This window comes from Gorilla gorilla, chromosome 6 (genome assembly GCF_029281585.2).
Source record: "Gorilla gorilla gorilla isolate KB3781 chromosome 6, NHGRI_mGorGor1-v2.1_pri, whole genome shotgun sequence".
Taxonomy (NCBI): domain Eukaryota; kingdom Metazoa; phylum Chordata; class Mammalia; order Primates; family Hominidae; genus Gorilla; species Gorilla gorilla.
Genome location: NC_073230.2, coordinates 87,739,205 through 87,882,407, shown reverse-complemented (window position 1 = coordinate 87,882,407; position 143,203 = coordinate 87,739,205). Strand labels below are relative to the sequence as shown.

Genomic DNA, 143,203 nt, shown 5'->3' with positions numbered 1-143,203 from the left:
TAATACATTATATGTATTATACATATATAATATACATATGATACATATATCATATTTTAATATAAATATAAACAGATAAATTTAGTATACAATATATTTTCCATAGTTTGATTCAACTGGAAATTCAAAATTCATATAACAAAAATATAAAAAAGGACACTGGGTTTTGTGCCTCTACAATGTAGGTTCTAACTTTAACCTTTCAAAAAATGCACTAGGCCAGGCGTGGTCGCTCACGCCTGTAATCCCAGCACTGTGGGAGGTCAAGGTGGGAGGATTGCTTTAGGCCAGGAGTTTGAGACCAGCCTGAGCAACATAATGAGACCCCTGCCTCTACAAAAAAAAAAAAAAAAAAGTTAGCCAGGCATGGTGGCGAATGGCTGTTGTCCCAGCTACTCAGGAGACTGAGGCAGGAGGATTGCTTGACCCCTGGAGGTTGAGGCTACAGTGAACCATGATAGTGCCACTGTACTTCAGCCTGGGTGACAGAGGGAGACCCTGCCTCCAAAAAAAAAAAAAAAAAGAAGAAGAAGAAAGGAGCCCCATCCTACATGCCAGATGCCAGACAACATCACCCCAAAATCTCACTGCTGGAGATGCCATCATCTCAGACGACATCACCCCAACCCAGGGCCTTGACACTAGAGATGACTTCACCCCTTACACTAAACCTTCACTCCTTGGGTGGTAAACCTAGGTCACGCCCATGGATTCACCTCTCCTAAGACACAAATGGACACAGGACATTTTTACTTTTCTTTCTGAACTCCCTGCCTGCATAGGCTATGATCTTAGTACGCTGCTTGCTCTCTGCTCACATCCATCCCTAAAAGAAACTCTGGCCATGTGCAAGCCAATCTGGAAGCCATGCCTGTGTGTGACAGCATCATTCCACTCTGCTCTAGGTCCAGAGTTGATCTGTTCCCTTGGTGCCACCCTAGGCAGTGGAGTGGGTGGCTGTGCGTGGGATTTCAGGTCACACTGGGTGCCTTCATATGCTTCAACTGTTTACGCTCATCCAAGGCCTTACTCAGCATGGCACGTAGCCCAGACTTCTCTGATAGCCTTTAATATCTACACCATTCGAACGGTACCCGTTGGAATATGCACAAGGCCTCACGCCTAGGTCAGTGGTATTAGGAACAACAGACCAAAGGTTGCTGGCTAGACTTTAGAAGTAGATCACCACATCCACATGGGCCAAGCTGGTAGCCAGAGTATGAACTTAAAGGCGCCTCTCTCACCCAGCAGGTTGGGCTCCCTGCATTCCCGCCAGTTCCTTTATTTTTATTTATTTACTTATTTATTTATTTATTTTGAGATCGAGTCTCGATCTGTTGCCCAGGCTGGGGTGCAATGGTGCGATCTCATCTCACTACAACCTCTGCCTCCCAGGTTCAAGCGATTCTCCTGCCTCAGTCTCCTGAGTAGCTGGGACTATGGGTGCAAGTGACCAGGCACGGCTAATTTTTATATTTGTAGTAGAGATGGAGTTTCACCATGCTGGCCAGGTCTCAAACTCTCTACCTCCAGGAGGTTCTTTCTTTCTTTCTTTCTTTGAGAGAGTCTTGCCCTGTTGCCCAGGCCTCGAACTCCTGACCTCAAGTCTCAAACTCCTCTCTTCAAGTGATCCACCCGTCTCGGCCTCTTAGCCTCCCAAATTGCTGGGATTATGGGCATGAACCACCGCGCCCAGCCCCCATGACTTTCTTTAAGTGGAGCATTTAGACATCTGCCCTTGAACTTCAAGTGACTGGCACTGTATTCCCCTCTCTATATATGTACTGCTAGTTGCCACACGCTCTCTCCACTTGACTCTACTCCTATTCTCTCTCTCTCTACTTGACCTGGGGATGGAGGACTGTTCTCCTAACTCATGGTGCCCTCCTGACTCATGGTGTTTTCCCAACTCATGGTGCCCTCCTGACTAATGGAGCCCTTCCTGCCTAGGAGGCCCTTATTTATTGTCTGTAAAAAATCTCTGGGGCCAGGCACAGTGGCTCATTTCTTTAATCCCAGCACTTTGGGAGGCTGAGGCAGGAGGATCACTTGAGCCCTGGAGTTCAAGACCAGCCTGGGCAACATGGTGAGACTCCATCTCTTTTTTTTTTTTTTTTGAGATGGAGTCTCACTCTGTCGCCCAGGCTGGCGTGCAGTGGCACGATCTCAGCTCACAGCAAGCTCCGCCTCCTGGGTTCACACCATTCTCCTGCCTCAGCCTCCCGAGTAGCTGGGACCACAGGCGCCCGCCACCACACCTGGTTAATTTTTTTGTATTTTCAGTAGAGACGGGGTTTCACTGTGTTGGCCAGAATGGTCTCCATCTCCTGACCTCATGATCCACCCACCTCGGCCTCCCAAAGTGCTGGGATTACAGGCGTGAGCCACTGCACCCGGCCGGTGAGACTCCATCTCTATAAAATAATAATAATAAAAAGAAATCTTTGAACTTGTTTCCTATTGTGATGGTGTCAGAAGCATTTGAACCAGAGCGACCCCATCTTGAGTAGGGACTGGGTAGAATGGGCTGAGACCTGCTGGGCTGCATCCCAAGAGGTTAGGCGTTCTTAGACACAGGATGAGATAGGATGTAGGTTACAAAGACCCTGATAAAACAGGATGCAATAAAAAAAATGCCAGCCATGGCCACGTGCGGTGGCTCACGTCTGTAATCCCAGCACTTTGGGAGGCCGAGGCGGCCGAATCACAAGATCAGGAGTTCGAGACCAGCCTGGCCAACATAGTGAAACCCTATCTCTACTAAAAGTACAAAAAATTAGCCGGGCGTGGTGGCGGGCCCCTGTAATCCCAGCTACTCAGGAGGCTGAGGCAGGAGAATCACTTGAACCCGGGAGGTGGAGGCCGCAGTGAACCGAGATTTCACCATTGCACTCCAGCCTGGGCGAAAGAGCAACTCCGTCTCAACAAAAGCCGGCCAAAACTCGCCAAAACCAAGATGGCAACAACAGTGACCTCTGGCTGTCCTCACTGCTCATAATATGCTAATTATAATACATTAGCTTGCTAAATGGCACTCCCACCAGTGCTGTGACTGTTTGCAAATGCCATAGCAACGCCCAGAAGTCACCCTATATGGTCTAAAAGGGGGAGGAATTCTCAGTTCTGGGAAATTCCTACCCCTTTTCTGGAAAACTCATGAATAATCCACCCCTTCTTTAGCATACGATCAATAAATAACCATTAGAAAATAGCCAACCAACAAAACAAACAAACAAACAAATAAAAAAAGAAGAACAAAAAATAAAAAACAAAACGAAACAAAAATGGCCAACCAGCAGCCATCGGGGCTGCTCTGTCTATGAAGCAGCCATTCTCCTGTTTTTTCACTTCTGTAATAAACTTGCTTTCACTTCACTCTGTGGACTCACTCCAATTTTTTTATTTTTTATTTTTTTTATTTTTTGACGGAGTCTCGCTCTGTCACCCAGGCTGGAGTGCAGTGGCATGATCTCAGCTCACTGCAAGCTCTGCCTCCTGGGTTCATGCCATTCTCCTGCCTCAGCCTCCCGAGTAGCTGGGTCTACAGGCATGCCTGTCACCATGCCCGGCTAATTTTTTGTATTTAGTAGAGACGGGGTTTCACTGTGTTAGCCAGGATGGTCTCGATCCCCTGACCTCGTGATCTGTCCGCCTTAGCCTCCCAACATGCTGAGGTTACAGGCGTGAGCCACTGCGCCTGGCCCTTCCAAATTCTTTCTTGCACAAGATCCAAGAACCCTCTCTTGCGGACTGAATCAGGACCTGTTTCCAGTAAAAGTGCTTTCCTGAATTTTCGACTTCCATCTGAAGAACTAGGGGAAATCTGAGGCTGGGTTTTCCCTGGGGCGCCTGGGGGAACACAAGATTGGGCTCCCAGAGCCGGAGAGACTATCCAGCAGGCATAAACTGGACGTGGTGGGTCACACAAAAGCCACGAGGGTGTCTGCCAGTATAAGCAAGTTTCCCGAGTGAGGGACCTTTAGGGATCCCTAAGCATTAGGCCATCCATTAGGTAAATAAGTATCCTGTGAAAAGCCCGCTGTGAACACTACACCCAGCTTCCCTTCATTTCTCCTTAAAGCAGGTTTGCTAGCCGCTCTGCTACTGAGACCCCCACGTAGCTCTCAAAGCAGGGTGTCTTTCCATGTTCTTGCTTGCCCCACTCCCCAGTAGCTTGGGCCTGCCGTGGCTGGTTATGTTAGAGTAGGTATCTAGGCAGACATGAGCAGGGTAGGAGAGGATGCCCCATTCCCTTACCCGGTAATGTCAAGTGACAAATAGGTGGTGGTCAAGTGGTTGTTAAACTGTCTTTCTGAAATAATAATTGGTTGTAGCTGGCGCCAGGGAAAGGCGGTTTCCCAATAGACAGAAGACACCTGAGGCTGGTGATAAGCAGCTTCCTGATAAGATCTCAGGAGTTAGGTGAGTGGGCTCAAGCATGTGCACCAAGAGGCAACATGGCAGAGTTTAAGTGGTATTTCTTTTTTGTTTTGTTTTTGATGGAGTCTTGCTCTGTCGCCCAGGCTGGAGTGCAGTGGAGTGATCTCAGCTCACTGCAATCTCCAACTCCCAGGTTCAAGTGATCCTCCTGCCTCAGCCTCCCAAGTAGCTGGGATTACAGGTACACACCACCATGCCCAGCTAACTTTTTTTTTTTTTGTACTTTTAGTAGAGACGGAGTTTCACCATGTTGGCCAGGATGGTCTTCATCTCTTGACCTCGTGATCTGCCCGCCTCAGCCTCCCAAGTGTTGGGATTACAGGTGCGAGCCACAGCGCCCGGCCCCAGCTGGTTTTTATATTTTTAGTAGAGGGGGGGTTTCACCGTGTTAGCCAGGCTGGTCTTGAACTCCTGACCTCAAGCGATCCTCCTGCCTTGGCCTCCCAAAGTGTTGGGATTACAGGCGTGAGCCACCGCACTTGGCCAACAGATCTATGTCTTCCCAGGAACCCTCAGCTGATAGGGGAAGAACGCCTCAAACGAGCATGTGCACAACTTCGGTAAATACACTGTTCCCACCCCAAGGGAAAATCAAGGGAGAAGAGACGCAACCCCCCGGAACCATGCCAATGTATAAAACCCCAAGTCAGGGGCTCAACAGTGCACTTGAATCTCTCAAGTTGCCTGCTTGGCCCTCTTCCAAGTGTACTTTACTTCCTTTCTTTCCTCTAAAACTTTTTTAAAAAATGTATATTAATTAATTTATTTATTTTTGAGACAGAGTCTTGCTGTGTCGTCCAGGCTGGAGTGCAGTGGTGTGATCTCAGCTCACTGCAACCTCTGCCTCCTGGGTTCAAGTGATTCTCCTGCCTCAGACTCCCCAGTAGGTAAGATTATAGGCGCCCGCCACCACGCCTGGCAAATTTTCGTATTTTTAGTAGACACGGGGTTTCGCCATGTTGGCCAGGCTGGTCTTGAACTCCTGGCCTCAAGCAATCTGCCCATCTCAGCCTCCCAAAGTGCTGGGATTATAGGCATGAGCTGTCCCATGCCCGGCCTCGTTCCTGTTCTAAAACTTTTTAATAAACTCTGACTCCTGCTCAAAAACTTGCCTCAGTCTCTCACTCTGCCTTATGCCCCTCAGAGGAATTATTTCCTTCCAGGAGGCAAGAATTGAATTGCTGCAGACCCGTGTGGATTCGCTGCTGCTAACAAAAGAAGCAACCCATGAAAGGGACACTGCAAACACCACGTCCTTCATTTCCCATTAAAGCAGGGTTACCAGCTGCTCTGCTACTGAAACCCCCATTTAGTTGGGGGCTTTCAAAGCAAGATCTCTTCCCATGTTCTTGCTTTCCTCACCCTGCCAAGAGCTTGGGACTGTTCTTGTGGGTTACTTGGTGTGAGGCTCATGGTAGAGGTGTTACAGGAAAGGAGTCCCAATCCAGACCCTTCAAGAGAGGGTTCTTGGATTTTGCATAAGAATTCAGGGTGAGTCTGTAAAGTGAAAGCAAGTTTATTAGGAAAATAAATAAATAAAATAATGGCTACTCCATAGACAAAGCGGCCCTGAGGGTGGCTGGTTGACCATTTTTATGGTTGTTTCTTGATGACATGCTAAACAAGGGGTGGATTATTCATGCCTCCTCTTTTTAGACCATATAGCGTAATTTCCTGACATTGCCATGGCATTTGTAAACTGTCATGGCGCCGGTGGGAGTGTAGCAGTGAGAACGACCAGAGGTCACTCTCTTCACCATCTTGGATTTGGTGGGTTTTGGCCGGCTTCTTTACTGAAACTAAGGGAGGAGACCACCCCTCATATTGTCTTATGCCCAATTTCTGCCTCCAAAGAAAGAAGAAGTAAAAACTAAAAGGCAGAAATGAAATCCACATTTCATTTCTAAAAGACAGCCCGGTGCCACTCCCTGGGCCTGGTTGTTAAAGATTGACCCCTGACCTAATCGGTTATGTTATCTATAGATTACAGATATTATATAGAAAAGCACTGTGAAAATCCCTGTCCTGTTCTGTTCCATTCTAATTACCGGTGCATGCAGCCCCCAGTCACGTACCCTCTGCTTGCTCAATCAATCACGACCCTCTCACGCAGACCCGCTTAGAATTGTGAGCCCTTAAAAGGGACAGGAATTGCTGACTCAGAGAGCTCGGTTGTTGGAGACGTGAGTCTTGCCGAAGCTCTTGGCTGAATAAAGCCCTTTCTTCTTTAACTCAGTGTCTGAGGGGTTTTGTCTGCGGCTTGTCCTGCTACAAAACCTGTTTCATCAGCAAGGTCTTTATGACCTGTATCTTGTGCCGACCTTCTATTTCATCCGGTGACTTAGAATACCTTAACCATCTGAGAATGTGCCCAGTAGGTCTCGGCCTCATTTTACCCAGTTCCTATTCAAGATGGAGTTGCTCTGGTTCACCTGCCTCTGACAGAGGCATGGTATTCCATTTCTTCAGGGCTAGTTTCTGTCTCAGGCAAGCTTTTTGCTCCTGGGTCTTGGGGATGGAATTTCTCAGCATATCTGTCCTTCCTCGTGGCAGCCAAACTTTTCCTTATGTCTTTGGGTTGGGGGGGTTTTGGCAGGACAGAATTTCTCATCCCTACTCCCATGGTGGCTGGCCTCTCTGTATCTGTGCAGGCTTCTGAGTGCAAGCAGCTGTCCTCCCCTCCACCAGGGCACTCAGCTTTGCCTCTAGTTCTTCTTCAGCAGCAGCTAGCTTGGAAAGGAGAGCAGGAGGATGTGTAACCACCTGAGAGGTTCTTCTTGCCTGCTGCATAAAGAAACACCATGGCACTGTAGTAGAGAAAGAGTTTAATAGACAAGGCTGGCCATGCCACATGGGAGACGGAGTTAGCATTCAAATCATCTTGTCCAAAGCTTGTATGTTAGGGGTGTCATGGGAAAACGACAGCTGGTGGTGTGGGGTAAAAGAATTTGTGAAGACACTTGTAAGTAAAGGAAGCCAAATTTATTAGACAAAGTAGGAAAATACATTGCCAGAGAGATAACGGGCTACCAGCAGAAGAGAAACTGACTGCAAAAAACAAAGACTCGCTGGAGATTTTATAGGGCAGTGTTTATGCTCTCTGTTGAAGAGGGCTTTATGTAGTACTGATAATGTCAAATTTGCAGTGAGCTAACTTGCCGGTGTCTGGTGATAGCTGGGTGCAGGAAAGGTTGTAAGTTACTTGTGCAGGAGGGCTGTGTGTCCTGGATCATGAAGAAAGACAGACTTGTTGCTTACCTGCTTTCTCTTTTTGCTTTCTCTTGGTTCCACCAGCCTGGTTCCCTTTCCCTAATTAGGACTCCACAAAGGGATGAGGGTGGCCAGGTAATAGGTGCTTGCTGCTGATTGGTTGGGGTGGAGATGAAATTCTGCCTCCTGCAGGCAGAATTGCTTCTGGGCAGGGCCACAGGGGTGGGTTTGGTGGGGGATTCAGGTGGGTTCAGGTGGAGCCACGGATGTCTGACATGCAAAAATCCTGAAAAGACATCTCAAAAGGCCAATCTTAGGACTCAAGCTCCTCTCCTCCAAGCCTGATGGTCTCCCATTGGCTTTACAAAAGGCTTTGGGGAGGAGAGGAGTTTCAGGGCAAGCCTGTTATTATTTAAATGATAACCTAAAATGTCTTCCAAAGTTAGCTTGGCCCAATAGCCCCCAAATAATCAAGGGAAAGGCAAGGTGGTGCAGGTGGAGGGTGTTAACTCTGCTTACTATTATAATTTTTCTCAGTGATATAATTTTCACAAAGGCAGTTTCAGGTAGACTACTGATCACTGTCAACTGATGTGTTGACAAAAAGAGTTAAACTCTAAAATATTTAAAGAGATTTATGCTGAGCCAAATATGAGTGACCAAGGCCCATGACATAGCCCCTAAAAGTCCTAAGAACAGGTGCCCAAGGTGGTTGGTTTACAGCTTTTATACATTTTATTTTATTTTATTTTAGGCAGAGTCTCACTCTGTTGCCTAGGCTGGGGTGCAGTGGCACTCACTGCAACCTCTGCCTCTCAGGCTCAAGCAATTTTTGTGCCTCAGCCACCCAAGTAGCTGGGATTACAGGTGTGCATCACCATGTCTGGCTAATTTTTGTATTTTTATTGGAGATGAAATTTCACTATGTTGGCTAGGCTGGTCTCGAACTCCTGGCTTCAAGTGATCCTCCTGCCTTGGCCTCCCAAAGCGCTGGGATTACAGGCATGAGCCAGCACCCCTGGCCAATTTTCTTTTTCGAGAGGGAGTCTTTCTCTGTTGCCCAGGCTGGAGTGCAGTGGCACAATCTCAGCTCACTGTAACCTCTGCCTCCTGGGCTCAAGTGATCTCCTGCCTCAGCCTCCTGAGTAGCTGGGATTACAGGTGCCCACCACTATACCCGTTAATTTTTGTATTCTTAGTAGAGATGAGGTTGCACCAAGTTGGCCAGGCTGGTTTCAAACTCCTGACTGTCAGGCCTCTGAGCCCAAGCTAAGCCATCATATCCCCTGTGACCTGCACGTATACATCCACATGGCCTGAAGTAACTGAAGAATGATAAAAGAAGTGAAAATGGCCTGTTCCTGCCTTAACTGATGACATTACCTTCTGAAATTCCTTTTCCTGGCTCATCCTGGCTCAAAAGCTCCCCCACTGAGCACGTTGTGATCCCCACCCCTGCCCGCCAGAGAACCCCCCTTTGACTGTAATTTTCCTTTACCTACCCAAATCTTAAAAAATGGCCCCACCCCTATCTCCCTTCGTTGACTCTCTTTTCGGACTCAGCCTGCCTGTACCCAGGTGATTAAAAAGCTTTATTGCTCACACAAAGCCTGTTTGGTGGTCTCTTCACACGGACGTGAGTGAAATTTGGTACCGTGACTCAGATCGGGGGACCACCCTTGGGAGATCAATCCCCTGTCCTCCTGCTCTTTGCTCTGTGAGAAAGATCCACCTACGACCTTGGGTCCTCAGACCGACCACCCAAGGAGCATCTCACCAATTTTAAATCGGGTAAGTGGCCTTTTTTCACTCTCTTCTCCAACCTCTCTTAGTATCCCTCAACCTCTTTCTCCTTTCAATCTTGGTGCCACACTTCAGTCTCTCCCTTCTCTTAATTTCAGTTTCTTTCCTTTTCCAGTAGACACAAAGGAGATGCATTTTATCCATGAACCCAAAGCTCCGGCACTGGTCACAGGCTCAGGAAGAGAGTCTCCCTTGGTGTTTAATCACACGGGGATGCCTGCCTGATTATTCACCCACGTTTCAGAGGTGTCTGACCATGTGGGGATGCCTGCCTTGGTCCTTTACCCTTAGTGGCAAGTACCGCTTTTCTGGGGGGCAAGAACCCCCTGACCTCTTCTCTCTGTGTCTCTACCCCTTTTCTGCTTTTCTAGGGTGCAAGAATCCCCCAACCCCTTCTCTCCATGTCTCCACCTCTTCTCCACTTTTCTAGGGGGCAAGAACCCCCTGACCCCTTCTCTCCATGTCTCTACCCCTTCTCCACTTTCCTAGGGGGCAAGCACCCCTGACCCCTTCTCTCTATGTCTCTACTCTCTCTTTTCTCTGGGCTTGCCTCCTTCACTATGGGCAGCCTTCCACCCTCCATTCCTCCTTCTTCTCCCTTAGCCTGTGTTCTCAAGAACTTAAAACCTCTTCAACTCACACCTGACCTAAACCTAAATGCCTTATCTTCTTCTACAATGCCGCTTGACCCCAATACAAACTCGACAGTGGTTCCAAATAGCCAGAAAACAGCACTTTTGATTTTTCCATCCTACAAGATCTAGATAATTCTTGTCATAAAATAGGCAAATGGTCTGTGGTGCCTGACATCCAGGCATTCTTTTACACATTGTTCCCTTCCTACTCTCTGTTCCCAATGTGACTTGTCCCAAATCCTCCTTCTTTCCCTCCTGCCTGTCCTCTCAGTCCCAACCCCAAGCGTTGCTGAGTCTTTCTAATCTTCCTTTTCTATGGACCCATCTGACCTCTCCCCTCCTCCCCAGGCTGCTCCTCGCCAGGCTAAGCCAGGTCCTAATTCTTCCTCAGCCTCTGCTCCCCCACCCTATAATCCTTTTGTCACCTCCCCTCCTCACACCCAGTCTGGCTTACAGTTTTATTCCACGACTAGCCCTCCCCAACCTGCCCAGCAATTTCCTCTTAAAAAGGTGGCTGGAGCTAAAGGCATAGTCAAGGTTAATGCTCCTTTTTCTTTATCCGACCTCTCCCAAATCAGTTAGCATTTAGGCTCTTTCATCAAATATGAAAAACCCAGCCCAGTTCATGGCTCGTTTGGCAGCAACCCTGAGACACTTTACAGCCCGAGACCCTAAAAGGTCAAAAGGTCGTCTTATTCTCAATATACATTTTATTATCCAATCCACTCCTGACATTAAATAAAACTCCAAAAATTAAATTCCAGCCCTCAAATCCCACAACAGGACTTAATTAACCTCACCTTCAAGGTGTACAATAATAGAGTAGAGGCAGCCAAGTAGCAATGTATTTCTGAGTTGCAATTCCTTGCCTCCATTGTGAGACAAACCCCAGCCACATCTCCAGCACACGAGAACTCCAAATGCCTGAACCGCAGCTGCCAGGGATTCCTCCAGAACCTCCTCCTCCAGGAGCTTTCTACAAGTGCCAGAAATCTGGCCACTGGGCCAAGGAATGCCCACAGTCCAGGATTCCTCCTAAGCCGTGTCCCATCTGTGCGGAACCCCACTGAAATTTGGACTGTTCAACTCACCTGGCAGCCACTTCCAGAGCCCCTGGAACTCTGACCCTAGGCTCTCTGACTCCTTCCCAGATCTTCTCAGCTTAGTGGCTGAAGACTGACACTGCCCGATCACCTTGGAAACCTACAGGATCATCACAGATGCTTTAGGTAAGTCTCACAGTGGAGGGTAAGTCCGTCCCCTTAATCAATACGGAGGCTACCCAGTACACATCACCTTCTTTTCAAGGGCCTGTTTCCCTTGCCTCCATAACTGTTGTGAGTATTGACAGCCAGGCTTCTAAACCTCTTAAAACTCCCCAACTCTGGTGCCAACTTACACAACATTCTTTTATGCACTCTTTTTTAGTTATCCCCACCTGCCCAGTTCCCTTATTAGGCTGAGATATTTTAACTAAATTATCTGCTTCCCTGACTGTTCCTGGACTACAGCCACACCTCATTGCTGCCCTTTTCCCCAGTTCAAAGCCTCCTTCGCATCCTCCTCTCATATCCCCCCACCTTAACCCACAAGTGTAAGATACCTCTACTCCCTCCTTGGTGACCGATCATGCACCCCTTGCCATCCCATTAAAACCTAATCACCCTTACCTTGCTCAATGCCTATATCCCATCCCACAGCACGCTTTAAAAGGATTAAAGTCTGTTATCACTCGCCTGCTACAGCATGGCCTTTTAAAGCCTATAAACTTCCCTTACAATTCCCCCATTTTACCTGTCCTAAAACCAGACAAAGCTTACAGGTTAGTTCGGGATCTGCGCCTTGTCAACTAAATTGTTTTGCCTATCCACCCCACGGTGCCAAACCCATATACTCTCCTATCCTCAATACCTCCCTCCACAACCCATTATTCTGTTCTGGATCTCAAACATGCTTTCTTTACTATTCCTTTGCACCCTTCATCCCAGCTTCTGTTCGCTTTCACTTGGACTGACTCTGACACCCATCAGGCTCAGCAAATTACCTGGGCTGTACTGCCTCAAGGCTTCACAGACAGCCCCCATTCCTTCAGTTGAACCCAAATTTCTTCTTCATCTGTTACCTATCTCAGCATAATTCTCATAAAAACACACATGCTCTCCCTGCTGATCGTTTCCAACTGATCTCTCAAACCCCAGCACCTTCTACAAAACAACAACCCCTTTCCTTCCTAGTCATGGTTAGATACTTTTGACTTTAGATACCTGATTTTGCCATCCTAACAAAACCATTATATAAACTCACAAAAGAAACCTAGCTGACCCCATAGATCCTAAATCCTTTCCCCACTCCTCTTTCCATTCCTTGAAGACAGCTTTAGAGACTGCCCCCACCCTAGCTCTCCCTGACTCATCCCAACCCTTTTCATTACCCACAGCCGAAGTGCAGGGCTGTGCAGTTGGAATTCTTACACGAGAACCCACACCGCGCCCTGTAGCCTTTTTATCCAAACAACTTGACCTTACTGTTTTGCCTAGCCCTCAAGTCTGCATGCGGCGGCCGCCACCACCCTAACACTTTTAGAGGCCCTTAAAATCACAAACTATGCTCAACTCACTCTCTACAGTTCTCATAACTTCCAAAATCTATTTTCTTCCTCATACCCGACACATATACTTTTTGCTCCCTGGCTCCTTCAGCTGTACTCTTTGTTGAGTCTCCCACAATTACCATTGTTCCTGGCCCGGACTTCAATCTGGCCTCCCACCTTATTCCTGATACCACACCTCACCCCCATGACTGTATCTCTCTGATCCACCTGACATTCAACCCATTTCCCCATATTTCCTTCTTTCCTGTTCCTCACCCTGATCACCCTTGGTTTATTGATGGCAGTTCCACCAGGCCTAATCACCACACACCAGCAAAGGCAGGCTATGCTATAGAACAAGCCACTATCCCACCTCTTAGAACCTCTCATTTCCTTTCCATCGTGGAAATCTATCCTCAAGGAAATAACTTCTCGGTGTTCCATCTGCTATTCTACCACTTCTCAGGGATTATTCAGGCCCCCTCCCTTCCCTACACATCAAGCTCAGGGATTTGCCCCCACCCAGGAATGGCAAGTTGGCTTTATTCAACATGCCCCGAGTCAGGAAACTAAAATACCTCTTGGTCTAGGTAGACATTTTCACTGGATAGGTAAAGGCCTTTCCCACAGGGTCTAAGAAGGCTACCACGGTCATTTCTTCCCTTCTCTCAGACAAAATTCCTCGGTTTGGCCTTTCCACCTCTATATAGTCCTTTAACGGACTGGCCTTTATTAGTCAAATCACCCAAGCAGTTTCTCAGGCTCTTAGTATTCAGCGAACTAATGGTCTTTTAAAAACACGCCTCACCAAGCTCAGCCACCAACTTAAAAAGGACTGGACAATACTTTTACCACTTGCCCTTCTCAGAATTCAGGCCTGTCCTCAGAATGCTACAAAGTACAGCCCAGTTAAGCTCCTGTATAGACACTCCTTTTTATTAGGCCCCAGTCTTATTCCAGACACCAGACCAACTTAGACTGTGCCCCCAAAAACTTGTCATTCCTACTATCTTCTGTCTAGTGATACTCCTATTCACTGTTCTCAACTACTCATAAATGCCCTGCTCTTGTTTACACTGCCAGTTTACACTGTTTCTCCAAGCCATCACAGCTGGTATCTCCTGGTGCTATCCCCAAACCGCCTCTCTTAACTCTTTAAGTAAATAAATAATCTTTGCTGGCAAGGCTATGCTGAACCTCCTTAGGTGCTCTAATTAGATGTCCTAGGTCTTCCCAATTCTTAGTCCTTTGATACCTGTTTTTCTCCTTCTCTTATTCCATTTAGTTTTTCAATTCACACAAAACCATATCCAGGTCATCACCAGTAATTCTACACGACAAATATTTCTTCTAGCAACCCCATGATATCACTCCTTACCACAAAATCTTCCTTCAGCTTAATCTCTCCCACTCTAGGTTCCCACGCCACCCCTAATCCCGCTCGAAGCAGCCCTGAGAAACATCACCCATTATCTCTCCATACCACCCCCCAAAATTTTTGCCGCCCCAACACTTTACCCCATTTCGTTTTATTTTTCTTATTAATATAAGAAGACAGGAAAGTCAGGCCTCTGAGCCCAAGCTAAGCCATCATATCCCCTGTGACCTGCAGGTATAAATCCAGATGGCCTGAGGTAACTGAAGAATGACAAAAGAAGTGAAAATGGCCTGTTCCTGCCTTAACTAATAACATTACCTTCTGAAATTCCTTTTCCTGGCTCATCCTGGCTCAAAAGCTCCCCCACTGAGCACCTTGCGACCCCCACCCCTGCCCACCAGAGAACAACCCCCCTTTGACTGTAATTTTCCTTTACCTACCCAAATCTTGTAAAACCCCTCTCTCCCTTCACTGACTCTCCCTTCACTGACCACCCCCCTCTCCCTTCACTGACTCTCTTTTCGGACTCAGCCCGCCTGCACCCAGGTGATTAAAAGCGTTATTGCTCACACAAAACCTGGTGGTCTCTTCACACGGACTCAAGTGAAACTGACCTCAAGTGATCCGCCCACCTCAGCCTCCCAAATTGCTGGAATTACAGGTGTGTGCCCCTGCGGCCAATTTTATACGTTTTAGAGGGATGGAAGTTACAGGCATACGTCAATCAATACGTGTAAAGTGTACATTTGTTCACTCAGGAATCATGGAACAATTTGGGGTGTGGGGCAGGGGGACTTCCAGATCGTAGGTAAATTCCAAGATTTTCTGATTGGAAATTGGTTGAAAGAGTAAAGTTATGATCTAAAGACCTGGAATCAACAGAAAGGCATGTCTGGTTTAAAAATAAGAGGTTGTGGCCTTTTACCTCGTTGCACTTCTGAGAGCAAGATGGGTCACCAGTAGCTGTACTAGAGCCACCAGTGAATATTCGGCCAGGGTTTTCATTCTTGTCACATTGGCCCAAACCGGCATGGTCTGATCTGGAAATATGCCCTCAATATGTGCTGCCAGTGTTTCTGTCAGTACAGGAAAGATATCGGTTTCATTAAGTTGCACTAACTGATCTTCCTTGAAAGGTTTATCCAACGCATCTACCCAGTGAAAAACCATGATAGTGGCCAGGCACGGTGGCTCACGCCTGAAATCCCAGCACTCTGGGAGGCCAAGGCGGGCAGATCACAAGGTCAGCAGATCGAGACCATCCTGGCCAACATGGTGAAACCTTGTCTCTGCTAAAAATACAAAAATTAGCTGGGCGTGGTGGCATATGCGTGTAATCCCAGCTACTCAGGAGGCTGAGGCAGGAGAATCGCTTGAACCCGGGAGGTGGAGTTTGCAGTGAGCTGAGATTGCGCCACTGCACTCCAACCTGGCAACAGAGCGAGACTCCGTCAAAAACAAACAAACAAAAAAACCCCAAAAAAACCATGATAGCTCTTTGCACATAAAATAAACATTTTTTAAAAAGATAAGGGGTTGTGGAGACCACCTGTTTTTTTTTGACAGAGTCTCGCTCTGTTGCCCAGGCTGGAGTACAGTGGCGCAATCTTGGTTCACTGCAACCTCCACCTCCCGGGTTCAAGCGATTCTCCTGCTTCAGCCTCCTGAGTAGCTGGGACTACAGGTGCACACCACCACACCTGGCTAATTTTTTGTATTTTTAGTAGAGACAGGGATTTTCCCATGTTAGCCAGGATGGTCTGGATCTCCTGACCTCGTGATCTGCCCACCTCGGCCTCCCAAAGTGCTGGGATTACAGGCGTGAGCCAAGACCAAGGTTCTTGTTATGCAGATGAAGCCTCCAGGTAGCAGGCTTCAGAGAGAATAGATGGTAAGTGTTTCTCATCAGACTTAAAAAGGTGCCAGACTCTTAGTTATATCTCTCCTGAATCAGGAGAAGACCTGGAAAGGGAAGGGGCCTGTCTACAGAGTGTAGATTTTCCCTACAAGAGACAGATTTGCAGGGCTGTTTCAAAATATGTCAAAAAAAAATTTATTTTGGGGTAAAATACTTCTGTTTCTTTCAGGACCTGCTATCTGTCATGTGATGCTATACTTCAGTCAGGTTGGAATTTGGTATCTTATTGCTACAAAGAGTCTGTTTTGTCAGCCTTAAGATCTCTGTGTTGATGTTAATGCTGGTCAGTTGTGCCTGAATTCCAAAGAGATGAGGGCAGAATGAGGCATGTCCAACACTCCTTCCCATCATGGCCTGAACTAGTTTCGCAGGTTTACTTTGGAATGCCCTTGGCGAGAAGGAGTCCGCTCAGTAGGTTGGGGGGCTTAGAATTTTCTTTTTGGTTTACAGGTGCAAAGCTTGTGATTTAGCCAGGAGATTTCCTGCCCCTCCCAAGGGGGCAGATTTTGCTTCAACCCTCCCTCACCATGTAATGAGGGGCTGGTCCTATCCCTCCCCCAGAAATAGATGGCCTTACTTGTACCCTTACTTCCACCAGGAGTGAACCTTTGCCTGTCCCCTGGGGATGGGAAGGATTCCTGCCCCTTCCCCTGAGGCTTAAGTCCTTCTGCTTCTTGTGAGACAAGGTTCTAGGAGGTAGGAGGGGGTTCATGCCTGAGAACCACTGAGGGAGCCTCTTTCCTGTCTCATTGTACCTCCAATCTTTCTCATGAGTACCAAGAGGTGGAAAAGAGATTGCGAGTGAACTTGGGGTCTGCTAGATCCTGATGCACCCAGGGGGATTCTAAGTTGTCATGCTGGCCCACTCCTGGCCTCTGAGAATTCATTAAAATGTTGTTTTCCTATCACCTGCTTTTTTGGTGGCCACTTCTTCCTCCTGTGCTCTGACAAAGGTGGAACTTTTCATGTGTCCTGTCTCTCCTGAGAGGGTGTGGTCACTCTTTGGACCTCAGTTCACCTGGTTGCCTTGAAGCCTAAATTTCTGATGGGCTCAAGAAATGCCAAAACCTATAGATTACCCAGCTTTTTCTTCTTTTTATGGTAGGAGTGATAGTCTCTTGTGGATTTATTTTATGTATTAATTTTATTGCACTTTTTGTAGAGATGGGGGCCTTGCTAGGCTGCCCAGGCTGGTCTTGAGCTCCTGGCCTCAAACGATCCTCCTGCCTTGGCTTCTCAAAATGCTGGGATTACAGGTGTGAGTCACCATGCCCAGCCTCTTGCGGCTTTTTTACTCTAAGTGAAAGCATTAATCCAATAATTTTATTTTTATTGTTATTGTTTGGAGATGAGTCTCGCTCTGCCACCCAGGCTGGAGTGCAGTGGTACAATCCCGGCTCACTGCAGCCTCTGCCTTCCAGGTTCAAGTGATTCTTCTGCCTCAGCCTCCTGACTAGCTGGGATTACAGGCACATGCCACCACGCCTGGCTAATTTTGTATTTTTAGTAGAGATGGAGTTTCACCATGTTAGCCAGGCTAGTCTCAAACTCCCGACCTCAGGATCTGCCCACCTCGGCCTCCCAAAGTGCTGGGATTACAGGCGTGAGCCACTGTGCCCAGCCAAAATCCAGTAATTTTTAATAACTCAAAATATGATTTTGACGACCTAAGTTTTTTTTTTTTTTTTTCCCTTTGTCCCTCTTTGTAATTTGATGCTTTGGTATCTCAGTTCTAGTTTTTGATTTGGCTCCAGGTAGTACAAGGTCTCATGGATTACATGTATGGTTTAGAATCCTGAAGTCAATGAGATGATAGCAGACCTAACATCAAACACTTGAAGTAAAGAAATTTATGTGGAAGGAATATATAAAATGAGTTTACATTGGGTAGTTTGGATAAAGCATAACATTAGAGAAGGGTACATGTAGCTAGACGTGTCTTTACCTTTAAAAAAACTTGAATAGTGAGGCTGGGTGCAGTGGCTCATGCCTGCAATCTTAGCACTTTTGGAGGCCAAGACGGGCGGATCACTTGAGGTCAGGAGTTTGAGACCAGCCTGGCCAACATGGTGAAACTATTTTTAGTCTCTACTAAAAATACAAAAATTGGCCAGGCATGGTGGTGCATGCCTGTAATCCCAGCTACTCAGGAAGCTGAGGCAGGACAATCGCTTAAACCTGGGAGGTGGAGGTTGCAGTTAGCTGAGATGGCACCACTGCACTCCAGCCTGGGCAAAAGAATGAGACTCAGTCTCAAAAAACAAACAAAAGAACACAACAAACTTGAATAGCGAAAGGAGGATATTTTGATATGTTATTTCCATTTTCAGTAATAAATATGTGTGTATCCAATAACTTATTAAAATGTAGATTTGTTTATTGAAAAACTTATTAGCATGAGGTCAGGAGATTGAGACCATCCTGGCTGACACAGTGAAACCCCATCTCTGCTAAGAAAGTACAAAGGAAAATTAGCTGGGTGTGGTGGCAGTGGTAGGTGCCTGTAGTCCGAGCTACTCAGGAGGCTGAGGCAGGAGAATGGTGTGAACCTGGGAGGCGGAGGTTGCAGTGAGCCGAGATTGTGCCACTGCACTCCAGCCTGGGTGACAGAGAGAGACTCCATCTCAAAAAAAAAAAAAACAAACAAACTTATTAGGAGGTTTTAGTGGCAGATTAGACAGAGCTGAAGAGAGAATCTGTAAACTCACCACATGCTTCATGAGCAGCTATGAGACAGAAAATACGGAACAGCAGTTAAAAACACATGAAGAATAGAAAGGGAAGGGTTAACCTCTATTTAATTGCAGTTCCTGGAGAAAAGAGTTAATGGGGGAAGAGAAAATATGTGAAGAGAGAATGGCTGGCAAGTTTCCCAAACTGAGAAGAGACCTTATCAGCTTTGAGAAGCCAAGGAATCCCAAGCATGATAAATACAAAGAAATCCATGCCCAGAAACATCCTGGTGAAGCTTCAGAATATTAACGAAACAGAAAGTCTTAAAGCAGCAAGAGAAAAAAAATTAAAGGCCTGACAGATTAAGCTCAGTCTTCTGTATAGCAACCTTGAAGCCGGAAGACAATGGAATCTTACTCATGTGCTGAAAAAAAAACAAACTGTCAACTTAGAATCTATACCTAGTAAAAACACTTTCAAGAGGCCGGGCGCGGTGATTCACACCTGTAATCCTAGCACTTTGGGAGGCCGAGGTGGGCAGATCATGAGGTCAGGAGTTTGAGACCAGCCTGGCCAACGTGGTGAAACCCTGTCTCTACTAAAATACAAAAAAATTAGCCGGGGTTGGTGGTGCATGCCTGTAGTCCCAGCTACTTGGGAGGCTGAGGCAGGAGAATCACTTGAATCTGGGAGGTAGAGGCTCACCATCTACCCGGCTAATTTTTTTGTATTTTTAGTAGAGACGGGGTTTCACCACGTTGGCCAGGCTGGTCTCGAACTCCTGACCTCATGATCCACACCCCACCCCCACCTGGCCTCCCAAAGTGCTGGGATTACAGGCGTGAGCCACCGCACCCAGCTCAATGGCTGAACTTTTAGCTTCATTTTAGCAGAGTTCAGACACCCCCATAATCCTAATCTTGTGAGTTGTCATTAGTTTTACAAAGGCAGTTTGGTCCCAGAACAAACAGGGGGTAGTTTTGGGAAGGGCTATTATCATCCTTGCTTTAAGGTTAAACCATAAATTAAATTCCTCCCCAAGTTAACCTAGCCTATGCCCAGGAATGAACAAGGACAGTTTAGAGGCTAGAAGCAAGATGAAGTCAGCTAGATTACATTATTTTACTGCCATCATTTTCCTATGTCAGGTCTTACTCACTGTCATAATTTCTTTTTTTTTTTTTTTTTAAAGACAGCCTGTCACCCAGGCTGGAGTACAGTGGGGTGATCTCGGCTCACTGCAACCTCTACCTCCCAGATTCGAGTGATTCTCCTGTCTCAGCCTCCTGAGTAGCTGGGATTACAGGCGCCTGCCACCGTGTCTGGCTAAGTTTTAGTAGAGACGGGTTTTGCCATGTTGGCCAGGCTGGTCTCGAATTCCTGACCTCAAGCACTCCACCTACCTTGGCCTCCCAAAGTGCTGGGATTACAGGTGTGAGCCACTGCGTCCGGCCTCTGTCATAATTTTTGCAAAGGCGGTTTCAGTGGGGTCTCCAAACGACTCTCCTTGGCCAGGTTACCAGTTTCCCACCTGGGCACAGTGGGTTAGGGTCCTAGGGGTTGGTCCTCCCAACTCCAACGTCTTCTGGTACCATCCTCCCTCCTTGCAGCAAATATAGTGTCTGTGGTCCAACTCTGGAGTTACTGTGGCCAGAGGCTCTTAGTTACCAGATTAACTGTCCCTTCCCCACTCCTTTCCCCGCCAACCATCTGCTTCTGTACCAGCTACCTGGCTAGGAGGATTTCTACCTCCCCCTACCTAGGGGTCCGGCCCTGTGGTAAGACTGCACCCACCCGTGAAGCCACGCCCCATCCAGGAAACCACACCCACTCAAGAAGCCCTGCCCACCCAAGAAGCCCCACCTGCCAGCAAGCCACAGCCATCCAAGAAACCCCACCCATCCAGGGAGCCCTGCCCAGCCCATCAGATGGTCCCACTCACCCATGAAAGCCACTGCCAAGGTATTCACAGCCCTGCTGCTATTCGGCCTGCCCATCAGGAGCCAGACCACAGAACTCCATTAACCTTGCTGTCAAAACAGGGTTTCCTGGCTGGGGGGCTTACTCCTGTAATCCCAGCACTTTGGGAGGCTGAGGCGGGTGGATCATTTGAGGTCAGGAGAATGAGACTAACCTGGCCAACATGGGGAAACCTCGGGAGTTCTAGACCAGCCTGACCAACATGGTGAAACCCCACCTCTACCAAAAATACAAAAATTAGCTCGGCATGGTGGCATGGGCCTCTAATCCCAGCTACTCAGGAGGCTGAGGCAGGAGAATGGCTTGAACCTGGGAGACTGAGGTTGCAGTGAGCCAAGATGAAGCTACTGCACTCCAGCCTGGGTGACAGAGTGAGACTCTGTCTCACAAAAACAAAACAAAAAAAAAACCAAAGAAACAGGTTTCTTTTTATAGACAATCTCCAAAGGCAATTTCATGATGATTAGATTCAAACGGGATGGCACCTAGGAATTGTCCAATCTTCAACATTATCTAGAAAGTTTCTCCCAAATGATGCTTTAGTTTAGAATACTGTACCCCTCTCTCTCTCTGCATTTTTACAATCTGAGGTTTTTTTTGTTTGATCGTTTATATTATTTTATTTTACTATTCTATTTTTTGCACGAGAACTGCCCATGGAAACACATGCAGTCCCGTGACCTCACGCTGGATTTTTCAGTTTCTAGAAATTAAATCAGCAAATTTGGAGTCCAAAGAAATGGGTTGCCAGGTGTGGTGGCTCACCCCTGTAATCCCAGCACTTTGGAAGGCTGAGGCAGGTGGATCACTTGAGGTCAGCAGTTTGAGACCAGCCTGGCCAACATGGCAAAACCCTGTCTCTACTAAAAACATAAAAATTAGATGGGCATGGTGGTGCATGCCTGTATTCCCAGCTACTCGGGAGGCTGAGGCAGGGAAATTGCTTGAACCTAGGAGGTGGATGTTGCAGTGAGCCAAGGTCACGCCACTGCATGCCGGCTTGGGAGACATAGCGAAACTCCATCTCAGAAAAAAAAAAAAAAAAAAAAAGAAATAGGTTGTTTAAAACTTGACAATAATAGAATTTTACATGAGAAATATGGGGGTGTCTAGCATGTTTCCCTTGAGTCTAGGCTGTCAGCATTGGTGAAGTGATCGCTTTGGGTTGCTGATTGAGAAGCTACTTGTTCTCTCAGAATGGAGGAATATTCAGGAGACCGGGTCTGTGGTCTGTTAGAAACTAGGTTTCAGAGCAGGAGGTGAACAATGGGTGAGCGAGCGAAGCTTCATCTATATTTACAGTGGCTCCTCAACACTATTATTACTGCCTGAGCTCCGCCTCCTGTCAGATCAGCTGTGGCATTAGATTCTCATAGGAGTGCCAACTCTATTGTGAACTGTGCATGAGTGACCTAGGTTGTGTGCTCCTTATGAAAAATCTAATGCCTGATGATCTGTCACTGTCTCTCATCACTCCCCTGTTGTGACCATCTAATTACAGGAAAGCAAACTCAAGGCTCCCACTGATTCTACATTATGGTAAGTTGCATAATTATTTCATTATATATTATGACATAATAATAGAAATAGGCTGGGTGTGGTGGCTCACGACTGTAATCCCAGCACTTTGGGCGGTGGAGGTGGGTGGATCACCTGAGGTCAGGAGTTTGAGACTGCCCTGGCCAACATGGTGAAACACTGTCTCTACAAAAAATACAAAAATTAGCTGGGGGTGGTGGTGGGCACCTACAATTCCAGCTACTTAGGAGGTTGAGGCAGGAGAATCTCTTGAACCCGGGAGATGGAGGTTGCAGTGAGCCGAGATCGTGCCACTGCACTCTAGCCTGGGTGACAGAGTGACACTCCATCTCAAATAACAATAATAATAATAATAGAAATAAAGTGCACAATGAATGTAATGTGCTTGAACCATCCCAAAACCATCCCCCTCGACCCTCCTGGTCCATGGAACAATTGTCTTCCACGAAACCGGTCCCTGGTGCCAAAAAGTTTGGGGACTGCTGGTCTGGACAACCTGGGCTTCACAATTTTTAATTTGTTTGTAGGCTGTTACTGTAACAGGCCGAGAGGTGCTTGTAAACTTCAGAGGTTGTTTACCAGAGAGCCAAAGAAGGTGTTTAGAAATGTGTGTGACATGCTATAACCCAGCTCCGGCCATAGACCCTTTTCCGATGAAGACAGTGTTCTATCTCTAATGATCCAATATGGCAGACAGCAGCCATATGTGGCATTGTACTCTTAAAATATGGATAATGCAACCGAAGAACTAATTTTCTTTTTCTTTCTCTTTCTTTCTTTCGTTTCTTTCTTTCTTTTTCTGTTCTTTCTCTCTTTCTCTCTTTCTTTCTCTTTCTTTCTCTCTCTCTTTCTTTCTCTCTTTCTTTCTTTCTTTCTTTCAAGACAGGGTCTCACTCTGTCGCCCAGGCTAAAGTGCAGTGGCACGATCCGGGCTTACTGCAACCTCCACCTCCCGGGTTCAAGTGATTCTCCTGCCTCAGCCTCCCACGCAGCTGGGATTACAGGCACCTGCCACCACACCAGGCTAATTTTTGTATTTTTAGTAGAGACAGGGTTTCACCACAGTGGCCAGGCTGGTCTCGAACTCCTGACCTCAGCCCGCCTCGGCCTCCCAAAGTGCTGGGATTACAGGCGTGAGCCACCACGCCTGGCCAGCCAACTTCTATTAATATTTTAGAAAAAGGGGATGCAAGTGCAGGTTTGTTACAAAGGTATACGATGTGATGCTGAGTTTTGGGGTATGAATGAATATGTCACCAAGGTAGTGAGCATAGTATCCAGTAGATCGTTTTTTCAGCCCTTGCCCTGCTCCTTCTCTTCTACCTCTAATAGTCCCTGTGTCTATTGTTTTCATCTTTATGTCCATGTGCACCCAATATGTAGCTCCCACTTATAAGTGAGAATATGCGTTATTTGGTTTTTTGTTTCTGCGTTAGTTAGCTCAGACTAGTGGTTTCCAGCTGTATCTCTGTTACTGCAATGGACATGATTTTGTTCTTTTTTATGGCTGTGTAGTAATCCATGGTGTATGTATACTGTATTTTTCACCATAGATGGGCATCTAGGTTGATTCCATGTCTTTTCTATTGTGAATACTGTTGTGCCATGGGTGCAGGTGTCCTTTTGGTAGAACAATTTATTTTTTGGGGGGATAGTTACCCAGTAGTGGGGTTGCTGGGTTGGTTGGTACTTCGACTCATAGTTCTTTGAGAAATATCCGAACTGCTCTTTGTAGTGGCTGAACAATTTACATTCTGACCAACAGTGAATGAGTGTTCCCTTTTCTCCACAGCCTTGCTGCCATCTGTTTTTTTTTTTTTTTTTTTTTAATATATGAGGAAAGTCTTGCTCTGCCACCCAGGCTGGAGTGGAGTGGCATGATCATGGCTCACTGCAGCCTCAGACTCCTGGTCTCAAGCAATCCTCCTGCCTCAGCTTCCTTAGTAGCTGTGACTATAGGCACACACTACACCAACACACACAGATAATTTAATTTTTTTTTTTTTTTGGTAGAGATGAGGTCTCACTATGTTGTCCAGGCTGGTCTCCAACTTCTGACCTCAAGGGATCCTCTAGCCTCTGCCTCCCAAAGTGCTGAGATTTCAGGCATGAGCCACTATACCTGGCCTTTTTTTTTGACTTTTTTTTTTTTTTTTTTTTTGAGGTGGAGTCGCACTCTGTCGCCCAGGCTGGAGTGCAAGTGGGGCCATCTCAGCTCACTGCAACCTCTGCTTCCCGGGTTCAAGTGATTCTCCTGACTCAGCCTTCCAGGTAGCCAGGATTACAGGTGTGTGCCACCATGCCCGACTAATTTTTTTGTGTTTTTAGTAGAGACGGGGGCCAGGCTGGTCTCAAACTCCTGACCTTGAGTGATCTGCCAGCGTCAGCCTCCCAAAGTGCTGGGATTACGGGTGTCAGCCACCGTGCCCGACCTTTCTTGACTTTTTAACAAAAGCCCTGATAAATGTAGTTATACCCTGACTTTGCCTCATTATAGGCCCCTGTGCCCACAAACTTCCTATGGTCACTTTCCTAATATCTAAGTGTAAAATTGAGATTAATATCCTCACCACCCTGCAGAATTCCCACACTGACTTCCTAACCTATAGAATAAGAAATGTTAGGATGAGACCAGTGGATGGCTTTTGTCAAAATAGTAAACCAAAAGCAATTCTGCACTGCTGCGTTTAATCACAGTGATTTTTTTTTTTTTTAAACAGTGTCTCACTATGTTGCCCAGGCTGGTCTTGAACTCCTGGGCTCAAGTGATCCTCCCGTGTCCCAAAGTGTTAGGATTACAGGTGTGAGCCACCGTGCCCAGCTGAAAGATTCGTCTTGACATAACAAAGAATCGCCCTCCAAAACCTATTAATGACTGGCCGGGTGTGGTGGCTCACACCTGTAATCCCAGCACTTTCGGAGGCCGAGGTGGGCAGATCACCAGGTCAGGAGATCAAGACCGTCCTGGACAACATGGTGAAACCCCATCTCTACTAAAAATACCAAAATTAGCTGGGTGTGGTGGCACGTACCTGTAATCCCAGCTATTTGGGAGGCTGAGGAAGGAGAATCACTTGAATCTGGGAGGCAGAGGTTGCAGTGAGCTGAGATTGTGCCACTGCACTGCAGGCTGGTGACAGAGCGAGTCTCCGTTTCAAAATAAACAAACATATATAAAAAAAAACCTATTAATGACCTTAGCTTTATAGATGTACTTAGTGCGATGGTCTGAATGTTTGTGGCTCCCCGAAATCCATATATGTTGCCATCTTAACCCCCAAGGTGATGATATCAGGAGGTGGGGCCTTTGGGAGGTGTTTTAGTCTGTTCTCACATTGTTATAAAGAAATAACTGACACTTCGGGAGGCCGAGGTGGGTGAATCACTTGAGGCCAGAAGTTCGAGACCAGCCTGGCAAACATGGTGAAACCCCTCTCTACTAAAAAATGCAAAAATTAGCTGGCAGTGGTGGCACACACCTGTAATCCCAGCTACTTGGGAGGCTGAGGCAGGAGAATCACTTGAACCCTGGAGGCGGAGGTTGCAGTGAGCCAAGATTGCACCACTGCACTCCAGCCTGGATGACAGAGCAAGACTCTGTCTCAAAAAAAAAAAAAAAAAAAAAAAAAAGAGAAAAAAAGAAGGAACTGAGACTGGGTCATATATATGTTTAATTGGCTTAGGGTTCTGCAGGCCATGCAGGAAGCATGGCTGGGGAGGCCTCAGGGAGCTTTTACTCATGGCAGAAGGCAAAGCCTGAGCAGGTGTCTTCACACAGCCAGAGCAGGAGGAAGAGAGAGAGTGGGGAGGTGCCACACACTTTTAAACAACCAGAGCTCATGAAAACTCTACCACAAGAATAGCACCAAGGGGATGGTGTTAAACCATTTATGAAGGATTCACCTCCATGATCCAATCACCTCTCACCAGGCCCCACCTCCAGCACTGGGGATTACATTTTAACATGAGATTTGGGTGGGGACATAGACCCAAACCATATCAGGAGGTGATTAGGCCATGGTGGTGGAGCCCTCATGAATGGGATTAGTGCCCTTATGAAAGAGACCCAGAGGCCAGGTAAGGTCATACCCATAATCCCAGCACTTCGGGAGGCTGAGGCAGGTGGATCACTTGAGGTCAGGAGTTCGAGACCAGCCTGGCCAACATGGTGAAATACATCTCTACTAAAAGTACAAAAACTAGCAGGGCATGGTGGCACATGACTGTAGTCCCAGCTACTTGGGAGGCTGAGGCAGGAGAATCATTGATCCTGGGAGGAAGAGGTCGCAGTGAGCCCTAAGCCTGCCTGGGTGACACAGTCAGACTCTGTCTCAGGAAAAAAAAAAAAAAAAAAAGGAGACCTAGAAAGACCCTTGCCCTTCTACCATGTGAAGAGACAGAAAGAAGGAACTGTCTATAAGCCAGAAAGCAGGATCTCACTAGACACAAAATCTGCCTTGATCTTGGACTTCCCAGCCTCTAGAACTATGAGAATAAATGTCTGTTGTTTATAAACTACCCAGTTTACAGTATTTTGTTGCAGCAGCCTGAACAGACTAAGATACTTTGCTGATTTTTTTTTTTTCTTTTTTGTAGCTGTCCTTTAATAGGTTGAGGAAGTTCCTTCTATTTACTAGTTTTCGGAGAGCTTTTATCAGTAATGGACGTCAGATTTTGTCAAATGCTTTTCCTGCATCTATGGAAATGATCATGTGGTTTCTCATCTTTAGACTGTTGACATAAGAAATTACACTGATTCATTTTCAAATGTTTAACCAGCTTTGTAACCCTGGGATTAACCCCACTTGGTCATGATGCATTATTTTTATGTATTGCTACGTTTTATTTCATAATATTTCCTTGAGGATTTTTGTGTCTATATTCATTAGGGATATTGGTCTAGTTTTCTTGTAATGTATTTGTCTTGGTTTGGTATCAGAATAATGCTGGGCTCATAAACAAAGTTGGGGAGTGTTCCATTTTCTGAAAGAGTTTGTGTACAGTTGGTATGATTTCTTCCTTAAGTGTTTGCTGGAATTCAGTAGTAAAGCAATTCAGTCATATTAGCAAGCTTAGATCTTTCTATAGGAAAGACCGTGGTATGATTTTTTTTTATTATACTTTAAGTTCTAGGATACATGTGCACAACATGAAGGTTACATAGGTATACATGTGCCATGCTGGTTTGCTGCACCCATCAACTCGTCATTTACATTAGGTATTTCTCCTAATGCCATCCCTCCCCCAGCCCGCCACCCCCCAACAAAGCCCGGTGTGCGATGTTCCTGCCCTGTGACCAAGTGTTCTCATTGTTCAATTCCCACCTATGAGTGGGAACATGCAGTGTTTGGTTTTCTGTCCTTGCGATAGTTTGCTAAGAATGATGGTTTCCAGCTTCATCCATGTCCCTGCAAAGGACATGAACTCATCCTTTTTTATGGCTGCATAGTATTCCATGGTATATAGGTGCCACATCTTCTTGTCTTTTTATTTATTTTCTTTTTTTGAGATGGAGTCTTGCTCTGTCACCCAGGCTAGAGTGCAGTGGTGCAATCTCGGCTCACTGCCAGCTCTGCCTCCCGGGCTTATGCCATTCTCCTGCCTCAGCCCCCTGAGTAGCTGGGACTACAGGCGCCTGCCATCACGTCTGGCTAATTTTTTGTATTTTTAGTAGAGATGGGGTTTCACCATGTTAGCCAGGATGGTCTCGATCTCCTGACCTTGTGATCCACCCTCTTCGGCTTCCCAAAGTGCTGGGATGACAGGCGTGAGCCACCACATACTTTTAAATAAAACGTACACCTCCATAAATTCACTAAGACCAATCATGCTATAGATATCTGGGCTTGCAATTCAAGAATAATATCATTAAAATAAAAGTTTTAAGCACACACTTTAAGATCACCAATGGTGGAAAACCAGTTTTAACAATAATATATTTATTTTTTATTTTATTTATTTATTTTTTGAGATAGAGTCTTCCTCCGTTGCCCAGGCTGAAGTGCAATGGCACAATCTCAGCTCACTGCAACCTCTGCCTCCTGGGTTCAAGCAATTCTTCTGCCTCAGCCTCCCAAGTAGCTGGGATTACAGGTGTGAGCCACTACACCTAGCTAATTTTTTTTTTTGTATTTTTAGTAGAGACCGCGTTTCACCATGTTGGCCAGGCTGGTCTTGAACTCCTGACTTCAAGTGATCCACTCACCTCGGCCTCCTAAAGTGCTGGGATTATAGGCATGAGTCACTGCACCTGGCCTATAAATAATGTATTTATTATTATTTTATTTTTTAAAACACAGAGATGGCTGGGCGCAGTGGCTCACTCCTGTAATCCCAGCACTTTGGGAGGCTGAGGCAGGTGGGTCACCTGAGGTTAGGAGTTCAAGACCAGCCAGGCCAACATGGTTTAAAATACAAAAATTAGCTGGTCATGGTGGCATGGGCCTGTAATCTCAGCTACTCGGGAGGCTGAGGCAGGAGAATTGATGGAACCTGGGAAGCAGAGGCTGCAGTGAGCTGAGATTACACCACTGCACTCCAGCCTGGGCGGCAGAGTGAGACTCCATCTCAAAAAAAAAAAAAAAATTAAAAATAAATAAATAAACTGAGAGTAGCAGTTTACGGTCTCCGCTACTCAGCAAATCCATCTTTTGGTTTCATTGTTTTGTCCCAAAGCTTCAATCAGGCTCTTGGTGACTGTTTACTGTCTGGTGTAAGGAGCAGGCCAATGGCACCCTTGGTATTTATAGGAGGGCGATAGTTGCCTCCAGATGCACTGAATGTGGCAGGCTAGTGTTCACAGAACTTTCAGATGCACCAGACTCTAGGAAGAAGACAAGAGGAGACAGAAGAAATTAAATTAATCAGAGAAAGGCAAGATCCCATTTCCCTGATTTGATATGACTTCGCTGAACCTCCAGAAAAATCCTCAAGCTGACCTGGGCTTCCGTTTACGCAATCCTCGGAAAACAATGACCATATGAGAAATGTTTGCACAAGCTTTGAGTTTTTTTTTAAAAACCCCATAAATCCATAAATGTTGACATTTATTACTCTTAATGTGAGCATTCTTTCTAAGAGGATATGTTCCATATTTAAATTTATGAGGTTATTTTTCCTCCTTAGAATCAGAAACGATAGCATATTGCAAACAGAAACTGGCAGGCTCTTGCTCTCTCCCTCTCTTCCTTCTCTTCTCAAGCTTGGGTGTTTGCATTCAATCATAAAGGGTGTGATGAATTCTTCGAAACTGCATTAAAGCAGCGGCCATAAATGAAACTGCCAAAAAGAACGTGAAAAATAGAACTGCCTGCTTTCTGAAATGTCCCTGTGTGACCTTAGGTTTCTGGAGATTTTGTGCAAGTGTGAATTAAGCATTTGATTTTATCTTAGGAATGATGATGCTCGCATGAAACAAGCAAGGAAGGACAGAAAGAGAAGGAAAGAGAGAAACTGATTGAAGAAAAATAAACTTCACATGGAACAAACTTCACACGAAAACATGAGATTTTTTCTTTTTTTGGGATGGAGTCTCACTCTGTTGCCCAGGCTGGAGTGCAGTGGCACGATCTGGGCTCACTGCAGCTTCTGCCTCCAGGGTTCAAGGGATTGTCCTGCCTTAGCCTACCAAGTAGCTGGGATTACAGGCGTGCACCCCCATACCTGGCTAATTCTTGTATTTTTAGTAGAGACGGGGGTTTCACCATATTGACCAGGCTGGTCTTGAACTCCTGACTTCAAGTGATCCACCCATCTCGGCCTCCCAAAGTGCTGGGATTACAGACGTGAGCCACCATGCTTGGCCAAAAACAGAAGTTTGAAAAAATTTATTGAAAAACATTTTGCCTATGATTCCAGTATCATAAACATACTATAGGACTCCAAAACCCAACAAAATTATACTGTGATCCTGAAAGTATCTTAAGAGGCATTTAATATACAATGTCCATGAATATCAGGTTGAACAGTGTGTTTTTAAAATATACATTTGTAAATGCTGTTTGTATATTACATATATTAACCCTTTGTCTGTCATTCAGATTGCAAACAATTCTGCCACTACTTTGTATTGTTTTGATAACTTTCCCCCACAAAATGTTACTTTTTAATGTAGTAGGATATGTGTAATTTTATTTTTACAGCTTTTGGCTTTCTTGTTTTGATTAAAATAGTCTCCTCAGCTCCCAAATTATACATATAGTCTCCTAAATTTTCCTTTGGAATTTTTAGGTGGTTTTTAAATTTTATTTATTTTTATTTTTTGAGACACAGTCTCACTCTGTCGCCCACCTGGGCTGGAGTGCAGTGGCGAGATCTCTTTGTGTGGCACACAAGGCCCCACCAGGGGTCTGATCCTGCTTGATGGGATCTTGATTTGCATAAACCATACCCCTGCTGGGATCCCAGCTGTGGTAGATTGTGTTATTGTTGAAAATATTTGCTTTCTCTCCCTTGGGTAGATCATACCTCCCTGTCTTGCTGATATCGCGCTTGATGTCTGACTGGCAGTGCCTCTCTCTGATAGTATTTTATATCCAGGGCGACCTTGTGACTTGCTTTGGCCAACAAAATTTGGGTGGAAGGGACGCACATCATCTCTGGAAAGAAGCTTCAAGAGCCAGCTGGTGGTTTTGCCATCTGTCACCTTCTACCACCATGAGACTGGCAATGTCCCAGACGGGGGTGGTTTGGCCAGCCCAGGTCCCAGAGTGAACATGGCATGGATGAGAGCACAGACATTGAAATGGGCAAGTGGCATGAGCAAGAAATACACCTTTGCTGTTGTAAGCCATATAGCCTTTAGGACTGTTTGTTACTGCAGCATAACCTGACACTTTCTGACTGCTACACCAAACTCGCTGGCTTTGAGAGACTTTACCCTTTTTTGTTTTTTTTTTTTTTTGAGATGGAGTTTCGCTCCGTCTTGTACAGGTTGGAGCACAGTGGCATGATCTTGGCTCACTGCAACCTCTACCTCCTGGGTTCAAGTGATTCTCCTGCCTCAGCCTCCTGAGTAGCTGAGATTACAGGTGCCCGCCACCACGCCTGGCTAATTTTTGTATTTTAGTAGAGACAGGGTTCACCATGTTGGTCAGGCTGGTCTCAAACTCCTGACCTCAGGTGATCTACCCACCTCGGCCTCCCAAAGTGCTGGGATTATAGGCGTAAGCCACTTCTCCCAGCCGAGGAACTTTACTCTTAAAGCCAAGTATCAGCTTGTCATCTACCCATCAAGCAAGCTGATTCCCCCTACCCTAGCCACCATGACTTCAGAGACAACTCTTGTGGGTCCCTGGACTCCCATCAGCTGATATTATCGGGACAACTGTAGCTGCAATTCACATAATCACACAGTGGCCAACCTTCCCAACCTCCTCCTGCCTCACTCACTCCTCCTGGGAGAAAGACTGACCTATTCCCCAGCCCTAGTTTCCTTTTTTTTTTTTTTTTTTGAGACAGTCTCATTCTGTTGCCCAGGCTGGAGTGCAGTGGCATGATCTTGGCTCACTGCAGCCTCCACCTCCTGGGTTCAAGCGATTCTTGTGCCAGAGCCTCCCTAGTAACTGGGACTACACAGGTGCATCACCCTGTTCAGCTAATTTTTGTATTTTTAGTAGAGACGGGGTTTCTCTATGTTGGCCAGGCTGGTCTCACACTCCTGACCTCAGGTGATCTGTCCAGCTAGACCTCCCAAAGTACTGGAATTACAGGCGTGAGCTACTCTGTCCAGCCCATAGCCCTAGTTTCAACATGTCCCTCCCTAATCCTTGATATTTGGGGGCTGGTCCCGGCCTGTACGTTTCTGGATTCATGTCTTCCCCCAGATACCTGTGACAAAAGTGACCTTGGAGGGAGACCAGTGCCCCCCACTGACTTCCCGTGCATTCCATTTCAGTGTCACTAGGAAGGGGCCCGATGGCGAGTGTCACTGACCATTGGGCCGACACTGCCATCGTCAGCATAGTCTTCCCACAGCTCTGCTCCTTCCTTCTCCCCAGCAATCCTCTTGCCTGTCTTGAGCTCTGGCTGGAACCTTATTAATTTCTGGAGCCAGCTCCCAGTCTCAGTTGTGTGTGGGCAGCCTACAGTCAGCAGCATCTGACATTACAGCCATGTCTCCCAACCCCAATAGAACACTCTTTTCTCTTCCATCTTCTCCAGCTTCCCCACGAAAGCTGGACCCCAGTGTGGGCATGGGGCATTCTCAAACTGCAGACAGAGGATTCCTGCAGTCTTAGCTCATCCATCGCCTCCCTGAGTGGGGTGGGGCTCCTACCCAGGCTCTGCAGGGAAAGTGGCCACTTGTCCCCATTCAGAATGCAAAGATGTCACCTTTCCCTCTCCCTTCTGCGCAGGTGTTCAAACGACTGTGCTCCCAGCTAGGAGATAGTAAGTTTGCATCATGGGAGAGATTTCAGTAATGAGCACCATTAATTTCAGGAGTGGGCCAGATGTGGTGGCTCACACCTGTAATCAGAGCACTTTGGGAGGCCAAGGTGGGAGGATTACTGGAGGGCAGGAGTTTGAGACCAGCCTGGCCAACATGGTGAAACCCCATCTTTACTAAAAATACACAAAAAAATTAGCCAGGTATGGTGGCACATATGCCTGTAACCCCTGCTACTTGGGAGGTTGAGGCAGGAGACTCTCCTGAACCCATAGGCAGAGGTTGCAGTGAGCCGGGATCGCTCCATTGCACTTCAGCCTGGACGACAGAGCGAGACTCCACCTCAAAAAAAACAAAAAACAAAAAAAATTCCAGGACTGGAAAAGGTCACTTCCTGATTGCACATGACTTCCTGGAGGAGATGAGGAAGGTGTAGAACTGTAAAGGAAAGGTGAGATTTTCACAGGTGAGAGAAAGCGGAAGAGCAGGAGGGCACTGCAGGTGTAGGAATGGCTCAGGCAAGGGCCTGGAGTGGAGCAGAGGCTGAGGTTGGGGGTCTGGTGGCTGGAGCAGAAGGGGGTATGGGTATTAGAGAGGTGGTGGACAGAAGGGGTGGTGGATGGGGGTAGATCTGGGATCCATCTCCCCAGGAACCTGGTGATCTTTACTTACAACAGGAATCCATTTTCCATTTACTTCTGTGTCTCCAGAACAGTGATGGGAATTTTATGGTGTTTGATACTTAAAAAAAAAAAAAAAAGACTGGAAACCCCCGAAACCTCCAGCTTGGTTTGCAGCGTCTTGGCTGGCTGTGGTGCTTGACCATGTGGCTCAGCAGTTTCCACAGAGACTGCTCTGAAAAACAACAACGAAACTTTTTGCAAACGAGTATCTTCATGCTGGGCAACTTGATCAAATGTATTAAGAAATTGAAGTGGAAGACCCCAAGAGTAGCCCTGCTCCCTGTTGGCCCCTCCCCTGAGTTACCCCCAGTGGTGTCATTGTCGGGCTCTGAGCTCCACCTCATTTGGACTCTTTAGCTTTTCATTTCTTTGCTCACTTCCTCAACTTGACCACACACACTGAGGCCAGGGCTATACAATGTGTCCCCTGGATTTTGGTGCAGCCATTTGCACAACCGATGTGCAGGCAGTGTCACTTGGTGGGTATGCACAGTGCCTCTTATTTAGGGTCCCTTCAGTGACTCTCGATAAGGACGAGGTCCCCCAGGAGACATGAGAGGCACAGCCCCTCATGAAGATCTCCCAGCGGGCCTGGCTTCAGAGAGTTCGCTGGCTGCCTTTGCAATCCTGTCCCTTGGGCCTACTGGGAAGAGGAAGAGCTGCAGTTTCTCTCCGCAAAGCTTCTTCCCTTAGGGATGGTCAGACCTATTTAGATCTATTTTTCTTTTTATCTTTTTTTTTTTTTTTTGTAGAGATGGGTCTCGCTATATTGCCCAGGGTGGTCTTGAGCTCCTAGCCTCAAGTGATTATCCCGCCTTGATCTCCCAAAGTGTTGGGATTACAGGTGTGAGCTACTGTGCTTGGTCTGACCTAATTTTATTTTATATATATTTTTTGAGACGGAGTCTCACTCTGTCACCTAGGCCAGAGTGCAGTGGCGGGATCTTGGCTTACTACAACCCTCACCCCCTGGGTTCAAGCAATTCTCCTGCCTCAGCCTCCTGAGTAGCTGGGATTACAGGAGTGCACTATCATGCCTGGCTAATCTTTGTATTTTTTAGTAGAGACAGGGTTTCACCATGTTGGTCAGGCTTGTCTCAAACTCCTGACCTCAAGTGATCTGCCCACCTCGGCCTCCCAAAGTGCTGGGATGACAGATGTGAGCCACTGTGCCTGGCCCTGACCTAATTTTATATTCATAATTTTTTTTTTTTTTTGAGACAGGTTTTCGCTTTATCACCTAGGCTGGAGTGCAGTGGCTCGATCATGACTCTTTGGAGCCTTGACCTCCTGGGCTCAGGTGATCCTCCCATCTTGGCCTACCAAGTAGCTGAGACCACAGGTGCACACCACTATGCCTGGCTAATTTTTTGTGTATTTTTTTTTTTTTTGGTAGAGATGGGGTCTTGGCATGTTGCCCAGGCTGGCCTGGAACATTTGGGCTCGAGAGATCCTCCTGCCCCGGCCTCCCAAAGTGCTGGAATTACAGGCGTAAGCCACTGAATCTGGCCTGAGCACAGTGTTCTGTAGGGTGACTATTCCATCTTCTTTCTGGGTTGAAACAATCGTTTGGGCTGTTTCCAATTTCCATCAAAATTGCCATAATCGAGAGTCAATAAACATCCTCATGAATGCTTCCTTGAAGGGTTTCTTGGACACAGAGTTGGAGGGTGAAATTGCTGGGTCCTAAGGCACTCATTTAAAATTTTAATAGATGCCACCAAATTACCCGTTTAAAGCAACCCAACCCACCTACACACCCACCAGCTGGATAAGAACATTTGTTTTACTTTATCTTGTTTTTGAAATGAAGTGTCGCTCTGTTGCCCAGGCTGGAGTGCAGAGGCACGATCTCAGCTCATTGCAACCTCTGCCTCCGGGGTTCAAGCAATTCTCCTGCCTCAGCCTCCCAAGTAGGTGGGATTACAGGTGCCCACCCCACGCCAGGCTAATTTTTGTATTTTTAGTAGAGACGGGGTTTCACTATGTTGGCAAGTCTAGTCTCGAACCCCTGACCTCAAGTGATCCTCAAATTACTCTTTTAAAACAACCCAACCCACCTACACACCCACCAGCTGGGTAAGAACGTTTATTCTTCACACCTTTGCCCAAACTGGATAGGTCAAACAATGTGCTGGGTCCAAACCAGTTTTTTTTTTTTGAGATGGAGTCTCGCTCTGTTGCTCAGGCTAGAATGTAGTGGTGTGCTCTTGGCTCACTGCAACCTCCACCTTCTGGGTTCAAGCGATTTTTCTGCCTCAGCCTATTAGTAGAGATGGGGTTTTGCCATTTTGCCCAGGCTGGTCTCGAACTCGTGACCTCAAGTGATCCACACCCCTCAGCCTCGCAAAGTGCTGGGAATACAGGCGTGAGCCACTGCGCCGGGCCCAGACTAGTATTTTTGAGTGTTTCCTTTGGTCATCCATGTTTCCTTTTCTGGGACCTAGCCCCAACTCTTCAGATAATAAAATGACTTCAGATGGAATTCTGTGTTAATTACTCCCACGGTTTTTTCTGGCCTATGGGGTCCTGCGGGGGACAGGATGGAGCAGGGGCAGACTGAGGGACAGAAGGGGCTTGAAGGAGAGCGAGGTGCCACTGTCTCCCCAGCAGGAGGAATTGAAACTCAGGAGAGGCTGCAGGAGTAGGACCAGACTCCAGAGTCCAAGCCCTCGGTCAAGGGTACCCTCCACGGGTGTCGGGGAGGAAGGGCAGCTTCCAGGCAGTTCCATGTGGGCCAGGCAGGCTGTGGGGCTGAGCCAATAGCAGCTCTTCCTGCCTGACACTTCCTGGACTTGTCCTATCTTTTTCCCCGTGTCCCGCTTCCCACAGCGCTGACGTCTGTCTGTCCGGGTGCAGGGAGAAGGGAGGAAGAGGGGAGAGGTGGGGCGGTGCAAAGGTGAGGCTGTGCTCAGCCCTGACGCTCAGCAAAACCGATAACCAGCACTTTCATTACGTGCACGCCCCAGGGCCACATCCCTGCCGCTGTCCTGGTCCTGAAGCCTGTTCTGCCCCAGCCCCCTGCCCGCTAGGCCCATGCAGCTGTTGGGGCTCCTCGGCCTCCTCTGGATGCTCAAGGCCTCCCCGTGGGCCACAGGTAAGGGGGAGAGGCGGGAGGGGGTTGGAGAAAAGCTCCTGATGTGATGTTCCAGGAAAGGGGAGGGAAAAGTGGCTGTAAGGCCTGGGGAGGGGGAATAAGAAGGCACCGCTTGGGGCTCTGGGTGCAGGGAGAACCGAGGCACGGCCTGATTGGGGGAGGGGGCGATGAGGAGAGGTTTCTTCCAGAGCTCCAGGTGCAGGGAAAACCGAGGTTGGGAAAGAGTGAGGGAGCTGGGTCTCTGCCACTCTCCACCAAGCACTGAGCAGGTTGCAGGGGCTGAGCCCCAACCTGTATCTGCAGCTGGAGGGTAGAGGGTGGGATTTACGTCTTCCCAGAGCAGTGCCCTTCCTGTCTTGACTCCTTCTGTCACCTACCTCACGCCCCGAGCTTGAGTGTCCCCTTCACACTGGCTTCTCCCTCCCTGACAGCCCTCTAACTTCTACCCCTGGTCTCGGTCCTCTGGTTTCAGCCTCTCTGCCTTTTGTCCCCCAGCGGCTCCTCCCCAGCTCTGCCGTCACTCTCTTACCCCGGCCAGGGCCCATGTGTCTGGGTACAGCTGTTGGTACCAGGGCCGGGGCAGGGAGCTCCTGATGTCCACTTCGCTTCCAAGGGTGCGTCTGAGACTACCCGGCATGGGGTCCCAGGCTTCTCTCTTCTGCCCTGCAGGAACACCCCGCAATTCCTCTATACTTCTCTTTTCTGTGTACTTCAGTGTCTGCTTCTGATCCCCGATCCCAGGCCACCCAGTCTACAGGCCCATGAGTCCCCTTCTCAGTCACCTCCAGGGCCACATCCTGGAGCCAAGGGCTGTAGCCTGGGGATTCTCATAATCCCTGACCTCACTTCCCTGGCACCCACCAGCTAGGTTGAGAGGTGACACCCCAGCTCTCAGCCACAAGATGGGCTGTGCCCGAGGTGAGGGGTAGCAGGTCGGGTACTTCCCACTTCCCATCTGCTGTGGCTGCCTGTCTTCCTCGTCCCCGACACCCCCGACAGCCGGATCTCTGATCCTAACTCTGACCAATTGTGAAATGGGTTGAAATCCACATGCTGGGGTTCATGCTTGTAAACTAATGAATCCTGTGGCCAAAAGGGAATAGTATAGAAAAATATGTCTATTTTTGTGATGAACACTCACTGCTAAGCCTTAAGGTCTCCAGAACTCATCACGCCTGACTGCTGAGGTAGCTCCTTCTGGAAGTTTCCTTTTCTATGCTGTCTCTCTGCCTCTTTGCCTAGTCCTCACTCCATGCCCTTTGAAGTCATTAGTGTGTGAGCTTAGCCTGTTTCTCTTTGGTGTTCTCTGGGCAGTTTTTTGTTTTTGTTTTTGTTTTTGATGGAGTCTTGCTCTGTCACCCAGGCTGGAGTGCAGTGGCACCATCTCAGCTCACTGCAGCCTCTGCTTCCTGGGTTCAAGCGATTCTCCTGCTTCAGCTACAGGTACACGCCACTACGCCTGGCTAATCTTTGTATTTTGTTTTAGTAGAGAAAGGGTTTCACCATGTTGGTCAGACTGGTCTCAAACTCCTGACCTCAAGTGATCTCCTGCCTTGGCCTTTCAAAGTGCTGGGATTACAGGCATGAGCCACCGTGCCTGGCCCTCTTTGTTCAGCTTTCCCTGTCTCCTGGTTTTTGTGATGCGCCCCCTGCCAGGACATGGCTGGGTTCTCTCTTTTTCTCTTTGAAAGCGGAGTCAGCCCAGACAGCAGCAGGGTGCCAGGAGAAGCAGTGGTGGGAGCAGAAGGTTAATGGGGGGGATGGGAGCACTCCAGGCAGTAGCAGGGGGAGGAGAGGAAGGGGCAGAGGGAGGAGGAGCCTGGGTGTGACCAGAGGAGGGAAGGGAGGGGAGGGAGGCTCTGCCCAGCTCGACTATATCAGGACAGGAGGACCTGCCATGACAAGGCCAAGGCCCAGTAAGGAATGAGGGCTCCCATGCCCCACTGCTCCCCTAGGAGCAGACAGGCAGTGGTCTCCAGCACCACAAAGCACCCAGCTCCCAGCTGCCTCTGATGCAGGAGTCAGCTGCAGTATGCCCTGCCCTCTGTGATGCTGCCTGGAAAATGGGTGAGTTAGTAGCTTACATGAGTGATGTAACAAAATGACCCACGGATTTACCAGTGGATTCCTCTGCTCTGCCGCCAATGCAGGAACTTTATCCACGGCCACATCCATCTCTCAAGTGCCTTTCCCCAGGGCAGAAGCAGCCAGCGCTGTGCTCAGCAATTCTCCACACTCCAGAGACCTGGCTGGGTGGCCACTTGGTGTCCCCCAGCTCACCTCTCCTGCTCCTGGCCACAGGGAAAATGCATCTATGACACTCACTACCTCCCCCCATGACACACTCATCTCTGAAACATTGCTCAGCTCTCCAGTCAGTTCCAACACCTCAACCACCCCGACGTCCAAGTTTGCCTTCAAGGTTGAAACCACTCCACCCACCGTGTTGGTCTATTCGGCCACCACTGAGTGCGTGTATCCAACGAGCTTTATAATCACCATCTCCCACCCCACCTCCATCTGTGTGACCACAACGCAGGTGACCTTCACCAGCTCTTACACCCCCACTCCCGTGACACAGAAACCAGTGACCACCGTCACCAGGACTTACCCTATGACCACTACTGAGAAAGGAACGTCAGCCATGACATCTTCTCCCTCTACCACCACTGCAAGGGAAACTCCCATAGTGACAGTGACACCCTCCTCCTCTGTGTCAGCCACAGACACAACCTTCCACACTACAATCTCCTCTACAACTAGAACCACAGAAAGGACTCCCCTGCCCACTGGAAGCATCCATACGACCATGTCCCCAACCCCAGTATTTACTACTCTCAAAACAGCAGTGACTTCCACTTCCCCCATCACTTCTTCAATCACTTCCACAAATACAGTGACTTCTATGACAACGACCGCCTCCCAGCCCACAGCCACTAATACATTGTCATCACCCACCAGGACCATTTTATCTTCCATACCTGTCCTGAGCACAGAAACAATCACCAGTGGTATCACAAACACCACCCCCCTATCCACCTTGGTGACCACACTCCCCACTACCATCAGCAGGTCTACACCTACATCTGAGACCACCTACCCTACTTCTCCCACCAGCACTGTCACAGACTCCACTACCAAAATCGCCTACTCCACAAGTATGACAGGTACATTGTCCACAGAGACTTCTCTCCCACCCACCTCTTCCTCTCTCCCAACCACAGAAACAGCCACGACTCTTATGACAAACTTGGTAACCACCACCACTGAGATCTCCTCCCACAGTACTCCCAGCTTCTCTTCTTCAACCATCTACTCCACAGTCAGCACATCCACAACTGCCATCTCCTCACTTCCCCCTACCTCAGGTACCATAGTGACTTCCACAACCATGACCCCATCTTCTCTGAGTACAGACATTCCTTTCACAACACCAACAACTATCACCCACCATTCTGTGGGCTCTACCGGTTTCCTGACTACAGCAACAGACCTCACATCAACATTCACTGTTTCCAGTTCCTCAGCAATGTCCACGGGTGTCATTCCATCTTCCCCCAGCATTCCGAATACAGAAACCTCATCCCTTGTCAGCATGACCTCTGCCACTACTCCCAGTGTGAGACCAACTTTTGTAAGTACACTCAGCACTCCTACAAGTTCCTTCCTGACGACCTTCCCAGCAACATATTCATTTTCATCTTCCATGTCTGCCAGCAGTGCTGGGACCACTCACACAGAGAGCATCTCCTCACCTCCAGCCGGCACCAGTACACTCCACACAACAGCTGAATCCACCCTGTCACCCACTACCACCACCTCATTCACAACTTCCACAACTATGGAACCACCTTCAACCACTGCAGCAACTACAGGAACAGGTCAGACCACCTTCACCAGCTCTACAGCCACATTTCCTGAGACCACCACACTGACTCCTACAACTGACATGTCCACAGAATCTCTCACAACAGCCATGACTTCTCCTCCCATCACTTCATCAGTCACTTCCACAAATACAGTGACTTCTATGACAACTACGACCTCTCCTCCCACAACCACCAATTCTTTTACATCACTGACCAGTATGACTCTGTCTTCTACACCTGTCCCAAGCACAGAAGCAGTCACCAGTGGCACCATAAACACAATCCCTCCATCTATCTTGGTGACCACACTCCCCACTCCAAATGCTTCATCTATGACTACATCTGAGACCACCTATCCTAATTCTCCGACTGGTCCTGGTACAAACTCCACGACGGAAATCACCTATCCCACCGCTGTGACAGAGACATCATCCACTGCCACCTCTCTTCCACCCACCTCTCCCTTGGTCTCAACTGCAAAAACAGCCAAAACTCCTACCACAAACTTGGTAACCACCACCACCAAGACCACCTCACATAGTACCACCAGCTTCACTTCTTCAACTGTCTACTCCACAGCCAGCACATACACAACTGCCATCACCTCAGTTCCCACTACGTTGGGTACCATGGTAACTTCTACATCCATGATCCCATCTACTGTGAGTACAGGTATCCCTACCTCACAACCAACAACCATCACTCCCTCATCCGTTGGCATCAGTGGTTCATTACCTATGATGACAGACCTCACCTCAGTGTACACAGTCTCCAGCATGTCTGCAAGGCCAACAAGTGTCATTCCCTCATCTCCCACTGTCCAGAATACAGAAACCTCAATCTCTGTTAGCATGACATCTGCTACCACTCCCAGTGGAGGACCAACTTTCACAAGTACTGAGAACACTCCAACAAGGTCCCTCCTGACAAGCTTTCCAATGACACATTCATTCTCTTCTTCTATGTCTGAAAGTAGTGCTGGGACCACTCACACAGAGAGTATCTCCTCACCTCGAGGCACCACCAGTACACTCCACACAACAGTTGAATCCACCCCATCACCCACTACCACCACCTCATTCACCACATCCACAATGATGGAACCACCTTCATCCACTGTATCAACTACAGGCAGAGGTCAGACCACCTTCCCCAGCTCTACAGCCACATTCCCTGAGACCACTACACTGACTCCTACAACTGACATTTCTACAGTATCTCTCACAACAGCCATGACTTCTACTCCCCCCATCAGTTCTTCAATCACTCCCACCAATACAATGACTTCTATGAGAACTACGACCTATTGGCCCACAGCCACTAATACATTATCACCACTCACCAGTAGCATTTTATCTTCTACACCTGTCCCAAGCACAGAAATGATCACCAGTCATACCACAAACACCACCCCTCTATCCACCTTGGTGACTACACTCCTCACTACCATCATCAGGTCTACACCTACATCTGAGACCACCTACCCTACTTCTCCCACCAGCACTGTCTCAGACTCCACGACCGAAATCACCTATTCCACAAGTATAACAGGTACATTGTCCACCGCCACTACTCTCCCACCCACCTCTTCCTCTCTCCCAACCACAGAAACAGCCACGATGACTCCTACCACAACCTTGATAACCACCACCCCTAATACCACCTCCCATAGTACACCCAGCTTCACTTCTTCAACCATCTACTCCACAGTCAGCACATCCACAACTGCCATCTCCTCAGCTTCCCCTACCTCAGGTAGCATGGTAACTTCCACAACCATGACCCCATCTCCTCTGAGTACAGACATCCCTTCCACAACACCAACAACTATCACCTACCCTTCTGTGGGCTCTACCGGTTTCCTGACTACAGCAACAGACCTCACATCAACATTCACTGTTTCCAGTTCCTCAGCAATGTCCACAAGTGTCATTCCATCTTCCCCCAGCATCCAGAATACAGAAACCTCATCCCTTGTCAGTATGACCTCTGCCACCACTCCCAGTGTGAGACCAACTATCACAAGTACTGACAGCACTCCAACAAGTTCCCTCCTGACGACCTTCCCAAGTACATATTCATTTTCATTTTCCATGTCTGCCAGCAGTGCAGGGACCACTCACACAGAGACTATTTCCTCACTTCCAGCCAGCACCAATACAATCCACACAACAGCTGAATCCACCCTGGCACCCACTACTACCACCTCATTCACCACATCCGCAACGATGGAACCACCTTCAACCACTGTAGCAACTACAGGCACAGGTCAGACCACCTTCCCCAGCTCTACAGCCACATTCCTTGAGACCACCACACTGACTCCTACAACTGACTTTTCTACAGAATCTCTCACAACAGCCATGACTTCTACTCCCCCCATCAGTTCTTCAATCACTCCCACCAATACAACGACTTCTATGAGAACTACGACCTATTGGCCCACAGCCACTAATACGTTATCACCACTCACCAGTAGCATTTTATCTTCTACACCTGTCCCAAGCACAGAGATGACCACCAGTCATACCACAAACACCAATCCTGTATCCACGTTGGTGACTACACTCCCCATTACCATCACCAGGTCTACACTTACATCTGAGACCGCCTACCCTAGTTCTCCCACGAGCACTGTCACAGAGTCCACGACTGAAATCACCTATCCCACCACTATGACAGAGACATCATCTACTGCCACCTCTCTTCCACCCACCTCTTCCTTGGCCTCAACCGCAGAAACAGCCAAAACTCCTACCACAAACTTGGTAACCACCACCACCACCAAGACCACCTCACATAGTACCACCAGCTTCACTTCTTCAACCATCTACTCCACAGCCAGCACACCCACCACTGCCATCACCTCAGTTCCCACTACCTTGGGTACCATGGTGACTTCTACATCCATGATCCCATCTACTGTGAGTACAGGTATCCCTACCTCACAACCAACAACTATTACTCCCTCATCCGTGGGCATGAGTGGTTCATTACCTATGATGACAGACCTCACTTCAGTGTACACAGTCTCCAGCATGTCTGCAAGGCCAACAAGTGTCATTCCTTCATCTCCCACTGTCCAGAATACAGAAACCTCAATCTTTGTTAGCATGATGTCTGCTACCACTCCCAGTGGAGGACCAACTTTCACAAGTACTGAGAACACTCCAACAAGGTCCCTCCTGACAAGCTTTCCAGTGACACATTCATTTTTCTCTTCCATGTCTGCCAGCAGTGTAGGGACCACTCACACCCAGAGTATCTCCTCACCTCCAGCCATCACCAGTACACTCCACACAACAGCTGAATCCACCCCGTCACCTACAACCACCATGTCATTCACAACATTTACAACGATGGAAACACCTTCATCCACTGTAGCAACTACAGGCACAGGTCAGACTATATTCACCAGTTCAACAGCCACATCCCCTAAGACCACCACACTGACTCCTACCCCTGACATTTCCACAGGATCTTTCAAAACAGCAGTGAGTTCTACTGCCCCCATCACTTCTTCAATCACCTCCACATATACGGTGACTTCGATGACAACTACCACCCCTCTAGGACCCACAGCCACTAATACGTTACCATCATTTACCAGTAGCGTTTCATCTTCTATGCCTGTCCCAAGTACAGAAGCGATCACCAGTGGTACCACAAACACCACCCCTCTATCTACCTTGGTGACGACATTCTCCAATTCCGACACCAGTTCTACACCTACATCTGAGACCACCTACCCTACTTCTCTTACTAGTGCTCTCACAGATTCCATGACCAGAACCACCTATTCCACCAATATGACAGGTACATTGTCCACTGTGACCTCTCTTCGACCCACCTCTTCCTCTCTCCCCACCACAGTAACAGCCACAGTTCCAACAACAAACTTGGTAACCACGACCACCAAGATCACCTCACACAGTACTCCTAGCTTCACTTCTTCAATCGCAACCACCGAGACCCCCTCACACAGTACTCCCAGATTCACTTCTTCAATCACCAATGCCAAGACCACCTCACACAGTACTCCCAGCTTCACTTCTTCAATCACGACCACTGAGACCCCCTCACACAGTACTCCCAGCTTCACTTCTTTGATAACCACCACTGAGACCCCCTCAAGCAGTACTCCCAGCTTCACTTCTTCGATCACCACCACTGACTCGATCGTCACCACCGAGACCACATCCCGCAGTACTCCCAGCTTCACTTCTTCAATCAGCACCACTGAGACCACATCCCACAGTACTCTCAGCTTCACTTCTTCGATCACCATCACTGAGACCACCTCACACAGTACTCCAAGCTACACTACCTCAATCACCACCACCGAGACCCCCTCACGCAGTACTCCCAGCTACACTACCTCAATCACCACCACTGAGATCCCATCACACAGTACTCCCAGCTTCACTTCTTCAATCACCACCACCGAGACCACATCCCACAGTACTCCCAGCTTCACTTCTTTGATCACCACCACTGAGACCACCTCACACAGCACTCACAGCTTCACTTCTTTGATCACCGCCACCGAGAGCACCTCACAGAGTACTCGCAGCTTCACTTCTTCAATCACCACCACCGAGACCACATCCCACAGTACTCCCAGCTTCACTTCTTCAATCAGGACCACTGAGACCACCTCTCATAGTACTCCCAGCTTCACTTCTTCAATCATCGCCACCGAAACCACCTCACACAGTACTCCCAGCTACACTTCTTTGATCCCCACAACTGAAACCACTTCACACAGTACTCCCAGCTTCACTTCTTCGATCACCACCACCGAGACCACCTCACACAATACTCCCAGCTTCACTTCTTTGATCACTACCACTGAGACCACCTCACACAGCACTCCCAGCTTCACTTCTTTGATCACCACCACGGAGACCCCGTCACACAGTACTCCCAGCTTCACTTCTTCGATTACCACCACCGAGACCCCCTCAAGCAGTACTCCCAGCTTCACTTCTTCAATCACCACCACTGAGACCCCCTCAAGCAGTACTCCCAGCTTCACTTCTTCGATCACCACCACCGAGACCACATCCCACAGCACCCACAGCTTCACTTCTTTGATCACTGCCACCAAGAGCACCTCACAGAGTACTCGCAGCTTCACTTCTTCGATCACCACCACCGAGACCACATCCCACAGTACTCCCAGCTTCACTTCTTCAATCACCACCACCGAGACCACCTCACACAATACTCCTAGCTTCACTTCTTCGATCACCACCACTGAGACCACCTCACACAGCACTCACAGCTTCACTTCTTTGATCACCGCCACCGAGAGCACCTCACAGAGTACTCGCAGCTTCACTTCTTCAATCACCACCACCGAGACCACATCCCACAGTACTCCCAGCTTCACTTCTTCAATCACCACCACGGAGACCACCTCACACAGCACTCCCAGCTTCACTTCTTTGATAACCACCACTGAGACCCCGTCACACAGTACTCCCAGCTTCACTTCTTCAATTACCACCACCGAGACCCCCTCAAGCAGTACTCCTAGCTTCACTTCTTCGATCACCACCACTGAGACCACATCCCGCAGTACTCCCAGCTTCACTTCTTCAATCAGCACCACTGAGACCACATCCCACAGTACTCCCAGCTTCACTTCTTTGATCACCATCACCGAGACCACCTCACACAGTACTCCCAGCTACACTACCTCAATCACCACCACCGAGACCCCCTCACACAGTACTCCCAGCTTCACTTCTTCAATCACCACCACCGAGACCACATCCCACAGTACTCCCAGCTTCACTTCTTCAATCAGGACCACCGAGACCACATCCTACAGTACTCCCAGCTTCACTTCTTCAAATACCATCACTGAGACCACCTCACACAGTACTCCCAGCTATATTACCTCGATCACCACCACCGAGACCCCTTCAAGCAGTAGTCCCAGCTTCACTTCTTCGATCACCACCATCGAGACCACATCCCACAGTACTCCCGGCTTCACTTCTTCAATCAGCACCACTGAGACCACATCCCACAGTACTCACAGCTTCACTTCCTCGATTGCCACCACCGAGACCACATCTCACAGTACTCCCAGCTTCACTTCTTTGATCACCACCACGGAGACCACCTCACACAGCACTCCCAGCTTCACTTCTTTGATAACCACCACTGAGACCCCGTCACACAGTACTCCCAGCTTCACTTCTTTGATTACCACCACCGAGACCCCCTCAAGCAGTACTCCCAGCTTCACTTCTTCGATCACCACCACCGAGACCAACTCTCACAGTACTACCAGCTTCACTTCTTCGATCACCACCACCGAGACCACCTCACACAGTACTCCCAGCTTCAGTTCTTCGATCACCACCACTGAGACCCCCTTACACAGTACTCCTGGCCTCACTTCGTGGGTCACCACCACTGAGACCACCTCACACATTACTCCTGGCCTCACTTCTTCAATCACCACCACTGAGACTACCTCACACAGTACTCCCGGCTTCACTTCTTCAATCACCACCACTGAGACCACCTCACAGAGTACTCCCAGCCTCAGTTCTTCAACCATCTACTCCACAGTCAGCACATCCACAACTGCCATCACCTCACATTTTACTAACTCAGAGACTGCGCTGACTCCCACACCCGTAACCCCATCTTCTCTGAGTACAGACATCCCGACCACAACCCTACGAACTCTCACCCCTTCATCTGTGGGCACCAGCACTTCATTGACTACAACCACAGACTTTCCCTCTATACCCACTGATATCAGTACCTTACCAACTCGAACACACATCATTTCATCTTCTCCCTCCTTCCAAAGTACAGATACCTCATCCCTTGTGGGCACCACCTCTCCTACCATGTCCACTGTGAGAATGACCCTCAGAATTACTGAGAACACCCCAATCAGTTCCTTTAGCACAAGTATTGTTGTTACACCTGAAACCCCAACTCAGACCCCTCCTGTACTGACGTCAGCCACTGGGACCCAAACATCTCCTGCACCTACTACTGTCACCTTTGGAAGTACGGATTTCTCCACGTCCGCTCTTCATACTCTTACTCCATCAACAGCCTTGAGCACGATCGTGTCAACATCACAGGTTCCTATTCCTAGCACACATTCCTCCACCCTTCAAACAACTCCTTCAATCCCCTCTTTGCAAACTTCGCTCACATCTACAAGTGAGTTCACTACAGAATCTTTCACTAGGGGAAGTACATCTACAAATGCAATCTTGACTTCTTTTAGTACCATCATCTTGTCCTCAACACCCACTATTATCATGTCCTCTTCTCCGTCTTCTGCCAGCATAACTCCAGTGTTCGCTACTACCATTCATTCTGTTCCTTCTTCACCATACATTTTCAGTACAGAAAATGTGGGCTCCGCTTCTATCACAGCCTTTCCTAGTCTCTCTTCCTCTGCAACTACCAGCACTTCTCCAACCAGCTCCTCTCTGACCACAGGTCTCACTGAAATAACCCCCTTTTCTTATATTTCCCTTCCCTCCCCCACACCCTGTCCAGGAACTATAACAATTACCATAGTCCCTGCCTCTCCCACTGATCCATGTGTTGAAATGGATCCCAGCACTGAAGCTACTTCTCCTCCCACCACCCCATTAACAGTCTTTCCCTTTACTACCGAAATGGTCACCTGTCCTACCTCCATCAGTATCCAAACTACTTTTACTACATATATGGACACTTCTTCCATGACGCCAGAAAGTGAGTCCAGCATCACACCCAGTGCTTCCAGTTCCACTGGCACTGGGACTGTACCCACAAACACAGTTTTCACGAGTACACGACTGCCCACCAGTGAGACCTGGCTGAGCAACAGCTCTGTGATCCCCCCACCTCTTCCTGGCGTCTCTACCATCCCGCTCACCATGAAACCAAGCAGTAGCCTCCCGACCATCCTGAGGACTTCAAGCAAGTCAACACACGCCTCCCCACCCACCACTAGGACTTCAGAGACACCAGTGGCCACTACCCAGACTCCTACCACCCTTACATCACGCAGGACAACTCGTATCACTTCTCAGATGACCACACAGTCCACGTTGACCACCACTGCAGGTTGGACCTTCTGCCTCTCTGTTCCCCTCCTTCCTCCCCTGCAAAATTCCTGTGTCACTGAGGTCAGGCTTTATCCTGAGCTTCCCTTTCTTCCTGTGTTTTCCAGGCACCTGTGACAATGGTGGCACCTGGGAACAGGGCCAGTGTGCTTGCCTTCCGGGGTTTTCTGGGGACCGCTGTCAGCTCCAGACCAGATGCCAGAATGGGGGTCAGTGGGATGGCCTCAAGTGCCAGTGCCCCAGCACCTTCTATGGTTCCAGTTGTGAGTTTGCTGTGGAACAGGTGGATCTAGGTGAGTTGCCAGAGCTATGCCTTCTGCACTTCCTCCCAGAGGGTGTCACTAACTCTCCCCAGACTTATCCCTCTGTGGGGCCTGGAGGCACCCATGCCTTTTTGCCCGGTCCTTCCCTCCCTGCCATCTCTCCCATGCCCTCCGCTGCCCTGTGTCATGCTCCTCTCCGTCCTCACCCTTAGGAGGTGGCTGGGACCACCCTCCCTCCTGGGCCCATCTCCTGACTTGGGCTGCTTGGAGCTGTATCAGTTTCCAACTGCTGCCGGGCCAACAAACACAAACCTGGCTGCTGGAGCAACACGACATTATCATGTTAGAATTCTGTAGATTAGAAGTCTGATGTGGGTGTCACTGGGCTGAAATCAAGGCGTCACCAGGGCTGTGTTGTCTTTCTGTGGCTCCAGGGAAGAATCCATTTTTTTGCCCTTTGCAGCTTCTGGAGCCTCCCACATTGCGTGTGCCAGGGCCCCTGGCTCCATCTTCCAAGCCAGCAAGGCTGCATCTCTCTGTGTCTTTCTCCCATAGCCTCATCTCCCTCTAATGAACTCTGGCCTCCTCAATTGCTTCTTCCACTGTTAAAGACCCTTGTGATGACTTTGCCTCCTCCCCAAATAGTCTATGTTAATTTTCTCAAGATCAGCTGATTACGCCGGGCAGGGTGGCTCACACCTGTAATCCCAGCAGTTCGGGAGGCTGAGGGGGTAGGATCACCTGAGGTCAGGAGTTGGAGACTAGCCTGGCCAACATGGTGAAACTGTCTCTACTATTAGTTGGGCATGGTGGCAGATGCCTATAATCCTCACTATTCAGGAAGCTGAGGCAGGAAAATCGCTTGAATCCAGGAGGTGGATATTGCAGTAAGCCGAGATTTAGCCACTGCACACTAGTGTAGATGACAGAGGGAGAGCGAGACTCTGTCTCAAAAGAAAAAAAAAAATCAGCTGATTGTCTTATAATCCCTGCACTTTGGAAGGCCGAGGAGGGAGTATCGCTTGAGGCGAGGAGTTCAGGACCAGCCTGGGCAACACAGCGAGACCCTCATCTCCACAAAAAATTTTAAAAACTTACCTGGGCATGGTAGCTCATGCCTGTGGTCCCAGTTATTTGGAAGGCTGAGGTGGGAGGATCACTTGAGCCTGGGAGGTCAAGGCTGCAGTGAGCTATGATCCCCCTATTGCACTTCAGCCTGGATGACAGAATGAGACCCTATCTCAACAATAAAAAAAAGTTAAGCTGATTAGCAGTCTAATTCAATCTGCACCCTTGATCCTCCCTTGCCATGTAGTATAGCATAGTCACAGTTCTGGGGATTAGGACATGGACATCTTCCCACTATGGGGGCAGCCAGGAGGGACCACAGGCTGACTGCTGTCTTCCTGCCTGCTTTCACTCATCTCCACACAATTCCTTCCTTCCTCTCTCTCTCTTCTTTCTTTTCTTTTCTTCTTTTCTTTTGTCTCTTTCTCTTTTTTCTTTCTCTCTTTTTCTTTCTTTCTTTCTCTTTCTTTTCTTTCCTTTCTTTTCTTCTTTCCCTCATCTTCACACAATGCTTTCTCCCTTTCTTTCTTTCTTTCTCTCTCTCTCTCTCTTTCTTTTTCATTTTCTTGAGAGAGAGTCTCGCTCTGTGGCCCAGGCTGGAGTGCAGTGATGCAATCTCGGCTCACTACAACCTCCACCTCCTGAGTTCAAGTGATTCTCATGCCTCAGCCTCCTGAGGCATAATGCATCCTGGAATTCCTACATCTGTTCCTGCCTCTGGGCATCAGTCCTCAGGGATCTTGGAGGGGAGCAGCAGGGGGAGCCTGTGGGTTGGGGTGGTGGTGTTGGTGGCTTCAGACAAAAGCAGACAGAGAAGTGACTGGGGACATGCATGCTCTGTGCAGATGTAGTGGAGACCGAGGTGGGCATGGAAGTGTCTGTGGATCAGCAGTTCTCGCCGGACCTCAATGACAACACTTCCCAGGCCTACAGGGATTTCAACAAGACCTTCTGGAATCAGGTAAAGGGCAAAGAGAGGGGATTTTTTTTTTTTTTTTTGAGGTGGAGTCTCGCACTCTCATCCTGGCTGGAGTGCAATGGTGCGATCTTGGGTCACTGCAACCTCTGCCTCCCGGGTTCACATGATTCTCTTGCCTCAGCCTCCCAAGTAGCTGGGATTACAGGTGCACACCATGACACCCGGCTAATGTTTTGTATTTTTAGTAGAGACGGGTTTTCACTATGTTGGCCAGACTGGTCTCGAACTACTGACTTTGTGATCCGCCTGCCTCATCCTCCCAAAGTGTTGGGATTACAGGCGTGAGCCATGGCACCCAGCCGGGGAGGGGAATTGAAGGGTCTTCCCTGGAGCTGGGGTTGGGCGTCTGGGTCCCCTCAGGTCTGCAGGTTCGGACGTGAGCCCAGGGATCCTTGGTGTTTCAGATGCAGAAGATTTTTGCAGACATGCAGGGCTTCACCTTCAAGGGTGTGGAGATCCTGTCCCTGAGGTAGGAGACCCATCTGGGGATGCGGAGGCAGTGTTGGGTAGGGGAAATGTGTGCACACAAAAAACCCATTCCTTTCTTCTGTAATCATCAGATTTTATAAAGAGAGGGGTGGAGGGGGTACATAAGGAATCACTCCCTGGGTATTTTTTTGGATCGTTTTCTGGGGCCATTTATCTGGAGGAGGGGTGGCACCTCTCTTCTTCAGCACACTGGAAGGAGAGAAGTTGCAGGGACATGTGGGAAGGTGGTGCCTGGATTGGTGACTTCGTCCCCCTCTGGCTGGCCCCTGCTCTACTGAGTGGGTCAGCATCAGAGAGAGAAAGAGAGAGAGGGAGAGAACGCACGTCCAGGGGTGCCCGGTGGATGATGGCTTGATGCAACAAGAAGAGAACGTCAGGCCAGATGTGGTGGCTTACACTTGCAATCCTAGCACTTTGGGAAGGTTAGGCGGGTGGATCACCTGAAACCAGTTCAAGACCAGCCTGGGCAACATAGTGAGAATCCATCCCTACAACAGTAAAAATAGTAATAATAATAATAATAATAAAATGATTAGCCAGGCTTGGTAGTGCACACCTGTAGTCCCGGATACTTGGGAGGCTGAGGAGAAAGGATCACTTCAGCCCAGGAGTTGGAGGCTGCAGTGAGCTCTAATGATACCACTGCACTCCAGCCTGGGTGACAGAGCAAGACTTTGTCTCTATAAAACACACAGAGAGAGGAAGTCAATCATGTCAGTCATTCATTGTCCTGCCTTCCCAGGCAGACCAAGTCAGGAATGCTGGCAGCCCCTTCTGAAAAGGATGCACGTGGCATCCCAACTCATGACCTCTGCTCCCTTCCCCCTTCTGGTGCACTTTGGGTTGCTTCTGGAGGTGCCCCTCCAAGGACCCATATGTTCTTGGCTGGGGCACTCTCTAAGGCCGTGGACCCCTCAGGAATGGCAGCATCGTGGTGGACTACCTGGTCCTGCTGGAGATGCCCTTCAGCCCCCAGCTGGAGAGCCAGTACGAGCAGGTGAAGACCACGCTGAAGGAGGGGCTGCAGAACGCCAGCCAGGATGCGAACAGCTGCCAGGACTCCCAGAGTGAGCCCGGGCTGGAGGGAGGGGCCAGGGCCTGAGGTGTCACCCCAGCCCACTCCAGGTCAGCCAGGGGGCCACTGGGCTCAGGTGCCAGCCTTGTGGTACCTCTGGCAGGTTGGGAGAAGGGACAACGGTGTCAAGGGTGGGGCTAGGGAGGGTCTCCCCATGACCTCAGTACTGGGAAAGAGACCCCCTGATTGTCATGCTCAGCATCTCCCGGATGGCTGAAGACCTCGGATTATTCAGGGGAGATGAGGCAGGCAACAGGAGTCTTCCCCTGTGGCTCTCTCCTCCTGAGAGAGGGCTCTCCCAGACGGAGAGAGCCCTCACTGCCCTCCCTGTGCCTATCCTGCCTCCTGGCGCTAACGCCTTGACCTTAACCCCTTGATCTGCCCCGCCCATTCCATCTGTGCCTGTGTTTCCGCAGCCCTGTGTTTTAAGCCTGACTCCATCAAGGTGAACAACAACAGCAAGACAGAGCTGACCCCGGAAGGTGAGGGTGGGGTAAAGGGCTGAGTGGTCTCCCGCGGCTATGATCGGGGCTACCAGGGACATTTGCCCATTGAAGCCTGTGGGCAGGGAGAGACCTTTGGGGGAGGCAAGTCATGTGGCCCAGGGCGGCCCTTCCTGGCGCTGGTTAGTGGCTTCCACCCGAGGACAGCAGGGGCCACGAGGAGAGGGTGAGGGTGCTGGGGGTGGCCTCCCCTCATCGAATCCCAGGGTCTACCCCACAGCACCCCCCCTCGGAAATGGAATCCTCCTCGCGCATATTCAGAGGCACCATTATCAGGCCCCTGAATAGAATGGATGAGGTCCTTGTCTCTGTGCATCCCCCTCCCCAACCCCCAGCCATCTGCCGCCGCGCCGCTCCCACGGGCTATGAAGAGTTCTACTTCCCCTTGGTGGAGGCCACCCGGCTCCGCTGTGTCACCAAATGCACGTCGGGGGTGGACAACGCCATCGACTGTCACCAGGGCCAGTGCGTTCTGGAGAGGAGCGGTCCCGCGTGTCGGTAAGGCCCCGCTCACCATCAGCATCAGCCGAGCCCCGCCCACTCATTCTAGGATGAAGCCTCGCCCCATGCTCCGCCCCGGTTCCGCGCCCTGGGCCTACAGTGGAGCCTCGTCCCCAGAGTCCCGCTCCAAGTCCATCCCCCTTGCCCTACAGTGAAGCCCTGCCCTGGAGCTCTGCTCCCTTGATGGGGTTGAGTCCTGTCCCCTAGTTCTGGGAGAGAACCCCGCCCACTCATTCTAGGGTGGGGCCCCGCCTCCTCGTTCTAGGGTTGAACCCCGCCCCCTCCTTCTAGGGTGGAGCCCTGCCCACTTGATCTAAGGTGGAATCCCGCCCCGTTACCTAGGGAAGAGCCCCGGCCCCTCGTTCTAGGGTGGATTCCCAGCCCCTTGTCTAGGGTGGAACCTCCCCGCCTGCCCTAGGGTGGAACCCCCCGCTGCCCTAGGCTGGAGCCCCGCCCCCTCCTTCTAGGGTGAAGCCCTGCCCACTTGATCTAAGGTGGAATCCCGCCCCCTCACCTAGAGTAGAGCCCCGCCCCCTCGGTCTAGGGTGGAGACCCGTCAGCTTGTTCTACGGTGGATTCCGGCCGCCTGTCTAGGGTGGAACCCCCCAGCTTGCCCTAGGGTGGAACCCCCCGCTGCCCTAGGCTGGAGCCCCGCCCCCTCACCCGCCCCCGCGGGGCCCAGGTGCACGCGTGGACCCCGAGCCCGGAGGTGAAGAGGGTCTGACCCTGCGATCTCCCGCAGCTGCTACTCCACCGACACGCACTGGTTCTCTGGCCCGCGCTGCGAGGTGGCCGTCCACTGGAGGGCGCTGGTCGGGGGCCTGACGGCCGGCGCCGCGCTGCTGGTGCTGCTGCTGCTGGCGCTGGGCGTCCGGGCGGTGCGCTCCGGATGGTGGGGCGGCCAGCGCCGAGGCCGGTGAGCGTGCGGGGGGCGGGGCCGGGGGGCGAGGGCGGCCAAGGGGTCCCAGGACGGCTCTGTCTGACCGCGCGGCGGCCCCACCTAGGTCCTGGGACCAGGACAGGAAATGGTTCGAGACCTGCGATGAGGAAGTCGTGGGCACTTTTTCAAGCTGGGGTTTCGAGGACGACGGAACAGGTGAGTCCTGCCTCCTGGGGAAGCAGGCAGAGGCTTTCTTGGGCACCACTGCGAGGACAGACGCCCTCCCTGCCTTCCTCGCATTTACTCTGTCCCCCTCTCCCTTCCGTCCCCTCCCTCTCCCCTTCTCTTTCTCCGCTCCTCTCTCTCTCTAGACAAGTATACAAATTTCCATGTGGCCTTGGAGAACGTGGACACCACTATGAAGGTGAGGGGCTAAAGAGGGGGACCCCAAGGAACTCTCCCAGCCTCCATTCCAGAATCCGTCCCCGACCCCCACCAGGGCGGGGAGGGGGCTGGGCTCGGATCAGCAGTGACCTCCCTGTCAGCCCAAACCAGTGGCTCCGCGTTCCCGTCCCTCACTGTGACTCTGACAGGTGCACATCAAGAGACCCGAGAAGACCTCGTCCTCAGTGTGAGCCCTGCGGGGCCCCTTCACCACCCCCTCCGCCTTGCCCCGGACACAAGGGTCTGCACTGCGTCCATTTCAAGAGGTGGCCCCAGGACGCGGGCAGCCCAGGCTCCTGCTGTTCTTGGGCAAGATGAAACTGTTCCCCCAAATCCCATCCTTCTCTTTCCAACTTGGCTGAAACCCACCTGGAGACGCAGTTCACGTCCAGGCTCTTCCACTGTGGAATCTTGGGCAAGTCAGTAACGAGCCTCAGTTTCCTCACCTGCGAAACGGGTACAATATTCTTGTATGATATCTCACGCCGTTGTTGTGAAAACCACATAGACTTGGTCAATTCTCGGTCCTACTCTGCCCTCCCGTCTCAGCCCTCGTGTTGCCATTTCCTCTCTGGGATCCTCCAATCCTCACGTCCTTCACCTGGTCTCTGGCCCTGGTGCTTATTTTCTCTCAATTCCCTACTGCCTGTTTCTTACTTTGAACCTGGAGGCAGCCTGCAGCCCCATCCCATCTCCTGCCCTCTCCTGATCTAACTCCCTGCTGCATCTCTTGCTCTCATTCCTTAGACCTCCTCCCCTTTTGACCCCGTTCCTTCATCCATCCTGCCCCCCAGTCCCCCAGCCCTAAATCCTCCCTCCTCTCCTCGCATCCTGGTCCCTAGCAAGGTATAGATAGCCTCTGTGTCTTAGGATACCCCAGGTGCTGTTCCCCCGGTCACCCTGTTGCCCAGTTCCCCGTTTCTCTTGCTCTCATTCCTTGTATCCTTTCCCCTTTTGAGCCCGTCCATTCATCGGTTCTGCCCCCGACTCCCCCTGACCTAAATACCCCAGCTGCTGTTCCCCCCACCACCCTGCTGCCCAATTCTTTATTCTCCACCCCTTTCTCTCACCCCTGGAGCCCTGTGGGTGGGGGCAGGGCATGAGTTCCCCAGTCCCCAAGGAAAGGCAGCCCCCTCAGTCTCCCTCCTCCTCATTTCCTTCGATCCCCCTCCCTTCTTGCCTCACCACTGCCTTTTAAAACCATCCCCTCTGATTCCCCTCCTCCCCCTTCTCTTCCTGGTGTCACCTGGATTCCTGCGGTAACTCTGAGCCCTTGAAATCCTCAGTCTCCTTGGTGGGGAAGATTGGCTTTGGGGACAGGAAGTCGGCACATCTCCAGGTCTTCATGTGCCGACACTCTACAATATAGAGTTTATTGTAAAAAGCAGCAGCTCTCTGTCTGTCTCCTTTTCACCCCCTCAGTGGTCTCCGTTTGATTGGAGAACAGGGATTTCCAGAGGTGGCACTGTAGGAGGATCCTGGGAGCACCTGTGTCTCCCGGGGACGAAGGAGGGGGTCTGTGGGCAGCCCTTGGGGCCATGAGGTTCCTCATAGAAAACACAGAGGTTGGGGGGATGCATTTTATTGGGGAGTGACTCTGGGCAGGGGCCCCTTGGGCTTTGTCATCTGTGCTCTCCCCACCCCCACCACTGCCCTGACCTTGATACTGGGGGCTTAGGGAGCAATTAGACCCCTGGTGTTGGTTCAGGGAGTTGGGTGGTCCAGGGGCTAGGGCTGCCTGGTCCAGCCACCTTTTGCAAGGATGGGTAAAGCTGAGCCTCCCCAAAGATCTTGATCCCCCACAAGGCCCCCAAACCCTGATAGCAAACTCACACAGCAGAGCCTGTCTATGCTGGCGCCGGGCCCTTCTGTTCCTGCTGTTGTGGGCAGTCAGGCCTGCCTGAGGAGTCGAGAGTGATCAGAAATAACGTGTCCCCTTAGGTCTTTGGGTGCTGGCTTGGGAGAGGCCCCTTTGATGCTTTCTCTGGGCAGGGATGGGCCATGGCCTTTTGTCACCTCTGTGACTGGCCAGGAGTGGGGACAAGGATCATAAAGTCTCAGGTGTGAGTGGGCCCTCTGCCCAGGAGAAGGGCTGGAAACGGGACCCCAGGGAAAGCCCTGGACATTTGGCAAGGACCATGTTGAGGCAGGGGATGGGGAGGGATGGCTGGAAGAGAGAGGGGCTTCTCGGAGGTGGGAGTGGAGGGTCCTTCACTTGGTCTGGCCTGTTGCCAGCTGCCCCTTCCACAGTTCTGAACTTCTCCCTCCGTGGTCACCCGCTTCCCGGTGCTTCTTGGCCCCCACCTCTTGTCACCAGTGGTGTGCTCACACCTCTAGCCTCCCTCCCTCCCTCCTGCGCTGCCCCACCCAAAGTGCCTCTGACTTCCGCTGACAGAGAGGGACCCCGGCTCAGGGCAGTGACTACTCCAGGACTTATAAGGAAGAAGGGTGGACAGGCTGCCCTTCGTTTAACTCCCCGTGGTCACCACGCGCTACCTGCTCAACGCCATCACCTCACCTCTACCCTGGGACAGGCACTGCTCTTCTTCAAGGCAAAGTTCTCTGGGGTCCTTTTTATAGCTGATCCCTTCCTGGGAGGCCTTCATTTCTTGGTCCCTCCTGATGAGGGAAGATGGGCAGCCAGGGGCCCGTTCCCCGGGAGATGCTGGTGATCTGGATTCTGACGCTGGCTCTCCGGCTCTGTGTGTCCGTTACTGCTACACTGACACCGGGTGAGTGCTCCTGGGCTGATGCTCCGGGTCCAGTGCTCCCGGGTGGTCATAGTATACCCCCCTGCCTCAGGCAGCAGGGCTGTAGGTGGCCTCCCCTTTGCATGGCAAGGGGCTGCCACAGGGCTGGAGACCCATGCTCTGACCTCATCTTGCCTTGGGGGTGCCGAAGGGGTCACTGTGGAGACCTGTGGGTGCCTGCGGTTGTGCAGGGGATGGTCTGCACACAGCCCCTGGCCGAGGGGCGGCTGAAATCCACAGCTTCTGCTCTCCAGGCTCCCCCTGGGATGACAAGGGGGTTTTGTCACATAGACAGTGGTCTCTGCCTGCCCTCATCCTGGGGGCTTTATCTGCTGGAGGGATGGGTCTTTCCAAACCTCACGGAGGCACTGCACATGCTGCCAGCCCTGGTCAGAGAGAGGGAGTCCAGAGGGGTGTGTGACAGTATCGTCTCTTGACTTGAGGGAGCCTCAGGTGCACCTGGGGAATCCCCACCAGTTAAATGGCTGACGGGGCTGGGCGCGGTGGCTCATGCCTGTAATCCCAGCACTTTGGGAGGCCGAGGCGGGTGGATCACCTGAGGTCAGGAGTTCGAGACCAGCCTGGCCAACATGGTGAAACCCCGTCTCTACTAAAAATACAAAAATTAGCTGGGCATGGTGTGGCGCCCCTGTAATCCCAGCTACTCGGGAAGCTGAGGCAGGAGAATCACTAGAACATGGGAGGGGGAGGTTGCAGTGAGGCAAGATGGCACCAGTGCACTCCAGTCTCAGGACAAGAGTAAAACACCCTCTAAAAAAAATGGCCGAGGGGCTGCGGGAAGAGACAGAAGCTCGGGGGTCCTTGCTCAGCCTGGTCTTGGCTGTGTCTGAGAGATGCCTCTGACCCGCTGATTTCCCTCATACAGAACAGACTTTCTGATTCCTTTCTGGCAGGGGTAGACAGGGATGAGGAGAGGTGAGAGAGGGAGACCTTGAGTTGAAGGCGTGGGGGTGGGCAGAAGGGGTGGTGAGGGGGCAGGGGAGCTGGGGTGGGGGTCCGGGAGCCCTGCAGGACACCTTTGAGGTAACCCACCAGGGAAGTTCCACCATCCTCCCAGCCAGGGACTCAGGCCCTCCGAGGCTGCCTCTGCCCACCAAGGCTTGACAGATGAGACCTCCTTTACCCTACCTGGACATGTTGGGAGAGAGGTACAGGTGGGAAGGAGCTGATGGGAGAGTTTCAAGGGCTGGAGTGATGAACTCTGTGGATTTGGGGACATTACGAGAGTTTATTAATAACACATAGATTCCCTTTAAGTTCACGTACAGGAGTGGGAAGCTGTGGGCCTGGATGGGTCTTAGGAGGGGTCCTCCCCATCCCTGCTCCCAAGGCCTGGCCCAGCAGATCTCTGTAGTCAGATTATTCAAGGAGAGGGTGATGGAGGTGATGACAGCGATGATGAAGGCCCCAAGAGTTAGCAGGTGGCATTGCCTCTGTGTACCCAGCCATGTGTTAGAGACGGCCCCCAAGCAACCAAAAACCCCCGTCCCTCAGGTGCTTATAATTGTGTGTCAAAGATAAGACAGGTGAATCCCTTAGTGTGCAAAACAGTCAGAAAAGCATCTATCTATGGCCAGTGCAGAGAGCAGGAAGGAGTGAAGCCAGGCAAGTAGGGCCACTCCGGAGGGCTCTGGAAGGTCTGATTAGATCCAGAGACCCCTGCCTTCCTCTTGCAGAGGGCTCTGCTGTTCACAAAGCCATTTCCCAGCAGGTAGCTGATATGATTGTCACCAGGCGGACTGTGTAAGGAAGTCAGGGCAGATGAGGATATGGAGGCTCAAAGAGGATGAGTGACTTGTCTGGGGCAACACAGCAAATAATGAACACGGCCACCACTTGACAGGGGATTTGTGCCCCACGCCCCTCCTCCCCTCTAGAGGACCCAAGTGCTCTGCACCCACGCCTCTCCTCCTCTAGCAGACCCCAGTTCTCTGAAAACCATCCCCTGCTCTGGGAATGGATTCTGGGTCCTTGGGGAGAAGTTCAGATGTCAGATCAGTGACTACCAGTGGCATCTGTAGCTTTTTTTTTTTTTTTTTTTTTTGAGGCAGAGTATTGCTCTTTTGCTCAGCAGGCTGGATTGCAGTGGTGGGATCTCAGCTCACTGCAACCTCCATCTCCCGGGGTCAAGCAATCCTGCCTCAGCCTCCCAAGTAGTGGGGATGACAGGCACCTGCCACTACGCCCAGCTAATTTTTGTAATTTTAGAAGAGAGGGGATTTCACCATGTAGGCCAGGCTGGTCTTGAACTCCTGATCTTGTGTTCTGCCCACCTTGGCCTCCCAAAGGGCTGGGATTACAGGCGTGAGCCACCATGCCCGGTCCTAATTGTTAAAAATTTTTTAATTAAAAAATAAAATATTTTTGCCCAGGCTAGTCTCAAACTCCTGCCCTCAAGTGGCCCTCCCACCTTGGTCTCTCAAAGTGCTGGGATTATAAGCATGAATGAGCCACCATGCCTGGCCCATTTTTAATATTAATATGATACCCAGACTATCGGGTCTCTGTTGACTTCTCCAACTGGGGTGTGGGGGTCTCTGGGCCTTCCCACACCCCAATAAGCTGTGGGTGACCCCAGCTCATCCCAGTGCCACCCAAGATTTGATCTTCCCCAGGGAATCTGATTACCAATATCCCAATTATCTCCCTAGCTCTGTGGAAGTTCAGACAATGCCGTTCTGAATTTGTCTAAGGCCTTTGAGCATCTGTTAATATAATACTTCCTTCCTGTACTACTCAACTGCCACCAAACTCAAACGCTGCCTCTCCCTGTACCCTCATCAACCCAGGTGGAAGGGCCCCGGAGGCCCTCTCTGTGCCCCTCCAGCCCTAGGCTCCCTCTCGTAGCTCCAGCAGCAGATTGGGCTGTGGCCATTTCTGCCCCAATCCCATCTCATTAACTCTACTATAAACTGTTTATTCACCCTGCCTCATCCAGAGCACCTGCCCAGGCAGAGCCAGCCTTTGGTGTTTGCTGAATGCATAAGTTTATTACTCTCTGTATAAAATAGCACTCCTTGTAATTGCTTCAATTTTTATATCACTTGAGTTTCAAAGGTTGCCCCTTTGTCTATTGTGAAGAAATCTGTTCTCACCTCCACCACTCTCTTCCCAATTTTATAGATGTTAACCATTTCCACCCCCAGCTTCACCTTTCTAAGCTAAAGAGCGCTGACCCCTTCAGACCCCTGGCCCTGCCCCTCCAGGGCAGACACTTGGTTCCTGTCCCCTAGCCCATCCCCTCCCCAACCCTTACTAGGAACACTGTGCAACTTCATGTACACAAAACAGGATACCGGTTCCAGTCCCCATGTGGGTCCCTGGCATTTTGCTGGCATTTTCTGGCCTTTGTGCCCTCTGCAGCACTTGGAGAAGGTAGAGTTCTAGACTGTGTCCCTCATCCGGGAGCCACAGGACTCCAGGACAGCTCCTCCCAGAAACCCCACGGTCGTCCCACACTCAACAGGCCCAACTGGAGACCCTTGTCTTCCACCAAAGAGAGGCTCCTGTCCTCCCGGTCAATACAGCCTCCTGGACTGTCCATCTCCTATTCCAGGGTGGCTCTCAGTGCCTCTCAAGAGGCCTCTTTCAAATGAAGATGGTAGAAATACAAGCCATAATATCAGAGAGAAAGATTCTTTTCTAATTGTTTAAAATTATTATTATTATTTGAGACAAAGTCTCTCTCTGTTGCCCAGGCTGGAATGCAGTGGCACAATCACAGCTCACTGCAGTCTTGACCTCCTGGGCTCAAGCATTCCTCCTATCTCAGCCTCTCAAGTAGCTGGGACTACAGGCACACACCACCACATCCAGCTAATTTTTTTCTGATATTTTTTGTAGAGACGGGGTCTCACTATGTTGCCCAGGCTGGCCTCAAACTCCTGAGCTCAAGCTATCCTCCCACCTCAGCATCCCAAAGTGCTGGGATTACAGGTGTAAGCCATTGCACCTGGCCAAGACTTCTTTTCAACAGGATGTTCAGTAGATAAGACACAGTAGAGGAAAGAATTATGAAGATAAGTCAGTTTTTATCTTCACTCAATTGACTGAAGATACATCAATAAAAATTACTCAAACTGAAACCCAGAAAGGAGTGGTGGGGATTTGTGCAGAGCAGAGCACCCAAGAGCTATAGTTCTATATGGAGTGTCCTAACGTATGTCTCATTGGAGTCTCAGAAGGAGAAGAGAGAGAGAACGGGGCAGGAGAAATATTTGAAGACAATAATCACTAAGAATTTCCCCAAAATAAAACAAGGACCACAAACTACAGACATTATAGTCAGAGTCAAAATGCTGAAAATCAAAGATAAAGAAAGAAAAAAAATTTTTGAGACAGGGCCTCACTCTGTCACCCAGGCTGGGGTGCAATGGTGCAATCACAGCTCACTGCTGTGATTCTCTGCTTGAGTCTCTAATTCCTAGACTCAAGAGATCCCCTCCCCTCAGCCTCCCAAGTAGCTAAGACTATAAGTATGCACCACTCTGACCAGCTAATTTTTTTTTTTAAGAGACCAGGTCTCCTTGTGTTGCCCGAGCTGGTCTTGAACTCCTGGGCTCAAGGGATCCTCCTGCCTCGGCCTCCCGAAGTGCTGGGATTACAGGCATGAGCCATCACACCCATCCTAATTGTTTTTTTTTTTCAGAGATGGGGTCTCACTACATTGCCCAGGTTGGGGCCTCCCAAAGTACTGGGATTACAGGCATGAACCACTGCACCCAGCTGATGAAGAGAAAATCTTGAAGGCAGCCTGTCTTAGTCAGCTTGGGCTACCATAGCAGATACCACAGACTGAATGGATTAAATAATAGAAATTGGCCGGCCACAGTGTGTCATACCTGCAATCCCAGCACTTGGGGTGGTTGAAGTGGGAGGATAGCTTAAGCCCAGGAGTTTGAGGCAAGCCTGGGCAACAAAGCAAGACTTCCATCTAAAAAAAAAAAAAAATAGAGATTTATTTTTCACAGCTCTGAAGGCTGCAAAGTTCAAGACCAAGGTGCTGGCTGATTTAGTGCATGGTGAGCACTCACATTTTCACACCGTGGCCCATAGCAGGGGCTGGGGCAATGGCAGTGGACCCATCCCAGAAGTCCTCCCCTGAGACCCAAGGCCTCCAGGACAGCTCCACCCGGAAGCCTCACCATCACCCCAAACTCCACACACTCAACTGGAAACCCTCGTCATCCAGCAAAAAGAGGTTCCTCTCCTCCCAGTCAACACAGCTTCCTGGACCATCCACCTCAGTGCCATTCAGCCAACCATCAAGAGCCCCCATTTCCAGGGGAGTCGGGTTCCCAGCTGGGCCTTCATGTCCTTCTCCTAGGATGGCTTTGGGTGCCTCTCAACGGCCTCTCTGATGCTGGTCAGCCCTCCAGAGGCATTTCCAGGCCTACTCAGCCTGGAGTAGGTTCCTCTGATGTCTAACAGAGGTTCCTCTGATGTCTAAACATCTCAAGCTTATGGGGCCGGATGCGTTGGCTCATGCCTGTAATCCCAGCACTTTGGAAGGCCAAGAGAGGTGGATCACCTGAGGTCAGGAGTTTGAGACCAGCCTGGGCAACATGGTGAAACCCCATCTCTACTAAAAATACAAAAATTAGCTGGGCATGGTGGCGTGTACCTGTAATTCCAGCTATTTGGGAGGCTGAGGCAGGAAAATTGCTGCAACCTGGGAGGCAGAGGCTGCGGTGAGCTGTGATCACACCACGGCACTCCAGCCTGGGTGACAGCGCAAGACTCTGTCTCAAATTAATAAATAAATAAACAAACATCTCAGCTTGGTCTTACTGCTCTTGTCACCTACAGATGCACCAGCATCACCACTCTCTCCCCAGCAAACATCACGCTCAATCCAGCACACGCCCCCTCATCTTTCAGGACATTCCTGCACCTTAGCTCCCCTGCAGAGCAGTGGAAATGATTTTTCTGCCTTCTCAGGGTAGTCTTCCCTCACTCTACTGTCTGCTTCTCCAAAACCTCACCAGTTCTCAGTGTGCACTGGAGAACCCAGAAGAGGGTACCCAGCAGAGAGTAGGAAGGAAATCAAGTTGCAGATGCTGGGCCAGGTGTGGTGGCTCACACCTGTTATCACAGCACTTTGGGAGGCCGAGGCAGGTGGATCATTGAGGCCAGGATTTCGAGACCAGCCTAGCCAAAATGGCAAAACCTGGTCTCTACTAAAAAAAAAAAAAAAAAAAAAAAAAAAAAAAATTGCCGAGCATGGCGGCACACACCTGTAATCCCAGCTACTCGGGAGGCTGAGGCAGGAGAATCATTTGAACCAGGACAGAGGTTGCAGTGAGCCGAGATCGTGTCACTGCACTCCAGCCTGCATGACAGAGTGAGACTCTGTCTCAAAAATCAATTCTCCTGCTTTAGCCTCCCGAGTAGCTGGGATTACAGATGCGTGCCACCAAGCCTGGCTAATTTTTGTATTTTTAGTAGAGACGGTGTTTCACCATTTTGGCCAGGCTGGTCTCAAACTGCTAACCTCAAGTGGTCTGCCCGCCTTGGCCTCCCAAAGTGATTGCAGGCATGAGCCACTGCGCCCAGCCTCAAATTAGCCTTTTAAAGCAACCCAACTCACCTATACACCCACCAGCTAGGTAAGAACATTTATTCTTCACACCTTTGCCCAAGCTGGATAGACTCAACCTTCCCAATTGTTGCCACCTAGGAAGGTCAAACAATGTGCTAGGTCCAAATTAGGTTGTATTTTTTTTTTTTTTTTTTTTTTGAGATGGAGTCTTGCTCTGTTGCTCAGGCTGAAATGCAGTGGTGTGATCTTGGCTCACTGCAAACTCCACCTCCTGGATTCAAGCGATTGTCCTGCCTCAGCCTCCCAAGTAGCTGGGATGACAGGCACCCACCACCATGCCAGGCTAATTTTTGTATTTCTAGTAGAGATGGGGTTTTGCCATGTTGCCCAGGCTGGTCTCGAACTCCTGACCTCAAGTGATCCACCTGCCTCGGCCTCCCAAAGTGCTGAGATTACAGGCATGAGCCTCCACTCCTGGCCCAGACTAGTATTTTTGAGTGTTTCCTTTGGTTGTCTGTGTTTCTTTTTCTGGGATCTAGTTCCAACCCTTCAGATAATAAAATGACTTCAGATGGAATTCTGTGTTAATCCCACGGTTTTGTCTGGCCTGTGGGGTCCTGTTAGGGGCAGGCTGGAGTAGGGGCAGACTGAGGGAAAGAGCAGGCTTGAAGGAGAGTGAGGTTGCACCCAGCAGGAGGAATTGAAACTAAGGAGAGGCTGCAGGAGTCAGCCCAGACTCCAGAGTCCAAGCCCTTGGTCAAGGGTACCCTCCATGGGGGTGTGGGAGGAAGGGCAGCTTCCAGGCAGCTCCATGTGGGCCAGGCAGGCTGTGGGGCTGGGCCACCAGTGGCACTCCCTGCCTGACACCTCCTGGATTTGTCCTTTTCCCTTGTGTCCCTGCTTCCCACAGTGCTGACGTCTGTCCAGATGCAAGGAGAAGGGAGGAAAAGGGGTGAGGTGGGGCGGTGCAAAGGTGAGGCTGTGCTCAGTAGAACAGATAACCAGCACTTTCACTGCGTGCATGTCCAGGTCCCTGCCGCTGTCCTGGCCCTGGAGCCCGCTCTGCCCCAGTCCCCTGCCCGCTGGGCCCATGCAGCTGTTGGGGCTTCTCAGCATCCTCTGGATGCTCAAGTCCTCCCCAGGGGCCACAGGTAAGAGGGAGAGGTGGGAGGGGGCTGGAGAGAAGCTCCTGATGTGATGTACCAGGGGAGGGGAGGGGAAGGTGGCTCTGAGGCCTGGGGCCAGGGGATGAGGAGGGGCTGCTCCCAGCTCTGGGTGCAGGGAGAATGGAGAAATGGCCTCGGGGGGATGAGGAGGGGTTTGGTGCGGGAAAACCGAGGTTGGGAAGGAGCAAGGGAGCTGGGTCCCCACTGCCACTCTCCACCAAGCACTGAGCAGGTTGCAGGGGCTGCGCCCCAACGTGTATCTGCAGCTGGAGGGTGGAGGGTGGGAATTACATCTTCCCAGAGCAGTGCCCTTCCTCCTTCTTGTCACCTGCCTCATGCTCCCAGCCCCACTGTCCCCTCCAAACTGGCCTCTCCCTCCCTGACAGCCCTCTGACCTCTGCCCCTAGTTTCCGTCATCTGGTTTCAGCCTCTCTGACTTTTGTCCCCCAGTGACTCCTCCCCAGCTCTGCCTGTCACTCTCTCACCCCGGCCAGGGCCCATGTGTCTGGGCACAGCTGTTGGTACCAGGGCCGGGGCAGGGAGCTCCTGAAGTCCACTTCGCTTCCAGGGGTGCATCTGAGACTACCCGGCATGGGGTCCAGGCTTCTCTCTTCCACCCTGCAGGAACACCCCACAATTCCTCTATACTTCCCTTGTCCCTGTTCTCCAGTGTCTGCTTCTGATCCCCGATCCCAGAGGCCCATGAGTCCCCTTCTCAGTCACCTCCAGGGGCACATCCTGGAGTCAAGTGGGGATTCTCATAATCCCTGACCCCACTTCCCTGACACCCGCGAGCTAGGCTGAGACGTGACACCCCAGCTCTCAGCCACAAGATGGGCTGTGCCTGAGGTGAGGGGCAGCAGGTCCGGTATTTTCCACTTCCCATCTACTGTGACTGCCCATCTTCCTTGCCTGTGATCCCCCCGACAGCTGGATCTCTGATCCTAAGTCTCACCATCTGTGAAATGGGTTGAAATCCACATGCGGGGGTTCATGCTTGTAAACTAATGAATCCCGTGGCCAAAAGGGAATAGTATAGAAAGATATGTCTATTTGTGTGATGAACACTCACTGCTAAGCCTTAAGGTCTCCAGAACTCATCACGCCTGACTGCTGAGGTAGCTCCTTCTGGAAGTTTCCTTCTTGATCCTGTCTCTCTGCCTCTCCGCGTGGTCCTCACACCATGCCCCTTGAAGTCATTAGCGTGTGAGCTTAGCCTCTGTTTCTCCTTGGTGTTCCCTGTGCAGTTTTGTTTGTTTGTTTGTTTGTTTGTTGTTTGTTTGTTTTGAGATGGAGTCTTGCTCTGTCGCCCAGGCTGGAGTGCAGTGGTGCAACCTTGGCTCCCTGTAGCCTCTGCCTCCTGGGTTCAAGCGATTCTCCTGCCTCAGCTACAAGCGCACGCCACCATGCCTGGTTAATTTTTTGTACCTTTTTTTTAGTAGAGCAGGGGTTTCATCATGTTGGCCAGACTGGTCTCGAACTCCTGACGTCAAGTGATCACCTGCTTTGGGCTCCCAAAATGCTGGGATTACAGGCGAGAGCCACCGTGCCTGGCCCTCTTTGTGCAGCTTTCTCTGTCTCCTGGTTTTTGTGATGTGCCCCCTGCCAGGACATGGCTGGGTTCTCTCTTTTTGTCTTTGAAAGTGGGAGTCAGCCCAGACAGCAGCAGAATTTGGGCAGAAGCAGAGGTGGGAGCAGAAGGTTAATGGGGGTGGGGAGGGGAGGACTCCAGGCAGCAGCAGGGGGAGGAGAGGAAGGGACAGAGGGAGGAGGGGACTGGGTGTGGCCAGAGGAGGGAAGGGAGGGGAAGGGGCTGCTGAGCTCGGCTATCCAAGGACAGGGGGACCCGCCATGACAAGGCCAAGGCTGGCTGAGGGATGAGGGCTCCCATGCCCCACTACTCCCCTGGGAGCAGACAGACAGTGGGTTCCAGTACCCTAAAGCGCCCAGCTCCAAGCTGCCTCTGATGCAGGAGTGAGCTGCAGCATGCCCTGCCCTGTGATGCTGCCTGGAAAATGGGTGAGTGAGTAGCTTAATTGAGTCTTGTGACAAAATGACCCACGGATTTACCAGTGGATTCCTCTGCTCTGCCGCCAATGCAGGAACTTTATCCACGGCCACATCCACCTCTCATGTGACTTTCCCCAGGGCGGAAGCAACCCGCACTGCCCTCAGCAATTCTCCACACTCCAGATACCTGGCTGAGTGGCCACAAGGTGTCCCCCAGCTCGCCTCTCCTGCTCCTGGCCACAGGGAAAATGCACCTATGATGCTCACTACCTCCCCCCATGACACACTCATCTCTGAAACATTGCTCAGCTCTCCAGTCAGTTCCAACACCTCAACCACCCCGACGTCCAAGTTTGCCTTCAAGGTTGAAACCACTCCACCCACCGTGTTGGTCTATTCGGCCACCACTGAGTGCGTGTATCCAACGAGCTTTATAATCACCATCTCCCACCCCACCTCCATCTGTGTGACCACAACGCAGGTGACCTTCACCAGTTCTTACACCCCCACTCCCGTGACACAGAAACCAGTGACCACCGTCACCAGGACTTACCCTATGACCACTACTGAGAAAGGAACGTCAGCCATGACATCTTCTCCCTCTACCACCACTGCAAGGGAAACTCCCATAGTGACAGTGACACCCTCCTCCTCTGTGTTAGCCACAGACACAACCTTCCACACTACAATCTCCTCTACAACTAGAACCACAGAAAGGACTCCCCTGCCCACTGGAAGCATCCATACGACCATGTCCCCAACCCCAGTATTTACTACTCTCAAAACAGCAGTGACTTCCACTTCCCCCATCACTTCTTCAATCACTTCCACAAATACAGTGACTTCTATGACAACGACCGCCTCCCAGCCCACAGCCACTAATACATTGTCATCACCCACCAGGACCATTTTATCTTCCACACCTGTCCTGAGCACAGAAACAATCACCAGTGGTATCACAAACACCACCCCCCTATCCACCTTGGTGACCACACTCCCCACTACCATCAGCAGGTCTACACCTACATCTGAGACCACCTACCCTACTTCTCCCACCAGCACTGTCACAGACTCCACAACTGAAATCACCTACTCCACAGTTTTGACAGGTACATTGTCTCCCACCACTACTCTCCCACCCACTTCTTCCTCTCAGCGAACCACAGAAACACCTATGACTCCTACCACAAAATTGGTAACCACCACCCCTGAGACCACCTCCCAGAGTAGTCTGAACTTCTCTTCTTTAGCCATCTACTCCACCGTCAGCACATCCACAACTGCCATCTCCTCACTTCCCCCTACCTCAGGTATCATGGTGACTTCCACAAATATAGTCCCTACAGCAGATTTAAAACCAGAACTTATACTCCTCGAAGTTCATGACCAAAGAATTCAAGCAAAGAACCCCCGATATTCTCAGACCCCCTTCACCAGCTCTACAGCCACATCTCCTGAGACCACCATACTGACTCGTATGAATGACACCCCCACAGAATCTCTCGCAACAGCAATGACTTCTACTACCCCCATCATTTCTGCAATCACTCCCAAGACTACAGTGACTACTATGACAACTACCGGCTCCGGGCCCACAACCACTAATACATTATCGTCACTCACCAGTAGCATTTTATCTTCCACACCTGCCCCGAACACAGAAGTGATCACCAGTCATACAACAACCACCACCCCACCATCTACCTTGGTGACCACACTCCCCACTACCATCACCAGGTCTACACCTACATCTGAGACCACCTACCCTATTTCTCCTACTGGCACTGTCACAGACTCCATGACTGAAATCACCTATTCCACAAGTATGACAGGTACATGGTCCACCGCCACTACTCTCCCACTCACCTCTTGCTCTCTCCCAACCATAGAAACAGCCACGACTCCTACCACAACCTTGGGAAACACCACCACTGAGACCACCTCCCACAGTACTCCCAGCTTCACTTCTTCAGCCATCTACTCCACCGTCAGCATATCCACAGCTACCATCTCCTCATTTCCCCCTTCCTCAGGTACCATGGTGACATTCACAACCATGACCCCATCCTCTCTGAGTACAGACATATCTACCACCACACTGAAAAATATCACCCAGCCTTCTGTGGGCTCTACTGGTTTCCTGACTGCAGCTACAGACCTCACCTCAACATTCACTGTTTCCAGTTTCTCAGCAATGTCCACAAGTGTCACTCCATCTGCCCCCAGCATCCAGAATAAAGAAATCTCAACACTTGTGAGTACAACCACTACCACCAGTCCCACTGAGAGAATGACTCTCACAAGTACAGAGAATACCCCGACAAGTTACATCCTGACCACCTGTCCAGTGACATATTCATTTTCCCCTTCCACGTCTGCCAGCAGTGACTGGACCACTGACACAGAGAGCATCTCCTCAGCTCCAGCCATCACCAGTACACTCCACACAACAGCTGAATCCACCCTGGCACCCACTACCACCAACTCATTCACAACATCCGCAAACATGGAACCACCTTCAACCGCTGTAGCAACTACAGGCACAGGGCAGACCACCTTCACCAGCTCTACAGCCACATTCCTTGAGACCACCACACTGACTCCTACAACTGACATGTCCACAGAATCTTTTATGACACCAATGATTTCTACTACCCCCATCACTTCTTCAATCACTCTCAGAAATACAATGACTTCTATGACAACTGCTGACTCCCGGCCCACAACGACTAATACATTATCATCACTCACCAGTAGCATTTTATCATCCACACCTGTCCCGAGCACAGAAGTGATCACCAGCCAAACCACAAACACCACACCTCCATCTACCTTGGTGACAACACTCCCAACTACCATCACTACATCCACACCTACATCTGAGACAACCTATTCTACTTCTCCCACTAGCACTGTCACAGACTCCACGACCGAAACCACCTACTCCACAAGTATAACAGGTACATTGTCTACTGAGATTTGTCTCCCAGCCACTACTTCCTCTCTCATAACCAAAGGAACATCCACGACTTCTACCAGAAACTTGGTGACAAGCACTAATGAGACCACCTCTCATAGTACTCCCACCTTCACTTTAACCATCCACTCCACCATCAGCACATCCACAACTGCCATCTCCTCAGTTCCCACTACCTCAGGTCCCATAGTGACTTCCACAACCATGACCCCATCTTCTCTGGCTGCAGACATCCCTACCACCACACTGACAACCATCACCCAGCCTTCAGTGGGCTCTACTGTTTTCCTGACTACAGCAACAGACCTTGCCTCAACATTCACTGTTTCCAGTTCCTCAGCAATGTCCGCAAGTGTCATTCTATCTTCCCCCAGCATCCAGAATACAGAAACCTCATCCCTTGTCAACATGACCTCTGCCAACACTCCCAGTGTGAGACCAAATTTTGCAAGTACACACAGCACTCTGACAGGTTCCCTCCTGACGACCTTCCCAGAAACATATTCATTTTCCCCTTCCATGTCTGCCAGCAGTGACAGGACCACTCACACAGAGAGTATCTCCGCACCTCCAGCCACCACCAGTACACTCCACACAACAGCTGAATCCAGCCTGTCACCCACTATCACCACCTCATTTACCACATCCGCAACTATGGAACCACCTTCAACATCTGTAGCAACTACAGGCACAGGGCAGACCACCTTCCCCAGCTCTACAGCCACATTCCCTGAGACCACCACACTGATTCCTACAACTGACATTTCTACAGAATCTCTCACAAGAGCCATGACTTCTACTTCTCCCATCACTTCTTCAGTCACTCCTGCCAATACAGTGACTTCTATGACAACAACGACTTCCTGGCCCACAGCCAGTAATACGTTATCATCACTCACCAGTAGCATTATATATTCTACACCTGTCCAGAGCACAGAAACAATCACAAATCATACCACCAACGCTACCCCTCTATCTACCTTGGTGACCACAGTCCCCACTACCATCACCAGGTCTACACCTAAATCTGAGGCCACCTACCATGCTTCTCCCACTAGCACAGTCACAGACTCCACGACCGACATCACCTACTCCACAAGTATGACAGGTACTTTGTTCACCGAGACGTCTCTCCCACCCACCTCTTCCTCTCTCCTAACCGTAGAAACAGCCACGACTCCTACCACAACCTTGGTAACCACCACCCCTGAGACCACCTCCCACAGTATTGCCAGTTTCACTTCTTCAACCATCTACTCCACAATCAGTACAACCACGACTGCCATCTCCTCAGCTTCGCCTACCTCAGATATCATAGTGACTTCCACAACCATGACCCCATCTTCTCTGAGTACCGACATCCCTTTGACAACACCAACAACTATCTCCCACTCTTCTGTGGGCTCTACTGAATCCTTGACTACAACAGACCTCTCCTCAATATTTGCTGTTTCTAGTACATCAGCAATGTCCACAAGTGACATCCCATCTTCCTTCAGCATGCAGAACACAGAAACCTCATCACTTGTCAGCATGACCTCTGCCACCACTCCCAGTGAGAGACCAACTATCACAAGTACTGAGGGCATTCAGACAACTTCCCTCCTGACGCGCTTTCCAGTGATGTATTCATTTTCCTCTTCCATATCTGCCAGCAGCGTAGGGACCACTCACACCGAGAGTATCTCCTCACCTCCAGCCATCACCAGTACGCTCCACACGACAGATGAATCCACCCCATCACCCACAACCATCACCTCATTCACAACATTTACAACGATGGAAACACCATCATCCACTGTAGCAACTACAGGCACAGGTCAGACTACATTCACCAGTTCAACAGCCACATCCCCTGAGACCAACACATTGACTCCTACCCCTGACATTTCCACAGGATCTTTCAAAACAGCAGTGAGTTCTACTCCCCCCATCACTTCTTCAGTCACTTCCACATATACAGTGACTTTTATGACAACTACTGCCCCTCTGCCCACAGCCACTAATAGGTTACCATCATTCACCAGTAGCGTTTCATCTTCTACGACTGTCCCAAGTACAGAAGCGATCGCCAGTGGTACCACAAACACCACCCCTCTATCTACCTTGGTGACCATATTCTCCAATTCTGACACCAGTTCTACACCTACATCTGAGACTACCTACCCTACTTCTCTTACTAGTGCTCTCACAGATTCCACGAACAGAATCACCTATTCCACCAGTGTGACAGGTACACTGTCCACTGTGACCTCTCTCCAACCCACCTCTTCCTCTCTCCCCACCACAGTAACAGCCACAGTTCCTACCACAAACTTGGTAACCACGACCACCAAGACCACCTCACACAGCACTCCCAGCTTCACTTCTGTGATCACCACCACCAAGACCACTTCACACAATCCTCCCAGCTTCACTTCTCGGATCAGCACCACCGAGACCACCTCACACAGTTCTCCTAGCTTCACATCTCCGATCGCCACCACCAAGACCTCCTCACACAGTTCTCCCAGCTTCACTTCTTCGATCACGACCACCTCACACAGTACTCCCAGATTCAGTTCTTCAATCGCCACCAGGGAGACCACCTCACACAGTACTTCTAGCTTCACTCCTTCGATTGCCACCACGAAGACCAACTCAAACAGTACTCCCAGCTTCACTTCTTTGATTGCCACGACCAAGATCACCACACACAGTACTCCCAGCTTGACTTCTTTGATCACTACCACCGAGACCACCTCACACAGTACTCCCAGCTTCACTTCTTCGATGGCCACCACCAAGACCCCCTCACACAGTACTCCAAGCTTCACTTCTTTGATCAACACCACCAAGACCACTTCACATAGTACTCCAAGTTTCACTTCTTTGATCACCATCACCGAGACCACCTCACACAATATTTCCAGCTTCACTTCCTCGATTGCCACCACTGAGACCACCTCACACAGTACTCCCAGCATCACTTCTTTGATCGTTACCACCAAGACTACCTCACACAGTACCCCCAGTTTCACTTCTATTGCCACCACAGAGACCACTTCACACAGTACTACCAGCTTCACTTCTTCTACTGCCACCACAGAGACCACCTCACATAGTACTCCCAGCTTCACTTCATTGATCAACACCACCGAGACCACCTCACACAGTACTCCCAGCTTCATTTCTTTGATCACCACCACCGAGACCGCATCCTATAGTACTTCTAGCTTCAGTTCTTTGATCACCATGACCAGGACCACATCTCAGAGTACTCCCAGCTTGACCTCTTCCATCACCACAGCTGAGACCATCTCATACAGTAGTCCCAGCTTCCCTTCTTTAATCACTATCACTAAGTCCACATCCCACAGTACTGCCAGCTTCAGTTCTTCAATCACCACCACTGAGACGAACTTACACAGTACTCCCAGCTTCGCTTCTTCAACCACCACCACCGAAACTGCCTCACACAGTACTCCCAGCTTCACTTCTTCAATCACCACAACCAAGGCCACCTCACACAGTACTCCCAGCTTCACTTCTTCAATCACCGCCACGGAGACCACCTCACACCATACTCCCAGCTTCAATTCTGTGATTGCCACCTCCGAGACCAACTCACACAGTGCTCCTAGCTTCAGTTCTTTGATTGCCAACACCGAGACCACCTCACACAGTACTCCCAGCTTCACTTCTCTGATTGCCACCACTGAGACCACCTCACGGAGTACTCCCAGCTACACTTCTGCAATCACCACCACCGAGACCACCTCACACAGAACTCCCAGCTTCACTTCTTCAATCGCCACTGAGTCCACATCCCCCAGTACTGCCATCTTCACTTCTTCCATCACCACCACCGAGACCACCTCCAACAGTACTGCCAGCTTGACTTCTTCAATGACCACCACTGAGACCACCTCACACAGTACTCCCAGCTTCACTTCTTTGATCATCACCACTGAGACAACATCCCACAGTACCCCCAGCTTGACTTCTTTGATCACCAGCACCGAGACCACATCCCACAGTACTCCCAGCTTGACTTCTTTGATCACCACCACTGAGACTACATCACACAGTACTCCCAGCTTCACTTCTTCAATTGCCACCACTGAGAGCACGTCACACAGTAATCCCAGCTTCACTTCATCAATCACCAGTACCAAGAGCATCTCACACAGTACTCCTAGCTTCAGTTCTTTGATCACCACCACGGAGACAACCTCACAGAGTTCTTCCAGCTTAAGTTCTTTGATCACCACCACCAAGTACACCCCATACAATCCTCCGAGCTTCACTTCTGCGATCACCGCCACAGGGATCACCTCACACAGTACTCCCATTTTCACTTCTTCGATCACCACCACTGAGACCACATCCCACAATACTTCCAGCTTGACTTCTTCAATCCCCACCACAGAGACCGCATCCCACAGTACTTCCAGCTTCTCTTCTTCAATCACCAGCACTGAGACCACATCCCACAGTACTCCCAGCTTGACTTCTTCAATCACTGCAACCGGGACCACCTCACACAGTACTCCCAGCTTCACTTCTTTAATCACCATCACTGAGTCCACATCCCACAGTACTACCAGCTTCACTTCTTCAATCACCACCACTGAGACCACCTCACACAGTACACCCAGCTTCACTTCTTCGATTGCCACCACTGAGATCATCTCACATAGTACTCCCAGCTACACTTCTTCAATCGCCACCACCGAGACACCCTCACACAGTACTCCCAGCTTCCCGTTTTCAATCATGACCACTGAGACCATATCACACAGTACTCCCAGCTTGAATTCTGCGATCATCACCACTGAGAGCATGTCACACAGTATTCCAGGCTTCGCTTCTTTGATCACCACCAGCGAGACCACCTCACACAGTCTTCCCAGCTTCACTTCCTCAAGCACCACCATTAAGACCCCTTCACATAGTCCTCCTGGCTTCTCTTCTTCGATTGCCACCTCCAAGACCACCTCAACCAGTCCTCCCAGATTCACCTCTGCGATCACCACCACCGAGACCACCTCACACAGTACTCCCAGGTTCACTTCTGCGATTGCCAGCACCAAAATCACTTCACAGAGTACTCCCAGTTTGACTTCTCTGATCACCACCACCGGGACCAGCTCGCACAGTACCCTGGGCTTAAGTTCTTCGATTGCCACCACTGAGACAACCTCACACAGTACTCCCAGCTTCACTTATTTAACCACCATCACTGAGTCCACATCCCACAGTACTACCAGCTTCACTTCTTCAATCACCACCACTGAGACCACCTCACACAGTATGCCCAGATTCAATTCTTCCATCGCCATCACTGAGATCATCTCACGTAGTACTCCTAGCTACACTTCTTTAATCGCCACCACCGAGGCACCCTCACACAGTACTCCCAGCTTCACTTCTTCAATCACCGTCACGGAGACCACCTCACACCATACTCCTAGCTTCAATTCTGTGATTGCCACCTCCGAGACCAACTCACACAGTGCTCCTAGCTTCAGTTCTTTGATTGCCAACACCGAGACCACCTCACACAGTACTCCCAGCTTCACTTCTTTGATCACCACCACCGAGCCCGCATCCTATAGTACTTCTAGCTTCAGTTCTTTGATCACCATGACCAGGACCACATCTCAGAGTACTCCCAGCTTGACCTCTTCCATCACCACAGCTGAGACCATCTCATACAGTAGTCCCAGCTTCCCTTCTTTAATCACTATCACTAAGTCCACATCCCACAGTACTGCCAGCTTCAGTTCTTCAATCACCACCACTGAGACGAACTTACACAGTACTCCCAGCTTCGCTTCTTCAACCACCACCACCGAAACTGCCTCACACAGTACTCCCAGCTTCACTTCTTCAATCACCACAACCAAGGCCACCTCACACAGTACTCCCAGCTTCACTTCTTCAATCACCGCCACGGAGACCACCTCACACCATACTCCCAGCTTCAATTCTGTGATTGCCACCTCCGAGACCAACTCACACAGTGCTCCTAGCTTCAGTTCTTTGATTGCCAACACCGAGACCACCTCACACAGTACTCCCAGCTTCACTTCTCTGATTGCCACCACTGAGACCACCTCACGGAGTACTCCCAGCTACACTTCTGCAATCACCACCACCGAGACCACCTCACACAGAACTCCCAGCTTCACTTCTTCAATCGCCACTGAGTCCACATCCCCCAGTACTGCCATCTTCACTTCTTCCATCACCACCACCGAGACCACCTCCAACAGTACTGCCAGCTTGACTTCTTCAATGACCACCACTGAGACCACCTCACACAGTACTCCCAGCTTCACTTCTTTGATCATCACCACTGAGACAACATCCCACAGTACCCCCAGCTTGACTTCTTTGATCACCAGCACCGAGACCACATCCCACAGTACTCCCAGCTTGACTTCTTTGATCACCACCACTGAGACTACATCACACAGTACTCCCAGCTTCACTTCTTCAATTGCCACCACTGAGAGCACGTCACACAGTAATCCCAGCTTCACTTCATCAATCACCAGTACCAAGAGCATCTCACACAGTACTCCTAGCTTCAGTTCTTTGATCACCACCACGGAGACAACCTCACAGAGTTCTTCCAGCTTAAGTTCTTTGATCACCACCACCAAGTACACCCCATACAATCCTCCGAGCTTCACTTCTGCGATCACCGCCACAGGGATCACCTCACACAGTACTCCCATTTTCACTTCTTCGATCACCACCACTGAGACCACATCCCACAATACTTCCAGCTTGACTTCTTCAATCCCCACCACAGAGACCGCATCCCACAGTACTTCCAGCTTCTCTTCTTCAATCACCAGCACTGAGACCACATCCCACAGTACTCCCAGCTTGACTTCTTCAATCACTGCAACCGGGACCACCTCACACAGTACTCCCAGCTTCACTTCTTTAATCACCATCACTGAGTCCACATCCCACAGTACTACCAGCTTCACTTCTTCAATCACCACCACTGAGACCACCTCACACAGTACACCCAGCTTCACTTCTTCGATTGCCACCACTGAGATCATCTCACATAGTACTCCCAGCTACACTTCTTCAATCGCCACCACCGAGACACCCTCACACAGTACTCCCAGCTTCCCGTTTTCAATCATGACCACTGAGACCATATCACACAGTACTCCCAGCTTGAATTCTGCGATCATCACCACTGAGAGCATGTCACACAGTATTCCAGGCTTCGCTTCTTTGATCACCACCAGCGAGACCACCTCACACAGTCTTCCCAGCTTCACTTCCTCAAGCACCACCATTAAGACCCCTTCACATAGTCCTCCTGGCTTCTCTTCTTCGATTGCCACCTCCAAGACCACCTCAACCAGTCCTCCCAGATTCACCTCTGCGATCACCACCACCGAGACCACCTCACACAGTACTCCCAGGTTCACTTCTGCGATTGCCAGCACCAAAATCACTTCACAGAGTACTCCCAGTTTGACTTCTCTGATCACCACCACCGGGACCAGCTCGCACAGTACCCTGGGCTTAAGTTCTTCGATTGCCACCACTGAGACAACCTCACACAGTACTCCCAGCTTCACTTATTTAACCACCATCACTGAGTCCACATCCCACAGTACTACCAGCTTCACTTCTTCAATCACCACCACTGAGACCACCTCACACAGTATGCCCAGATTCAATTCTTCCATCGCCATCACTGAGATCATCTCACGTAGTACTCCTAGCTACACTTCTTTAATCGCCACCACCGAGGCACCCTCACACAGTACTCCCAGCTTCACTTCTTCAATCACCGTCACGGAGACCACCTCACACCATACTCCTAGCTTCAATTCTGTGATTGCCACCTCCGAGACCAACTCACACAGTGCTCCTAGCTTCAGTTCTTTGATTGCCAACACCGAGACCACCTCACACAGTACTCCCAGCTTCACTTCTTTGATCACCACCACCGAGCCCGCATCCTATAGTACTTCTAGCTTCAGTTCTTTGATCACCATGACCAGGACCACATCTCAGAGTACTCCCAGCTTGACCTCTTCCATCACCACAGCTGAGACCATCTCATACAGTAGTCCCAGCTTCCCTTCTTTAATCACTATCACTAAGTCCACATCCCACAGTACTGCCAGCTTCAGTTCTTCAATCACCACCACTGAGACGAACTTACACAGTACTCCCAGCTTCGCTTCTTCAACCACCACCACCGAAACTGCCTCACACAGTACTCCCAGCTTCACTTCTTCAATCACCACAACCAAGGCCACCTCACACAGTACTCCCAGCTTCACTTCTTCAATCACCGCCACGGAGACCACCTCACACCATACTCCCAGCTTCAATTCTGTGATTGCCACCTCCGAGACCAACTCACACAGTGCTCCTAGCTTCAGTTCTTTGATTGCCAACACCGAGACCACCTCACACAGTACTCCCAGCTTCACTTCTCTGATTGCCACCACTGAGACCACCTCACGGAGTACTCCCAGCTACACTTCTGCAATCACCACCACCGAGACCACCTCACACAGAACTCCCAGCTTCACTTCTTCAATCGCCACTGAGTCCACATCCCCCAGTACTGCCATCTTCACTTCTTCCATCACCACCACCGAGACCACCTCCAACAGTACTGCCAGCTTGACTTCTTCAATGACCACCACTGAGACCACCTCACACAGTACTCCCAGCTTCACTTCTTTGATCATCACCACTGAGACAACATCCCACAGTACCCCCAGCTTGACTTCTTTGATCACCAGCACCGAGACCACATCCCACAGTACTCCCAGCTTGACTTCTTTGATCACCACCACTGAGACTACATCACACAGTACTCCCAGCTTCACTTCTTCAATTGCCACCACTGAGAGCACGTCACACAGTAATCCCAGCTTCACTTCATCAATCACCAGTACCAAGAGCATCTCACACAGTACTCCTAGCTTCAGTTCTTTGATCACCACCACGGAGACAACCTCACAGAGTTCTTCCAGCTTAAGTTCTTTGATCACCACCACCAAGTACACCCCATACAATCCTCCGAGCTTCACTTCTGCGATCACCGCCACAGGGATCACCTCACACAGTACTCCCATTTTCACTTCTTCGATCACCACCACTGAGACCACATCCCACAATACTTCCAGCTTGACTTCTTCAATCCCCACCACAGAGACCGCATCCCACAGTACTTCCAGCTTCTCTTCTTCAATCACCAGCACTGAGACCACATCCCACAGTACTCCCAGCTTGACTTCTTCAATCACTGCAACCGGGACCACCTCACACAGTACTCCCAGCTTCACTTCTTTAATCACCATCACTGAGTCCACATCCCACAGTACTACCAGCTTCACTTCTTCAATCACCACCACTGAGACCACCTCACACAGTACACCCAGCTTCACTTCTTCGATTGCCACCACTGAGATCATCTCACATAGTACTCCCAGCTACACTTCTTCAATCGCCACCACCGAGACACCCTCACACAGTACTCCCAGCTTCCCGTTTTCAATCATGACCACTGAGACCATATCACACAGTACTCCCAGCTTGAATTCTGCGATCATCACCACTGAGAGCATGTCACACAGTATTCCAGGCTTCGCTTCTTTGATCACCACCAGCGAGACCACCTCACACAGTCTTCCCAGCTTCACTTCCTCAAGCACCACCATTAAGACCCCTTCACATAGTCCTCCTGGCTTCTCTTCTTCGATTGCCACCTCCAAGACCACCTCAACCAGTCCTCCCAGATTCACCTCTGCGATCACCACCACCGAGACCACCTCACACAGTACTCCCAGGTTCACTTCTGCGATTGCCAGCACCAAAATCACTTCACAGAGTACTCCCAGTTTGACTTCTCTGATCACCACCACCGGGACCAGCTCGCACAGTACCCTGGGCTTAAGTTCTTCGATTGCCACCACTGAGACAACCTCACACAGTACTCCCAGCTTCACTTATTTAACCACCATCACTGAGTCCACATCCCACAGTACTACCAGCTTCACTTCTTCAATCACCACCACTGAGACCACCTCACACAGTATGCCCAGATTCAATTCTTCCATCGCCATCACTGAGATCATCTCACGTAGTACTCCTAGCTACACTTCTTTAATCGCCACCACCGAGGCACCCTCACACAGTACTCCCAGCTTCACTTCTTCAATCACCGTCACGGAGACCACCTCACACCATACTCCTAGCTTCAATTCTGTGATTGCCACCTCCGAGACCAACTCACACAGTGCTCCTAGCTTCAGTTCTTTGATTGCCAACACCGAGACCACCTCACACAGTACTCCCAGCTTCACTTCTTTGATCACCACCACCGAGCCCGCATCCTATAGTACTTCTAGCTTCAGTTCTTTGATCACCATGACCAGGACCACATCTCAGAGTACTCCCAGCTTGACCTCTTCCATCACCACAGCTGAGACCATCTCATACAGTAGTCCCAGCTTCCCTTCTTTAATCACTATCACTAAGTCCACATCCCACAGTACTGCCAGCTTCAGTTCTTCAATCACCACCACTGAGACGAACTTACACAGTACTCCCAGCTTCGCTTCTTCAACCACCACCACCGAAACTGCCTCACACAGTACTCCCAGCTTCACTTCTTCAATCACCACAACCAAGGCCACCTCACACAGTACTCCCAGCTTCACTTCTTCAATCACCGCCACGGAGACCACCTCACACCATACTCCCAGCTTCAATTCTGTGATTGCCACCTCCGAGACCAACTCACACAGTGCTCCTAGCTTCAGTTCTTTGATTGCCAACACCGAGACCACCTCACACAGTACTCCCAGCTTCACTTCTCTGATTGCCACCACTGAGACCACCTCACGGAGTACTCCCAGCTACACTTCTGCAATCACCACCACCGAGACCACCTCACACAGAACTCCCAGCTTCACTTCTTCAATCGCCACTGAGTCCACATCCCCCAGTACTGCCATCTTCACTTCTTCCATCACCACCACCGAGACCACCTCCAACAGTACTGCCAGCTTGACTTCTTCAATGACCACCACTGAGACCACCTCACACAGTACTCCCAGCTTCACTTCTTTGATCATCACCACTGAGACAACATCCCACAGTACCCCCAGCTTGACTTCTTTGATCACCAGCACCGAGACCACATCCCACAGTACTCCCAGCTTGACTTCTTTGATCACCACCACTGAGACTACATCACACAGTACTCCCAGCTTCACTTCTTCAATTGCCACCACTGAGAGCACGTCACACAGTAATCCCAGCTTCACTTCATCAATCACCAGTACCAAGAGCATCTCACACAGTACTCCTAGCTTCAGTTCTTTGATCACCACCACGGAGACAACCTCACAGAGTTCTTCCAGCTTAAGTTCTTTGATCACCACCACCAAGTACACCCCATACAATCCTCCGAGCTTCACTTCTGCGATCACCGCCACAGGGATCACCTCACACAGTACTCCCATTTTCACTTCTTCGATCACCACCACTGAGACCACATCCCACAATACTTCCAGCTTGACTTCTTCAATCCCCACCACAGAGACCGCATCCCACAGTACTTCCAGCTTCTCTTCTTCAATCACCAGCACTGAGACCACATCCCACAGTACTCCCAGCTTGACTTCTTCAATCACTGCAACCGGGACCACCTCACACAGTACTCCCAGCTTCACTTCTTTAATCACCATCACTGAGTCCACATCCCACAGTACTACCAGCTTCACTTCTTCAATCACCACCACTGAGACCACCTCACACAGTACACCCAGCTTCACTTCTTCGATTGCCACCACTGAGATCATCTCACATAGTACTCCCAGCTACACTTCTTCAATCGCCACCACCGAGACACCCTCACACAGTACTCCCAGCTTCCCGTTTTCAATCATGACCACTGAGACCATATCACACAGTACTCCCAGCTTGAATTCTGCGATCATCACCACTGAGAGCATGTCACACAGTATTCCAGGCTTCGCTTCTTTGATCACCACCAGCGAGACCACCTCACACAGTCTTCCCAGCTTCACTTCCTCAAGCACCACCATTAAGACCCCTTCACATAGTCCTCCTGGCTTCTCTTCTTCGATTGCCACCTCCAAGACCACCTCAACCAGTCCTCCCAGATTCACCTCTGCGATCACCACCACCGAGACCACCTCACACAGTACTCCCAGGTTCACTTCTGCGATTGCCAGCACCAAAATCACTTCACAGAGTACTCCCAGTTTGACTTCTCTGATCACCACCACCGGGACCAGCTCGCACAGTACCCTGGGCTTAAGTTCTTCGATTGCCACCACTGAGACAACCTCACACAGTACTCCCAGCTTCACTTATTTAACCACCATCACTGAGTCCACATCCCACAGTACTACCAGCTTCACTTCTTCAATCACCACCACTGAGACCACCTCACACAGTATGCCCAGATTCAATTCTTCCATCGCCATCACTGAGATCATCTCACGTAGTACTCCTAGCTACACTTCTTTAATCGCCACCACCGAGGCACCCTCACACAGTACTCCCAGCTTCACTTCTTCAATCACCGTCACGGAGACCACCTCACACCATACTCCTAGCTTCAATTCTGTGATTGCCACCTCCGAGACCAACTCACACAGTGCTCCTAGCTTCAGTTCTTTGATTGCCAACACCGAGACCACCTCACACAGTACTCCCAGCTTCACTTCTTTGATCACCACCACCGAGCCCGCATCCTATAGTACTTCTAGCTTCAGTTCTTTGATCACCATGACCAGGACCACATCTCAGAGTACTCCCAGCTTGACCTCTTCCATCACCACAGCTGAGACCATCTCATACAGTAGTCCCAGCTTCCCTTCTTTAATCACTATCACTAAGTCCACATCCCACAGTACTGCCAGCTTCAGTTCTTCAATCACCACCACTGAGACGAACTTACACAGTACTCCCAGCTTCGCTTCTTCAACCACCACCACCGAAACTGCCTCACACAGTACTCCCAGCTTCACTTCTTCAATCACCACAACCAAGGCCACCTCACACAGTACTCCCAGCTTCACTTCTTCAATCACCGCCACGGAGACCACCTCACACCATACTCCCAGCTTCAATTCTGTGATTGCCACCTCCGAGACCAACTCACACAGTGCTCCTAGCTTCAGTTCTTTGATTGCCAACACCGAGACCACCTCACACAGTACTCCCAGCTTCACTTCTCTGATTGCCACCACTGAGACCACCTCACGGAGTACTCCCAGCTACACTTCTGCAATCACCACCACCGAGACCACCTCACACAGAACTCCCAGCTTCACTTCTTCAATCGCCACTGAGTCCACATCCCCCAGTACTGCCATCTTCACTTCTTCCATCACCACCACCGAGACCACCTCCAACAGTACTGCCAGCTTGACTTCTTCAATGACCACCACTGAGACCACCTCACACAGTACTCCCAGCTTCACTTCTTTGATCATCACCACTGAGACAACATCCCACAGTACCCCCAGCTTGACTTCTTTGATCACCAGCACCGAGACCACATCCCACAGTACTCCCAGCTTGACTTCTTTGATCACCACCACTGAGACTACATCACACAGTACTCCCAGCTTCACTTCTTCAATTGCCACCACTGAGAGCACGTCACACAGTAATCCCAGCTTCACTTCATCAATCACCAGTACCAAGAGCATCTCACACAGTACTCCTAGCTTCAGTTCTTTGATCACCACCACGGAGACAACCTCACAGAGTTCTTCCAGCTTAAGTTCTTTGATCACCACCACCAAGTACACCCCATACAATCCTCCGAGCTTCACTTCTGCGATCACCGCCACAGGGATCACCTCACACAGTACTCCCATTTTCACTTCTTCGATCACCACCACTGAGACCACATCCCACAATACTTCCAGCTTGACTTCTTCAATCCCCACCACAGAGACCGCATCCCACAGTACTTCCAGCTTCTCTTCTTCAATCACCAGCACTGAGACCACATCCCACAGTACTCCCAGCTTGACTTCTTCAATCACTGCAACCGGGACCACCTCACACAGTACTCCCAGCTTCACTTCTTTAATCACCATCACTGAGTCCACATCCCACAGTACTACCAGCTTCACTTCTTCAATCACCACCACTGAGACCACCTCACACAGTACACCCAGCTTCACTTCTTCGATTGCCACCACTGAGATCATCTCACATAGTACTCCCAGCTACACTTCTTCAATCGCCACCACCGAGACACCCTCACACAGTACTCCCAGCTTCCCGTTTTCAATCATGACCACTGAGACCATATCACACAGTACTCCCAGCTTGAATTCTGCGATCATCACCACTGAGAGCATGTCACACAGTATTCCAGGCTTCGCTTCTTTGATCACCACCAGCGAGACCACCTCACACAGTCTTCCCAGCTTCACTTCCTCAAGCACCACCATTAAGACCCCTTCACATAGTCCTCCTGGCTTCTCTTCTTCGATTGCCACCTCCAAGACCACCTCAACCAGTCCTCCCAGATTCACCTCTGCGATCACCACCACCGAGACCACCTCACACAGTACTCCCAGGTTCACTTCTGCGATTGCCAGCACCAAAATCACTTCACAGAGTACTCCCAGTTTGACTTCTCTGATCACCACCACCGGGACCAGCTCGCACAGTACCCTGGGCTTAAGTTCTTCGATTGCCACCACTGAGACAACCTCACACAGTACTGCCAGCTTCACTTCTTCGATTGCCACCACCGAGACCACGTCACACAATACTCCTGGCTTCACTTCTTCGACTGTCACCACCGAGACCAGCTCACAGAGTACTACCAGCTTCACTTCTTCAATCACCACCACTGAGACCACCTCACACAGTACTGCCAGCATCACTTCTTCGATCACCACCACCGAGATCATTTCACGCAGTACTCCCAGCTACACTTCTTCTATTGCCACCACTGAGACACCCTCACACATTACTCCCAGCTTCACTTCTACGATCACCACCACCGAGACCACCTCACACAGTACTCCCATCTTGACTTCTGCCATCACCACCACTGAGACCAGATCGCACAGTCCTCCCATCTTCACTTCTTCAATCACCACCACAGAGACCACCTCACACGATACTCCCAGCTTCACTTCTTCGATCACCACCACTGAGACCACTACACGCAGTCTTCCAGGCTTCAGTTTTTCGATCACCACCACCGAGACCACCTCACACAGTCCTCCCAGCTTCACTTCTTTAATCACTACCACGGAAACCCCCTCACACAGTAATCCCAGCTTCACTTCTTTCATCACCACCACCGAGTCCACCTCACACAGTCTTCCAGGCTTCACTTCTGTGATTGCCACCACAAAGACCACCTTACACAGTACCCCCATCTTCACTTCTTCCATCACCACCGCTGAGACCACCTCGCACAATCCTCCAGGCTTCACTTTTTTGATCCCCACCACTGAGACCATCTCACACAGTCCTCCCAGCTTCACTTCTTCGATCACTATCATTGAGACCCACTCACACAGTACTCCCAGCTTCACTTCTTTGATCACCACCACCAAGTCCACCTCACAAAGTCCTCTGGGCTTCACTTCTGCAATCACCACCACAGGGATCACCCCACACAGTACTCCCATTTTCACTTCTTCGATCGCCACCACCGAGAGCACCTCACATAGTACTCCCAGCTTCACTTCATTGATCACCAGCACTGAGACCATCTCACAGAGTACTCCCAGCTTCAGTTCTTTGATGACCGCCACCGAGACCACATCCCACAGTACTCCCAGCTTAACTTCTTTGATCGCCACCATCAAGTCTACCTCAAAGAATCCTCCGACCTTCACTTCTGCGATCGCCACCACAGGGATCACCTCACGCAGTACTCCCATTTTCACTTCTTCGATCACAACCACCGAGAGCACCTCACAAAGTACTCCCAGCTTCACTTTTTCGATCACCAGCACCGAGACCACATCACACAGTACTCCCAGCTTCACTTCCTTGATCACCACCATCGAGACCACATCCCATAGTACTCCCAGCTTGACCTATTCGATCACTACAACCAGGACCACATCACACAGTACTCCCAGCTTCACTTCTTTAATCATCACCACCGAGTCCACATTCCACAGTACTACCAGCTTCACTTCTTCAATCACCACCACTGACAACACCTCACACAGTATGCCCAGCTTCACTTCTTCGATCGCCACCACTGAGATCATCTCACACAGTACTCCCAGCTTCCCTTCTTCAATCATGAACACCGAGACCATATCACACAGGACTCCCAGCTTGACTTCTGCAATCACCACCACTGAGACCATGTCACACAGTATTCCAGGCTTCATTTCTTCAATCACCACCACCGAGACTACCTCACACCTTCCTCCCAGGTTCACTTCTTTGATCACCACCACCAAGACCACCTCACACAGTCCTCCCAGCGTCACTTCTTTGATCACCAGAACTGAGACCACCTCACACAGTTCTCCCAGCTTCACTTCTTCAAGCACCACCACTGAAACCCCTTCACACAGTACTCCTGGCTTCTCTTCTTCAATTGCCACCTCCAAGACCACCTCAACCAGTCCTCTCAGATCCACCTTTGTGATCGGCACCACCAAGACCACTTCATACAGTACTCCCAGGTTCACTTCCGTGATTGCCAGCACCAAGACCACCTCACACAGCACTCCCAGTTTGACTTCTCTGATCACCACCACCGGGACCAGCGCACACAGTACCCTCGGCTTAAGTTCTTCAATCGCCACCACCGAGACAACCTCACACAGTACTGCCAGCTTCACTTCTTCGATTGCCACCACTGAGACCATGTCACAGAATACTCCTGGCTTCACTTCTTCAATTGCCACCACCGAGATCACCTCACATAGTACTCCCAGCTTCACTTCTTCAATCACCACCATGGAGACAACCTCACAGAGTGCTCCCAGCTTCACTTCTTTGATCACCATCACTGGGTCGACATCCCACACTACTGCCAGCTTCACTTCTTCAATCACCACCACTGAGACCACCTCATACAGTACTCCCAGCATCACTTCTTCAATCACCACCACCGAGAGGACATCCCACAGCACTCCCAGCTACACTTCTTCGATTGCCACCAGTGAGACACCCTCACACACTGTTCCCAGCTTCACTTCTTCGATCACCACCACCGAGAGCACATCCCACAGTAATCCCAGCTTGACTTCTGCCATCACCACCACTGAGACCAGGTCACACAGTCCTCCCATCTTCACTTCTTCGATCACCACCATAGAGACCACCTCACACAGTACTCCCAGCTTCACTTCGTCGATGACCACCACCGAGACCCCCTCACTCAGTCCTCCAGCCTTCACTTTTTCGATCTCCACCACCAAGACCAACTCACACAGTCCTCCCAGCTTCACTTCTTCAATCACTACCACCGAAACCCCCTCACACAGTCCTCCCAGCTTCACTTCTTTGATCACCACCACGGAGTCCACCTCACACAGTCCTCTGAGCTTCACTTCTGTGATCACCACCACAGAGAGCACCTCACACAGTACTCCCATCTTCACTTCTTCGATTGCCACCGCTGAGACGACCTCACACACTCCTCCCAGCTTCACTTCTTTGATCACTACCACCGAGACCCCCTCACACAGTAATCCCAGCTTCACTTCTTTGATCACCACCACTGAGTCCACCTCACACAGTCCTCCAAGCTTCACTTCTGCGATCGCCACCACAGGGATCACCTCACACAGTACTCCCATTTTCACTTCTTTGATCGCCACCACCGAGAGCACCTCATACAGTACTCCCAGCTTTACTTTATCGATCACCAGCACTGAGACCATCTCACACAGTACTCCCAGCTTCAGTTCTTTGATCACCACCACCAAGACCACATCCCACAGTACTCCCAGCTTCACTTCTTTGATCACCACCATCGAGGCCACATCCCACAGTACTCCCAGCTTGACTTCTTCGATCACTACAACTGGGACCACCTCACACAGTACTCCCAGCTTCACTTATTTAACCACCATCACTGAGTCCACATCCCACAGTACTACCAGCTTCACTTCTTCAATCACCACCACTGAGACCACCTCACACAGTATGCCCAGATTCAATTCTTCCATCGCCATCACTGAGATCATCTCACGTAGTACTCCTAGCTACACTTCTTTAATCGCCACCACCGAGGCACCCTCACACAGTACTCCCAGCTTCCCTTCTTCAATCACAACCACTCTGTCCATATCACACCGTACTCCCAGCTTGACTTCTGCGATCACCACCACTGAGACGATGTCACACAGTATTCCAGGCTTCACTCCTTCTATCATCTCACCTAGTACTCCCAGCTACACTTCTTTGATCGCCACCACTGAGACACCCTCACACAGTACTCCCAGCTTCCCTTCTTCAATCACGACCACTCAGTCCGCATCACACAGTACTCCCAGCTTGACTTCTGCGATCACCACCACTGAGGCCATGTCACATAGTATTCCAGTCTTCACTTCTTTGATTACCACCACTGAGACTACCTCACACCTTCCTCCCAGGTTCACTTCTTTGATCACCACCACCAAGACACCAAGACCACCTCACACAGTCCTCCCAGCTTCACTGCTTCTATCACCAGCACCGAGACCACCTCACACAGTCCTCCCAGCTTCACTTCGTCAAGCACCACCACTGAGACCCCTTCACACAGTACTCCCGGCTTCTCTTCTTCAATTGCCACCTCCAAGACCACCTCAACCAGTCCTCCCAGATTCACCTTTGCGATCGCCACCACCAAGACAACCTTACACAGTACTCCCAGGTTCACTTTGGCGATTGCCAGCACCAAGACCACCTCACACAGTACTCCCAGCTTCAGTTCTTTTATCACTGCCACCGAGACCATGTCACACAGTACTCCCAGCCTCACCTCTTTGATCACTACCATTGAGACCACATCGCACTGTACTCCTAGCTTGACTTCTTCGATCACTACAAGCGGGACCATCTCACACAGTACTCCCAGCTTCACTTCTTTAATCACCATCACTGAATCCACATCCCACAGTACTACCAGTTTCCCTTCTTCAATCACCACAACCAAGGCCACCTCACACAGTACTCCCAGCTTCACTTCTTCAATCACCGCCACGGAGACCACCTCACACCATACTCCTAGCTTCAATTCTGTGATTGCCACCTCCGAGACCAACTCACACAGTGCTCCTAGCTTCAGTTCTTTGATTGCCAACACCGAGACCACCTCACACAGTACTCCCAGCTTCACTTCTTTGATCACCACCACCGAGCCCGCATCCTATAGTACTTCTAGCTTCAGTTCTTTGATCACCATGACCAGGACCACATCTCAGAGTACTCCCAGCTTGACCTCTTCCATCACCACAGCTGAGACCATCTCATACAGTAGTCCCAGCTTCCCTTCTTTAATCACTATCACTAAGTCCACATCCCACAGTACTGCCAGCTTCAGTTCTTCAATCACCACCACTGAGACGAACTTACACAGTACTCCCAGCTTCGCTTCTTCAACCACCACCACCGAAACTGCCTCACACAGTACTCCCAGCTTCACTTCTTCAATCACCACAACCAAGGCCACCTCACACAGTACTCCCAGCTTCACTTCTTCAATCACCGCCACAGAGACCACCTCACACCATACTCCCAGCTTCAATTCTGTGATTGCCACCTCCGAGACCAACTCACACAGTGCTCCTAGCTTCAGTTCTTTGATTGCCAACACCAAGACCACCTCACACAGTACTCCCAGCTTCACTTCTCTGATTGCCACCACTGAGACCACCTCACGGAGTACTCCCAGCTACACTTCTGCAATCACCACCACCGAGACCACCTCACACAGAACTCCCAGCTTCACTTCTTCAATCGCCACTGAGTCCACATCCCCCAGTACTGCCATCTTCACTTCTTCCATCACCACCACCGAGACCACCTCCAACAGTACTGCCAGCTTGACTTCTTCAATGACCACCACTGAGACCACCTCACACAGTACTCCCAGCTTCACTTCTTTGATCATCACCACTGAGACAACATCCCACAGTACCCCCAGCTTGACTTCTTTGATCACCAGCACCGAGACCACATCCCACAGTACTCCCAGCTTGACTTCTTTGATCACCACCACTGAGACTACATCACACAGTACTCCCAGCTTCACTTCTTCAATTGCCACCACTGAGAGCACGTCACACAGTAATCCCAGCTTCACTTCATCAATCACCAGTACCAAGAGCATCTCACACAGTACTCCTAGCTTCAGTTCTTTGATCACCACCACGGAGACAACCTCACAGAGTTCTTCCAGCTTAAGTTCTTTGATCACCACCACCAAGTACACCCCATACAATCCTCCGAGCTTCACTTCTGCGATCACCGCCACAGGGATCACCTCACACAGTACTCCCATTTTCACTTCTTCGATCACCACCACTGAGACCACATCCCACAATACTTCCAGCTTGACTTCTTCAATCCCCACCACAGAGACCGCATCCCACAGTACTTCCAGCTTCTCTTCTTCAATCACCAGCACTGAGACCACATCCCACAGTACTCCCAGCTTGACTTCTTCAATCACTGCAACCGGGACCACCTCACACAGTACTCCCAGCTTCACTTCTTTAATCACCATCACTGAGTCCACATCCCACAGTACTACCAGCTTCACTTCTTCAATCACCACCACTGAGACCACCTCACACAGTACACCCAGCTTCATTTCTTCGATTGCCACCACTGAGATCATCTCACATAGTACTCCCAGCTACACTTCTTCAATCGCCACCACCGAGACACCCTCACACAGTACTCCCAGCTTCCCGTTTTCAATCATGACCACTGAGACCATATCACACAGTACTCCCAGCTTGAATTCTGCGATCATCACCACTGAGAGCATGTCACACAGTATTCCAGGCTTCGCTTCTTTGATCACCACCAGCGAGACCACCTCACACAGTCTTCCCAGCTTCACTTCCTCAAGCACCACCATTAAGACCCCTTCACATAGTCCTCCTGGCTTCTCTTCTTCGATTGCCACCTCCAAGACCACCTCAACCAGTCCTCCCAGATTCACCTCTGCGATCACCACCACCGAGACCACCTCACACAGTACTCCCAGGTTCACTTCTGCGATTGCCAGCACCAAAATCACTTCACAGAGTACTCCCAGTTTGACTTCTCTGATCACCACCACCGGGACCAGCTCGCACAGTACCCTGGGCTTAAGTTCTTCGATTGCCACCACTGAGACAACCTCACACAGTACTGCCAGCTTCACTTCTTCGATTGCCACCACCGAGACCACGTCACACAATACTCCTGGCTTCACTTCTTCGACTGTCACCACCGAGACCAGCTCACAGAGTACTACCAGCTTCACTTCTTCAATCACCACCACTGAGACCACCTCACACAGTACTGCCAGCATCACTTCTTCGATCACCACCACCGAGATCATTTCACGCAGTACTCCCAGCTACACTTCTTCTATTGCCACCACTGAGACACCCTCACACATTACTCCCAGCTTCACTTCTACGATCACCACCACCGAGACCACCTCACACAGTACTCCCATCTTGACTTCTGCCATCACCACCACTGAGACCAGATCGCACAGTCCTCCCATCTTCACTTCTTCAATCACCACCACAGAGACCACCTCACACGATACTCCCAGCTTCACTTCTTCGATCACCACCACTGAGACCACTACACGCAGTCTTCCAGGCTTCAGTTTTTCGATCACCACCACCGAGACCACCTCACACAGTCCTCCCAGCTTCACTTCTTTAATCACTACCACGGAAACCCCCTCACACAGTAATCCCAGCTTCACTTCTTTCATCACCACCACCGAGTCCACCTCACACAGTCTTCCAGGCTTCACTTCTGTGATTGCCACCACAAAGACCACCTTACACAGTACCCCCATCTTCACTTCTTCCATCACCACCGCTGAGACCACCTCGCACAATCCTCCAGGCTTCACTTTTTTGATCCCCACCACTGAGACCATCTCACACAGTCCTCCCAGCTTCACTTCTTCGATCACTATCATTGAGACCCACTCACACAGTACTCCCAGCTTCACTTCTTTGATCACCACCACCAAGTCCACCTCACAAAGTCCTCTGGGCTTCACTTCTGCAATCACCACCACAGGGATCACCCCACACAGTACTCCCATTTTCACTTCTTCGATCGCCACCACCGAGAGCACCTCACATAGTACTCCCAGCTTCACTTCATTGATCACCAGCACTGAGACCATCTCACAGAGTACTCCCAGCTTCAGTTCTTTGATGACCGCCACCGAGACCACATCCCACAGTACTCCCAGCTTAACTTCTTTGATCGCCACCATCAAGCCTACCTCAAAGAATCCTCCGACCTTCACTTCTGCGATCGCCACCACAGGGATCACCTCACGCAGTACTCCCATTTTCACTTCTTCGATCACAACCACCGAGAGCACCTCACAAAGTACTCCCAGCTTCACTTTTTCGATCACCAGCACCGAGACCACATCACACAGTACTCCCAGCTTCACTTCCTTGATCACCACCATCGAGACCACATCCCATAGTACTCCCAGCTTGACCTATTCGATCACTACAACCAGGACCACATCACACAGTACTCCCAGCTTCACTTCTTTAATCATCACCACCGAGTCCACATTCCACAGTACTACCAGCTTCACTTCTTCAATCACCACCACTGACAACACCTCACACAGTATGCCCAGCTTCACTTCTTCGATCGCCACCACTGAGATCATCTCACACAGTACTCCCAGCTTCCCTTCTTCAATCATGAACACCGAGACCATATCACACAGGACTCCCAGCTTGACTTCTGCAATCACCACCACTGAGACCATGTCACACAGTATTCCAGGCTTCATTTCTTCAATCACCACCACCGAGACTACCTCACACCTTCCTCCCAGGTTCACTTCTTTGATCACCACCACCAAGACCACCTCACACAGTCCTCCCAGCGTCACTTCTTTGATCACCAGAACTGAGACCACCTCACACAGTTCTCCCAGCTTCACTTCTTCAAGCACCACCACTGAAACCCCTTCACACAGTACTCCTGGCTTCTCTTCTTCAATTGCCACCTCCAAGACCACCTCAACCAGTCCTCTCAGATCCACCTTTGTGATCGGCACCACCAAGACCACTTCATACAGTACTCCCAGGTTCACTTCCGTGATTGCCAGCACCAAGACCACCTCACACAGCACTCCCAGTTTGACTTCTCTGATCACCACCACCGGGACCAGCGCACACAGTACCCTCGGCTTAAGTTCTTCAATCGCCACCACCGAGACAACCTCACACAGTACTGCCAGCTTCACTTCTTCGATTGCCACCACTGAGACCATGTCACAGAATACTCCTGGCTTCACTTCTTCAATTGCCACCACCGAGATCACCTCACATAGTACTCCCAGCTTCACTTCTTCAATCACCACCATGGAGACAACCTCACAGAGTGCTCCCAGCTTCACTTCTTTGATCACCATCACTGGGTCGACATCCCACACTACTGCCAGCTTCACTTCTTCAATCACCACCACTGAGACCACCTCATACAGTACTCCCAGCATCACTTCTTCAATCACCACCACCGAGAGGACATCCCACAGCACTCCCAGCTACACTTCTTCGATCGCCACCAGTGAGACACCCTCACACACTGTTCCCAGCTTCACTTCTTCGATCACCACCACCGAGAGCACATCCCACAGTAATCCCAGCTTGACTTCTGCCATCACCACCACTGAGACCAGGTCACACAGTCCTCCCATCTTCACTTCTTCGATCACCACCATAGAGACCACCTCACACAGTACTCCCAGCTTCACTTCGTCGATGACCACCACCGAGACCCCCTCACTCAGTCCTCCAGCCTTCACTTTTTCGATCTCCACCACCAAGACCAACTCACACAGTCCTCCCAGCTTCACTTCTTCAATCACTACCACCGAAACCCCCTCACACAGTCCTCCCAGCTTCACTTCTTTGATCACCACCACGGAGTCCACCTCACACAGTCCTCTGAGCTTCACTTCTGTGATCACCACCACAGAGAGCACCTCACACAGTACTCCCATCTTCACTTCTTCGATTGCCACCGCTGAGACGACCTCACACACTCCTCCCAGCTTCACTTCTTTGATCACTACCACCGAGACCCCCTCACACAGTAATCCCAGCTTCACTTCTTTGATCACCACCACTGAGTCCACCTCACACAGTCCTCCAAGCTTCACTTCTGCGATCGCCACCACAGGGATCACCTCACACAGTACTCCCATTTTCACTTCTTTGATCGCCACCACCGAGAGCACCTCACACAGTACTCCCAGCTTTACTTTATCGATCACCAGCACTGAGACCATCTCACACAGTACTCCCAGCTTCAGTTCTTCGATCACCACCACCAAGACCACATCCCACAGTACTCCCAGCTTCACTTCTTTGATCACCACCATCGAGGCCACATCCCACAGTACTCCCAGCTTGACTTCTTCGATCACTACAACTGGGACCACCTCACACAGTACTCCCAGCTTCACTTATTTAACCACCATCACTGAGTCCACATCCCACAGTACTACCAGCTTCACTTCTTCAATCACCACCACTGAGACCACCTCACACAGTATGCCCAGATTCAATTCTTCCATCGCCATCACTGAGATCATCTCACGTAGTACTCCTAGCTACACTTCTTTAATCGCCACCACCGAGGCACCCTCACACAGTACTCCCAGCTTCCCTTCTTCAATCACAACCACTCTGTCCATATCACACCGTACTCCCAGCTTGACTTCTGCGATCACCACCACTGAGACGATGTCACACAGTATTCCAGGCTTCACTCCTTCTATCATCTCACCTAGTACTCCCAGCTACACTTCTTTGATCGCCACCACTGAGACACCCTCACACAGTACTCCCAGCTTCCCTTCTTCAATCACGACCACTCAGTCCGCATCACACAGTACTCCCAGCTTGACTTCTGCGATCACCACCACTGAGGCCATGTCACATAGTATTCCAGTCTTCACTTCTTTGATTACCACCACTGAGACTACCTCACACCTTCCTCCCAGGTTCACTTCTTTGATCACCACCACCAAGACCACCTCACACAGTCCTCCCAGCTTCACTGCTTCTATCACCAGCACCGAGACCACCTCACACAGTCCTCCCAGCTTCACTTCGTCAAGCACCACCACTGAGACCCCTTCACACAGTACTCCCGGCTTCTCTTCTTCAATTGCCACCTCCAAGGCCACCTCAACCAGTCCTCCCAGATTCACCTTTGCGATCGCCACCACCAAGACAACCTTACACAGTACTCCCAGGTTCACTTTGGCGATTGCCAGCACCAAGACCACCTCACACAGTACTCCCAGCTTCAGTTCTTTTATCACTGCCACCGAGACCATGTCACACAGTACTCCCAGCCTCACCTCTTTGATCACTACCATTGAGACCACATCGCACTGTACTCCTAGCTTGACTTCTTCGATCACTACAAGCGGGACCATCTCACACAGTACTCCCAGCTTCACTTCTTTAATCACCATCACTGAATCCACATCCCACAGTACTACCAGTTTCCCTTCTTCAATCACCACAACCAAGGCCACCTCACACAGTACTCCCAGCTTCACTTCTTCAATTACCGCCACGGAGACCACCTCACACCATACTCCTAGCTTCAATTCTGTGATTGCCACCTCCGAGACCAACTCACACAGTGCTCCTAGCTTCAGTTCTTTGATTGCCAACACCGAGACCACCTCACACAGTACTCCCAGCTTCACTTCTCTGATTGCCACCACTGAGACCACCTCACGGAGTACTCCCAGCTACACTTCTGCAATCACCATCACCGAGACCACCTCACACAGAACTCCCAGCTTCACTTCTTCAATCGCCACTGAGTCCACATCCCCCAGTACTGCCATCTTCACTTCTTCCATCACCACCACCGAGACCACCTCCAACAGTACTGCCAGCTTGACTTCTTCAATGACCACCACTGAGACCACCTCACACAGTACTCCCAGCTTCACTTCTTTGATCATCACCACTGAGACAACATCCCACAGTACCCCCAGCTTGACTTCTTTGATCACCAGCACCGAGACCACATCCCACAGTACTCCCAGCTTGACTTCTTTGATCACCACCACTGAGACTACATCACACAGTACTCCCAGCTTCACTTCTTCAATCACCATCACCGAGACCACCTCACACAGAACTCCCAGCTTCACTTCTTCAATCGCCACTGAGTCCACATCCCCCAGTACTGCCATCTTCACTTCTTCCATCACCACCACCGAGACCACCTCCAACAGTACTGCCAGCTTGACTTCTTCAATGACCACCACTGAGACCACCTCACACAGTACTCCCAGCTTCACTTCTTTGATCATCACCACTGAGACAACATCCCACAGTACCCCCAGCTTGACTTCTTTGATCACCAGCACCGAGACCACATCCCACAGTACTCCCAGCTTGACTTCTTTGATCACCACCACTGAGACTACATCACACAGTACTCCCAGCTTCACTTCTTCAATTGCCACCACTGAGAGCACGTCACACAGTAATCCCAGCTTCACTTCATCAATCACCAGTACCAAGAGCATCTCACACAGTACTCCTAGCTTCAGTTCTTTGATCACCACCACGGAGACAACCTCACAGAGTTCTTCCAGCTTAAGTTCTTTGATCACCACCACCAAGTACACCCCATACAATCCTCCGAGCTTCACTTCTGCGATCACCGCCACAGGGATCACCTCACACAGTACTCCCATTTTCACTTCTTCGATCACCACCACTGAGACCACATCCCACAATACTTCCAGCTTGACTTCTTCAATCCCCACCACAGAGACCGCATCCCACAGTACTTCCAGCTTCTCTTCTTCAATCACCAGCACTGAGACCACATCCCACAGTACTCCCAGCTTGACTTCTTCAATCACTGCAACCGGGACCACCTCACACAGTACTCCCAGCTTCACTTCTTTAATCACCATCACTGAGTCCACATCCCACAGTACTACCAGCTTCACTTCTTCAATCACCACCACTGAGACCACCTCACACAGTACACCCAGCTTCACTTCTTCGATTGCCACCACTGAGATCATCTCACATAGTACTCCCAGCTACACTTCTTCAATCGCCACCACCGAGACACCCTCACACAGTACTCCCAGCTTCCCGTTTTCAATCATGACCACTGAGACCATATCACACAGTACTCCCAGCTTGAATTCTGCGATCATCACCACTGAGAGCATGTCACACAGTATTCCAGGCTTCGCTTCTTTGATCACCACCAGCGAGACCACCTCACACAGTCTTCCCAGCTTCACTTCCTCAAGCACCACCATTAAGACCCCTTCACATAGTCCTCCTGGCTTCTCTTCTTCGATTGCCACCTCCAAGACCACCTCAACCAGTCCTCCCAGATTCACCTCTGCGATCACCACCACCGAGACCACCTCACACAGTACTCCCAGGTTCACTTCTGCGATTGCCAGCACCAAAATCACTTCACAGAGTACTCCCAGTTTGACTTCTCTGATCACCACCACCGGGACCAGCTCGCACAGTACCCTGGGCTTAAGTTCTTCGATTGCCACCACTGAGACAACCTCACACAGTACTGCCAGCTTCACTTCTTCGATTGCCACCACCGAGACCACGTCACACAATACTCCTGGCTTCACTTCTTCGACTGTCACCACCGAGACCAGCTCACAGAGTACTACCAGCTTCACTTCTTCAATCACCACCACTGAGACCACCTCACACAGTACTGCCAGCATCACTTCTTCGATCACCACCACCGAGATCATTTCACGCAGTACTCCCAGCTACACTTCTTCTATTGCCACCACTGAGACACCCTCACACATTACTCCCAGCTTCACTTCTACGATCACCACCACCGAGACCACCTCACACAGTACTCCCATCTTGACTTCTGCCATCACCACCACTGAGACCAGATCGCACAGTCCTCCCATCTTCACTTCTTCAATCACCACCACAGAGACCACCTCACACGATACTCCCAGCTTCACTTCTTCGATCACCACCACTGAGACCACTACACGCAGTCTTCCAGGCTTCAGTTTTTCGATCACCACCACCGAGACCACCTCACACAGTCCTCCCAGCTTCACTTCTTTAATCACTACCACGGAAACCCCCTCACACAGTAATCCCAGCTTCACTTCTTTCATCACCACCACCGAGTCCACCTCACACAGTCTTCCAGGCTTCACTTCTGTGATTGCCACCACAAAGACCACCTTACACAGTACCCCCATCTTCACTTCTTCCATCACCACCGCTGAGACCACCTCGCACAATCCTCCAGGCTTCACTTTTTTGATCCCCACCACTGAGACCATCTCACACAGTCCTCCCAGCTTCACTTCTTCGATCACTATCATTGAGACCCACTCACACAGTACTCCCAGCTTCACTTCTTTGATCACCACCACCAAGTCCACCTCACAAAGTCCTCTGGGCTTCACTTCTGCAATCACCACCACAGGGATCACCCCACACAGTACTCCCATTTTCACTTCTTCGATCGCCACCACCGAGAGCACCTCACATAGTACTCCCAGCTTCACTTCATTGATCACCAGCACTGAGACCATCTCACAGAGTACTCCCAGCTTCAGTTCTTTGATGACCGCCACCGAGACCACATCCCACAGTACTCCCAGCTTAACTTCTTTGATCGCCACCATCAAGCCTACCTCAAAGAATCCTCCGACCTTCACTTCTGCGATCGCCACCACAGGGATCACCTCACGCAGTACTCCCATTTTCACTTCTTCGATCACAACCACCGAGAGCACCTCACAAAGTACTCCCAGCTTCACTTTTTCGATCACCAGCACCGAGACCACATCACACAGTACTCCCAGCTTCACTTACTTGATCACCACCATCGAGACCACATCCCATAGTACTCCCAGCTTGACCTATTCAATCACTACAACCAGGACCACATCACACAGTACTCCCAGCTTCACTTCTTTAATCATCACCACCGAGTCCACATTCCACAGTACTACCAGCTTCACTTCTTCAATCACCACCACTGACAACACCTCACACAGTATGCCCAGCTTCACTTCTTCGATCGCCACCACTGAGATCATCTCACACAGTACTCCCAGCTTCCCTTCTTCAATCATGAACACCGAGACCATATCACACAGGACTCCCAGCTTGACTTCTGCAATCACCACCACTGAGACCATGTCACACAGTATTCCAGGCTTCATTTCTTCAATCACCACCACCGAGACTACCTCACACCTTCCTCCCAGGTTCACTTCTTTGATCACCACCACCAAGACCACCTCACACAGTCCTCCCAGCGTCACTTCTTTGATCACCAGAACTGAGACCACCTCACACAGTTCTCCCAGCTTCACTTCTTCAAGCACCACCACTGAAACCCCTTCACACAGTACTCCTGGCTTCTCTTCTTCAATTGCCACCTCCAAGACCACCTCAACCAGTCCTCTCAGATCCACCTTTGTGATCGGCACCACCAAGACCACTTCATACAGTACTCCCAGGTTCACTTCCGTGATTGCCAGCACCAAGACCACCTCACACAGCACTCCCAGTTTGACTTCTCTGATCACCACCACCGGGACCAGCGCACACAGTACCCTCGGCTTAAGTTCTTCAATCGCCACCACCGAGACAACCTCACACAGTACTGCCAGCTTCACTTCTTCGATTGCCACCACTGAGACCATGTCACAGAATACTCCTGGCTTCACTTCTTCAATTGCCACCACCGAGATCACCTCACATAGTACTCCCAGCTTCACTTCTTCAATCACCACCATGGAGACAACCTCACAGAGTGCTCCCAGCTTCACTTCTTTGATCACCATCACTGGGTCGACATCCCACACTACTGCCAGCTTCACTTCTTCAATCACCACCACTGAGACCACCTCATACAGTACTCCCAGCATCACTTCTTCAATCACCACCACCGAGAGGACATCCCACAGCACTCCCAGCTACACTTCTTCGATCGCCACCAGTGAGACACCCTCACACACTGTTCCCAGCTTCACTTCTTCGATCACCACCACCGAGAGCACATCCCACAGTAATCCCAGCTTGACTTCTGCCATCACCACCACTGAGACCAGGTCACACAGTCCTCCCATCTTCACTTCTTCGATCACCACCATAGAGACCACCTCACACAGTACTCCCAGCTTCACTTCGTCGATGACCACCACCGAGACCCCCTCACTCAGTCCTCCAGCCTTCACTTTTTCGATCTCCACCACCAAGACCAACTCACACAGTCCTCCCAGCTTCACTTCTTCAATCACTACCACCGAAACCCCCTCACACAGTCCTCCCAGCTTCACTTCTTTGATCACCACCACGGAGTCCACCTCACACAGTCCTCTGAGCTTCACTTCTGTGATCACCACCACAGAGAGCACCTCACACAGTACTCCCATCTTCACTTCTTCGATTGCCACCGCTGAGACGACCTCACACACTCCTCCCAGCTTCACTTCTTTGATCACTACCACCGAGACCCCCTCACACAGTAATCCCAGCTTCACTTCTTTGATCACCACCACTGAGTCCACCTCACACAGTCCTCCAAGCTTCACTTCTGCGATCGCCACCACAGGGATCACCTCACACAGTACTCCCATTTTCACTTCTTTGATCGCCACCACCGAGAGCACCTCACACAGTACTCCCAGCTTTACTTTATCGATCACCAGCACTGAGACCATCTCACACAGTACTCCCAGCTTCACTTCTTCGATCACCACCACCAAGACCACATCCCACAGTACTCCCAGCTTAACTTCTTTGATCACCACCACCAAGTCCACCCCACACAATGCTTCAAGCTTCACTTCTGTGAGTGCCACCACAGGGATCACCTCACGCAGTACTCCCATTTTCACTTCTTCAATTGCCACCACCGACAACACCTCACACAGTACTCCCAGCCTCACTTCTTTGGTCATCAGCACTGAGACCACATCCCACAGTACTCCCAGCTTCACTTCTTTGATCACCACCACCAAGTCCACCTCACACGGTCCTCTGAGCTTCAGTTCTGTGATCACCACCACAGAGAGCACCTCACACAGTGCTCCCAGCTTCACTTCTTCGATCGCCACCGCTGAGACTACCTCACACAGTCCTCCAGGCTTCACGTTTTGGATCCCCACCACCGAGACCACCTCACACAGTCCTCCCAGCTTCACTTCTTTGATCACTACCACCAAGACCCCCTCACACAGTAATCCCAGCTCCACTTCTTCGATCACCACCACTGAGTCCACCTCACACAGTCCTCCAAGATCCACTTCTGCGATCGCCACCACAGGGATCACCTCGCACAGTACTCCCATTTTAACTTCTTCGATCGCCACCACCGAGAGCACCTCACAAAGTACTCCCAGCTTCACTTTTTCGACCACCAGCACTGAGACCACATCACACAGTACTCCCAGCTTCACTTCCTTGATCACCACCATCGAGAGCACATCCCACAGTACTCCCAGCTTGACTTATTCGATCACTACAACCAGGAACAACTCACACAGTACTCCCAGCTTCACTTCTTTAATCACCATCACAGCGTCCACATCCCACAATACTGCCAGCTTCACTTCTTCAGTCACCACCACTGGCAACACCTCACACAGTATGCCGAGCTTCACTTCTTCGATCGCCACCACTGAGATCATCTCACACAGTACTCCCAGCTTCCCTTCTTCAATCACGAGCACTGAGACCATATCACACAGGACTCCCAGCTTGACTTCTGCAATCACCACCACTGAGACCATGTCACACAGTATTCCAGGCTTCATTTCCTCAATTACCACCACCGAGACTACCTCACACCTTTCTCCCAGGTTCACTTCTTTGATCACCACCACCGAGACCACCTCACACAGTCCTCCCAGCTTCACTTCTTCAAGCACCACCACTGAGACCCCTTCACACAGTACTCCTGGCTTCTCTTCTTCAATCGCCACCTCCAAGACCACCTCAAACAGTCCTCCCAGATTCACCTTTGTGATCGCCACCACCAAGACCACCTCACACAGTACTCCCAGGTTTACTTCTGTGATTGCCAGCACCAAGACCACCTCACACAGTACTCCCAGTTTGAATTCTCTGATCACCACCACCGGGATCAGCTCACACAGTACCCTTGGCTTAAGTTCTTCGGTCACCACCACCAAGACAACCTCACACAGTACTGCCAGCTTCACTTCTTCGATTGCCACCACTGAGACCACGTCACGGAATACTCCCGGCTTCACTTCTTCGATCGCCACCACCGAGATCACCTCACACAGTACTCCCAGCTTCACTTCTTCGATCACCACCACCAAGAGCACATCCCACAGTAATCCCAGCTTGACTTCTGCCATTGTCACCACTGAGACCAGGTCACACAGTCCTCCCATCTTTACTTCTTCGATCACCACCACAGAGACCACCTCACACAGTACTCCCAGCTTCACTTCTTCGATCGCCACTGCGGAGACCACCTCACACAGTCCACCCAGCTTCACTTCTTTGATCACTACCACCGAGACCCCCTCACACAGTAATCCCAGCTTCACTTCTTTGATCACCACCACTGAGTCCACCTCACACAGTCCTCCAAGCTTCACTTCTGTGATTGCCACCACAGGGATCACCTCACACAGTACTCTCATTTTCACTTCTTTGATTGCCACTACCAAGAGCACCTCACACGGTACTCCCAGCTTCACTTCATCGATCAGCAGCACAGAGACCATCTCACACAGTACTCCCAGCTTCAGTTCCTTGATCACTGCCACCAAGACCACATCCCACAGTACTCCCAGCTTAACTTCTTTGATCGCCACCACCAAGTCCACCCCACAAAATCCTTCAAGCTTCACTTCTGCGATCACCACCAGAGTGATCACCTCGCGCAGTACTCCCATTTTCACTTCTTCAATCGCCACCACCGAGATCACCTCACACAGTACTCCCAGCTTCACTTCTTCAATCACCACCACTGAAACAACCTCACAGAATTCTCCCAGCTTCACTTCTTTGATCACCATCACTGGGTCCACATCCCACAGTACTGCCAGCTTCACTTCCTCAATCACCACCACTGAGACCACCTCACACATTACTCCCAGGATCACTTCTTCAATCACCACCACCGAGAAGACATCCCACAGCACTCCCAGCTACACTTCCTTGATAGCCACCAGTGAGGCACCCTCATACACTGTTCCCACCTTCACTTCTTCGATCACCACCACTGAAAGCACATCCCACAGTAATCCCAGCTTGACTTCTGCCATCACCACCACTGAGACTAGGTCACACAGTCCTCCCATCTTCACTTCTTTGATCACCATCACCGAGACCACCTCACACAGTCCTCCCAGCTTCACTTCTTCAAGCACCACCACTGAGACCCCTTCACACAGTACTGGCTTCTCTTCTTCGATTGCCACCTCCAAGACCATCTCAACCAGTCCTCCCAGATTCACCTTTGCGATCTCCACCACCAAGACCACCTCACACAGTACTCCCAAGTTCACTTCTGTGATTGCCAGCACCAAGACCACCTCACAGAGTACTCCCAGTTTGAATTCTCCGATCACCACCACTGGGACCAGCTCACACAGTACCCTCGGCTTAAGTTCTTTGATTGCCACCACCGAGACAACCTCACACAGTACTGCCAGCTTCAGTTCTTCGATTGCCACCACTGAGACCACGTCACACAATACTCCTGGCTTCACTTCTTCAATCGCCACCACCGAGATCACCTCAGACAGTACTCCCAGCTTCACTTCTTCAATCACCACCACGGAGACAACCTCACAGAGTTCTCCCAGCTTCACTTCTTTGATCACCATCACTGGGTCCACATCCCACAGTTCTGCCAGCTTCACTTCTTCAATCACCACCACTGAGACCACCTCACACAGTACTCCCAGCATCACTTCTTCAATTACCACCGTCGAGAGGACATCCCACAGCACTCCCAGCTACACTTCTTCGATCGCCACCGGTGAGACACCCTCACACACTGTTCCCAGCTTCACTTCTTTGATCACCACCGTCAAGAGCACATCCCACAGTAATCCCAGCTTGAGTTCTGCCATCATCACCACTGAGACCAGGTCACACAGTCCTCCCATCTTTACTTCTTCGATCACCACCATAGAGACCACCTCACACAGTACTCCCAGCTTCACTTCTTCAATCACTACCACAGAAACCCCCTCACACAGTCCTCCCAGCTTCACTTCTTCAATCGCCACCACTGAGAGCAACTCACACAGTACTCCCAGCTTCACTTCTTTGATCACCACCATCGAGGCCACATCCCACAGTACTCCGAGCTTGACTTCTTCGATCACTACAACCGGGACCACCTCACACAGTCCTCCCAGCTTCACTTATTTAACCACCATCACCGAGTCCACATCCCACCTTAGTACCAGCTTCACTTCTTCAATCACCACCACTGAGACCACCTCACACAGTATGCCGAGCTTCAATTCTTCGATCGCCACCACTGAGATCATCTTACGTAGTACTCCCAGCTACACTTCTTCGATTGCCACCTCTGAGACACCCTCACACAGTACTCCCAGCTTCTCTTCTTCAATCACGACCACTCAGTCCATATCACACAGTACTCCCAGCTTGAGTTCTGTGATCACCACCACTGAGGCCATGTCACATAGTATTCCAGGCTTCACTTCTTTGATCACCACTGCTGAGGCTACCTCACACCTTCCTCCCAGGTTCACTTCTTTGATCACCACCACCAAGACCACCTCACACAGTCCTCCCAGCTTCACTGCTTCAATCACCAGCACCAAGACGACCTCACATAGTACTCCTGGCTTCACTTCTTTGATCGCCACCACTGAGACCACCTCACACAGTTCTCCCAGCTTCACTTCTTCAAGCACCACCACTGAGATCCCTTCACACAGTACTCCTGGCTTCTCTTCTTCAATTGCCACTTCCAAGACCACCTCAACCAGTCCTCCCAGATTCACCTTTGCGATCTCCACCACCAAGACCACCTTACACAGTACCCCCAGGTTCACTTTGGCGATTGCCAGCACCAAGACCACCTCACACAGTACTCCCAGCTTCAGTTCTTTTATCACCACCACTGAGACCATATCACACAGTACTCCCAGCCTCACTTCTTCGATCACCACCATCGAGACCACATCGCACTGTACTCCTAGCTTGAGTTCTTCAATCACTACAAGCGAGACCACCTCTCACAGTACTCCCAGCTTCACTTCTTTAATCACCATCATGGAGTCCACATCCCACAGTACTACCAGTTTCCCTTCTTCAATCACCACCACTGAGACCACCTCACACAGTACCCCCAGCTTCACTTCTTCGATCACCACCACTGAGATCATCTCACATAGTACTCCCAGCTACACTTCTTCAATCGCCACCACCAAGACACCCTCACAGAGTACTCCTAGCTTGCCTTCTTTGATCATGACCACTGAGACCATATCACACAGTACTCCCACCTTGACTTCTGTGAATACCACTACTCAGACCACGTCACACAGTATTCCAGGCTTCACTTCTTTGATTACCACCACAGAGACCACCTCACATAATATTCCCAGCTTCAGTTCTTTGATCACCACCACGGAGACCACCTCACACAGTCCTCCCAGGTTCACTTCTTCAATCACCACCACCAAGACCCCCTCAGACAGTACTCCCGTCTTCACTCCTATCGCCACGTCCGAGACAAGCTCACACAGTACTCCCGGCTACACTTCTTCAATTGCCACCACCGAGACCATGTCACACAGTACTTCTAGCTTTACTTCTTCGATCACCACCACCGAGACCACCTCACACAGTTCTCCCAGCTTCACTTCTTCGATCACCACCACCGAGACCACCTCACAGCGTTCTCCCAGCTTCACATCTTTGATCAACATCACCGAGTCCACATCCCACAGTACTGCCAGATTCACTTCTTCAATCACCACCACTGAGATCGCCTCACACAGTACGCCCAGCTTCACTTCTTCGATTGCCACCACCGAGATCATCTCACACAGTACTCCCAGCTTCACTTCTTCGATCACTACCACCGAGACACTATCACATAGTACTCCCAGCTTGACTCCTGCGAACACCACCACTGAAACCACATCAAACAGTATTCCAGGCTTCACTTCTTCGATCACCACCACCAAGACCACCTCACACAGTACTCCCAGCTTCACTTCTTCGATCACCAACACCAAGACCTCCTCACACAGTCCTCCAGGCTTCCCTTCTTCGATCCCCACCACCGAGACCACCTCACACAGTTCTCCCAGCTTCATTTCTTCAATCACTGCCACCGAGACCACCTCACACAGTACTTCCAGCTTGACTTCTTCAATCACCACCAACGAGACCATCTCACACAGTCCTCCCAGTACTTCTTCGATCACGACCACCGAGACCCCCTCACACAGTACTCCCAGCTTAACTTCTTTGATCACCACCACCAAGTCCACCTCACACAGTCCTTCAAGCTTCACTTCTGCGATCGCCACCATGAGGACCACCTCACACAGTACTCCCAGCTTCACTTCATCAATCACCAGCCCCAAGACCATCTCACACAGCACTCCCAGCTTGAATTCTTTGATCACTGCCACTGAAACCATATCACACACTACTCCCAGCTTCACTACTTTGATCGCCAGCACTGATACTGCATCCCACAGTACTCCCAGCTTCCCTTCTTCGATCACCACCATTGAGACCACAGCCCACAGTACTTCCAGCTTGACTTCTTCGATTACTACAACCAGGGCCACCTCACACAGTACTCCCAGCTTCACTTCTTTAATCACCATCACTGAGTTCACATCCCACAGTACTACCAGCTTCACTTCTTCAATCACCACCACTGAGATCACCTCACACAGTACCCCCGGCTTCACTTCTTCGATCACCACCACTGAGATCATCTCACATAGTACTCCCAGCTACACTTCTTCAATCACAACCACTGAGACCACCTCACACAGTACTCCCAGCATCACTTCTTCGATCGCCACCACTGAGATCATCTCACATAGTACTCCCAGCTACACTTCTTCAATCACAACCACTGAGACCATATCACACAGTACTCCCAGCTTGACTTCTGCAATCACCGCCACTGAGACCATTTCACACAGTATTCCAGGCTTCACTTCTTTGATTACTACCACCAAGACCACCTCACACCTTCCTCCCGGGTTCACTTCTTCAGTCCCCACCACCAAGACCACCTTACACAGTGCTCCCAGCTTCATTTCTTCGATCACCTGCACCGAGACCACCTCACACAGTCCTCCCCGCTTCACTTCTTCGATCACCAGGACCAAGACCACCTCACACCATCCTCCCACCTTCACTTCTTCAATCACCACCACTGAGAGCTCCTCACACAGTATTCCTGGATTCTCTTCTTCGATTGCCACCATTGAGACCACATCAACCAGTCCTCCCAGATTCATCTCTGCGATCACCACCACCGAGACCGCCTCGCACAGTACCCTTGGCTTAAATTCTTCGATCGCCAACACCGAGACCACCTCACACAGTACTCCCGTCTTCAATCCTATGAATGCCACCTCTGAGACCACCTCACACAGTACTCCCAGCTTGACATCTCTGATCACCACCACAGAGACCACCTCACACAGTACTCCCGGCTTATGTTCTTTGATCACCACCACTGAGACCACATCCCACAGTCCTCCCAGCTTCACTTCTTCAATCACTAGTACCGAGACCACCTCACAGAGTACTCCCAGCTTCACTTCTTCCATCTCCACCACCGAGAGCACCTCACACAGTACTGCCAGGTTCACTTCTGCAATCACCAGCACCAAGACCACCTCACACAGTACTCCCAGCTTGACTTCTGTCATTGCCACCACCAAGACCACCTCACACAGTACCCTCAGCTTAAGTTCTTCAATCACCACCACCAAGACAACCTCACACAGTACTTCCGGCTTCACTTCTTCGAACGCCACCACTGAGACCACCTCACACAGTACTCCTGGCTTCAGTTCTTTGATTGACACCACGGGGACCACCTCACACAGTACTCTCAGCTTCACTTCTTTGATCACCACCACGGAGACCCCCTTAGACAGTACTGCCGTCTTCACTTCTTCTATCACCACCTCCGAGACAACCTCACACAGTACTGCTGGCTTCACTTCTTCAATGGCCACCACCAAGACCACATCACACAGTACTCCTGACTTCACTTCTTCGATCGCCTCAACCAAAACCACCTCACATAGTACTCCCAGCTTCACTTCTTCAATCACCACCACTGTCTCCATATCACACAGTACTCCCAGCATCACTACGTCAATCGCCACCACTGAGATCATCTCACACAGCACTCCCAGCTATGCTTCTTCACCCACCGAGACACCTTCACACACTACTCCCAGCTTCACTTCTTCGATCACCACCACCGAGAACATATCACACAGTACTCCTAGCTTGACTTCTGTGGTCACCACCACTGAGACCAGGTCACACAGTCCTCCCAGCTTCACTTCTTCAATCATCACCACAGAGATCACCTCACACAGTACTCCCAGCTTCACTTCTTCAATCGCCACCATAGAGACCACCTCACACAGTCCTCCAGGTTTCACTTCTTTGATCCCCACCACCAAGACCACCTTACACAGTCCTCCCAGCTTCACTTCTTCAATCACTACCACAAAGACCACCTCACACAGTACTTCCAGCTTGACTTCTTCAATGCCCACCACCAAGACCACCTCACACAGTCCTCCCAGCTTCAATTATTTGATCACAACCACCAAGACCCCCTCACAAAGTACTCCCAGCTTCATTTCTTCGATCACCAGCACGGAGACCATCTCACACAGTACTCCCAGCTTGAATTCTTTGATCACTGCCACCGAGATCATATCACATACTATGCCCAGCTTCACTTCTTTGATCACAAGCACCAAGACTGCATCCCACAGTACTCCCAGCTTCACTTCTTTGATCACCACCATCGAGACCACATCCCACAGTACTCCCAGCTTGACTTCTTCAATCATTACAACCGGGACCACCTCACAGAGTACTCCCAGCTTCACTTCTTTAATCACCACCACTGAGTCCACATCCCACAGTACTACCAGCTTCACTTCTTCAATCACCACCACTGAGACCACCTCACACAGTATGCCCAGCTTCACTTCTTCGATCGCCGCCACTGAGACCCCCTCAGACAGTACTCCAGTTTTCACTTCTATTGCCACCTCCGAGACAACCTCACACAGTACTGCCGGCTTCACTTCTTTGATCAGCACCACCAAGACCACCTCACACAGTACTCCCATGTTCACTTCTTCTGTCGCCACCACGGAGACCACCTCCCACAGTACTCCCAGCTTCACTTCTTCAGTCACCACCACTGAGATTATCTCACACAGTACTCCCACCTTCACTTCTTCGATCACCACCACTGAGATCATCTCACATAGTACTCCCAGCTACACTTCTTCGATCATCACCACCAAGACGCCCTCACACAGTACTCCCAGCTTCCCTTCTTCAATCACGACCACTGAGACCATATCACACAGTACTCCCAGCTTGACTTCCACGATCACCACCACTGAGACCATGTCACACAGTATTCCAGGCTTCACTTCTTCGATCACCACCACCGAGACCACCTCACACCTTCCTCCCAGGTTCACTTCTTCAATCCCCATCACTGAGACCACCTCATATAGTGCTCCCAGCTTCACTTCTGTGATCGCCAGCACCGAGACCACCTCACACAGTACTCCCAGCTTCACTTCTCCCGTTGCCACCACCAAGAACATCTCACACTGTACTCCCGGCTTCAGTTCTTCAATCGGCACCACCGAGACCACCTCACGCAGTACTCCCAGCTTCACTTTTTCGATCACCACCACCGAGACCACCTCACCCCATACTCCCGGCTTCACGTCTTCAATCACCACCACTGAGACAATCCCACAGAGTACTCCCACCTTCACTTCTTTGATCACCACCAGCGAGATGACATCCCACAGTACTCCCAGCTTGACTTTTTCAATCACCAGCACCAAAAGCACATCCTACAGTCCTCCCAGCTTCACTTCTTCAATCACCAGCACAGAGAGCACCTCACACAGTACTCCCCCCTTCACTTCTTCAATCACCACTAATGAGACCACCTCACACAGTACTCCCAGCTTCACTACTTCAATCACCAAAACCAAGACCACATCCCACAGTACTCCCAGTTTCACTTCTTCAAACAGCGTCACTGATTCCAGGTCACATAGTACTCCCCCCTTCACTTCTTCAGTCACCACCCCCGAAATGACCTCACACAATACTCCCAGCTTCATGTCTTCAATCATCACCACTGAGACCACCTCACATAGTACTCCCAGCTTCACTTCTTCAACCATCTACTCCACAGTCAGCTCATCCACAACTGCCATCACCTCACCTTTCACTACCTCAGAGACTGGGGTGACTTCCACACCTTCATCCCCATCTTCTCTGAGTACAGACATCCCGACCACATCCCTAAGAACTCTCACCCCGTTATCTTTGCGCACCAGCACTTCATTGACTACAACCACAGACCTTCCCTCTATACCCACTGATATCAGTAGCTTACCAACCCCAATACACATCATTTCATCTTCTTCCTCCATCCAAAGTACAGAAACCTCATCCCTTGTGGGCACCACCTCTCCCACCATGTCCACTGTGAGAGCGACCCTCAGAAGTACTGAGAACACCCCAATAAGTTCCTTTAGCACAAGTATTGTTGTTACACCTGAAACCCCAACAACACAGGCCCCTCCTGTACTGATGTCTGCCACTGGGACCCAAACATCCCCTGTACCTACTACTGTCACCTTTGGAAGTATGGATTCCTCTATGTCCACTCTTCATACTCTTACTCCATCAACAGCCTTGAGCAAGATCATGTCAACATCACAGTTTCCTATTCCTAGCACACATTCCTCCACCCTTCAAACAACTCCTTCAATCCCCTCTTTGCAAACTTCACTCACATCTACAAGTGAGTTCACTACAGAATCTTTCACTAGGGGAAGTACGTCTACAAATGCAATCTTGACTTCTTTTAGTACCATCATCTTGTCCTCAACACCCACTATTATCATGTCCTCTTCTCCGTCTTCTGCCAGCATAACTCCAGTGTTCGCTACTACCATTCATTCTGTTCCTTCTTCACCATACGTTTTCAGTACAGAAAATGTGGGCTCCGCTTCTATCACAGCCTTTCCTAGTCTCTCTTCCTCTGCAACTACCAGCACTTCTCCAACCAGCTCCTCTCTGACCACAGGTCTCACTGAAATAACCCCCTTTTCTTATATTTCCCTTCCCTCCCCCACACCCTGTCCAGGAACTATAACAATTACCATAGTCCCTGCCTCTCCCACTGATCCATGTGTTGAAATGGATCCCAGCACTGAAGCTACTTCTCCTCCCACCACCCCATTAACAGTCTTTCCCTTTACTACTGAAATGGTCACCTGTCCTAGCTCCATCAGTATGCAAACTACTCTTGCTACACATATGGACACTTCTTCTATGACGCCAGAAAGTGAGTCCAGCATCATAACTAATGCTTCCAGTTCCACTGGCACTGGGACTGTACCCACAAACACAGTTTTCACAAGTACTCGACTGCCCACCAGTGAGACCTGGCTGAGCAACAGCTCTGTGATCCCCCCACCTCTTCCTGGCGTCTCTACCATCCCTCTCACCATGAAACCAAGCAGTAGCCTCCCGACCATCCTGAGGACTTCAAGCAAGTCAACACACCCCTCCCCACCCACCGCCAGGACTTCAGAGACATCAGTGGCCACTACCCAGACTCCTACCACCCTTACAACGCGCAGGACAACTCCCATCACTTCTTGGATGACCACACAGTCCACGTTGACCACCACTGCAGGTTGGACCTTCTGCCTCTCTGTTCCCCTCCTTCCTCCCCTGCAAAATTCCTGTGTCACTGAGGTCAGGCTTTATCCTGAACTTCCCTTTCTTCCTGTGTTTTCCAGGCACCTGTGACAATGGTGGCACCTGGGAACAGGGCCAGTGTGCTTGCCTTCCGGGGTTTTCTGGGGACCGCTGTCAGCTCCAGACCAGATGCCAGAACGGGGGTCAGTGGGATGGCCTCAAGTGCCAGTGCCCTGGCACCTTCTATGGTTCCAGTTGTGAGTTTGCTGTGGAACAGGTGGATCTAGGTGAGTCGCCAGAGCTATGCCTTCTGCACTTCCTCCCAGAGGGTGTCACTAACTCTCCCCAGACTTATCCCTCTGTGGGGCCATGCCTTTTTGCCCGGTCCTTCCCTCCCTGCCATCTCTCCCACGCCCTCTGCTGCCCTGTGTCATGCTCCTCTCTGTCCTCACCCTTAGGAGGTGGCTGGGACCACCCTCCCTCCTGGGCCCATCTCCTGACTTGGGCTGCTTGGAGCTGTATCAGTTTCCAACTGCTGCCGGGCCAACAAACACAAACCTGGCTGCTGGAACAACACGACATTATCATGTCAGAATTCTGTAGATTAGAAGTCTGATGTGGGTGTCACTGAGCTGAAATCAAGGTGTCACCAGGGCTGTGTTGTCTTTCAGCAGCTCCAGGGAAGAATCCATTTTTTTGCCCTTTGCAGCTTCTGGAGCCTCCCACATTGCGTGTGCCAGGGCCCCTGGCTCCATCTTCCAAGCCAGCAAGGCTGCATCTCTCTGTGTCTTTCTCCCATAGCCTCATCTCCCTCTGATGAACTCTGGCCTCCTTGATTGCTTCTTCCACTGTTAAGGACCCTTGTGATGACTTTGCCTCCTCCCCAAATAGTCTATGTTAATTTTCTCAAGATCAGCTGATTATGCCGGGCGGGGTGCCTCACACCTGTAATCCCAGCACTTTGGGAGCCCGAGGTGGGAGGATCACCTGAGGTCAGGAGTTCAAGACTAGCCTGGCCAACATGGTGAAACTGTCTCTACTATAAATACAAAAATTAGTTGGGCATGGTGGCAGATGCCTGTAATCCTCACTACTCAGGAGGCTGAGGCAGGAAAATCGCTTGAATCCAGGAGGTGGATATTGCAGTAAGCCGAGATTTAGCCACTGCACACTAGTGTAGATGACAGAGGGAGAGCGAGACTCTGTCTCAAAAGAAAAAAAAAAATCAGCTGATTGTCTTATAATCCCTGCACTTTGGAAGGCCGAGGAGGGAGAATTGCTTGAGGCGAGGAGTTCAGGACCAGCCTGGGTAACACAGCAAGACCCTCATCTCTACAAAAAATTTTAAAAAATTGTCTGGGCTTGGTGGCTCATGCCTGTGGTCCCAGTTATTTGGGAGGCTGAGGTGGGAGGATCACTTGAGCCTGGGAGGTCAAGGCTGCAGGGAACTATGATCCCACTATTGTACTCTAGCCTGGATGACAGAATGAGACCCTATCTCAACAATAAAAAAAAAAGTTAAGCTGATTAGCAATCTAATTCAATCTGCACCCTTGATCCTCCCTTGCCATGTAGTATAGCATAGTCACAGTTCTGGGGATTAGGACATGGACATCCACCCACTATGGGGGCAGCCAGGAGGGACCACAGGCTGACTGCTGTCTTCCTGCCTGCTTTCACTCATCTCCACACAATTCCTTCCTTCCTTCCTTCTTCTTCTCTCTCTTCTTTTCTTTTTTTTCTTTCCTTCCTTCCTTCCTTCTCTCTCTCTTTCTTTCTTTCTCTCATCTTCACACAATGCTTTCTCCCTTTCTTTCTCTTTCTCTCTCTCTCTTTCTTTTTCATTTTCTTGAGAGAGAGTCTCTCTCTGTGGCCCAGGCTGGAGTGCAGTGATGCAATCTCGGCTCACTACAACCTCCGCCTCCTGGGTTCAAGCCATTCTTCTGCCTCAGCCTCCCAAGGCACTATGCTGCCTGGAATTCCTACATCTGTTCCTGCCTCTGGGCATCAGTCCTCAGGGATCTTGGAGGGGAGCAGCAGGAGGAGCCTGTGGGTTGGGGTGGTGGTGTCGGTGGCTTCAGACAAAAGCAGACAGAGAAGTGACTGGGGACATGCATGCTCTGTGCAGATGTAGTGGAGACCGAGGTGGGCATGGAAGTGTCTGTGGATCAGCAGTTCTCGCCGGACCTCAATGACAACACTTCCCAGGCCTACAGGGATTTCAACAAGACCTTCTGGAATCAGGTAAAGGGCAAAGAGAGGGGATTTTTTTTTTTTTTTTGAGGTGGAGTCTCGCACTCTCATCCTGGCTGGAGTGCAATGGTGCGATCTTGGGTCACTGCAACCTCTGCCTCCCGGGTTCACATGATTCTCTTGCCTCAGCCTCCCAAGTAGCTGGGATTACAGGTGCACACCATGACACCCGGCTAATGTTTTGTGTTTTTAGTAGAGACGGGTTTTCACTATGTTGGCCAGACTGGTCTCGAACTACTGACTTTGTGATCCGCCTGCCTCATCCTCCCAAAGTGTTGGGATTACAGGCGTGAGCCATGGCACCCAGCCGGGGAGGGGAATTGAAGGGTCTTCCTTGGAGCTGGGGTTGGGCGTCTGGGTCCCCTCAGGTCTGCAGGTTCAGACGTGAGCCCAGGGATCCTTGGTGTTTCAGATGCAGAAGATTTTTGCAGACATGCAGGGCTTCACTTTCAAGGGTGTGGAGATCCTGTCCCTGAGGTAGGAGACCCATCTGGGGATGCGGAGGCAGTGTTGGGTGGGGGAAATGTGTGCACACAAAAAACCCATTCCTTTCTTCTGTAATCATCAGATTTTATAAAGAGAGGGGTGGAGGGGGTACATAAGGAATCACTCCCTGGGTATTTTTTTGGATCGTTTTCTGGGGCCATTTATCTGGAGGAGGGGTGGCACCTCTCTTCTTCAGCACACTGGAAGGAGAGAAGTTGCAGGGACATGTGGGAAGGTGGTGCCTGGATTGGTGACTTCGTCCCCCTCTGGCTGGCCCCTGCTCTACTGAGTGGGTCAGCATTAGAGAGAGAAAGAGAGAGAGGGAGAGAACGCACGTCCAGGGGTGCCCGGTGGATGATGGCTTGATGCAACAAGAAGAGAACGTCAGGCCAGATGTGGTGGCTTACACTTGCAATCCTAGCACTTTGGGAAGGTTAGGCGGGTGGATCACCTGAAACCAGTTCAAGACCAGCCTGGGCAACATAGTGAGAATCCATCCCTACAACAATAAAAATAGTAATAATAATAATAATAATAATAAAATGATTAGCCAGGCTTGGTAGTGCGCACCTGTAGTCCCGGATACTTGGGAGGCTGAGGAGAAAGGATCACTTCAGCCCAGGAGTTGGAGGCTGCAGTGAGCTCTAATGATACCACTGCACTCCAGCCTGGGTGACAGAGCAAGACTTTGTCTCTATAAAACACACAGAGAGAGGAAGTCAATCATGTCAGTCATTCATTGTCCTGCCTTCCCAGGCAGACCAAGTCAGGAATGCTGGCAGCCCCTTCTGAAAAGGATGCACGTGGCATCCCAACTCATGACCTCTGCTCCCTTCCCCCTTCTGGTGCACTTTGGGGTGCTTCTGGAGGTGCCCCTCCAAGGACCCATATGTTCTTGGCTGGGGCACTCTCTAAGGCCATGGACCCCTCAGGAATGGCAGCATCGTGGTGGACTACCTGGTCCTGCTGGAGATGCCCTTCAGTCCCCAGCTGGAGAGCGAGTATGAGCAGGTGAAGACCACGCTGAAGGAGGGGCTCCAGAACACCAGCCAGGATGCGAACAGCTGCCAGGACTCCCAGAGTGAGCCCGGGCTGGAGGGAGGGGCCAGGGCCTGAGGTGTCACCCCAGCCCACTCCAGCTCAGCCAGGGGGTCACTGGACTCAGGTGCCAGCCCTGTGGTACCTCTGGCAGGTTGGGAGAACTGGAGTAAGTCCACACACAATGCCATCAAGAGTGGGGCTAGGGAGGGTCTCCCCAGGACCTGGGTACTGGGGAAGAGACCCCCTGATCGTCAGGCTCAGCATTTCCCGATGGCTGAAGACCTCGCATTATTGAGGGGAGATAAGGGAGAGAACAGGAGTCTTCCCCTGTGGCCGTTCCACACTCCCCCAGACGGAGAGAGCCCTCACTGCTCTCCCTGTGCCTATCCTGCTTCCTGGCCCTAACCCCTTGACCTGCCCCGCCCATTCCATCTGTGCCTGTGTTTCCGCAGCCCTGTGTTTTAAGCCTGACTCCATCAAGGTGAACAACAACAGCAAGACAGAGCTGACCCCGGAAGGTGAGGGTGGGGTAAAGGGCTGAGTGGTCTCCCATGGCCATGACCCCTGCCACCAGGGACATTTGCCCATTGAAGCCTGTGGGCAGGGAGAGACCTTTGGGGGAGGCAAGTCATGTGGCCTAGGGAGGCTCTTCCTGGCGCTGGTTAGTGGCTTCCACCTGAGGACAGCAGGGGCCACGAGGAGAGGGTGAGGGTGCTGGGGGTGGCCTCCCCTCATCGAATCCCAGGGTCTACCCCACAGCATCCCACCTCGGAAATGGAATCCTCCTCACGCATATTCAGAGGCACCATTATCAGGCCCCTGAATAGAATGGATGAGGTCCTTGTCTCTGTGCATCCCCCTCCCCAACCCCCAGCCATCTGCCGCCGCGCCGCTCCCACGGGCTATGAGGAGTTCTACTTCCCTCTGGTGGAGGCCACCCGGCTCCGCTGTGTCACCAAATGCACGTCGGGCGTGGACAACGCCATCGACTGTCACCAGGGCCAGTGCGTTCTGGAGACGAGCGGTCCCGCGTGTCGGTAAGGCCCCGCTCACCATCAGCATCAGTCGAGCCCCGCCCACTCATTCTAGGATGAAGCCTAGCCTCATGCGCCGCCCCGGCTCTGCCCCCAGGCCCTACAGTGGAGCCTCGTCCCCAGAGTCCCGCTCCAATCCCATCCCCGTTGCCCTACAGTGGAGCCCTGCCCTGGAGCTCTGCTCCGTCGCCCTAAGGTGTAGCCCCGCCTCCTTGATGGGGTTAAGTCCAATCCCCTGGTTCTGGGATAGACCCCGCCCACTCATTCTAGGGTGGGGCCCCGCCCCTTCGTTCTAGGGCTGAACCTTGCCCCCTTCTTCTGGGGTGGAGCCCTGCCCCCTTGTTCTAGGGTGGAGCCCCGCCCCCTCCTTCTAGGGTGAAGCCCTGCCCACTTGATCTAAGGTGGAATCCCGCCCCCTCACCTAGAGTAGAGCCCCGCCCCCTCGGTCTAGGGTGGAGACCCGTCAGCTTGTTCTACGGTGGATTCCGGCCGCCTGTCTAGGGTGGAACCCCCCAGCTTGCCCTAGGGTGGAACCCCCCGCTGCCCTAGGCTGGAGCCCCGCCCCCTCACCCGCCCCCGCGGGGCCCAGGTGCACGCGTGGACCCCGAGCCCGGAGGTGAAGAGGGTCTGACCCTGCGATCTCCCGCAGCTGCTACTCCACCGACACGCACTGGTTCTCTGGCCCGCGCTGCGAGGTGGCCGTCCACTGGAGGGCGCTGGTCGGGGGCCTGACGGCCGGCGCCGCGCTGCTGGTGCTGCTGCTGCTGGCGCTGGGCGTCCGGGCGGTGCGCTCCGGATGGTGGGGCGGCCAGCGCCGAGGCCGGTGAGCGTGCGGGGGGCGGGGCCGGGGGGCGAGGGCGGCCAAGGGGTCCCAGGCCGGCTCTGTCTGACCGCGCGGCGGCCCCACCTAGGTCCTGGGACCAGGACAGGAAATGGTTCGAGACCTGCGATGAGGAAGTCGTGGGCACTTTTTCAAGCTGGGGTTTCGAGGACGACGGAACAGGTGAGTCCTGCCTCCTGGGGAAGCAGGCAGAGGCTTTCCTGGGCACCACTGCGAGGACAGACGCCCTCCCTGCCTTCCTCGCATTTACTCTGTCCCCCTCTCCCTTCCGTCCCCTCCCTCTCCCCTTCTCTTTCTCCGCTCCTCTCTCTCTCTAGACAAGTATACAAATTTCCATGTGGCCTTGGAGAACGTGGACACCACTATGAAGGTGAGGGGCTAAAGAGGGGGACCCCAAGGAATTCTCCCAGCCTCCATTCCAGAATCCCTCCCCGGCCCCCACCAGGGCGGGGAGGGGGCTGGGCTCGGATCAGCAGTGACCTCCCTGTCAGCCCAAACCAGTGGCTCCGCGTTCCCGTCCCTCACTGTGACTCTGACAGGTGCACATCAAGAGACCCGAGAAGACCTCGTCCTCAGTGTGAGCCCTGCGGGGCCCCTTCACCACCCCCTCCGCCCTGCCCCGGACACAAGGGTCTGCATTGCGTCCATTTCAAGAGGTGGCCCCAGGACGCGGGCAGCCCAGGCTCCTGCTGTTCTTGGGCAAGATGAAACTGTTCCCCCAAATCCCATCCTTCTCTTTCCAACTTGGCTGAAACCCACCTGGAGACGCAGTTCACGTCCAGGCTCTTCCACTGTGGAATCTTGGGCAAGTCAGTAACGAGCCTCAGTTTCCTCACCTGCAAAACGGGTACAGCATTCCTGTATGATATCTCACGCCGTTGTTGTGAAAACCACATAGACTTGGTCAATTCTCGGTCCTACTCTGCCCTCCCGTCTCAGCCCTCGTGTTGCCATTTCCTCTCTGGGATCCTCCAATCCTCACGTCCTTCACCTGGTCTCTGGCCCTGGTGCTTATTTTCTCTCAATTCCCTACTGCCTGTTTCTTACTTTGAACCTGGAGGCAGCCTGCAGCCCCATCCCATCTCCTGCCCTCTCCTGATCTAACTCCCTGCTGCATCTCTTGCTCTCATTCCTTAGACCTCCTCCCCTTTTGACCCCGTTCCTTCATCCATCCTGCCCCCCAGTCCCCCAGCCCTAAATCCTCCCTCCTCTCCTCACATCCTGGTCCCTAGCAAGGTATAGATAGCCTCTGTGTCTTAGGATACCCCAGGTGCTGTTCTCCCCGTCACCCCGTCGCCCAGTTCCCCGTTTCTCTTGCTCTCATTCCTTGTATGTTCTCCCCTTCTGAGCCCGTCCATTCATCAGTTCTGCCCCCGACTCCCCCAGCCCTAAATATCCCAGCTCCTAATCCCCCCCTCACCCCGTTGCCCAATTCCCCATTTCTCTTGCTCTCATTCCTTGTATCTTCTCCCCTTCTGAGCCTGTCCATTCATCGGTGGTTCTGCCCCTACTCCCCCAGCCCTAAATACCCCAGCTGCTGTTCCTCCCCATCACCCAGCCACCGGATTCTCCATTCACCCCTTTCTCTCACCCCTGGAGCCCCGTGGGTGGGGGCAGGGCATGAGTTCCCCAGTCCCCAAGGAAAGGCAGCCCCCTCAGTCTCCCTCCTCCTCATTCCTTTCCATCTCCCTCCCCTCTGCCTTTTAAACCCATCCCCTCCGATTCCCCTCCTACCCCCCCCCCCTGGTGTCAACTCGATTCCTGCGGTAACTCTGAGCCCTGAAATCCTCAGTCTCCTTGGCGGGGAAGATCGGCTTTGGGAACAGGAAGTCGGCACATCTCCAGGTCTCCATGTGCACAATATAGAGTTTATTGTAAAAAGCAGCAGCTCTCTGTCTCCTTTTTACCCCCTCAGTGGTCTCCACTTGGTTGGAGAACAGGGATTTCCAGAGGTGGCGCTGTAGGAGGATCCTGGGAGCACCCGTGTCTCCCAGGGAGGAAGGAGGAAGGTCTGTGGGCAGCCCTTGGGGGCCACGACATTCCTCATAGAAAACACAGAGGTTGGGGAGGCACCCATTTTGTTGGAGAGTGACTCGGGGCAGGGGCCCCTTGGTCTTTGTCATCTGTGCTCTCCCCACCCCCACCACTGCCCTGACCTTGACACTGGGGGCTTAGGGAGCAATTAGACCTCTGGTGTTGGGTCAGGGAGTTGGGTGGCCCAGCGGCTAGGGCTGCCTGGTCCAGCCACCTTTTGCAAGGATGGGTAAAGCTGAGCCTCCCCAAAGATCTTGATCCCCCACAAGGCCCCCAAACCCTGATAGCAAACTCACACAGCAGAGCCTGTCTATGCTGGCGCCGGGCCCTTCTGTTCCTGCTGTTGTGGGCAGTCAGGCCTGCCTGAGGAGTCGAGGGTGATCAGAAATAATGTGTCCCCTTGGGTCTTTTGGTGTGGGCTTGGGAGAGGCCCCTGTGATCTTTGCCCTGGGCAGGGATCGGCCATGGCATTTCGTCACCTCTGTGTCTGGCCAGGGGTGGGGACCAGGACCATAAAGTCTGAGGTGTGAGTGGGCACCCCGCCCAGGAGAAGGGCTGGGAACTGGGGACCCCAGGGAAAGCCCTGGACATTTGGAAAGGACCATGTTGAGGTGGGGGATGGGGAGGGATGGCTGGAAGAGAGAGGGGCTTCTCGGGGGTGGGAGTGGAGAATACTTCACTTGGTCTGGCCTACTGCCAGCTGCCCCTTCCACCGTTCTGAACTTCTCCCTCCATGGTCACCTGCTCCCCGGCGCTTCTTGGCCCCCACCTCTTGTCACCAGTGGTGTGCTCACACCTCTAGCCTCCGTCCCTCCCTCCTGCACTGCCCCACCCCCAGTGGCTCTGACTTCCGCTGAAAGAGAGGGACCCTGGCTGAGGGCGGTCACTGCTCCAGGACTTATAAGGGAGGAGGGTGGACAGGCTGCAGTTTGTCCAACTCCCCGTGGTCACCACGTGCCACCGACCCAACAGCATCACCTCACCTCTACCCTGGGACAGGTACTGTCCAGGCACTTTGCCCTGCTTCAGGGCAACGTTCTCTGGGGTCTTTTTTATAGCTGATCCCTTCCTGGGAAGCTTTCATTTCTTGGTCCCTCCTGACGAGGGAAGACGGGCAGCCAGGGGCCCGTTCCCCGGGAGATGCTGGTGATCTGGATTCTGACGCTGGCTCTCCGGCTCTGCGTGTCCGTTAATACAGCGACACCAGGTGAGTGCTCCTGGGCTGATGCTCCAGGTCCAGTGCTCCTGGGTGGTTATAGTACACGCCCCTGCCTCAGGCAGCAGGGCTGCAGGTGGCCTCCTCCCCTTTGCATGGCAAGGGGCTGCCACAGGGCTGGAGACCCATGCTGTGACCTCATCTTGCTTTGGGGGTGCTGAAGAGGTCACTGTGGAGACCTGTGGGTGCCTGTGGTTGTGCAGGGGATGGTCTGCACACAGCTCCTGGCTGAGGGGCGGCTGAAATCCACAGCTTCTGCTCTCCAGGCTCCCCCTGGGAGGATGAAGGGGCTTTTGTCTCATAGACAGTCATGTCTGCCTGCCCTCATCCTGGGGGCTTTATCTGCTGGAGGGATGGGTCTTTCCAAACCTCACGGAGGCACTGCACATGCTGCTAGCCCTGGTCGGGAGAGAGGGAGTCCAGAGGGGTGTGTGACAGTATCATCTCTTGACTTGGAGTAGCCTCGGGTGCAGCCGGGGAATCCCCACCAGTTAAATGGCTGACGGGGCCAGGCGTGGTGGCTCATGCTTGTAATCCCAGCACTTTGGGAGGCCAAGGTGGGTGGATCACCTGAGGTTGGGAGTTCACGTCCAGCCTGGCTAACATGGTGAAACCCCGTCTCTACTAAAAATACAAAAATTAACCAGGCATGGTGGCGCGCACCTCTAATCCCAGCTACTTGGGAGGCTGAGGCAGGAGAATCACTGGAACCTGGTAGGTGGAGTTTGCAGTGAGGCAAGATTGTGGCACTGCACTCCAGCCTGGGCGATAAGAGCAAAACACTGCCAAAAAAAAAAAAAAAGAGAGAGAGAAAGAAAGAGAGAAAGAAAGAAGGAAGGAAAGAACGAAAAGAAAGGAAGAAAGAAAGAAAAGGAAAAAAGAAAAAATGGCTGCCAGTTGCAGTGTCTCGCCTGCAATCCTAGCACTTTGGGATGCCAAGGCAGGCAGATCACGAGGTCAGGAAATTGAGACCATCCTGGCCAACATGGTGAAACCCCAACTCCACCAAAAATATAAAAATTAGCTGGGCATGGTGGCACACGCCTGTAGTCCCAGCTACTCAGGAGGCTGAGGAAGGAGAATCACTTGAACCCTGGAGGCAGAGGTTGCAATGAGCCGAGATTGCACTGCTGCACTCCAGCCTGGCAACAGAGCGAGACTCTCTGAAAAAAACACAAACAAACAAAAAAAGAAAAAAAAAACAACAAAAAAACCGTGACTGAGGAGCTGTAGGAGGAGACAGAGGCTCGGGGGTCCTTGCTCAGCCTGGTCGTGGCTGTGTCTGAGAGATGCCTCTGACCCGCTGATTTCCCTCATACAGAACAGACTTTCTGATTCCTTTCTGGCAGGGGTGGACAGGGATGAGGAGAGGCGAGAGAGGGAGACCTTGAGTTGAAGGCTGTGGGGTGGGCAGAAGGGGTGGTGAGGGGGCAGGGGAGCTGGGGTGGGGGTCTCTGGAGCCCTGCAGGACACCTTCGAGGTAACCCACCAGGGAAGTTCCACCATCCTCCCAGCCAGGGACTCAGGCCCTCCGAGGCTGCCTCTGCCAGCCAAGCCTTGACAGATGAGACCTCCTTTACCCCACCCGGACATGTTGGGAGAGAGATACAGGCAAGGAGGAGCTGATGGGAGAGTTTCAAGGGCTGGAGTGACGAACTCTGTGGATTTGGGGACATTATGAGAGTTTATTAATAACACATAGATTCCCTTTAAGTTCACATACAGAAGTGGGAAACTGTGGGCCTGGATGGGTCTTAGGAGGGTTCCTCCCCATCCCTGCTCCCAAGGCCTGGCCCAGCAGATCTCTGTAGTCAGATTATTCAAGGAGAGGGTGATGGAGGTGATGACAGCGATGATGAAGGCCCCAAGAGTTAGCAGGTGGCATTGCCTCTGTGTACCCAGCCATGTGTTAGAGACGGCCCCCAAGCAACCAAAAGCCCCCGTCCCTCAGGTGCTTATAATTGTGTGTCAAAGATAACACAGGTGAATCCCTTAGTGTGCAAAACAGTCAGAAAAACATCTATCTATGGCCAGTGCAGAGAGCAGGAGGGAGTGAGGCCAGGCAAGTAGGGCCACTCCGGAGGGCTCCGGAAGATCTGATTAGATCCAGAGACTCCCTGCCCTCCTCTTGCAGAGGGCTCTGCTGTTCACAAAGCCATTTCCCAGCAGGTAGCTCATATGATTCTCATAAGGAGATCTGTGTAAGGAAGTCGGGGCAGATGAGGATATGTAGAGACTCAGAGAGAGGATGAGTGATTTGCCTGGGTCCACACAGCAAATAATGAACACGGCCACCACTTGACAGTGGATTTGTGCCCTGCGCCTCTCCTACCCTAGAGGACCCAGTTCTCTCCACCAGCGCTCCTCCACCCCTCTAGAGGAACCCAGTTCTCCGCAAATCATCCCCTGCTCTGGGAATGGATTCTGGGTCCTTGGGGAGCAGCTCAGATGTCAGATCAGAGACGATCAGTGGCATCTGTAGCTTTTTTTTTTTTTTTTGAGACAGTCTCCTCTGTCACCCAGGCTGGAGTGCAGTGACATGATCTCCACTCACTGCAACCTCTGTCTCCAGGGTTCAAGAGATTCTCCTGCCTCAGCCTTTGGAGTAGCTGGGACTACAGGTGTGCGCCAACATGCTCAGCTAATTTTTTTGTGTGTTTTTGGTAGAACAGGGTTTCACTATGTTGGCCAGGCTGGTCTTGAGCTCCTGGCCTCAAGTAATCTGCTCAGCTCGAACTCCCAAAGTGCTGGAATGACAGGTGTGAGCCACCGCATCTGGCCCAGCATCTGTAGCTTTTCTTCCTATTCTCTGCACGCTTTTCTGGGTACTCCAGGGCACACTGTGGACTGGTGAGGTTTTGGAGAAGCAGACAGTTGAGCAAGGGAAGAGCACTCTGAGAAGGCAGAAAAATCATTTCCACAGGTCTGCAGGGGAGCTACGGTGCAGGAATGCCCTGAAAGATGAGGGGGCATCTGCTGGATGGAGCGTGATGTTTGCTGGGGAGAGTGTGGTGGTGCTGGTGCATTTGTGGATGACAGGAGCAGTAAGACCAAGCTGAGATATTTAGACATCACAGGAACCTCTGTGGGCTGAGTAGGGCTGGGGATGCCTCTGTAGGGCAGACCAGCATCAGAGAGGCCATTGAGAGGCACCCAAAGCCATCCTGGGAGGAGGACATGAAGGCCCAGCTGAGAACCCAACTCCACTGGAAATGGGGGCTCCACTTGATGGTTGGCTGGGGGACGTGGAGATAGATGGTCTAGGAGGCTGTGTTAACTGGGAGAGGAGCCTCTTTTTGCTGGATGACAAAGGTCTCCAGTTGAGGCTGTGGAGTTTGGGGTGATGGTGAAGTTTCTGAGTGGAGCTGTCCTGGGCTTCTAGGATGGGTCCAGTGCCATTGCCCCAGCCCCTACTACAGGCTGAGGAGGTATGAAAATGTGAGTGCTCACCACGAACTAAATCAGCCGGCACCTTGGTCTTGAACTTTGCAGCCTCCAGAACTGTGAGAAATAAATCTTTCTATTTTTTTTAAATTTATTTTAAGAGATGGGGGTCTTGCTTTGTTGCCCAGGCTGGTCTTGAACTCCTGGGCTCAAACCATCCTCCCACCTCAACTTCCTAAAGTGCAGGAACTACAGGCATGAGCCACCACACCTGGCCAATTTCTATTGTTTAAGCAACCCAGTCAATGGTATTTGCTATGGCAGCCCAAGACGACTAAGACAGGCTGCCTTCAAGATTTTTTCTTCATCAGCTGGGTGTAGTGGTTCATGCCTATAATCCCAGTGCTTTGGGAGGCCCCAGCCTGGGCAATGTAGTGACACCCCATCTCTAAAAAAAAAAAAAAATTAGGCTGGGTGTGGTGCTCATGCCTGTAATCCCAGCACCTTGGGAGGCCAAGGCAGGAGGATCCCTTAAGCCCAGGAGTTCGAGACCAGCTCGGGCAACATAGGGAGACCCCATCTCTTAAAAAAAAAATTAGCCAGTCATAGTGGTGCATGCCTATAGTCTTAGCTACGTGGAAGGCTGAGGGGAGAGGATCTCTTGAGTCCAGGAATTCGAGACTGCAGTGAGCTGTGATTGCACCATTACACTTCAGCCTGGGTGACAGAGTGAGGGCCTGTCTCAGAAAAAGCTTTTCTCTATTTATCTTTGGTTTTCAGGAATTTGACCCAGACTATAATGTCTGTGGTTTGTGGCCCTTTGTTTATTTTTGGAAATTCTTAGTGATTATTGTCTTCAAATATTTCTCCTGCCCTGTTCTCTCTCTCTTCTCCTTCTGAGACTACAATGAGATGTATGTTAGGCCATTCCATATTGGACTACAGCTCTTGGATACTGTTCTGCACACATCCCCACCACCCCTTTCTGTGTTTCAGTTTGGGTAATTTTTATTGACTTATCAATTGACTGAAGATAAAAACTGACTTATTTTCAGTTTTTATTGACTTATCTTCACTAATTCTTTCCTCTACTGTGTCTTATCTGCTGATCATCCTGTTGAAAAGAAGTCTTTGGCCAGGTGCAGTGGGTCACACCTGTAATCCCAGCACTTTGGGAGGCTGAGGTGGGAGGATTGCTTGAGCTCAGGAATTTGAGGCCAGATTGAGCAACATAGGGAGACCCTGTCTCTGCAAAAAATACCAGAAAAAAATTAGCTGGGTGTGGTGGTGTGTGCCTGTAGTCCCAGCTACTTGGGAGGCTGAGATAGGAGGAATGCTTGAGCCCAGGAGGTCGAGACTGCAGTGAGTTGTGATTGTGCCACTGCATTCCAGCCTGGGCAACAGAGAGAGACCTTGTCTCAAGTAATAATAATAATAATGATAATAAATTTAAAAATCAGAAAAGAACTCTTTATCTCTGATATTATGGTTTTTATTTCTACCATCTTCGTTTGAAAGAGGCCTCTTGAGAGGCACCGAGAGCCACCCTGGAATAGGAGATGGACAGTCCAGGAGGCTGTATTGACCGGGAGGACAGGAGCCTCTCTTTGGTGGAAGACAAGGATCTCCAGTTGGGCCTGTTGAGTGTGGAATGACTGTGGGGTTTCTGGGAGGAGCTGTCCTGGTGGCCTGAGGCTCCTGGAATGGGGACACAGTCTAGAATTCTACCTTTTCCAACTGCTGCAGAGGACACAAAAGCCAGAAAATGCCAGAAAAATGCCAGGGATCCACACGATGACTGGAACCACTATCCTGTTTTATGTACATGAAGTTGCACAGTGTTCCTAATAAGGGTCGAGGAGGGGATGGGCTAGGGGAGAGGGACCAACTGTCTGCCCTGGAGGGGCGGGGCCAGGGGTCTGAAGGGGTCAGCGCTCTTTAGCTTAGAAAGGTGAAGCTGGGGGTGGAAATGGTTAACATCTATAAAATTGGGAAGAGAGTGGTGGAGGTGAGAACAGACTTCTTCACAATAGACAAAGGGGCAACCTTTGAAACTCAAGTGATGTAAAAATTGACGCAATTACAAGGAATGCAGTTTTATACAAAGAGTAATAAACTTATTCAGCAAACACCAAAGGCTGGCTCTGCTTGAGCAGGTGCTCTGGATGAGGCAGGGTGAATAAACAGTTTATAGTAGAGTTAATGAGGTGGGATTGGGGCAGAAACGGCCACAGCCCAATCTGCTGCTGGAGCTACGAGAGGGGGCCTCCGGGGCCCTTCCACCTGGGCTGATGAGGGTACAGGGAGAGGCAACGTTTGAGTTTGGTGCCAGTTGAGTAGTACAGGAAGGAAGTATTATATTAACAGATGCTCAAAGGCCTTAGACAAATTCAGAACTGCATTGTCTGAATTTCCACGGAGCTAGGGAGAGAATTGGGATATTGGTAATCAGATTCCCTCGGGAAGATCAAATCTTGGGGTGGTAGTGGGATGAGCTGGGGTCACCCATAGCTATTTGGGGTGTGGAAAGGCCCAGAGACCCCCACACCCCAGTTGGAGAAGTCAATAGAGACCCGATAGTCTGAGTATCATATTAATATTAAAAATGGGCCAGGCATGGTGGCTCACTCATGCCTGTAATCCTAGCACTTTGGGAGACCGAGGTGGGAGGACCGCTTGAGGGCAGGAGTTTGAGACTAGCCTGGGCAAAAATATTTTTTAAATAAAAAAGTTAGCTGGGTGTGGTGGTGTGTCTCTGTAGTCCCAGCTGCTCAGGAGGCTGAGGGGAGAGGATCTCCTGAATCTAGCAATTCCAGGCTGCAGTGAGCTAGGATCACACCACTGCAACCCAGCCTGGGTGACAGAGCAAGACATTACCTCTTAAAAATAAAAATAAAAAATATGTGTATTAAAAATTGCAAATATTCAGCCAGGTGTGGTGGCTCATGCCTGTAATCCCAGCACTTTGGGAGGTCAAGGCGGATGGATGACGAGGTCAGGAGATCGAGACCATCCTGGCTGACACAGTGAAACCCCGTCTCTACTAAAAATACAAAAAATTAGCCGGGCATGGTGGTGTGTGCCTGTAGTCCCATCTACTTGGGAGGCTGAGGCAGAAGAATGGTGTGAACCCAGGAAGTGGAGATTGCAGTGAGCTGAGATAGCGCCACTGCACTCCAGCCTGGGTGACAGAGCGAGACTCTTTATCAAAAAAAAAAAAAAATGCAAATATTCATTGAGGGTTTGCTATGTGCTGGACACTTTTATAATATTATCTCATTTAACTTTTACAACATTCCTAAGAAGAAGGATGTGTTACTGATTTTGGGTTTTTATACGTGGGGAAACAGGCACAGAGATGATAAATAATTTGCTCGGTGGGGCGTGGTGTCTCACACCTGTAATCCCAACACTTTGGGAGGTCAAGGCAGGCAGATCACGTGACATTGGGAGTTCGAGACCAGCCTGGCCAACATGGTGAAACCCCGTCTCTACTAAAAATACAAAAATTAACTGGGCATGGTGGCAGTTTCCTGTAATCCCAGCTACTCAGGAGACTGAGGCAGGAGAATCACTTGAACCCTGGAGGCAGAGGTTGCAGTGAGCCGAGATCATGACACTGTGCTCCAGCCTTGGTGACAGACCAAGACTCCATCTCAAAAAAAATAAAAATAAAAATAGAAATTGCTCAATGCCACCCATTTATCAGTTGGAGGAGTCAGGATTTGAACCTAAGCTTTCCAGCTCCGGGGTCCCCATTTTTTACCACTTGTTGTAATTGGGGATGCCTATGTGTATGTGTTCCCTAGGTCTGCCACAATAAATTAACAAACACTATTGGTGGCTTCAAGCAACATAAATTTATTCTCTTACAGTTGTGGACGCCAGAAGCTTGAAGTCAAGGTCATCATGAGTGCCACATTCCCTTCAAACTCTCTAGAGGAAGATCTCTCCTTGCCTTCTCTAGCTTTTTTTTTTTTTTTTGAGACGGAGTGTTTTTCTGTTGCCCAGGCTGGAGTACAGTGGTGCGATCTCGCCTCACTGCAACCTCTGCCACCCGGTTCAAGCAATTCTCCTGCCTCAGCCTTCTGAGTAGCGGGATTACAGGCACGCGCCACCACGCCCGGCTAAGTTTTGTATTTTTAGTAGAGACGGGGTTTCACCATGTTGGTCAGGCTGGTCTCGAACTCCTGACCTCGTGATCCACCCACCTTGGCCTCGTGAAGTGCTGGGATTACAGGCATAAGCCACCATGCCTGGCCAGCTTCTTCCTTTTTTAAAAAAATGTTTATCTCGTTATTTAGAGGCTGGATTATGAGACTGGCTAATTTTTGTATTTTTTTTCTTGTAGAGATGGGGTCTTGCTATGTTGCCCAGGCTGATCTCAAACTCCTGGGCTCAAGCAATCCACTGGCCTCGGCCTCTCAAAGTGCTGGGATTACAAGCGTGAGCCACCGTGCCTGGCCAGCCTTTTCTAGCTCCTGTTGACACCTGGTGTTCCTTGGCTTGTGATAACATCACTCCGATCTCTGCCTCATCGTCTTTGGGCATCTTTCCTGTACGTCACACCTCTCTCTCTTTTCTCTGACAAGTATGCAGATTTAGGGCCCATCCTAAATCTGATCTTGAGATCCTTGACTTAATGACATCTGGAAAGCCCCTGTTTCCAAAGAAGGTCGCGTTCCCAGGTACCAGGAGTTAGGACTTTGAGGATATATTTTGGGGTGATCCTATTCAATGCGTGATACCATGCTTTAGCCTCAACTGGTGGCTCTTGCTTTTAAGAAGCAGTGACAGTGCCTGCTGACACTAGAAAGCCAAGAAGTCCATCCACCGCCATTGGTGTGTGCAGGGGTTGGGGTGGCCCCAGCTCTATCTCAACCTCCACAATTCAGCCAGGAGCCAATGAGCTTATGTTAAAGGAATAGACCCAGGCTATATAGCTCTTGTGTGGCAGAGCAGAATGTGCACCTAGAACTGGGGGACCCCAGCTCATCCCAGTGCCTCCCATAACATTGTAGAATATTCTAGAGTGATCACGGTGGCCAGAACAGGCATCATTTACTCTCATTTTCCAGGGAGAAATGGAAGTTCGGAGAGGTTTGCTGGGTTGCACAAGGTCACACAGCAGTGTACAGGTTGGTCTTGGAGACATAGCAAGGACCCTCCCTCCACACCCCGTGGAGGCTCCCCACACTGCCACTGCCTCTTCAGGGGAACTGCCACTGGGGACTTCACTGACTGATTTTGTCACAAGCAGAAATATGTCCTGGAGGTGGCAGGAGGAGACAGTTTCAAAGCTTGGTGATGGTCTTCAGACTTGTCCTTGAAGAACCTTCTAATGTGTGTCCCCAAGCATGCCACGATGTGAAAGGTTTGCCTGAAAAACCAGCTGCCTTAATTAAATAATAATCTATTTTATTTTAGAGACAGCATCTTTCTCTGTTGCCCAGGCTGGAGTGCAGTGGCACAATCACAGCTCACTGCAGCCTCGACCTCCTGGGCTCAAGTGAGCCTTCTGCCTCAGCCTCTCAAGTAGCCGGGACTACAGATGTGCACCACCATGCCCAGCTAATTTTTAAATTTTTTTACAGATGGGGGTCTCGCTATGTTTTCCAGGCTGGTCTTGAACTCTTGGCCTCAAACCTCCTGCCTCAGCCTCCCAAAGTGCTGGGATTACAGGTGTGAGCCATTGTCTCCATCCTTAATCTTTTTAAAGAAAAATCCAAATACATGTGGAAAGTAGAAGCAGTAAACACTGTAAATGGGCAAGAAAGGACTCAACTTAATTCATTTAATGAGATACCATGTCATTACTTTCACAGAGAAAAAAGCTACCAAACTTTACCTGCTTAGCAGGAGAGGGAGCTGGCCTCTTTAATGACCAGTGGCTGCAATGTAGGCAAATAGGCAATTTTTGTTAAGCATTTTGACTACAAAGGTCTGGGGAGTGCCAGCTTGGAAATTGTTACCAGTGAATGATTTTCCATGGGTTCTCCAAGGGGTGACATAAGGCATACCTATAATAAAATAAAATAAAACAGAATAAAATAAAGTAAAGTAAAATAAAATAAAATAAAATGTATATAGGCAGGGCACGGTGGCTCATGCCTGCAATCTCAGCACTTTGGGAGACCAAGGCAGGCAGATCACGAGGTCAAGAGATCGAGACCATCCTGGCCAACATGGTGAAACCCCATCTCTACTAAAAATACAAATTTAGCTGAGCCTACTGGCAGGGGCCTGTAGTCCCAGCTACTCAGGAGGCTGAGGCAGGAGAATCGCTTGAACCTGGGAGACAGAGGTTGCAGTGAGCCAAGATCACGCCACTGCGCTCCAGCCTGGGTAACAGAGCAAGACTCCTTCTCAAAAAAATAAAAATAAAGTAAAATAACATGTATGTATATATATATATATATATAAAACATATATACATATACACACATACATTTATATATTCACACACATTTATTGTGTTTTAAAAATTATAAAACGAGGGGTGGTGGTGCAGGTCTGTAGCCCCAGTACTCAGGAGGGAGGGAGGATCACTTGAGCCCAGGAGTTCCAGACGCAGTGAGCTAGGATCTCACCACTGCTCTCCAGTCTGGGGGCACATTGAGAACTCGCCTCTCTCTCTCTCTTTTTTCGTTGTTGTTGTTTCGTTTTTTAGATGAGTCTCGCTCTGTTGCCCAGGCTGGAGTGCAGTGGTGCCATCTCAGCTCACTGCAACCTCCACCTCCCAAGTTCAAGTGATTCCCCTGCCTCAGCCTCCCAAGTAGCTGGGTCTATAGGTGCGCCACCACACTCAGCTAAATTTTTGTATTTTTAGTAGAGATGGGGTTTCACCATGTTGGCCAGGATGGCCTTGATCTCTTGACCTCGTGATCCCGCCCGCCTTGGCCTCCCAAAGTGCTGGGATTACAGGCGTGAGCCACCATGCCCGGCCAGAGACCTTGTCTCTTAAAAGAAAAATTATAAGATGAAAACATATTCATAGTGGAACATTTAGAAAATATAGACAAACATAAAGAGGAAAATCTTCCTTTTTTTTTTTTTTGAGACAGAGTCTCACTCTGTCACCCAGGCTGGAGTGCAATGGTGCCATCTTGGCTCACAGCAACCTCCACCTCCTGGGTTCAAGCAATTCTTGTGCCTCAGCCTCCCGAGGAGCTGGGATTACAGGCATGTGCCACCATGCCCGCTAATTTTTGTATTTTGTTAGAGACAGGGTTTCACCATGTTGGCCAGGCTGGTCTTGAGCTCCTGACCTCAAGTGATCCACTTGCCTCGGCCTCCCAAAGTGCTGGGATTATAGGCATGAGCCACCATGCCCAGCCTGAAAAAATATCCCCTTAACCTTAACATTCAGATAAACATTGTTAACATTTTATTTCTATGTATTTAGATTTATTCTATGGACGGTTTATATTTTAATGGCTGATTACTATTCTGTTCTATGGAACACCACAGTCATATAACCAGTCCCCTATTTGTCTATTCTTGGACATGTGTACCTCTGTTTTTTACTATAATAAGTAACGAGGCAATAAACATTCTTGTATAAATTTTATTTTATATCTGTATCAGATTAATTTAGGATGAATAACTAGAAATGTCATCGTTAAAATGATATCAGCAGCTGGGTGTGGTGGCTCATGCCTGTAATTCCAGTGCCTTGGGAGGCTGAGGTGGGACAATCACTGGAGGTTAGGAGTTGAGACTAGCCTGGGCAAGATAGTGAGACCCCATCTCTACAAAACTTAAAAAATTAGCTGAGTATGGTGGGGCCTGTGGTCTCAGGTACTCTGGAGGCTGAGGTGGGAGGATCACTTGAACCCAGGAGTTTGAGGCTGCAGTGAGCTAAGGTTGTGCCACTGCACTCCAGCCTGGGTTACAGAGTGAGACCCCCAACTCCTGAAAAAAAAAAGTGGTATGACTCTTCCAATGGTCCCTGATGCATATTTTCAAATCATCCTTTAGAACTATGATGCCAAGTCAACATCACATGAAAAGGCCCCAACCAACACTAGCTATTATAGTCATCTGTCATGATGGACGTCTGTCTTTGACAGACAAAGAAGAAATTATATTTTGCTGTGTTTTGGATTTCTTTGCTTCCTGGTGAAATTTATATGCTTTTTCCTTCTCTTGGGCTTGTTGGCTATTTGAGTTTCTTTGGAGAAGAAGCTCAGTTTTCCTTTGCCCAGCTTCCTTGTGGAGCACCCTGACCCTGGAGGTTGACCTGGAGAAGGACCGCCGCACTTGCTCTGTGACATCCTTTGGGGACACCATTGCCACCAGAATCCCAGGCTGGGAGGGGTCTGAATCTCTTCACCCAGAGCACGGTTCCCTTGTCCCTCCTGCAGCGAGTGAAAAACCTGGGCTTGGTGGAGTTTGCTAGCCCAGGGGATGACGGGGATGGCAGAGCCGAAGCCTTTAGCCTGGGGCTCCCACTTAGTGAGCAGGCAAGGGCTGCAGGAGCCAGAGAGAAGGAGCGTCAGGAGGTGAGGGTGTCCTAGGAACTGAATGTGAGATTTCAGAAAGAGGAAGGGCAGCTGGATAAGATGGATGGGGATTCGGTCACTCAGAGCTCAAGCTTGGTGTGATCTGCGAGGGCAACTGTTGTGGAGATGTGAGTGGTTAAGGACAAACTGAATGGTAACAAATCGGAGAGAAAATGGTATGAATCCAGGGACAAAGGCAAAAGAGAGCAGGTATGTTCAGAATGGTCCCCCGCATTCCACAGAGTGTCCCTGCCTTCTTTGGGTCCCTCAGTGGCCCACCATGTCACTGCCTTGGCCTCACCAGCCTCTGTCCCTCCATTGCCCCTTCTTCTTGTGGCTTCCAGGGCACAGCTGCTGCTGCTTTTTTTTTTTCTTTTTTTTGAGACGGAGTCTCACTTTATTGTCCAGACTGGAGTGCAGTGGTGCGATCTCAGCTCACTGCAACCGATGCCTCCTGGGTTCAAGCGATTCTCCTGCCTCAGCCTCCGGAGTAGCTGGGACTACAGGTGCCCGCCACCATGCCCGGCCAATTTTTATATTTTTAGTAGAGATGAGGTTTCACCGTGTTGGCCAGGCTGGTCTCGAACTCCTGACCTCAGGTGATCTGCCTGCCTTGGTCTCCCAAAATGCTGGGATTACAGGCGTGAGCCACCGTGCCCAGCCTCCAGGGCACAGCTTCTAAGGCGCAGTTGGGATCATGGCTTTTTACTGAACTTAGTCAAGTCCAAACCCCATTTCTAGGCTGGTTCACACCCATTTTCCTAGCTTCCCTCTGCCTTACTGTCTTCCCTCACCCCAAACACACAGTGAGCACTTTTACTCACCTCTGGGACCCCACACATGGTGTTCTCCTGCCCTGATAACCTTCCCTTTCTCCTCTTTATTCCTCTAGCCCTTTATTGGGGCTAAAAGTAAAAGTCATTTTTCTTTCTTTCTTTTTTTTTTTTAGAAACAGGGTCTTGCTCTGTTGCCCAGGCTGGAGTGCAGCGGCCCAATCATAGCTCAGTACAGCCCTGAATTCCTGGGCTCCAGTGATCCTCCCACCTCAGCCTCCTAAGTAGCTGAGACTACAGGGACACAGCACCACACCTGACTAATTTTTTGTTGAGATGGGGTCTCATTATATTGCCCAGACTGATCTCAAACTCCTGGGTTCAAGCAGTCCTCCCCCCTTGGCCTCCCAAAGTGCTGGGATTACAGGCATGAGCTGCCACATCTGGCCTTTTCGTTTTGTTTGGTTTGAGATAGGGTCTTTCTCTGTTACCCAAGCTGGAGTGCAGTGGTGCAATCATAGCTCACTGCAGCCTTGAGCTCCTGGGCTCAAGCAATTGTCCTGCCTCAACCTCCTGAGTACCTGGAACTGACTACAGGTGCATGTACCACACTGGGCTAATATTTAAAATTTTTTTGTAAAGACAGGATCTTGATATGTTGCCCAGGTTGGTCTTGAACTCCTGGCCTCAATTAATCTTCCCACCTTGGCCTCCCAAAATGCTGGGATTACAGGTATGAGCCACCACACCTGGTCAAAAGCCATCTTTAGAATGTGCTTGAATTCTATGTTATAATCTGAGTGACCTTGGAAATTATTTATCCTTAGAACCTTGATTCCTATGTAAAATAGAAATAGCGGCCGGGTGCTGTGGCTCACACCTGTAATCCCAGCACTTTAGGAGGCCAAGGCGGGTGGATCATGTGAGGTCAGGAGTTCAAGACCAGCCTGTCCAACATGGCAAAACCACGTCTCTACTAAAAATACAAAAAGTAGCCAGGTACAGTGGTGGGCACCTGTAATCCCAGCAACTTGGGAGGCTGAGGCAGGAGAATTGCTTGAGCCCGGGAGATGGAGGTTGCAGTGAGCCAAGATCCTGCCAGTGCACTCCAGCCTGGGCAACAGAGCGAGACTCCATAAAAAAAAAAAAAAAAAAAGAAATAGCCATGTCCACCTTGCAGACTTGTTGTGATGTTGTGATGTTTATATTTGGTAACTAAGAAAAAGCAGGCTTTAGACTTCCCAGCATGCACTGACTCATTCACTGAGAAAGTCTAATTGAGCCTCTACAGGGCCAACTGAACAGGGCAGAAATGTTCTCTACCCTCACGGAGTTCACAGCCTACAAGGGCAAAGACATTCCTAGGCAGTTACAGAATCACTGAGTTCCAGTTAATATGTCCTGTGATAGGGCAAGTACAGGAATCTGCTCTGTACCCAATAAATGCCAGCTCTCCCCACCCCTGTTCATACCTCATGAGTTGTTATGGAGATAACCATAAACTTCCTTTATATGCTTTTTCATTGTTTGACTTGTGACAATAGACACATTCTACTTTTATAACGTAAAAATTCCAGTAAAATTTATGAGTAAACCCAAGAGACTCCCATTTTTAAAAGAAGGAAAAAATGACAAGTCAAGTATCACCTCCTCCTGAAAGCCTCCCTTGATGACAGGCAGGAAAGTCCACCCTGCTGCATTGAGCCCTGCCCTGCCTTCATGTGGGCTTCTGCTGTCTCCTCGTTGTACTGAGGGTCTAGGAGACCCCATGAGGGGCGGGGGGTACATCTACCTTTGATCTCAGTGTTACCAGATGGCACCATGCTCTTGGTGTCCCAAACAAAGAATTGGATATGACACATACAAATAGCAAAGCAAGCAGCAAAAGTTTGTTACGTATAGTATTACACTCTCAAAGAGGGGAGAGTGGACTGATCTCTGTGAGGTGAGATCAGCATCAGTTTGGTGTACTTTGCATATTTTTTTTTTTTTGACAGAGTCTCGCTGTGTCACCCAGGCTAGAGTGCAGTGGCATGATCTTGGATCACTGCAACCTCTGCCTCCTGGGTTCAGGCGATTCTCCTGCCCCAGCCGCCCAAGGAGCTGGGATTACAGGCGCCCACCACCATACCCGGCTAATTTTTATATTTTTAGTAGAAACAAGGTTTCACCACGTTGGCCAGGCTGGCCTCGAACTCCTGACCTCAGGTGATCCTCCTGCCTTGGCCTCCCAAAGTGCTGGGATTACAGGTGTGAGCCACCATGCCCGACCACTTTTCGTCTTTTTATGTGTTTTTGTTTTTTTTTAACTTCTCTTCCCAAGGCCGTCTAATCTCTAGCCAGCATCTGCCTTTTGATTGATTGGTGTGTCACTTAGTTACTTTGGCCTTTGTGTGCTTGCGCATCGCCTCCATCTCATAATCTTAAGTACAGGCATGATATGCAGTCCACGTAGGTGAGCTGTAATGAGCTGATTATGATACAGGGTTACGTTAAAGATACTTTTTCTCTCTAACGGACATGCCTAGCACTGAGGAGCTACCCCTTACTGGTTTGGTCTGGATCTTGCTGGCCGTGGGATCTCCTTTTTACTTTTTTGAGATGGAGTCTCACTCTGTTGCTCAGTCTGGAGTGCAGTGGCTCACGATCTCGGCTCACTGCAACCTCTGCCTCTTGGGTTCAAGAGATTCTCCTGCCTCAGCCTCCTGAGTAGCTGGGATTACAGGCACCCGCCACCATGCCCAGCTAATTTTTGTATTTTTAGTAGAGATGGGGTTTCACCATGTTAGCCAGGCTGGTCTCAAACTCCTGACCTTAGGTGATTGAGGGCCTTCCAAAGTGCTGGGATTACAAGCATGAGCCACTGCGCCTGGCCAAGGGGAGGAGAGTTTTAAAGGATAACTTGGTGGGTTGGGGGAGCCAGTGAGTCAGTAGTGCTGATTGGTCAGGGATGAAATCACAGGGAGTTGAAGCTGTCTTCTTGCACTGAGTCAGTTCCTGGGTGGGGGCCACAAGATCAGCTGAGCCAGTTTATTGATCTGGGTGGTGCCAGCTGATCCATCAAGTGCAGAGTCTGCAAAATATCTCAAGCACTGATTTTAGGAGCAGTTTAGGGAGGGTCAAAAATCTTATAGCCTCCAGCTGCATGGCTCCTAAACCATCATTTCTAATCTTGTGGCTAATGTTAGTCCTACCAAGGCAATCTAGTCCCCAGGCAAGAAGAAAGTGTGCTTTGGGAAAGGGCTGTTACCATCTTTGTTTCTTCCAAAGTTAGTTCAGCCTACTCCCAAGAATGAACAAGGACAGCTTGGAGGTTAGAAGCAAGGTGGAGCCAGTTATGTGAGATCTCTTTCACTGTCTCAGTCATAATTTTGCAAAGGCGGTTTCAGCTGGAGGGCTGAGTTTTCCTGTGGGTACAGAAAGGCAGGATGGCTGAGGATTGTGGTGGCCTCTGGACGAGACACAGAGGAGGTTCCTGAGAGGTGATTGGGGGAGGTGACCTCAGAGACCAGGAGGCCAGAGGGGTCCCTCACTCAAGTGAGGGAGGAAGCCTGTGGGAAGGAACGCCTGCGTGAGCCTGTTTTGAACCCTGCCACCCTCACTTTGGTGCCGGCCTATCCTCTGCCATCCTCTCTGACCCTTGTATTCAGGGCTCAGAAATGCCCCACCTCCACCTTGGCAGCCCCTGGAGCTCAGCCCCTCCACTTCCATCAGGTTGAACTAGACAAAACTTAGCTCATAAACGAGAGGATTGGGCAAAACCACAAATGTCCACTGACTTCAAAACAAACATGTGGCCGGTGTGTGCCTCAAGCCTGTAATCCCAGCCCTTTGGGAGGCCGAGGTGTAAGAATCACTTGATGCCAGAAGTTTGAGACTGGCCTGGGCAACATAGCAAGATCCCATCTCTAAAAAAAACAAAATTTTAAAATAGTGGGGTGTGGTGGCACACCCCTGTAGCCCCAACGATTTGGGAGGCCGAGGCAGGAGGATCGCTCCAGCCTAGAAGTTTGAGGCAGCAGTTACTCCAGCCTAGAAGTAGGATGGTGATATAGTTTGAATATTTATCCCTTCCCAGATCTCATGTTGAACTGTAATCCCCAGCCCAGGTAGCAGAGTGAGACCCTGTCTCAAAAAAAAAAAAAAAAAAAAAAAAAAAAGCCATCAAAACCCCAAAATCTCCCCCAAACACCAAACAATCTTTTCCATCTTTTTCATGAAGTTAGAATTCCAAAAAATCTTAGGCATCATTGCCTTTCACCTGAACTGCATTGATCAATGATTTGATAGTGCTCTGTCTACCCCTGCACCCCGGCCTTCCATCTTGGTCCAGCTCCTAGCCTCTCCCTGTGACTATGTGTCTTTTTCATGACTCTATAAAACTGGGGCCATCTGGGATGACAGAGGGTGCCTCTGCTCTGGAGGACTGAACCGTCTCCTCTGCCAGGGGCCAAGGTTGGCCTTCCTGAGACAAGTGAGAAAAATGCAGCTCCTGGCATCTTGGAGATTGACAGATGGGACAAGAGGCCACACACCCTGTCCTCTCAAGGAAGTCCCTTATACGTCATCCTGTAGAATTCCTAGTAACTCCTGGGCTGGTGGCACTTCCATCACAGATTCTGTGCATATACAATCTGATTCATTTCATAGGCAGGATGAAGAAAGCCAGGGATTATATGTCCGCCTTACATAGGAAAATGGAATCCTGGAATCCTACATGTACTGTCCCATGTTCTAAGTAGCACAGAGAAAATACAGTAGCCCCTCCAGTCCAGGGCCAAGATAATGCTTTTTTTTTTTTTTCTGGAGATGGAGTCTCGCTCTGTCACCCAGGCTGGAGTGCAATGGTGCAATCTCAGCTCACCGCAACCTCTGCCTCCCTGGTTCAAGCGACTCTTCTGTCTCAGCCTCCCAAGTAGCTGGGATTACAGGCGCATGCTACCATGCCTGGCTAATTTTTGTATTTTTAGTAGAGACGGGGTTTCGCCATATTGGCCAGGCTGGTCTTGGACTCCTGACCTCAAGTGATCTGCCTGCCTCAGCCTCCCAAAGTGCTGGGATTACGGGCGTGAGTCACTGCACCCAGCCTAGCTAATGATTTTTTTTACAGTTGTAGCCCTTTGAGTGGGCCTGAACCAGGGTGCAGGAGGCACTCCATGGGCAGGCTACGAGGGCTGCTGGATGACCAGGTAGAGGTGGCAGTGTTCCAAGAAGGGTGATGCTAGCCTTTGAATATTTGTCCTCACCCAAATCTCATGTTGAGTTGTAATCTCAGTGTTGCAGGAGGGGCCTGGTGGGAGTTGTTTGGATAACGGGGGCAGATCCCTGGTGAATGGCTTGGGCCATCCCCTTGGTGATGAGTGAGCTCTCATTCTGAGTTCACACAAGATCTGGTCTTTTAGAAGTGTGTGGGCCGGGCACGGTGGCTCATGCCTGTAATCCCAGCACTTTGGGAGGCCGAGGCAAGCAGGTCACCTGAGGTCAGGAGTTTGAGACCAGCCTGACCAACATGGAGAAACCCCACCTCTACTAAAATACAAAATTAGCCAGGCACAGTGGTGCATGCCTGTAATCCCAGCTACTTGGGAGGCTGAGGCAGGAGAATCGCTTGAACCGGGGAGGCAGATGGTGCGGTGAGCCAAGATCATGCCACTGCACTCCAGCCTGGGCAACAGGAGTGAAACTACATCTAAAAAAAAAAAAAAAGAAAAGAAAAGAAAAGAAAAAAAAGAAGTGTGTGGCATTGGCTGGGCTTGGTGGCTCACGCCTGTAATCCCAGCACTCTGAGAGGCCAAGGCAGGCAGATCATTTGAGGTTAGGAGTTCGAGATCTGCCTGGCCATCATGGTGAAACTGTCTCTACTAAAAATACAAAAATTAGCCGGGTGCAGTGGTGGGTGCCTGTAATCCCAGCTACTCAGGAGGCTGTCAGGAGAATCACTTGAACCCAGGAGGCGGAGGTTGCAATGAGCCGAGATCGTGCCAATGCACTCCAGCCTGGGTGACAGGCTGTCCCAGAAAAAAGAAAGAAAGAAAGAAAGAAAGAAAGAAAGAAAGAAAGAAAGAAAGAAAGAAAGAAAGAAAGAAAGAAAGAAATGTGTGGCACCTCCCCTACCCTCTTTGCCTCTCTCTTGCTCCTGCTTTTGCCAGGTGACCAGCCTGCTCTCCCTTCACCTTCTGCCATGATTGGAAGCTTCCTGAGGCCTCCCTAGAAGCAAACGCCAGCACCATCCTTCCTGTACGGCCTGCAGAACTGTGGGCCAATTAAATCTCTTTTCTTTATAAATGACCCAGGCTTAGATATTTCTTTATAGCAATGCAGGAAAGGCCTAATAGAGGTGGCTAGCTCTTGTGTATGTAAATGCATCTGGAGAGAAAGGACAGAGATAATTGTCCATGGAATGGGTGACTGCCTTAGCTCTTCTGTTTTTCCTGGGTTGGTGGCAGCTGCAGGGTTAGAGGTCAAAGGGGTCTCTCAGATGTCAAGGATGAGGAAGAGAGACTTGTCAGACCAGATATGGTTTGGCTGTGTCCCCACTCAAATCTCATCTTGAATTGTAGCTCCCACAATTCCCATGTGTTGTGGTGCTGTGGGAGGGACCCAGTGGGAGATAATTGAATCATGGGGGCAGTTTCCCCCATACTGTTCTTGTGGTAATGAATAAGTAAGTCTCACGAGATCTGATGGTTTTATAAAGGGAAACTCCTTTCACTTGGCTCTCATTCTCTCTCTTGCCTGCTGCCATGTAAGATGTGCCTTTCACCTTCCACCATGATTGTGAGGCCTCCCCAGACATGTGGAACTGTGAGTCCATTAAACCATTTTTCTGTATAAATTACCCAGTCTCTGGTATGTCTTCTTCCTCTTCTTCTTTTTTTTTTTTTTTTGAGACAGAGTCTCACTCTGTCACCCAGGCTGGAGTGCAGTGGTGCGATCTCAGCTCACTGCAACCTCTGCCTCCTGGGTTGAAGTGATTCTCCTGCCTCAGCCTCCCAAGTAGCTGGGATTACAGGTGCCTGCCACAACGCCCGGCTAATTTTTGTATTTTTAGTAGAGATGGGTTTCACAATGATGCCTAGGCTCATCTCGAACTCCTGACCTCAAGTGATCTGCCACCTCGGCATCCCAAAGTGCTAGGATTATAGGCATGAGCCACCACACCTGGCCTTGGGTATGTTTTTATCAGCAGTGTGAAAATGGACAAGTATGATGTGTAAGCCAGACAATATAAGGTCTGCAAAATGCAGAATGTGAGGAACAAAAGGAATGTGTGTGGAGGCATTTGTGGGAGTACAACCTTCTGCTGGAATTGATGCCTGAGCACCTTGATAGATGAACATGTCCCAGTGTGGCTAGGGTGGAATAAGCAGGCAATACTGGACAGAGGCATATAAGTACAGTTCTCCACAACCATACAGATGTGAAAACCCAGAGCCATACTACTAACAATTCAAGTTCATTTTCTTTTTAGATGGTGTCTCACTCTTTCACCGGGCTGGAGTGCAGTGTCATGATCTCAGCTCACTGCAACCTCCACCTCCTGGGTTCAAGCGATTCTCATGCCCTAGCCTCCCAAGTAGATGGGATTACAGGTGTACACCACCACACCTGGCTAATTTTTTTGTATTTTTAATAGAGATGGGGTTTCACTATGTTGGCCAAACTGGTCTCAAACTCCTGATCTCAAGTGATCCGCCCGCCTCGGCCTCCCAAAGTGTTGGGATTATAGGCGGGAGCCACCTCACCTGGCCCTAAAAATTCAAGTTACAAATTACAGTCAAGACTCAGAAAAGTATCTAATGACACCTTGCCCGCTAGCCAAACGGTTATATTCCACAGAAGGCACAAGGGTCTGTAACAGGGGTCCCCAAACCCCTGGCCCCAGGCCAGAACTGGTCCGTGGCCTGTCAGGAACCAGGACACACCGCAAGAAGTGAGTAGAGGGCCAGCGAAGCTGAGCTCTGCCTCTTGTCGGATCAGGAGCGGCATGAGATTCTTCCAGGAGGACGAACCCTGTTGTGAACTCTGCATGCAAGGGATTTAGGCTGCACCCCCTTATGAGAATCTAACGGTAAATGTAATGTGCTTGAATCATCCCAAAACCATTCCCCCAGTAGCCAACAGCTCAAGTCCTTGGGAAAATTGTCTTAGATGAAATCGGTGCCTGGTGCCAAAAAGGTTGGGGACTGCTAGTCTACACCATCAATAAAATTTCTTCAAATTTACAGGTTCAACTGACACTTCCTATGCCCCCAAAAGGGAAACTTGAGTTTCAATACCATGGGCTGACCAGGTGTCTTCCAGCCCGGATGTGTCAGAATTGACTGCCACCAAACATAAGGAGACAGTCATAAATCATAGCACTTTCTCTGGTTTCTCTCAAACCACAGGCTCAACAGTAGACACCAGTATTGGAGGTAAAACAACTTCTGCATCCACACCCAGTTCAAGCGACCCTTTTACCACCTCGAGTGACTATGGGGTGTCAGTCACATTTATCACGGGCTCAACTGCAACAAAACACTTCCTTGACAGCTCCACAAACTCAGCTCACAGTGAGGAATCAACAGTATCCCACAGCAGCCCAGGTGCAACTGGAACAACACCCTTCCCTTCCCACTCTGCAACCTCAGTTTTTGTTGGAGAACCTAAAACCTCACCCATCAGTTCAGCCTCAATGGAAACAACAGCGTTACCTGGCAGTACCACAACAGCAGGCCTGAGTGAGAAATCAACCACCTTCTACACTAGCCCCAGATCACCAGATGCAACACTCTCACCTGCAACCACAACAAGCTCAGGCGTCAGCGAAGAATCCAGCACATCCGACAGTCAACCAGGCTCAACGCACACAACAGCGTTCCCTGACAGCACCACCACCTCAGGCCTCAGTCAGGAACCTACGACTTCCCACAGCAGCCAAGGCTCAACAGAGGCAACACTGTCCCCTGGCAGTACCACAGCCTCATCCCTTGGTCAACAATCTACCACCTTCCACAGCAGCCCAGGCGCCACTGAAACCACACTCTTACCTGACGACACCATAACCTCAGGCCCCGTGGAGGCATCTACACCCACCCACAGCAGCACTGGCTCGCTACACACAACACTGACCCCTGCCAGCTCCACAAGCACTGGCCTTCAGGAAGAATCTACCACTTTCCAGAGCTGGCCAAGCTCGAGTGACACAACACCTTCACCTCGTGGCACCACAGCAGCCCCTGTTGAAGTATCCACAACCTACCACAGCCGCCCGAGCTCAACTCCAACAACACACTTTTCTGCCAGTTCCACAACCTTGGGCCGTAGTGAGGAATCAACAACAGTCCACAGCAGCCCAGGTGCAACTGGAACAACACTCTTCCCTACCCGCTCTGCA

At 50.6% G+C, this 143,203-nt stretch overlaps 10 protein-coding genes across 10 annotated transcripts; all 10 read left to right on the top strand.

The window, feature by feature from the left end:
* The first annotated feature begins 36,082 nt into the window (after positions 1-36,082).
* LOC109027618 (mucin-3A) lies at positions 36,083-56,044 on the top strand. The gene is made up of 12 exons (XM_055392988.2): positions 36,083-36,333; positions 38,484-48,305; positions 48,412-48,597; positions 50,481-50,596; positions 51,019-51,083; positions 52,022-52,170; positions 52,595-52,660; positions 53,017-53,179; positions 53,925-54,098; positions 54,187-54,278; positions 54,434-54,486; positions 54,656-56,044. The coding sequence occupies exons 1-12, from the start codon at positions 36,273-36,275 to the stop codon at positions 54,695-54,697; spliced, it is 10,989 nt and encodes a 3,662-aa protein (XP_055248963.1). The 5' UTR covers positions 36,083-36,272; the 3' UTR covers positions 54,698-56,044.
* An 8,864-nt stretch (positions 56,045-64,908) lies between these two features.
* LOC129523916 (mucin-3A-like) lies at positions 64,909-71,383 on the top strand. Its single transcript, XM_055347874.1, has 8 exons — positions 64,909-64,969; positions 67,087-67,879; positions 68,603-68,750; positions 68,892-69,521; positions 70,112-70,323; positions 70,744-70,848; positions 71,030-71,165; positions 71,240-71,383. Exons 1-8 carry the CDS (start codon positions 64,909-64,911, stop codon positions 71,381-71,383), a joined length of 2,229 nt encoding a protein of 742 aa, XP_055203849.1.
* A 3,883-nt stretch (positions 71,384-75,266) lies between these two features.
* Positions 75,267-77,542, top strand: LOC129523915 (mucin-3A-like). The gene is made up of 2 exons (XM_055347873.1): positions 75,267-76,689; positions 77,340-77,542. The coding sequence occupies exons 1-2, from the start codon at positions 75,267-75,269 to the stop codon at positions 77,540-77,542; spliced, it is 1,626 nt and encodes a 541-aa protein (XP_055203848.1).
* A 118-nt stretch (positions 77,543-77,660) lies between these two features.
* On the top strand, positions 77,661-79,936 carry LOC129523914 (mucin-3A-like). The gene is made up of 2 exons (XM_055347872.1): positions 77,661-79,083; positions 79,734-79,936. The coding sequence occupies exons 1-2, from the start codon at positions 77,661-77,663 to the stop codon at positions 79,934-79,936; spliced, it is 1,626 nt and encodes a 541-aa protein (XP_055203847.1).
* A 118-nt stretch (positions 79,937-80,054) lies between these two features.
* LOC129523913 (mucin-3A-like) lies at positions 80,055-82,330 on the top strand. The gene is made up of 2 exons (XM_055347871.1): positions 80,055-81,477; positions 82,128-82,330. The coding sequence occupies exons 1-2, from the start codon at positions 80,055-80,057 to the stop codon at positions 82,328-82,330; spliced, it is 1,626 nt and encodes a 541-aa protein (XP_055203846.1).
* A 118-nt stretch (positions 82,331-82,448) lies between these two features.
* Positions 82,449-84,724, top strand: LOC129523912 (mucin-3A-like). Its single transcript, XM_055347870.1, has 2 exons — positions 82,449-83,871; positions 84,522-84,724. Exons 1-2 carry the CDS (start codon positions 82,449-82,451, stop codon positions 84,722-84,724), a joined length of 1,626 nt encoding a protein of 541 aa, XP_055203845.1.
* A 1,570-nt stretch (positions 84,725-86,294) lies between these two features.
* LOC129523911 (mucin-3B-like) lies at positions 86,295-89,229 on the top strand. Its single transcript, XM_055347869.1, has 4 exons — positions 86,295-86,362; positions 86,576-87,696; positions 88,799-88,872; positions 89,119-89,229. The coding sequence occupies exons 1-4, from the start codon at positions 86,295-86,297 to the stop codon at positions 89,227-89,229; spliced, it is 1,374 nt and encodes a 457-aa protein (XP_055203844.1).
* Positions 89,230-89,401: 172 nt separating this feature from the next.
* On the top strand, positions 89,402-95,154 carry LOC129523910 (mucin-3B-like). The gene is made up of 4 exons (XM_055347868.1): positions 89,402-90,324; positions 90,664-94,112; positions 94,200-94,877; positions 95,105-95,154. Exons 1-4 carry the CDS (start codon positions 89,402-89,404, stop codon positions 95,152-95,154), a joined length of 5,100 nt encoding a protein of 1,699 aa, XP_055203843.1.
* A 412-nt stretch (positions 95,155-95,566) lies between these two features.
* On the top strand, positions 95,567-101,676 carry LOC129523909 (mucin-3B-like). The gene is made up of 4 exons (XM_055347867.1): positions 95,567-98,630; positions 98,834-99,089; positions 99,652-101,098; positions 101,539-101,676. Exons 1-4 carry the CDS (start codon positions 95,567-95,569, stop codon positions 101,674-101,676), a joined length of 4,905 nt encoding a protein of 1,634 aa, XP_055203842.1.
* A 7,549-nt stretch (positions 101,677-109,225) lies between these two features.
* On the top strand, positions 109,226-119,857 carry LOC129523908 (mucin-3A-like). Its single transcript, XM_055347866.1, has 12 exons — positions 109,226-109,995; positions 110,404-112,253; positions 112,360-112,545; positions 114,387-114,502; positions 114,924-114,988; positions 115,930-116,078; positions 116,491-116,556; positions 116,913-117,075; positions 117,722-117,895; positions 117,984-118,075; positions 118,231-118,283; positions 118,453-119,857. Exons 1-12 carry the CDS (start codon positions 109,226-109,228, stop codon positions 118,492-118,494), a joined length of 3,726 nt encoding a protein of 1,241 aa, XP_055203841.1. The 3' UTR covers positions 118,495-119,857.
* The last annotated feature ends 23,346 nt before the right edge of the window (positions 119,858-143,203 follow it).

Coding starts and splice junctions, on each gene's coding strand:
- LOC129523914 (XM_055347872.1), top strand. CDS start 77,661: ATGCCCAGATTCAATTCTTCCATCGCCATCACTGAGATCATCTCACGT. Junction 79,084..79,733: donor CACAGGGATCACCTCACACA/GTACTCCCATTT, acceptor GCCACCTCCAAG/ACCACCTCAACCAGTCCTCC.
- LOC129523909 (XM_055347867.1), top strand. CDS start 95,567: ATGTCACACAGTACTCCCAGCCTCACCTCTTTGATCACTACCATTGAG. Junction 98,631..98,833: donor CATTGAGACCCACTCACACA/GTACTCCCAGCT, acceptor ACCATCTCACAG/AGTACTCCCAGCTTCAGTTC. Junction 101,099..101,538: donor ATGCTTCAAGCTTCACTTCT/GTGAGTGCCACC, acceptor CACCTCACACAG/TCCTCCAAGATCCACTTCTG.
- LOC129523911 (XM_055347869.1), top strand. CDS start 86,295: ATGAACACCGAGACCATATCACACAGGACTCCCAGCTTGACTTCTGCA. Junction 87,697..88,798: donor CACCGAGACCCCCTCACACA/GTAATCCCAGCT, acceptor GCCACCTCCAAG/ACCACCTCAACCAGTCCTCC. Junction 88,873..89,118: donor ACCTTACACAGTACTCCCAG/GTTCACTTTGGC, acceptor CACATCCCACAG/TACTACCAGTTTCCCTTCTT.
- LOC129523915 (XM_055347873.1), top strand. CDS start 75,267: ATGCCCAGATTCAATTCTTCCATCGCCATCACTGAGATCATCTCACGT. Junction 76,690..77,339: donor CACAGGGATCACCTCACACA/GTACTCCCATTT, acceptor GCCACCTCCAAG/ACCACCTCAACCAGTCCTCC.
- LOC129523916 (XM_055347874.1), top strand. CDS start 64,909: ATGCAGCTGTTGGGGCTTCTCAGCATCCTCTGGATGCTCAAGTCCTCC. Junction 68,751..68,891: donor GGTCTACACCTACATCTGAG/ACCACCTACCCT, acceptor ATAGAAACAGCC/ACGACTCCTACCACAACCTT. Junction 69,522..70,111: donor TGGAACCACCTTCAACCGCT/GTAGCAACTACA, acceptor CTCCACCATCAG/CACATCCACAACTGCCATCT.
- LOC129523913 (XM_055347871.1), top strand. CDS start 80,055: ATGCCCAGATTCAATTCTTCCATCGCCATCACTGAGATCATCTCACGT. Junction 81,478..82,127: donor CACAGGGATCACCTCACACA/GTACTCCCATTT, acceptor GCCACCTCCAAG/ACCACCTCAACCAGTCCTCC.
- LOC129523912 (XM_055347870.1), top strand. CDS start 82,449: ATGCCCAGATTCAATTCTTCCATCGCCATCACTGAGATCATCTCACGT. Junction 83,872..84,521: donor CACAGGGATCACCTCACACA/GTACTCCCATTT, acceptor GCCACCTCCAAG/ACCACCTCAACCAGTCCTCC.
- LOC129523908 (XM_055347866.1), top strand. CDS start 109,226: ATGCCCAGCTTCACTTCTTTGATCACAAGCACCAAGACTGCATCCCAC. Junction 109,996..110,403: donor ACCTCACACCTTCCTCCCAG/GTTCACTTCTTC, acceptor CAGTCCTCCCAG/CTTCACTTCTTCAATCACCA. Junction 112,254..112,359: donor CACGTTGACCACCACTGCAG/GTTGGACCTTCT, acceptor TGTGTTTTCCAG/GCACCTGTGACAATGGTGGC.
- LOC129523910 (XM_055347868.1), top strand. CDS start 89,402: ATGACCAGGACCACATCTCAGAGTACTCCCAGCTTGACCTCTTCCATC. Junction 90,325..90,663: donor TCATCAATCACCAGTACCAA/GAGCATCTCACA, acceptor CAGCTTGACTTC/TTCAATCACTGCAACCGGGA. Junction 94,878..95,104: donor CACCGAGGCACCCTCACACA/GTACTCCCAGCT, acceptor ACGACCACTCAG/TCCGCATCACACAGTACTCC.
- LOC109027618 (XM_055392988.2), top strand. CDS start 36,273: ATGCAGCTGTTGGGGCTCCTCGGCCTCCTCTGGATGCTCAAGGCCTCC. Junction 48,598..50,480: donor TGTGGAACAGGTGGATCTAG/GTGAGTTGCCAG, acceptor TGCTCTGTGCAG/ATGTAGTGGAGACCGAGGTG. Junction 51,084..52,021: donor GTGGAGATCCTGTCCCTGAG/GTAGGAGACCCA, acceptor TGGACCCCTCAG/GAATGGCAGCATCGTGGTGG.